General features: G+C 39.8%; 1 protein-coding gene across 2 annotated transcripts; it reads right to left on the reverse strand.

Moving 5' to 3' along the window:
- Positions 1 to 17324: 17324 nt before the first annotated feature.
- Positions 17325 to 119852, reverse strand: PRDM4 (PR/SET domain 4). Of its 2 annotated transcripts, none has more exons than XM_053718961.1 (12): positions 119712 to 119852; positions 118094 to 118136; positions 112831 to 112964; positions 112444 to 112629; positions 105386 to 106156; positions 104911 to 105060; positions 89747 to 89865; positions 73989 to 74074; positions 64379 to 64506; positions 62597 to 62920; positions 18950 to 19118; positions 17325 to 17860 (listed from the first exon to the last, which is right to left on the reverse strand). In XM_053718961.1, exons 2-12 carry the CDS (start codon positions 118102 to 118104, stop codon positions 17569 to 17571), a joined length of 2370 nt encoding a protein of 789 aa, XP_053574936.1. In that variant the 5' UTR covers positions 118105 to 118136; positions 119712 to 119852; the 3' UTR covers positions 17325 to 17568. The 2 variants fall into 2 exon arrangements, with proteins under 2 accessions (XP_053574936.1, XP_053574937.1); XM_053718962.1 differs by having other exon boundaries at positions 119708 to 119852.
- Positions 119853 to 144179: the final 24327 nt, after the last annotated feature.

The raw sequence follows: 144179 nt of genomic DNA on the forward strand, positions 1-144179 counted from the left end.
TTTATGCCAAAATTCTGGCCACCCGATTGAATAGAGTTATCCCAGACCTCATTCACACTAACCAAGTAGGTTTTACCACAAGCAGAGAAGCACGTGATAACACCATAAAAAACATAATTTATGTAAGAACTTACCTGATAAATTAATTTCTTTCATATTAGCAAGAGTCCATGAGCTAGTGACGTATGGGATATACATTCCTACCAGGAGGGGCAAAGTTTCCCAAACCTCAAAATGCCTATAAATACACCCCTCACCACACCCACAAATCAGTTTAACGAATAGCCAAGAAGTGGGGTGATAAAAAAAGTGCGAAAGCATATAAAATAAGGAATTGGAATAATTGTGCTTTATACAAAATCATAACCACCACAAAAAAACAGAATTTATGTTTACCTGATAAATTTCTTTCTCCAACGGTGTGTCCGGTCCACGGCGTCATCCTTACTTGTGGGATATTCTCTTCCCCAACAGGAAATGGCAAAGAGCCCAGCAAAGCTGGTCACATGATCCCTCCTAGGCTCCGCCTACCCCAGTCATTCGACCGACGTTAAGGAGGAATATTTGCATAGGAGAAACCATATGGTACCGTGGTGACTGTAGTTAAAGAAAATAAATTATCAGACCTGATTAAAAAACCAGGGCGGGCCGTGGACCGGACACACCGTTGGAGAAAGAAATTTATCAGGTAAACATAAATTCTGTTTTCTCCAACATAGGTGTGTCCGGTCCACGGCGTCATCCTTACTTGTGGGAACCAATACCAAAGCTTTAGGACACGGATGAAGGGAGGGAGCAAATCAGGTCACCTAAATGGAAGGCACCACGGCTTGCAAAACCTTTCTCCCAAAAACAGCCTCAGAAGAAGCAAAAGTATCAAACTTGTAAAATTTGGTAAAAGTGTGCAGTGAAGACCAAGTCGCTGCCCTACATATCTGATCAACAGAAGCCTCGTTCTTGAAGGCCCATGTGGAAGCCACAGCCCTAGTGGAATGAGCTGTGATTCTTTCGGGAGGCTGCCGTCCGGCAGTCTCGTAAGCCAATCTGATGATGCTTTTAATCCAAAAAGAGAGAGAGGTAGAAGTTGCTTTTTGACCTCTCCTTTTACCTGAATAAACAACAAACAAGGAAGATGTTTGTCTAAAATCCTTTGTAGCATCTAAATAGAATTTTAGAGCGCGAACAACATCCAAATTGTGCAACAAACGTTCCTTCTTTGAAACTGGTTTTGGACACAGAGAAGGTACGATAATCTCCTGGTTAATGTTTTTGTTAGAAACAACTTTTGGAAGAAAACCAGGTTTAGTACGTAAAACCACCTTATCTGCATGGAACACCAGATAAGGAGGAGAACACTGCAGAGCAGATAATTCTGAGACTCTTCTAGCAGAAGAAATCGCAACTAAAAACAAAACTTTCCAAGATAATAACTTAATATCAACGGAATGTAAGGGTTCAAACGGAACCCCCTGAAGAACTGAAAGAACTAAATTGAGACTCCAAGGAGGAGTCAAAGGTTTGTAAACAGGCTTGATTCTAACCAGAGCCTGAACAAAGGCTTGAACATCTGGCACAGCTGCCAGCTTTTTGTGAAGTAATACCGACAAGGCAGAAATCTGTCCCTTCAGGGAACTTGCAGATAATCCTTTTTCCAATCCTTCTTGAAGGAAGGATAGAATCCTAGGAATCTTAACCTTGTCCCAAGGGAATCCTTTAGATTCACACCAACAGATATATTTTTTCCAAATTTTGTGGTAAATCTTTCTAGTTACAGGCTTTCTGGCCTGAACAAGAGTATCGATAACAGAATCTGAGAATCCTCGCTTCGATAAAATCAAGCGTTCAATCTCCAAGCAGTCAGCTGGAGTGAAACCAGATTCGGATGTTCGAACGGACCCTGAACAAGAAGGTCTCGTCTCAAAGGTAGCTTCCAAGGTGGAGCCGATGACATATTCACCAGATCTGCATACCAAGTCCTGCGTGGCCACGCAGGAGCTATCAAGATCACCGACGCCCTCTCCTGATTGATCCTGGCTACCAGCCTGGGGATGAGAGGAAATGGCGGGAACACATAAGCTAGTTTGAAGGTCCAAGGTGCTACTAGTGCACCCACTAGAGCCGCCTTGGGATCCCTGGATCTGGCCCCGTAGCAAGGAACTTTGAAGTTCTGACGAGAGGCCATCAGATCCATGTCTGGAATGCCCCACAGGTGAGTGACTTGGGCAAAGATTTCCGGATGGAGTTCCCACTCCCCCGGATGCAATGTCTGACGACTCAGAAAATCCGCTTCCCAATTTTCCACTCCTGGGATGTGGATAGCAGACAGGTGGCAGGAGTGAGACTCCGCCCATAGAATGATTTTGGTCACTTCTTCCATCGCTAGGGAACTCCTTGTTCCCCCCTGATGGTTGATGTACGCAACAGATGTCATGTTGTCTGATTGAAACCGTATGAACTTGGTCCTCGCTAGCCGAGGCCAGGCCTTGAGAGCATTGAATATCGCTCTCAGTTCCAGAATATTTATCGGTAGAAGAGATTCTTCCCGAGACCAAAGACCCTGAGCTTTCAGGGATCCCCAGACCGCGCCCCAGCCCATCAGACTGGCGTCGGTCGTGACAATGATCCACTCTGGTCTGCGGAACGTCATCCCTTGAGACAGATTGTCCAGGGACAGCCACCAACGGAGTGAGTCTCTGGTCCTCTGATTTACTTGTATCTTCGGAGACAAGTCTGTATAGTCCCCATTCCACTGACTGAGCATGCACAGTTGTAATGGTCTTAGATGAATGCGCGCAAAAGGAACTATGTCCATCGCCGCTACCATCAACCCGATCACTTCCATGCACTGAGCTATGGAAGGAAGAGGAACGGAATGAAGTATCCGACAAGAGTCTAGAAGTTTTGTTTTTCTGGCCTCTGTTAGAAAGATCCTCATTTCTAAGGAGTCTATAATTGTTCCCAAGAAGGGAACCCTTGTTGACGGGGATAGAGAACTCTTTTCCACGTTCACTTTCCAGCCGTGAGATCTGAGAAAGGCCAGGACAATGTCCGTGTGAGCCTTTGCTTGAGGAAGGGACGACGCTTGAATCAGAATGTCGTCCAGGTAAGGTACTACTGCAATGCCCCTTGGTCTTAGCACCGCTAGAAGGGACCCTAGTACCTTTGTGAAAATCCTTGGAGCAGTGGCTAATCCGAAAGGAAGCGCCACGAACTGGTAATGTTTGTCCAGGAATGCAAACCTTAGGAACCGATGATGTTCCTTGTGGATAGGAATATGTAGATACGCATCCTTTAAATCCACCGTGGTCATGAATTGACCCTCCTGGATGGAAGGAAGAATAGTTCGAATGGTTTCCATCTTGAAAGATGGAACCTTGAGAAACTTGTTTAAGATCTTGAGATCTAAGATTGGTCTGAACGTTCCCTCTTTTTTGGGAACTATGAACAGATTGGAGTAGAACCCCATCCCTTGTTCTCTTAGTGGAACAGGATGAATCACTCCCATTTTTAACAGGTCTTCTACACAATGTAAGAACGCCTGTCTTTTTATGTGGTCTGAAGACCACTGAGACCTGTGGAACCTCACCCTTGGGGGAAGTCCCTTGAATTCCAGAAGATAACCCTGGGAGACTATTTCTAGCGCCCAAGGATCCAGAACATCTCTTGCCCAAGTCTGAGCGAAGAGAGAGAGTCTGCCCCCCACCAGATCCGGTCCCGGATCGGGGGCCAATATTTCATGCTGTCTTGGTAGCAGTGGCAGGCTTCTTGGCCTGCTTTCCCTTGTTCCAGCCTTGCATTGGTCTCCAAGCTGGCTTGGCTTGAGAAGTATTACCCTCTTGCTTAGAGGACGTAGCACTTTGGGCTGGTCCGTTTTTACGAAAGGGACGAAAATTAGGTCTATTTTTCGCCTTGAAAGGCCGATCCTGAGGAAGGGCGTGGCCCTTACCCCCAGTGATATCCGAGATAATCTCTTTCAAGTCAGGGCCAAACAGCGTTTTCCCCTTGAAAGGAATGTTTAGTAGCTTGTTCTTGGAAGACGCATCAGCCGACCAAGATTTCAACCAAAGCGCTCTGCGCGCCACAATAGCAAACCCAGAATTCTTAGCCGCTAACCTAGCCAATTGCAAAGTGGCGTCTAGGGTGAAAGAATTAGCCAATTTGAGAGCATTGATTCTGTCCATAATCTCCTCATAAGGAGGAGAATCGCTATCGAGCGCCTTTATCAGCTCATCAAACCAGAAACATGCGGCTGTAGTGACAGGGACAATGCATGAAATTGGTTGTAGAAGGTAACCCTGCTGAACAAACATCTTTTTAAGCAAACCTTCTAATTTTTTATCCATAGGATCTTTGAAAGCACAACTATCCTCTATGGGTATAGTGGTGCGTTTGTTTAAAGTAGAAACCGCTCCCTCGACCTTGGGGACTGTCTGCCATAAGTCCTTTCTGGGGTCGACCATAGGAAACAATTTTTTAAATATGGGGGGAGGGACGAAAGGAATACCGGGCCTTTCCCATTCTTTATTAACAATGTCCGCCACCCGCTTGGGTATAGGAAAAGCTTCTGGGAGCTCCGGCACCTCTAGGAACTTGTCCATTTTACATAGTTTCTCTGGGATGACCAACTTTTCACAATCATCCAGAGTGGATAATACCTCCTTAAGCAGAATGCGGAGATGTTCCAACTTAAATTTAAATGCAATTACATCAGGTTCAGCCTGTTGAGAAATGTTCCCTGAATCAGTAATTTCTCCCTCAGACAAAACCTCCCTGGCCCCCTCAGATTGGGTTAGGGGCCCTTCAGAGATATTAATATCAGCGTCGTCATGCTCTTCAGTAACTAAAACAGAGCAGCCACGCTTACGCTGACAAGGGTTCATTTTGGCTAAAATGTTTTTGACAGAATTATCCATTACAGCCGTTAATTGTTGCATAGTAAGGAGTATTGGCGCGCTAGATGTACTAGGGCCTCCTGAGTGGGCAAGACTCGTGTAGACGAAGGAGGGAATGATGCAGTACCATGCTTACTCCCCTCACTTGAGGAATCATCTTGGGCATCATTGTCATTATCACATAAATCACATTTATTTAAATGAACAGGAATTCTGGCTTCCCCACATTCAGAACACAGTCTATCTGGTAGTTCAGACATGTTAAACAGGCATAAACTTGATAATAAAGTACAAAAAACGTTTTAAATAAAACCGTTACTGTCACTTTAAATTTTAAACTGAACACACTTTATTACTGCAATTGCGAAAAAACATGAAGGAATTGTACAAAATTCACCAAATTTTCACCACAGTGTCTTAAAGCCTTAAAAGTATTGCACACCAAATTTGGAAGCTTTAACCCTTAAAATAACGGAACCGGAGCCGTTTTAACACTTTAACCCCTTTACAGTCCCTGGTATCTGCTTTGCTGAGACCCAACCAAGCCCAAAGGGGAATACGATACCAAATGACGCCTTCAGAAAGTCTTTTCTAAGTATCAGAGCTCCTCTCACATGCGACTGCATGCCATGCCTCTCAAAAACAAGTGCGCCACACCGGCGCGAAAATGAGGCTCTGCTTATGCTTTGGGAAAGCCCCAGAGAAATAAGGTGTCTAATACAGTGCCTGCCGATATTATAATATCAATATACCCAGATAAAATGATTCCTCAAGGCTAAATATGTTTATAAAACTGAATCGATTTAGCCCAGAAAAGTCTACAATCTTAATAAGCCCTTGTGAAGCCCTTATTTACCATCGTAATAAACATGGCTTACCGGATCCCATAGGGAAAAATGACAGCTTCCAGCATTACATCGTCTTGTTAGAATGTGTCATACCTCAAGCAGCAAGAGACTGCACACTGTTCCCCCAACTGAAGTTAATTGCTCTCAACAGTCCTGTGTGGAACAGCCATGGATTTTAGTTACGGTGCTAAAATCATTTTCCTCATACAAACAGAAATCTTCATCTCTTTTCTGTTTCTGAGTAAATAGTACATACCAGCACTATTTTAAAATAACAAACTCTTGATTGAATAATAAAAACTACAGTTAAACACTAAAAAACTCTAAGCCATCTCCGTGGAGATGTTGCCTGTACAACGGCAAAGAGAATGACTGGGGTAGGCGGAGCCTAGGAGGGATCATGTGACCAGCTTTGCTGGGCTCTTTGCCATTTCCTGTTGGGGAAGAGAATATCCCACAAGTAAGGATGACGCCGTGGACCGGACACACCTATGTTGGAGAAAAGGGCGGGCCTCATGGACTCTTGCTAATATGAAAGAAATGAATTTATCAGGTAAGTTCTTACATAAATTATGTTTTCTTTCATGTAATTAGCAAGAGTCCATGAGCTAGTGACGTATGGGATAATGACTACCCAAGATGTGGATCTTTCCACACAAGAGTCACTAGAGAGGGAGGGATAAAATAAAGACAGCCAATTCCTGCTGAAAATAATCCACACCCAAAATAAAGTTTAACGAAAAACATAAGCAGAAGATTCAAACTGAAACCGCTGCCTGAAGTACTTTTCTACCAAAAACTGCTTCAGAAGAAGAAAATACATCAAAATGGTAGAATTTAGTAAAAGTATGCAAAGAGGACCAAGTTGCTGCTTTGCAGATCTGGTCAACCGAAGCTTCATTCCTAAACGCCCAGGAAGTAGAAACTGACCTAGTAGAATGAGCTGTAATTCTCTGAGGCGGAGTTTTACCCGACTCAACATAGGCAAGATGAATTAAAGATTTCAACCAAGATGCCAAAGAAATGGCAGAAGCTTTCTGGCCTTTTCTAGAACCGGAAAAGATAACAAATAGACTAGAAGTCTTACGAAAAGATTTCGTAGCTTCAACATAATATTTCAAAGCTCTAACAACATCCAAAGAATGCAACGATTTCTCCTTAGAATTCTTAGGATTAGGACATAATGAAGGAACCACAATTTCTCTACTAATGTTGTTGGAATTCACAACTTTAGGTAAAAATTCAAAAGAAGTTCGCAACACCGCCTTATCCTGATGAAAAATCAAGAAAGAGCAGATAATTCAGAAACTCTTCTGGCAGAAGAGATGGCCAAAAGGAACAAAACTTTCCAAGAAAGTAATTTAATGTCCAATGAATGCATAGGTTCAAACGGAGGAGCTTGAAGAGCTCCCAGAACCAAATTCAAACTCCAAGGAGGAGAAATTGACTTAATGACAGGTTTTATACGAACCAAAGCTTGTACAAAACAATGAATATCAGGAAGAATAGCAATCTTTCTGTGAAAAAGAACAGAAAGAGCAGAGATTTGTCCTTTCAAAGAACTTGCGGACAAACCCTTATCTAAACCATCCTGAAGGAACTGTAAAATTCTCGGTATTCTAAAAGAATGCCAGGAAAAATGATGAGAAAGACACCAAGAAATATAAGTCTTCCAGACTCTATAATATATCTCTCGAGATACAGATTTACGAGCCTGTAACATAGTATTAATCACAGAGTCAGAGAAACCTCTTTGACCAAGAATCAAGCGTTCAATCTCCATACCTTTAAATTTAAGGATTTCAGATCCTGATGGAAAAAAGGACCTTGTGACAGAAGGTCTGGTCTTAACGGAAGAGTCCACGGTTGGCAAGAGGCCATCCGGACAAGATCCGCATACCAAAACCTGTGAGGCCATGCCGGAGCTACCAGCAGAACAAACGAGCATTCCTTCAGAATCTTGGAGATTACTCTTGGAAGAAGAACTAGAGGCGGAAAGATATAGGCAGGATGATACTTCCAAGGAAGTGATAATGCATCCACTGCCTCCGCCTGAGGATCCCGGGATCTGGACAGATACCTGGGAAGTTTCTTGTTTAGATGGGACGCCATCAGATCTATTTCTGGAAGTTCCCACATTTGAACAATCTGAAGAAATACCTCTGGGTGAAGAGACCATTCACCCGGATGCAACGTTTGGCGACTGAGATAATCCGCTTCCCAATTGTCTACACCTGGGATATGAACCGCAGAGATTAGACAGGAGCTGGATTCCGCCCAAACCAAAATTCGAGATACTTCTTTCATAGCCAGAGGACTGTGAGTCCCTCCTTGATGATTGATGTATGCCACAGTTGTGACATTGTCTGTCTGAAAACAAATGAACGATTCTCTCTTCAGAAGAGGCAAAAACTGAAGAGCTCTGAAAATTGCACGGAGTTCCAAAATATTGATCGGTAATCTCACCTCCTGAGATTCCCAAACTCCTTGTGCCGTCAGAGATCCCCACACAGCTCCCCAACCTGTGAGACTTGCATCTGTTGAAATTACAGTCCAGGTCGGAAGCACAAAAGAAGCCCCCTGAATTAAACGATGGTGATCTGTCCACCATGTTAGAGAGTGTCGAACAATCGGTTTTAAAGATATTAATTGAGATATCTTCGTGTAATCCTTGCACCATTGCTTCAGCATACAGAGCTGAAGAGGTCGCATGTGAAAACGAGCAAAGGGGATCGCGTCCGATGCAGCAGTCATAAGACCTAGAATTTCCATGCATAAGGCTACCGAAGGGAATGATTGTGACTGAAGGTTTCGACAAGCTGTAATCAACTTTAGACGTCTCTTGTCTGTTAAAGACAGAGTCATGGACACTGAATCCATCTGGAAACCCAGAAAGGTTACCCTTGTCTGAGGAATCAATGAACTTTTTGGTAAATTGATCCTCCAACCATGATCTTGAAGAAACAACACAAGTCGAGTCGTATGAGATTCTGCTAAATGTAAAGACTGAGCAAGTACCAAGATATCGTCCAAATAAAGAAATACCACAATACCCTGTTCTCTGATTACAGACAGCAGGGCACCGAGAACCTTTGTAAAAATTCTTGGAGCTGTAGCTAGGCCAAACGGCAGAGCCACAAACTGGTAATGCTTGTCCAGAAACGAGAATCTCAGGAACTGATAATGATCTGGATGAATCAGAATATGCAGATATGCATCCTGTAAATCTATTGTGGACATATAATTCCCTTGCTGAACAAAAGGTAAGATAGTCCTTACAGTTACCATCTTGAACGTTGGTATCCTTACATAACGATTCAATATTTTTAGATCCAGAACTGGTCTGAAAGAATTCTCCTTCTTTGGTACAATGAAGAGATTTGAATAAAACCCCATCCCCTGTTCCGGAACTGGAACTGGCATAATTACTCCAGTCAATTCTAGATCTGAAACACATTTCAGAAATGCTTGAGCTTTTACTGGATTTACTGGGACACGGGAAAGAAAAAATCTCTTTGCAGGAGGTCTCAACTTGAAACCAATTCTGTACCCTTCTGAAACAATGCTCTGAATCCAAAGATTGTGAACAGAATTGATCCAAATTTCCTTGAAAAAACGTAACCTGCCCCCTACCAGCTGAGCTGGAATGAGGGCCGCACCTTCATGTGGACTTAGAAGCAGGCTTTGCCTTTCTAGCTGGCTTGGATTTATTCCAGACTGGAGATGGTCTCCAAACTGAAACTGCTCCTGAGGATGAAGGATCAGGCTTTTGTTCTTTGTTGAAACGAAAGGAACGAAAACGATTATTAGCCCTGTTTTTACCTTTAGATTTTTTATCCTGTGGTAAAAAAGTTCCTTTCCCACCAGTAACAGTTGAAATAATGGAATCCAACTGAGAACCAAATAATTTGTTACCCTGGAAAGAAATGGAAAGTAAAGTTGATTTAGAAGCCATATCAGCATTCCAAGTTTTAAGCCATAAAGCTCTTCTAGCTAAAATAGCTAGAGACATAAACCTGACATCAACTCTGATAAAATCAAAAATGGCATCACAGATAAAATTATTAGCATGCTGAAGAAGAATAATAATATCATGAGAATCACGATGTGTTACTTGTTGCGCTAAAGTTTCCAACCAAAAAGTTGAAGCTGCAGCAACATCAGCCAAAGATATAGCAGGTCTAAGAAGATTACCTGAACACAGATAAGCTTTTCTTAGAAAGGACTCAATTTTCCTATCTAGAGGATCCTTAAACGAAGTACCATCTGACATAGGAATAGTAGTACGTTTAGCAAGGGTAGAAATAGCCCCATCAACTTTAGGGATCTTGTCCCAAAATTCTAATCTGTCAGACGGCACAGGATATAATTGCTTAAAACGTTTAGAAGGAGTAAATGAATTACCCAAATTATCCCATTCTTTGGAAATTACTGCAGAAATAGCATTAGGAACAGGAAAAACTTCTGGAATAACCACAGGAGCTTTAAATACCTTATCTAAACGTTTAGAATTAGTATCAAGAGGACCAGAATCCTCTATTTCTAAAGCAATTAGTACTTCTTTAAGTAAAGAACGAATAAATTCCATTTTAAATAAATATGAAGATTTATCAGCATCAACCTCTGAGACAGAATCCTCTGAACCAGAGGAATCATCAGAATCAGAATGATGATGTTCATTTAAAAATTCATCTGTAGGGAGAGAAGTTTTAAAAGATTTTTTACGTTTACTAGAAGGAGAAATAACAGACATAGCCTTCTTTATGGATTCAGAAACAAAATCTCTTATATTATCAGGAACATTCTGCACCTTAGATGTTGAAGGAACTGCAACAGGCAATGGTACTTTACTAAAGGAAATATTATCTGCTTTAACAAGTTTGTCATGACAATCAATACAAACAACAGCTGGAGGAATAGCTACCAAAAGTTTACAGCAGATACACTTAGCTTTGGTAGATTCAGCACTTGACAGCGATTTTCCTGTAGTATCTTCTGACTCAGATGCAACGTGAGACATCTTGCAATATGTAAGAGAAAAAACAACATATATATAAAGCAAAATTGATCAAATTCCTTAAATGACAGTTTCAGGAATGGGAAAAAATGCCAAAGAACAAGCTTCTAGCAACCAGAAGCAATAAAAAATGAGACTTAAATAATGTGGAGACAAAAGTGACGCCCATATTTTTTCGCGCCAAATAAGACGCCCACATTATTTGGCGCCTAAATGCTTTTTGGCGCCAAAAATGACGCCACATCCGGAACGCCGACATTCTTGGCGCAAAATGACGCAACTTCCGGCGACACGTATGACGCCGGAAACGGAAATAGAATTTTTGCGCCAAAAAAGTCCGCGCCAAGAATGACGCAATAAAATGAAGCATTTTCAGCCCCCGCGAGCCTAACAGCCCACAGGGAAAAAGTCAAATTTTTAAGGTAAGAAAAATGTTAAATTAAAATGCATTATCCCAAATATGAAACTGACTGTCTGAAAATAAGGAAAGTTGAACATTCTGAGTCAAGGCAAATAAATGTTTGAATACATATATTTAGAACTTTATAAAAAAGTGCCTAACCATAGCTTAGAGTGTCACAGAAAATAAGATTTACTTACCCCAGGACACTCATCTACATATAGCAGATAGCCAAACCAGTACTGAAACGAGAATCAGCAGAGGTAATGGTATATATAAGAGTATATCGTCGATCTGAAAAGGGAGGTAAGAGATGAATCTCTACGACCGATAACAGAGAACCTATGAAATAGACCCCTTAGAAGGAGATCACTGCATTCAAATAGGCAATACTCTCCTCACATCCCTCTGACATTCACTGCACGCTGAGAGGAAAACCGGGCTCCAACTTGCTGCGGAGCGCATATCAACGTAGAATCTAGCACAAACTTACTTCACCACCTCCATCGGAGGCAAAGTTTGTAAAACTGATTTGTGGGTGTGGTGAGGGGTGTATTTATAGGCATTTTGAGGTTTGGGAAACTTTGCCCCTCCTGGTAGGAATGTATATCCCATACGTCACTAGCTCATGGACTCTTGCTAATTACATGAAAGAAATAATAAATATTATAGAATATGCCACAACTCACCATATCCCATCTATAGTCCTTTCACTTGATGCCGAAAAGGCGTTTGATCGTCTTAGCTGGCCTTTTTTAACTCAGACCCTGAGAAAATTTGGTTTCAACAATCAATTTATCCATATGATTTTCGCACTATATAATAACCCTAAGGCGAAAATAAAGCTGAATGACTCGCTATCTAACCCTTTCCACATTAATAATGGCACCAGACAGGGGTGTCCACTCTCCCCAACTCTATTTATTATGGCAATGGAGGTCCTGGCAACCCAAATCAGGACAATACCTCAGATCTCCGGCATTACCATAGGACAAAAGGAATATAAGGTCTCCTTATACGCAGACGATGTCATACTTACTCTTACGAATCTTTCTACATCTATTCCTTCCATAATGCATCTGTTTCAGAGATATGGAATGTTATCCAACTTCCGCATTAATAACACAAAATCAGAATTCATTAACCTAGATTCACCCCCTGGAGACTTACATATATTACTATTGCATAATTTTAAACACCAGCCAAAGGCCTTAAAATATTTAGGGATCTTCATTACACCATACTTACAAGAGATAATTCCTTTAAACTTTAACCCTCTAAGAAACCACATCAAAACTACTCTATCCTCATGGTCCAATAAACCAATCTCTTGGTTAGGAAGGGTAAACGCCATTAAATTGGTAATACTCCCCAAAATTCTGTATATTTTACAGGCGATACCCACCCCTATTCCTGACTCCACTATCCACTCCTTACAAAAAATTATTAATTCATATATCTGGAGTCACAAGCGCCCTAGGATTGCCACGCAAACCCTGTACCGCTCTAAATCAGACGGGGGACTGGGAGTCCCCAACATACTTTTGTACCGCTACGCTACACTCATGACCAGAATAGTAGACTTGTGTAAACACGCCCGACATAAGGAGTGGGTGGGCTTGGAACATATGTCTGCAGGAGAGGTTCAACTGGGGGGCAGGTGCTGGCTTCCAACGAAACGTGACAAAGGTACAATAGATCTTCCCATTGTAGTGAAGGAAACGTTTAATGTATGGGGGAAAATCTTAAGAAAACATAAATCCATTTCCACGTCTTGCTCCCCCTTATCACCTACCATAGGCAACCCCACATTCCCGTCTCAACTTCTCACCCATTACTCCGACACTCCTAGTCTAACTCAAGTGATTCCACATTATTCCCTTTTACAGGATAGCAAGTTAAAACCTAGGGAGGAAGTGTCTGAGATATTGGGACTCTCCCTTAGAGACTGGCTCTCGTACCATCAACTTGTTCATTATTTCACAACACACGTAGAGAAACATAATCTGTCTAGACCACTAACACCATTTGAATCCTTATGCTACCTGCCCTTCCCGGAAACGGGTATTCTTTCCATATCATATAAATTATTAATCGCAGACAGATCAACTCATCCCCCATCCTACACAATAAGCTGGGAGAAAGAGCTTAATGAACAACAACCACCCAAAACGTGGAAAATAATATATACACACATGAGCGCCTCCTCCATGAACATAGCGGAAATGAACACAAAACTCCTCTGCAGATGGCACTACACCCCCGACAGATTAGGAAGGTTATTCCCACACACTAACTCCAACTGCTGGAGGGGTTGTACACAACGGGGCACCTTCACTCACCTATGGTGGACATGTCCGATTGCACAGGCATATTGGACAGATATCAGCAGGGAAATACAAATAGTTGAATAGGAAGGTCCAAGGTGTGAATGGTAGAGAGGTCCCTATCACTATCTCCCACAGATAACATGTGTACTGAGACTGAAACTAGCCACAATAATGATCAATACAGCCAAAAGGTATATCCCATATTATTGGAAGCAATCCACCCTACCATCTATAAAATTCTGGCGAGATAGGGTGTCCACTGCCCTGGCATTGGAACAATACCATTATATAAAACTACGCAAAATAGATTTTCTTTCCATCCGCCTTCTCTGGGAAGAGTACCTTCCTCCCCCAAAACCCTCCACCGCTACACGCACACACTGCCGGGTCTTGCACACATAGCCCACCGCAGAGCCCTCCGAGAATCTACACTTGCTAGAACTCACGTCTATCAGATTACACATTACCTTCTTTCATATCTAACACATAGGCCTTCGCACACTGTCTACCATAGCCTCATAACAATAATTATAATGATAGTTATATTCTGAATTTGTTTTGTTTGTACTGTTGAATGTTTTATTGAAGAGATGTCAAGTTACATAATAGAGGAGAAGGATTGTGCCTCATCAGGAACTCTTTCACCACTATCACAGAGGAACCTTTGTTTCATGAAATCAGCTATATGAGAATTCAGTCTATATTTGTTTCTTTGTATGAAGCTGAAAATGTTTAAATATTGTATGTTGCATCTTGACAAAATAAAGTTTCTTTTAAAACTCAAAAAAAAAAAAAAAAAGAGCAGAAATTTGTACTTTCAAGGAACTTGCAGACAAACCTTTATCCAAACCATCCTGAAGAAACTGTAAAATTCTAGGAATTCTAAAAGAATGCCAGGAGAATTTATGAGAAGAACACCAAGAAATGTAAGTCTTCCAGACTCGATAATAAATCTTCCTAGACACAGATTTACGAGCCTGTAACATAGTATTAATTACTGAGTCAGAGAAACCTCTATGACTAAGAATCAAGCGTTCAATCTCCATACCTTCAAATTTAATGATTTGAGATCCTGATGGAAAAAAGGACCTTACCCCAGGACACTCATCTACATATAGTAGATAGCCAAACCAGTACTGAAACGAGAATCAGTAGAGGTAATGGTATATAAGAGTATATCGTCGATCTGAAAAGGGAGGTAAGAGATGAATCTCTACGACCGATAACAGAGAACCTATGAAATAGATCCCGTAGAAGGAGACCATTGAATTCAAATAGGCAATGCTCTCTTCACATCCCTCTGACATTCACTGCACTCTGAGAGGAAAACCGGGCTCCAGCCTGCTGCGAAGCGCATATCAACGTAGAATCTAGCACAAACTTACTTCACCACCTCCACGGGAGGCAAAGTTTGTAAAACTGAATTGTGGGTGTGGTGAGGGGTGTATTTGTAGGCATTTTGAGGTTTGGGAAACTTTGCCCCTCCTGGTAGGAATGTATATCCCATACGTCACTAGCTCATGGACTCTTGCTAATTACATGAAAGAAAATATAGTCTTGTTTTGTGAAGAATATTGACAAGCTTTGTATGTAGTGCATAACACAACTATTGGGACTTTCTCTCCTACATTGTTATTCCCCATTTTCTTTGGTGTTTATAGCTTTCACAGGACCCACTGGAAAATCCCCCTGTATTATGAAGGCGTCTGTTGCACAGGGTTCTGGGATGCAAACTAGCAAACTCATTTCTATCTGATCAGTGACATCTTAAGACTCAAAACAGTTTTTAGCATTTCAGACTGTTCTATTGTGAGATGAAAAATCATGTGGTCTATATCCTTCCAGCAGGAGCTCTTGCTGTAGACACAAATACTGTGATGGCTAGGGGCTGCCTTTTTGTCCCCTTCTCAATACTTACAGTATATTGTGGTTACATACAGTATATTGTGGTTACATACAGTATATTGCTGCTACATTCAGTATATTGTGGTTACATACAGTATATTGCTGCTACATTCAGTATATTGTGGTTACTTACAGTATATTGCTGCTACATTCAGTATATTGTGGTTACATACAGTATATTGCTGCTACATTCAGTATATTGTGGTTACTTACAGTATATTGCTGCTACATTCAGTATATTGTGGTTACTTACAGTATATTGCTGCTACATTCGGTATATTGCGCTACATTCAGTATATTGTGGTTACTTACAGTATATTGCTGCTACATTCGGTATATTGCGCTACATTCAGTATATTGTGGTTACTTACAGTATATTGCTGCTACATTCGGTATATTGTGGTTACATACAGTATATTGCTGCTACATTCAGTATATTGTGGTTACATACAGTATATTGCTGCTACATTCAGTATATTGTGGTTACATACAGTATATTGCTGCTACATTCAGTATATTGTGGTTACTTACAGTATATTGCTGCTACATTCAGTATATTGTGGTTACATACAGTATATTGCTGCTACATTCAGTATATTGTGGTTACATACAGTATATTGCTGCTACATTCAGTATATTGTGGTTACTTACAGTATATTGCTGCTACATTCAGTATATTGTGGTTACTTACAGTATATTGTGGTTACTTACAGTATATTGTAACTTGGGGCAATTGGCTTGATCCTTTAGTATTTTCAACACTGCCTAAAGAAGCCCGCAGTAAAAGTCCTCAGCAATTATGGCAGCAGTGCGCAACACTACACTTACCTGAAAACTTTACACATGCTGCCTTTTAAAACTTAATAAAAATGACAAGACATATGTATGAAGCCACCAATCAGCAGCAAGCTCTCAGTAGTGCATTGCAGCTTATGAGACTATCTAGGAACACTAAAGTCAAAATGGAGAGGTAGAGAGTCCAAGTAAAAGAATTAAAAATAAAATTTCCAATTTACTTCTATTACCAAATTGCACAAAATCTATTTATATGCACACTTAGAGGCACCTGCTCCTACTGAGCATATGAAATGGTTAACTGTGTATACTTATATGAGTCTGTGATTGGCTGATGGCTGTCCCTTTAATGGAACATTGTACTGTAACATTTTCATTCTTTTAATGTTTTCTAAAATCCATTTTACCAGCTGAAGTGTACTAAATTGCTGACAAATAGCTCCTTTATTTTATCATATGAAATGGCTGCTTTTGCCGGTTATAACTGCCATTTTCAATAGCGCAAATAAAAGCTAAGAGAACAAGAGACAGCATCAGAAAACAACCTCCTTGTGGGAGTGAAGAGAGAGCCCAGCTCATTTCCTGCTGCAATTTTGAACATAATGTCCGAGTACATTATTCCTAAAAAAAACAGGCCAGACTTTCATTATATTTTTAACTAGCGCACAGGTGGAATAATCAGCTGATCAGTAACCATGGTTACTAACCTGTTCTCACCCATCAGCCGATTATTTCACCTGTGCTCTAGTTAAGATATAATGAAAATCTGGCCTGTTAGGGGCATTTGAGGACTGGAGTTTCAGCTGTGCTCAGCTATAGGATGTGTTGTTTTTTTACCAAAGTTTTTATATAAACACAAAAACTAATCCGAGGAGCTCAAGACAGAACCACTGTTAATTATATTGGTAACATCACATTGCTGACAAAAAAAATGACACATTCTGTCCCATTTGCCTGAATTGCTTTGGAGATAATAAAGCTGTATTTGCTGGTTATATACAAAAAAACACAACAATTTCCTTGCTAAAACCACAAGTAGTCGCTTCTGTGCGAGTTGTAAAGGGAAGGGAAGTATTACACACAAATCAGGCAAATAAATGCCCATAACTTCATATAAAGTAAGAAATACACAAAATATTCCCTTTGTTATTTCATTTCTTTATATATACTTCACTATATATACACATCTTTAACATTTAAGGCTTCCTTTTATAAAGGTTGAAGCCAGTCATAAAGAAGTTCCTGTGTGAGAAATCCTCCGCACGTATTATACTGTTTAGGAGTTCAACGAACGATAACTCAGTCTCACAGTTAATTTAAAAAGGTGCTCACCGGAGCAACATAAATAAATAAATAGTTTGTTCAAAGCAGTGCTTTTATGTCACGTGGGCACTGGGAGGGCCCCATCTGTTGTAAAAACATGGCAGTCTGAACCTAATAACTCTTCATCCTCTGAGTCCTCGTCGTCCTCATCTGGTTCAGGAGTTAGGGGGGTGTTGCTCGGACCCTTGCAGATCTTGAGGTGCCTGGTGAGGTGGTACTTTGTCAGGAAAGCTTTGGAGCATTTCTCACATACATAGTCCCTCTTCCCTTCGTGAGAGTTTAGGTGTTTCTTTAGATGATTTGTCCGACAAAAGTGCTTTTCACATTTGGGACACTTAATCTGGCGTTCTCTGCAAAAATAAACAAACATCTGAAATTGCTTTCTTCACCAATTTTTATTTATAGCATAATAAACTTTGCAACTTGCTTATCTTGTAATTCTACTCTAAAAATTGTAGTTTCCAGTCCCCCCCCCCCCCCCCCAAAAAAAAAGCTTAAACACATTCTATGTAAGGCAGACCTCTAACTCTCCTACATGTTGCACAGCGAATGGTTGATATACCTAGGAGCTTGTTTAAATCTGCCCCTTATTGGCCACAGCAAACAAAGGAAGATAAACAGATACTCCTTGACAGGCCTCTGGAATGCTATCTCCCAGGTAACCAAAACAATGCATATTATACTAAAAATGTTAGATGTTTTATTTTGCATGCGCTTGTTTTGTAATGCTGTGAATCATTTCTGATGCATAAATACAAAATTGACGTTACACATACGGAAGAGCTTAGACAGGTCAAAAGAGAGATGCTCTCCGAGAATGGGTTATTGAACCTACAACCTTACATTGTAAAGAAGCATACCAGATTTCCCACATTCTAAAAGTATATCTGCAACAAGAAGTTTTATCAGAAGCTGGCTAACTCAAAATGTCTTGGGGGGTTCTAGGGCTTCAGGGAGCTGAGACTGAGGGGTTTAAATACCATACTCATCTCATTAATTTGAGCATGCAATTTTATCACTATGGTCCCTGCAAATCTGTGTGACCCTAACAAAGGGGTTAAATGCATAGGTAAACCACTGTTCAGGATCTGCAGAGCTGTATTCCTATTGGGGTATGATCACATGAGCCTCCTGATTGCTCTATTGTCCTTAGCCAAAACAAATGTGCAAGAGCAGAGGCTGGACTTTATCTACCCTAATAGCTATGATTTAACCTATATTACATACAAGCAAACCCTTTATATTTGTTACAACAGGCTGGAACGCACTAACGGGGCTGGAAGTGAATATACTGCAAATGTCAATCCACAAAGAATTTGGAGAACAGCTTATTCCTCTGCAATGCATCAGATTTATTACGGTCAATATTGCCCCTTACTCAAACAGTCGGCCCCTACTGCTTTGTGGCAACAGTGAAGCGCAGTATTGTCCGTACACACCTGGTATGTGTTAGCACGTGCTGCTTCAGGTCCTGTCTTCTCATAAACATCTTCTCACAGAAGTCGCATTTCAGATTCTTCTCCCCGGTATGAATGACCATGTGTGAAGCTAGATGAGCTTTCTGGGTAAAGGATTTGTCACATAACCCACAGCGGTAATTTTTTTGGCCTGTAAGAGGAGCAATATGAACTGATCAGCAAAGCTTAAACATTTAATAGCACATGGGTCCAGCCCTACAGTAGCTCACTTCAACCTGTTAGAAGCTATAAAAACAGGACACAACACATTTTCAGTATTACCTTGGGCTAGAGCTGGTTACCGATACACTGTTTATTTCACCTGAGAAATACCACTGTTTATTTCACCTGTACTCTAGTTCAGGGTTTTTCAAACTTTTTTTCCCCAAGACCCAGTGCCCTGATACCACAAACCTTCACAACCTTATTTTTATACTTGGTCTGAAAATGTCTGAAGTAATAACAAGATAGCTGCAATTTTTGGCAAAGTGACCAAAATGTGTGCATACTTTATTCCTGATTGTGGTCAAACTTAAAAGAGTTGTAAAAGGTAATAACACACACACCACACACACTCTCTAACACAAACACTCTTCCTCACATACACAGACAGTCAAAATACACTCCATGCACATCACACACTCATAGTCTTACACACAGACAAAAACACAAACATTCTCACATAAATACAGTCACACACACGCACAGGTACAGTCACACACACGCACAGGTACAGTCACACACACGCACAGGTACAGTCACACACACGCACAGGTACAGTCACACACACACACACACGCACTGGTACAGTCACAACAGGTACAGTCACACACACACACAGAGATGCAGTCACACACGCACACGCACAGGTACAGTCACACACACGCACAGATACAGTCACACACAGAGATACAGTCACACACAGAGATACAGTCACGCACACAGATACAGTCACACGCACACAGATACAGTCACACGCACACAGATACAGTCACACGCACACAGATACAGTCACACGCACACAGATACAGTCACACGCACACAGATAGAGTCACACGCACACAGATAGAGTCACACGCACACAGATACAGTCACACGCACACAGATACAGTCACACGCACACAGATACAGTCACACGCACACAGATACAGTCACACGCACACAGATACAGTCACACACAGATACAGTCACACACACACAGATACAGTCACACACACACACAGATACAGTCACACACACACACAGATACAGTCACACACACACACAGATACAGTCACACACACAGATACAGTCACACACACAGATACAGTCACACACACAGATACAGTCACACACACACACAGATACAGTCACACACACACACAGATACAGTCACACACACACACAGATACAGTCACACACACACACAGATACAGTCACACACACACACTCAAATCCAACCATCGTTTCACCAAATAGTCGCTTGGCTTTTTCAAGGATGTCCTTGTGCTGTTAATTGGGTCTTCTAATACTAATTAACAGCACGAGGACATCCTTGAAAAAGCCAAGCGACTATTTGGTGAAACGATAGTTGTATTTGAGCGTGTGATGTCACATTGTGGGCGGAGACCAACCTTCTGAACTGCAAACCGTAATCATAGACATACAGTCTGTGTAATATATATACGGCTGTTCTAGCTGTGGTTGTTCTCTGTAAACCCCTGTGATTTTAACAGATGTTTTAATAAATTATTTTATCATTCATCTGAGTTCACTTCTATCTGCTCCTGCTGGAGTCTCCCATTGCTTTTATATCTAGAGGCTGATGTGAAGCTCTGCAGTGAGTATACAGCTTACATGTGAATTAACCCTGTAGTCTCACAGAACTTCACCATTGGCAGCATTGATCGGTTTTATTTCAGGTTAACCCTTGGAGTTTGACTGCAGCATTCATTTCCACTGAGAAGTAATCCCTGGGATCACTTATGCATATTTGGAGTTGGGATTTAGTCACCAATTGACTTTTTTGGACATATTGTTTTTTGTTTGATTTATTATTGTTTGTGCTTTAAAAAGTTAATAATTTTCTTTTTGTGTATTTAAAAAAAATTACAGAAAATTCATTTTGAAAAAAGTGAAATTGCAGAAAGTGAAAACAAGTTCTGCCTCTGGGCTGGGTGAGTGTGAAAATGTTTTTAATTCATTAAAGGGACCGTCAAGTCAAAAATAAACTTTCATGATTCAGATAGGGCACGCAATTTTAAATAAACATTACAATTTACTTTTATCATCAAATTTGCTTTGTTCTCTTGGGATTCTTTGTTGAAAGCTAAACCTAGTTAGGCTCATATGCTAATTTCTAAGCCCTTGAAGGTCGCCTCTTATCTCAGTGCATTTTGACAGTTTTTCACAGCTAGAGAGCGCTAGTTCAAAGATAACATTGTGCTCACTCCTGTTGACTTATTTATGAGTCAGCACTGATTGGCTAAAATGCAAGTTTGTCAAAAGAAATTAAATAAGGGGGCCGTCTGCAGAGGCTTAGCTACAAGGTAATTACAGAGGTAAAACGTGTATAACTATAACTGTGTTGGTTATGCAAAACTGGGGAATTGGTAATAAGGGATTATCTATCTTTTTAAATAGTAAAAATATGGAGTAGACTGTCCCTTTAACGCCTTGTTTGGAGAAATTGTTTTCCCAATAGTCAAACTCCACCAAGCACTAACAACAATCTGGACTTGAAAACAGACTTGGATTGATGCTTTTTTTTTTTTTTAATCTTTCTTTTTTTTAAATAAAAACAATAAAAAACGTTGCATTGCTTTGCAGTTCTCTGCTGCAGCCAATCAGCGACAGCTATGTGCCAGGTTTGACTGGTGACGTCTGCAGTGTATCTCATTACTAGAAAACCCACACTATCCAGGCTTAAATTACAGTAAAATATTTTTTTCAACCCATACTTTAACATCTTATATCCAAGTCTCAAAGTGTTTCATGTTCCTTTAATGGACAGCATAAGTATAATTTTAAGGATACTCTTTATTGTTAAAACATAGAGCTCTTGGGGTTTGGGACTCTTTGCCTCCACCTAGTGGTAGAGAAGGGTAATTCCCATGAGTGAATGGTTGTGGACTCTCACCACCTGTATGAACGTAAAAGAAAAAACAATTTATGCTTACCTGATAAATTTATTTCTCTTGTGGTGTATCCAGTCCACGGATCATCCATTACTTGTGGGATAGTCTCATTCCCAACAGGAAGTTGCAAGAGGACACCCACAGCAGAGCTGTCTATATAGCTCCTCCCCTAACTGCCATATCCAGTCATTCGACCGAAAACAAACAGAGAAAGGAGAAACCATAGGGTGCAGTGGTGACTGTAGTTTAAAATTAAAAAATACCTGCCTTAAAATGACAGGGCGGGCCGTGGACTGGATACACCACAAGAGAAATAAATTTATCAGGTAAGCATAAATTATGTTTTCTCTTGTAAGGTGTATCCAGTCCACGGATCATCCATTACTTGTGGGATACCTATACCAAAGCTAAAGTACACGGATGAAGGGAGGGACAAGGCAGGTACTTAAACGGAAGGTACCACTGCCTGTAAAACCTTTCTCCCAAAAATAGCCACCGAAGAAGCAAAAGTAACAAATTTGTAGAATTTTGAAAAAGTATGAAGCGAAGACCAAGTCGCCGCCTTGCAAATCTGTTCAACAGAAGCCTCATTTTTAAAGGCCCATGTGGAAGCCACAGCTCTAGTAGAATGAGCTGTAATCCTTTCTGGAGGCTGCTGGCCAGCAGTCTCATAGGCTAAGCGGATTATGCTTTTTATCCAAAAAGAAAGAGAGGTTGCTTGTAAGTAAAACTTTAAAGCACGAACCACGTCCAGATTGTGTAATAGACGTTCCTTCTTTGAAGAAGGATTAGGACACAAAGACGGAACAACAATCTCTTGATTGATATTCTTATTAGATACCACCTTAGGTAAAAACCCAGGTTTGGTATGCAGAACTACCTTATCTGCATGGAAGATCAGATAAGGAGAATCACATTGTAAGGCAGATAACTCGGAAACTCTACGAGCCGAGGAAATAGCTACCAAAAAAAGAACTTTCCAAGATAAAAGTTTGATATCTATAGAATGAAGAGGTTCAAACGGAACCCCCTGAAGAACTTTAAGAACCAAATTTAAACTCCATGGTGGAGCAACAGGTTTAAACACAGGCTTGATTCTAACTAAAGCCTGTGGGACATCTGCCAGACGCTTGTGCAAAAGAATAGATAGGGCAGAAATCTGTCCCTATAAGGAACTAGCTGACAATCCTTTCTCCAATCCTTCTTGGAGAAAAGATAATATCCTGGGAATCCTGACCTTACTCCATGAGTAGCCCTTGGATTCACACCAATTAAGATATATACGCCATGTCTTATGATAGATTTTCCTGGTGACAGACTTTCGTGCCTGAATTAAGGTATCAATGACCGACTCGGAGAAACCACGCTTTGATAAAATCAAGCGTTCAATCTCCAGGCAGTCAGCCTCAGAGAAATTAGATTTGGATGGTTGAAAGGACCTTGAAGTAGAAGTCCTGTCTCAGCGGCAGAGTCCATGGTGGAAAAAATGACATGTCCACCAGATCTGCATACCAAGTCCTGCGTGGCCACGCAGGCGCTATCAAGATCACCGATGCTCTCTCCTGCTTGATTTTGGCAATCAGACGAGGGAGCAGAGGAAACAGTGGAAACACATAAGCCAGGTTGAAGGACCAAGGCGCTGCTAGAGCATCTATCAGCGTTGCCTTGGGGTCCCTGGACCTGGATCCGTAACAAGGAAGCTTGGCGTTCTGGCGAGACGCCATGAGATCCAGTTCTGGTTTGCCCCAACGATGAATCAATTGTGCAAACACCTCCGGATGGAGTTCCCACTCCCCCGGATGAAAAGTCTGACGACTTGGAAAATCCGCCTCCCAGTTCTCTACACCTGGGATATGGATAGCTGATAGGTGGCAAGAGTGAATCTCTGCCCAGCGAATTATCTTTGATACTTCTAACATCGCTAGGGAACTCCTTGTTCCCCCTTGATGGTTGATGTAAGCCACAGTCGTGATGTTGTCAGACTGAAATCTGATGAACCTCATTGTCGCTAGATGAGGCCAAGCCTGAAGAGCATTGAATATCGCTCTTAGTTCCAGAATGTTTATTGGAAGGAGTGACTCCTCCTGAGTCCACGATCCCTGAGCCTTCAGGGAGTTCCAGACTGCACCCCAAGCAAAAAGGCTGGCATCTGTCGTTACAATTGTCCAATCTGGCCTGCGAAAGGTCATAACTTTGGACAGATGGACCCGAGATAGCCACCAGAGAAGAGAATCCCTCCCTGGTCTCTTGATCTTGATTTAGTAGAGGGGACAAATCTGTGTAATCCCCATTCCACTGACTGAGCATGCAGAGTTGCAGCGGTCTGAGATGTAGGCGTGCAAACGGCACTATGTCCATTGCTGCTACCATTAAGCCGATTACTTCCATGCACTGAGCCACCGAAGGGCGAGGAATGGAATAAAGAACACAACAGGAAAATTTTCATTTCTTCAGAATCTATCAGAATCTATCAGAGTCCCTAGGAAGGAAACTCTTGTAAGGGGGGATAGAGAACTCTTTTCCTCGTTCACCTTCCACCCATGCGACCTCAGAAATGCCAACACTATGTCCGTATGAGACTTGGCAATTTGGAAGTTTGACGCCTGAATTAGGAGGTCGTCTAAATAAGGGGCCACTGCTATGCCCCGCGGCCTTAGGACCGCCAGAAGCGACCCCAGAACCTTCGTAAAAATTCTTGGGGCTGTAGCTAACCCAAAGGGAAGAGCTACAAATTGGTAATGCCTGTCTAGGAAGGCAAACCTGAGAAACCGATGATGATCTTTGTGTATCGGAATGTGAAGATAAGCATCCTTTAAATCCACTGTAGTCATGTATTGACCCTCCTGGATCATAGGTAGGATGGTACGAATAGTCTCCATCTTGAATGATGGAACTCTGAGGAATTTGTTTAAGATCTTTAGATCCAAAATTGGTCTGAAGGTTCCCTCTTTTTTGGGAACTACAAACAGATTTGAGTAAAATCCCTGTCCCTGTTCCTCCTTTGGAACTGGATGGATCACTCCCATAACTAGGAGGTCTTGTACACAGTGTAAGAATGCCTCTCTCTTTATCTGGTTTGCAGATAATTGTGAAAGGTGAAATCTCCCTTTTGGGGGGGAAGCCTTGAAGTCCAGAAGATATCCCTGGGATATAATTTCCAACGCCCAGGGATCCTGAACATCTCTTGCCCACGCCTGGGCGAAGAGCGAAAGTCTGCCCCCTACTAGATCCGTTATCGGATAGGGGGCCATTCCTTCATGCTGTCTTAGAGGCAGCAGCAGGCTTTTTGGCCTGCTTACCCTTGTTCCAGGTCTGGTTAGGTCTCCAGACCGTCTTGGACTGAGCAAAAGTTCCCTCTTGTTTTGCATTAGAGGAAGTTGATGCCGCACTTGCCTTGAAGTTTTGAAAGGCACGAAAATTAGACTGTTTGGCCCTTGATTTGGACCTATCCTGAGGAAGGGCATGACCTTTTCCTCCAGTGATATCAGCAATAATCTCCTTCAAACCAGGCCCGAATAGGGTCTGCCCCTTGAAGGGAATGTTAAGCAGCTTAGACTTTGAAGTAACGTCAGCTGACCATGATTTAAGCCATAGCGCTCTGTGCGCCTGGATAGCAAAACCAGAATTCTTAGCCGTTAGTTTAGTCAAATGAACAATGGCATCATAAACAAAAGAATTGGCTAGCTTAAGTGCTCTAAGCTTGTCAAGTATGTCATCCAATGGAGTTGCTACCTGTAAAGCCTCTTCCAGAGACTCAAACCAGAACGCCGCAGCAGCAGTGACAGGAGCAATGCATGCAAGGGGCTGTAGGATAAAACCTTGTTGAATAAACATTTTCTTAAGGTAACCCTCTAACTTTTTATCCATTGGATCTAAGAAAGCACAACTGTCCTCGACAGGGATAGTAGTACGCTTTGCTAGAGTAGAAACTGCTCCCTCCACCTTAGGAACTGTCTGCCATAAGTCCCGTGTGGTGGCGTCTATTGGAAACATTTTTCTAAAAATAGGAGGGGGAGAGAACGGCACACCTGGTCTATCCCATTCCTTAGTAATAATTTCTGTAAACCTTTTAGGTATTGGAAAAACATCAGTGCACACCGCCAATGCATAGTATTTATCCAGTCTACACAATTTCTCTGGCACTGCAATTGTATCACAGTCATTCAGAGCAGCTAAAACCTCCCTGAGTAACACGCTGAGGTGTTCAAGCTTAAATTTAAATGTAGAAATATCAGAATCAGGTTGCATCATCTTCCCTGAGTCAGAAACATCACCCACAGAAAGAAGCTCTCCTTCTTCAGCTTCTGCATATTGTGAGGCAGTATCAGACATAGCTCTTAAAGCGTCAGTATGCTCTGTATTTCGTCTAACTCCAGAGCTATCTCGCTTTCCTCTAAATTCAGGTAGTCTGGCTAATACCGCTGACAGTGTATTATCCATGACTGCCGCCATGTCTTGTAAAGTAAACGCTATGGGCGCCCTAGATGTACTTGGCGCCATTTGAGCGTGAGTCCCTTGAGCGGGAGTCAAAGGATCTGACACGTGGGGAGAGTTAGTCGGCATAACTTCCCCCTCGTCAGATTCCTCTGGTGATAAATTTTTTAAAGACAGAATATGATCTTTATTGCTTAAAGTGAAATCAGTACATTTGGTACACATTCTAAGAGGGGGCTCCACAATGGCTTTTAAACATAATGAACAAGGAGTTTCCTCTATGTCAGACATGTTTATACAGACTAGCAATGAGACTATCAAGCTTGGAAAACACTTTAAATCAAGTTAACAAGCAAATATAATAAACGGTACTGTGCCTTTAAGAGAAACAAATTTTGTCAGAATTTGAAAAACAGTGAAAAAAGGCAGTAAATCAAACAAAATTTTTACAGTGTGTATAATAAGTTAACAGAGCATTGCACCCACTTGCAAATGGATGATTAACCCCTTAGTTCAAAAACCGGATTAAAAAAACGATAGTCATTTTTTAACAGTCACACCAAACTGCCACAGCCTTGCTGTGGGCCTACCTTCCGATTTTGGAAAGCCTAAGAGCCCTTTAGAGATGTCCTATAGCATTCAGGGGACCCTTGGAGGAAGCTGGATGTCAAATTAGGCCCTTCCCACTCATAGTAACACAGTGGAAAGCCTCAGGAAACTGTTTCTAGGCAAATTTAAGCCAGCCATGTGGAAAAAAACTAGGCCCCAATAAAGTTTTATCACCAAAGTATATATAAAAACGTTTAAACATGCCAGCAAACGTTTTATATTGTAAATATAAAAGAGTATTACCTCAGAAAGTAAGCATGATACCAGTCGCTATTAAATCACTGTATTCAGGCTTACCTTACATAAATTTGGCATCAGCAGCATTTTCTAGCATTCACATCTTCTAGAAAAATCTTAACTGCACATACCTCATAGCAGGATAACCTGCACGCCATTCCCCCGCTGAAGTTATCTCTCTCTTCAGTCATGTGTGAGAACAGCAATGGATCTTAGTTACAACCTGCTAAGATCATAGAAATCACAGGCAGATTCTTCTATTTTTCTGCCTGGAACAAAATAGTACAACTCCGGTACCATTTAAAAATAATAAACTTTTGATTGAAGCAAAATAACAGCTACATTTCACCACTTCTCTCTTACTACCTCCATGTTTGTTGAGAGTTGCAAGAGAATGACTGGGTATGGAAGTTAGGGGAAGAGCTATATAGACAGCTCTGCTGTGGGTGTCCTCTTGCAACTTCCTGTTGGGAATGAGAATATCCCACAAGTAATGGATGATCCGTGGACTGGATACACCTTACAAGAGAAAAAACTATTTAAGAGCAGAATAGCCTTGATTATCTGCATCCCTGGTTCAGGGTAGAGTAAATATATACAGGTGGATCTCTGTTTACGACGGTTCAACTTGCGCCGTTTTAGAATAATGCCCTTTTTTTTAGTCATGTGACTGCTATTGAAAAGCATTGAGAAGCAGTGCATTCATTAAAATAGCCAGTAGGTGGAACTGTCCGCTTGTGTTGCAGCAAAGATATGCAAAGCCAAGCAAGCCAGACATGATCAATGGATCAGCTTTCAAAAGGAACAAGATCTAGCAGCCACTTCCCTTAGCTGCAGACTCAATGCAGAAAACGTTTTGCAGAAAAAGGCATATAAAAAAAACGTTTTTGTTCATTAAACTTAGTTTGATGATGATACAGTCTGTTGTGTAATTAGTTTATTAGTTGCGGTTTAGCAAATGTTTTTGTTCATTAAACTTAGATTGATGATGATACAGTCTGTGTTTGTATGATAATTTTATTAGGTGCTGTTAAGCAAATGTTTTTGTTCATTAAACTTAGTTTGATGATGACACAATCTATTTTATTAGGTTTATAATGCTGTTTAGCATTTAAAGTCTTCATTTCAAAGCTTTAAAAATAATGTATTAGGTGTTACTTATGACAATTTTTGAGAGGGGCCTGGAACCTAACTCCCTCACTTCCCATTAACTTACATTATAAACTGGGTTTCAATTTACAACAGTTTCGATTTACAACTATTTCTTCTGGAACCTAACCCCGGCGTAAACTGAGGGCTACGTGTGTGTGTCTGTGTGTGTATATATATATATGTGTATATATATATATATATATATATGTGTATATATATATATATATATATATATATATATATATATATATATATATATATATATATAAACATATAAAAAGATAAATCACTTCAGAACTTTTTCCACCTTTAATGTGACCTATAAACTGTGCAACTCAATTGAAAAACAAACTGAAATCTTTTAGGTGGAGGGAAGAAAACAAAAAAAACTAAAATAATGTGGTTGCATAAGTGTGGACACCCTCTTATAACTGGGGATGTAGCTGTGTTCAGAATTAAGCAATCACATTCAAAATCATGTTAAATAAGAGTCAGCATACATCTGCTATCATTTAAAGTACCTATGATTAACCCCAAATAAAGTTCAGCTGCTCTAGTTGGTCTTTCCTGAAATTTTCTTAGTCGCATCCCATAGCAAAAGCCATGGTCCACAGAGAGCTTCCAAAGCATCAGAGGGATCTCATTGTTAAAATGTATCAGTCAGGAGAAGGGTACAAAAGAATTTCCAAGGCATTAGATATACCATGGAACAGAGTGAAGACAGTCATCATCAAGTGGAGAAAATATGGCACAACAGTGACATTACCAAGAACTGGACGTTCCTCCAAAATTAATGAAAAGATGAGAAGAAAACTGGTCTGGGAGGCTACCAAGAGGCCTACAGCAACATTAAAGGAGCTGTAGGAATATCTGGCAAGTACTGGCTGTGTGGTACATGTGACAACAATCTCACGTATTCTTCATATGTCTGGGCTATGGGGTAGAGTGGCAAGACGAAAGACTTTTCTTACGAAGAAAAACATCCAAGCCAGGCTACATTTTGCAAAAACACATCTGAAGTCTCCCAAAAGCATGTGGGAAAAGGTATTATAGTCTGATGAAACCAAGGTTGAACTTTTTGGCCTTAATTCCAAAAGATATGTTTGGCGCAAAAACAACACTGCACATCACCAAAAGAACACCATACCCACAGTGAAGCATGGTGGTGGCAGCATCAGTTACCTGATCCTGAAACTCCGGAACAGCCCAGGAGAAAGCCGGATGATATGCTTTCTGGTGGATCACCGCAATACAATGGTACACTACAGAGTGAGTCTCCATTTATCACAAAGGAGGCAGGAGACTTATGTTTGGAGGCTGACCCTAGCGAGGGGCGAATTTGTGTCCAGCAGTCTAAGGGTCGGAAGCAAGCTTCGCTGAGCCCCAGGCTGGTGCCAGAAAGGAAAGTATATTCTGAAAGTGCTAATTTCTACTTTTATTACCTCAATACTCGGTCCAAAGATCTAGGAATGAAGACAGCAACGGTGCAAATCTCCTTCCAAAGAAAACTGCTTTAATTGATCCTTGCAACCTGGCACAAGGCTTCTCCGGCACCTATTGAAATGATCTACCCCAAGCTTACTGTAACGTTCTGGAGGATAGGCATAGGATAAAATAGGGACGATTGTGTTGCTCAAAACCCTCTGCAAGTCCCTGGATTTGGACCTTTAATTTTCAGTAGTTAATCAAGAGTGAGACTATCCACTACAGAAAAATACTGGGTTACACTTTTTATATTTGCACTAGATGTACATAATTGATGTTAATTGCATTTCCAAGTCACATTTGGGTTTTGTTGTTTGCATATCTGGTCTTTATATTATAGCTAAGCTAACGGTCGCATCAAGTAATGGAGATATTAGAGAGATATTGTAAGACGAATGCTGTTTAATGTATTTTCAAGTCATATGTTATCTGAGCCATTTATATCCACACATCGAACAGTAGAGTAAGGATTCAAAACAAAGTATCTTGATAGTAGTTGTAATTACCATTTGTTACCACTGGAGGGGAGTCAAAGCTTAGTTTCAGCTGGATTTACACAGTAAACTCATACGATCTTGCTACCCTTATTTCCTTTTGGACACCTTGCCCTGTAATTTTAGATTTGCTACCCATAAACACATTTTGCAGGCATATATTTGGGTTATAGCTGGACACCTCAGAAACACTCCCCAGGTATCTGTAACCAGCTATAGCTGTGTTACTTCTATAATCTTATTTACATATTAACCTGGTTAAACGGTTTACATAGATATCAAGCTGATTGCGAGCCTGTATTCTCCCTTATTAGCAATTTTGTTGGAAATGTAGAGATGTTAGTTGTTTGCTTTTGCCTTTGTTAAGTGTGCGATATCCATTTTGTAAGCCGATGTATGCAAAATAATCTTGTTGCGTGTAGGTACGACATTATACTGATATAGCATTCAAATGCTCAAATTCTTCTTAGCCCCCAGACAGAGGTCACACTTGGAGTCTCTTCATATGCACTATTTACCATGGTGTCTGCTCATTTTCTCTTGCCCTCATCTTTTTACAGTTTAAACAGCCTCCTGTTGCTGGGTATAGGGCCCGTGCCCAGTCGGCAGGGTTAGATTAAGAGAGAAGCAAATATTTTTCTTGTGTGTAGCTAAAACACTACTGGTCGTCCTGTTATCTGCTTAACAGTATAAGTGCACTATTAGTATATTTATTTACAATTTAATTAAGCTTCACTGTTGCTCTGGCATTTAGACAGATAGTTGCATCCTAGAGCTCTAGATTTAGATACTATGCAGTGTTGAGATCCTGGCGCTAGTATAAACGAATTTCACGCACTGTAAATCTGTCTGGCCACTTGATCAGCGCACAAAACTGATAAATGTTTCCCATGCTTTGGCTATGTTGAACATTGTAAGCCGGTTTAGGTACCTTACATGGCACTCGCCTTATCCCTACACGCTCAACTTGCTATTCTAGGATAGGCTCCCTTAAATAGCCCCTTATATATGACTAGATCACTAGCTTTGACACCCTCTTGGGGAGATTACTTACTTACACTACATTCCCCTGAGATATCTTAGGCTTTATTTTAAGTGGAGTCCTCTAGGACTTAAAGGGACATTAAACCAAACATTTTTCTTTCATAATTCAGACAGATAATACAATTTTAAACAACATTCCAATTTACTTCTATTATCTAATTTGCTTAATTCTTTAGATATCCTTTGTTAAAGAAATAGCAATGCACACGGGCGAGCCAATCACAGGAGGCATCTATGTGCAGCCACCAATCAGAAGCTACTGTGCCTATCTAGATATGCTTTTCAGGAAAGAATATCAAGAGAATGAAGCAAATTAGATAATAGAAGTAAATTAGAAAGTTGTTTAAAATTGTATTCTCTATCTGAATCATGAAAGAAAAAAAATTGGGTTTAATGTCCCTTTAACAATATTATCTCTTATTACAGTATAAATATAAATGCCGCTCTTGAAATCTAGTTTTAGTTATGTTGTTATGAGCCGAATAATCTTTTTAATGTTATTAGCCCCTCCAGGTGAATCCTTATGTCATATGATCAATCTCCCCCCCCCCCCTTCCCCCTTCTTAGGACTCTGGTTCTATGTGATAAAGTTCAGGGTCCTTTTGTGCGGTTTCCCTTGATGCATACCGCATCCCGGAAAATCCCCCCCCCTTACTAGACACCCAAAATCTAGAAGGCTCAGTTGCGCTCTTTGCGAATACTTTTAAGTTCCATTCTCTTACGAGCCATAGTTTGTCATCTGTTTTTATTGATACTCTGGGTTCATATAAAGCATATAATTTACAATATAATCCCCCCCCCCCCCCCCCCGCCCCTTACTGGATACCTAAAATCTAAAAGGCTCAGTTGTGCTCTTTGTTAATATTTTTTCGTTCCATTTTCTTACGAGCCATAGTTTGTCATCTGTTTTTATTATAATATTTTGGGTTCATATGCAGCGTATCATTTACAATATAGATTATACATTTGTACACTATTATATGTCACTGCTATTATAATTTATGTTTTACTAAGGTTACAAAAAAGAAAAAAATGTGAGGTTTGTTCTTCATTTGTTCTGTGATGAAACAAGATTGAATTAATGATTTGATTCTCATGACCAACATGTCCTTTTTACATACCTATGTGATTATACCTATAACAGCATTTATTTGTGAGTATACCTTTTCAACCTCAATAAAAATTATTTAAACAAAAAAGTATTAGTTTAAGGGTGTGCACACTTATGCAACCATATTATTTTATTTTTATATTTTTTCTTCCCTCTACCTAAAACATTTCAGTTTGTTTTTCAATTGAGTTGTACAGTCTATAGGTCACATTAAAGGTGGAAAAAGTTCTGAAATGATTTATCTTTGTCTCATTTTTTTTACATCACAGAAACCTGACATTTTAACAGGGGTGTGTAGACTTTTTTATATCCACTGTATACACACACACACATATATATATATATATATATATATATATATATACACACACACATACATAAAAATACATACATACACACACACACACACATATATATATACACATACATACATATATACACACACACACACAAACACAGCCGTAAAAGCCCTTTTTGCAGTGTTTGGCGGGGTAATGTTGGTAAGATTTGATTGCCTTCTACGGATCATTCAACCTAAGGATGAACAGAATGTTGTTTGTGTGACCGTGTGGACAGGTGAAGCCCTCCCGGTTTTACATTTACAGAGCTATTTGCCGGAACAAGACTAGGAAAGGTACCATGGCAGTCCAGAGACAAACTGGTATCCAATTGAATCTTCCGCTATTGTACACAAAAACAAGTTTAGGGTGAGGTCCCCCATAAACCAGACCCCGGGATGGTGCTGCCAGCCTCCTGGGGCACAGAGCGGACCTAAGCAACTATCAGTAGATCAAGCCGGCATATCATAGGGGAGCAAAGTAGCACTAGATGTCTCCCTAGTGCCGATGAGCGGCTAGCCAAGGGGAGCTATATTTACTTGTGCTCTGTTATATTAAGGGACTGATTTCAGCTAGGATTGTGTGCCTGGTGGAATGTCCTCTTTGAACAATTTGGGAATTGCTTATATTTCAGAACTTTTGCCAACATTGATGTCCGGACTGGCATTGGATAACATAGGGCGCAATATTTAGTCCTTGAATAGGGGCTTTATTTCCGGGTCATTCCTGATTTACCTATATATAAATGATGACATGTTGTTTAAACAAAAAACCCAACCAATAAACCCTTAAAAGAACCTAACACTAACCCCCGAAGATCCACTTACAGTTTTGAAGACTGGACATCCATCCTAAACGAAGCCGGGAGAAGTTCTCAGCGAAGCGGCAAGAAGTCCTCAACGAAGCCGGGAGTAGTCTTCATCCAAGCCGGCAGAAGTGGTCCTCCAGACGGGCAGAAGTCTTCATCCAGACGGCATCTTCTATCTTCATCCATCCGGAGGGAAGAGCGGGTCCATCTTCAAGACATCCGGCGCGGAGCATCCTCTTCTGTTGACGGCTAACGACGAATGAAGGTTCCTTTTAAATTACGTCATCCAAGATGGCGTCCCTTGAATTCTGATTGGCTGATAGAATTCTATCAGCCAATCGGCATTAAAGGTGAAAAAAATCAGGATTGAGCTTGTATTCTATTGGCTGATTGAAACAGGCAATAGGATTGAAGCTCAATCCTATTGGCTGATTGCATCAGCCAATAGGATTTTTTCACCTTTAATGCCGATTGGCTGATAGAATTCTATCAATCAATCGGAATTCAAAGGACTCCATCATGGATGACGTAATTTAAAAGGAACCTTCATTCGTCGTTAGCCGTCAACAGAAGAGGATGCTACGCGCCAGATGTCTTGAAGATTGACCCGCTCTGCTCCCGATGGATAAAGATAGAAGATGCCGTCTGGATGAAGACTTCTGCCCGTCTGGAGAACCACTTCTGCTGGCTTGGATGAAGACTTCTCCCGGGTTTGTTGAGGACTTCTTGCCACTTCGCTGAGGACTTCTCCCGGCTTTATTTAGGATGGATGTCCGGTCTTCAAAACTGTAAGTGGATCTTCAGGGGTTAGTGTTAGGATTTTTTTTAAGGGTTTATTGGGTGGGTTTTAGATTACGATTTGGGCAGCAATAAAGCTAAATGCCCTTTTAAAGGCAATGCCCATCCAAATGCCCTTTTCAGGGCAATGGGGAGCTTAGGTTTTTTTAGTTAGGATTTTATTTGGGGGGTTGGTTGTGTGGGTGGTGGGTTTTACTGTTGGGGGGGTTGTTTGTATTTTTTTTACACGTAAAAGAGCTGATTTCTTTGGGGTAATGCCCCGCAAAAGGCCCTTTTAAGGGCTATTGGTATTTTAGTTTAGGCTAGGGGGTTTCTTTTATTTGGGGGGGGGGGGGGTTATTTTCATAGGGCTATTAGATTAGGTGTAATTAGTTTAAATATCTGATAATTTGTTTTTCATTTTGTGTAATTTAATGTTTGTTTTTTGTAATTTAGTTAATTGTATTTAATTAATGTAATTTATTTAATTGTAGTGTAAGGTTAGGTGTTAGTGTAAGACAGGTTAGGTTTTATTTTACAGGTAAATTTGTATTTAATTTAGCTAGGTAGTTAGTAAATAGTTACTAACTATTTAGTAACTATTCTACCTAGTTAAAATAAATACAAATTTGCCTGTAAAATAAAAATAAACCCTAAGCTAGCTACAATGTAACTATTAGTTATATTGCAGCTAGCTTAGGGTTTATTTTATAGGTAAGTATTTAGTTTTAAATAGGAATAATTTAAGTAATTATAGGAATTTTTATTTAGATTTCTTTTAATTATATTTAAGTTAGGGGGTGTTAGGGTTAGACTTCGGTTTAGGGGTTAATAAATGTAGTATAGTGGCGGCGACAGATTAGGGGTTAATAATATTTAGTGTTTGCAATGCTGGAGTGCGACGGTTTAGTGGTTAATATGTTTATTATAGTGGTGGCGATGTCGGGAGCAGTAGTTTAGGGGTTAATAATTTGATTTTAGTGTTTGCGATGCGGGAGGGCTTCGGTTTAGGGGTTAATAGGTAGTTTATGGGTGTTAGTGTACTTTTTAGCACTTTAGTTATGAGTTTTATGCTACAGCTTTGTAGCTTAAAACTCATAACTACTGACTTTAGAATGCGTTACGAATCTTGCGGGATAGGCTGTACCGCTCACTTTTTGGCCTCCCAGAAAAAGCTTGTAATACCGGCGCTATGGAAGTCCCATTGAAAAAAGACTTTACGCACATTGCGTAAGTTAATTTGCGGTACGGCCAAAAAAGTGTGTGGGACAGCTGTTCCTACAAGACTCGTAATAGCATCGGTAGTGAAAAAACATAATTTATGCTTACCTGATAAATTTATTTCTCTTGTGGTGTATCCAGTCCACGGATCATCCATTACTTGTGGGATATTCTCCTTCCCAACAGGAAGTTGCAAGAGAATCACCCACAGCAGAGCTGCTATATAGCTCCTCCCCTAACTGCCATATCCAGTCATTCGACCGAAACAAGCCGAGAAAGGAGAAACCATAGGGTGCAGTGGTGACTGTAGTTTAAATTAAAATTTAGACCTGCCTTAAAAGGACAGGGCGGGCTGTGGACTGGATACACCACAAGAGAAATAAATTTATCAGGTAAGCATAAATTATGTTTTCTCTTGTAAGGTGTATCCAGTCCACGGATCATCCATTACTTGTGGGATACCAATACCAAAGCTAAAGTACACGGATGAAGGGAGGGACAAGGCAGGCTTAAATGGAAGGAACCACTGCCTGTAGAACCTTTCTCCCAAAAATAGCCTCCGAAGAAGCAAAAGCATCAAATTTGTAAAATTTTGAAAAGGTATGAAGCGAAGACCAAGTCGCCGCCTTACAAATCTCTTCAACAGAAGCCTCATTTTTAAAGGCCCAGGTGGAAGCCACAGCTCTAGTAGAATGAGCTGTAATCCTTTTAGGGGGCTGCTGTCCAGCAGTCTCATAGGCTAAGGGTATTACGCTCCGAAACCAAAAAGAAAGAGGTTGCCGAAGCTTTTTGACCTCTCCTCTGTCCAGAGTAAACAACAAACAGTGTAGATGTTTGGCGAAAATCTTTAGAAGCTTGTAAGTAAAACTTCAAAGCACGGACCACGTCCAGATTATGTAAAAGACGTTTCTTCTTTGAAGAAGGATTAGGACACAATGATGGAACAACAATCTCTTGATTGATATTCTTGTTAGAAACTACCTTAGGTAAAAACCCAGGTTTTGTACGCAGAACTACTTTATCTGAATGAAAAATCAGATAAGGAGAATCACATTGTAAGGCAGATAACTCAGAGACTCTCCGAGCCGAGGAAATAGCCATCAAAAACAGAACTTTCCAAGACAAAAGTTTAATATCAATGGAATGAAGGGGTTGAAACAGAACCCCTTGAAGAATTTTAAGAACCAAGTTTAAGCTCCATGGGGGAGCAACAGGTTTAAACACAGGCTTGATTCTAACCAAAGCCTGACAAAAAGCTTGAACGTCTGGAACTTCAGCCAGACGCTTGTGCAAAAGAATAGACAGAGCAGAAATCTGTCCCTTTAAAGAACTAGCTGATAATCCTTTTTCCAAACCCTCTTGGAGAAAGGACAATATCCTAGGAATCCTAACCTTACTCCATGAGTAATTCTTGGATTCACACCAATAAAGGTATTTACGCCATATCTTATGGTAGATTTTCCTGGTGACAGGCTTTCGTGCCTGTATTAGGGTATCAATGACTGACTCGGAGAAGCCACGCTTTGATAAAATCAAGCGTTCAATCTCCATGCAGTTAGTCTCAGAGAAATTAGATTCGGATGATTGAAAGGACCTTGTAGTAGAAGGTCTTGTCTCAGAGGCAGGGTCCATGGTGGAAAGGATGACATGTCCACTAGGTCTGCACACCAAGTCCTGCGTGGCCACGCAGGCGCTATCAAGATCACTGATGCTCTCTCCTGTTTGATTTTGGCAATCAGTCGAGGGAGCAGAGGAAAGGGTGGAAAAACATAAGCCAGGTTGAAGAACCAAGGCGCTGCTACAGCATCTATCAGTGCCGCTTCTGGGTCCCTGGACCTGGATCCGTAACAAGGAAGTTTGGCGTTCTGGCAAGACGCCATGAGATCCAGTTCTGGTTTGCCCCAACGATGAACCAATTGAGCAAACACCTCCGGATGGAGTTCCCACTCCCCCGGATGAAAAGTCTGACGACTTAGAAAATCCGCCTCCCAGTTCTCTACACCTGGGATATGGATTGCTGATAGGTGGCAAGAGTGAGTCTCTGCCCAGCGAATTATCTTGGAGACTTCCAGCATCGCTAGGGAACTCCTGGTTCCCCCTTGATGGTTGATGTAAGCCACAGTCGTGATGTTGTCCGACTGAAATCTGATGAACCTCAGGGTTGCTAACTGAGGCCAAGCTAGAAGAGCATTGAATATTGCTCTTAACTCCAGAATATTTATTGGGAGGAGTTTCTCCTCCTGAGTCCACGATCCCTGAGCCTTCAGGGAATTCCAGACTGCACCCCAACCTAGGAGGCTGGCATCTGTTGTTACAATTGTCCAATCTGGCCTGCGAAAGGTCATACCTTTGGACAGATGGACCCGAGATAGCCACCAGAGAAGAGAATCTCTGGTCTCTTGATCCAGATTTAGCAGAGGGGACAAATCTGTGTAATCCCCATTCCACTGACTGAGCATGCATAGTTGCAGCGGTCTGAGATGTAGGCGCGCAAATGGCACTATGTCCATCGCCGCTACCATTAAGCCGATTACTTCCATACACTGAGCCACCGAAGGGCGCGGAATAGAATGAAGAACACGGCAAGATTTTAGAAGCTTTGATAACCTGGACTCTGTCAGGTAAATTTTCATTTCTACAGAATCTATCAGAGTCCCTAGGAAGGAGACTCTTGTGAGTGGGGATAGAGAACTCTTTTCCTCGTTCACCTTCCACCCATGTGACCTGAGAAATGCCAGAACTATGTCCGTATGTGACTTGGCAATCTGAAAGCTTGACGCCTGTATCAGGATGTCATCCAAATAAGGGACCACTGATATACCTTGCGGTCTTAGAACCGCCAGAAGCGATCCCAGAACCTTTGTAAAGATTCTTGGAGCTGTAGCTAACCCGAAGGGAAGAGCCACAAATTGGTAATGCCTGTCCAGAAAGGCAAACCTTAGCAACCGATGATGATCTTTGTGAATCGGTATGTGAAGGTAAGCATCCTTCAAATCCACTGTGGTCATGTATTGACCCTCCTGGATCATAGGTAGGATGGTCCGAATAGTTTCCATTTTGAATGATGGAACTCTGAGGAATTTGTTTAAGATCTTTAGATCCAAAATGGGTCTGAAGGTTCCCTCTTTTTTGGGAACCACAAACAGATTTGAATAAAAACCCTGTCCCTGTTCCGTCTGTGGAACTGGACAGATCACTCCCATAATTAGGAGGTCTTGCACACAGCATAAGAATGCCTCTTTCTTTATCTGGTTTACAGATAATCTCAAAAGGTGAAATCTCCCTTGAGGGGGGGAAGCTTTGAAGTCCAGAAGATATGCCTGAGATATTATCTCCAACGCCCAGGGATCCTGAACATCTCTTGCCCACGCCTGGACGAAGAGAGAAAGTCTGCCCCCTACTAGATCCGTTACCGGATAGGGGGGCGTTCCTTCATGCTGTCTTAGAGGCAGCAGCAGGCTTTCTGGCCTGCTTGCCCTTGTTCCAGGACTGGTTAGGTTTCCAGCCCGGCTTGGATTGAGCAAAAGTTCCCTCTTGTCTTGTAGCAGAGGAAGTTGATGCTGCACCTGCCTTGAAGTTTCGAAAGGCACGAAAATTAGACTGTTTGGCCTTTGATTTGGCCCTGTCCTGAGTAAGGGCATGACCCTTACCTCCAGTAATGTCAGCAATAATTTCCTTCAAACCAGGCCCGAATAGGGTCTGCCCCTTGAAGGGAATGTTAAGTAATTTAGACTTTGAAGTCACGTCAGCTGACCAAGATTTAAGCCATAGCGCCCTACGCGCCTGGATGGCGAATCCAGAATTCATAGCCGTTAGTTTAGTCAAATGAACAATGGCATCAGAAACAAAAGAATTAGCTAGCTTAAGTGTTCTAAGCTTGTCAAGTATTTCAGTCAATGGAGTAGCTGTCTGAAAGGCCTCTTCCAGAGACTCAAACCAGAACGCTGCAGCAGCAGTGACAGGCGCAATGCATGCAAGGGGCTGCAGGATAAAACCTTGTTGAATAAACATTTTCTTAAGGTAACCTTCTAATTTTTTATCCATTGGATCTGAAAAAGCACAACTGTCCTCGACAGGGATAGTGGTACGCTTTGCTAAAGTAGAAACTGCTCCCTCCACCTTAGGGACCGTCTGCCATAAGTCCCGTGTGGTGGCGTCTATTGGAAACATTTTTCTAAAAATAGGAGGGGGGGAAAACGGCACACCGGGTCTATCCCACTCCTTATTAATAATTTCTGTAAACCTTTTAGGTATTGGAAAAACATCAGTACACACCGGCACTGCATAGTAGTTATCCAGTCTACACAATTTCTCTGGCACTGCAATTGTGTCACAGTCATTCAGAGCAGCTAAATTTAAAAGTAGAAATATCTGAATCAGGTTTCCCCGAATCAGAAATGTCACCCACAGACTGAAGCTCTCCTTCCTCAGCTTCTGCATATTGTGACGCAGTATCAGACATGGGCCTTAAAGCATCTGCGCGCTCTGTACTACGTCTAACCCCAGAGCTATCGCGCTTTCCTCTGAAGTCAGGCAGTCTGGCTAAAACCGCTGACAGGGTATTATCCATGATTGCCGCCATGTCCTGCAAAGTAATCGCTATGGGCGTCTTTGATGTACTTGGCGCCATTTTAGCGTGAGTCCCTTGAGCGGGAGTCAAAGGGTCCGACACGCGGGGAGAGTTAGTCGGCATAACTTCCCCCTCGTCAGAAACCTCTGGTGATAAATTTTTTAAAGATAAAAGCTGATCTTTATTGTTTAAAGTGAAATCAATACATTTAGTACACATTTTCATATGGGGTTCCACCATGGCTTTTAAACATAATGAACAAGGAGTTTCCTCTATGTCAGACATGTTTATACAGACTAGCAATGAGACTAGCAAGCTTGGAAAACACTTTAAATCAAGTTAAACAAGCAATATAAAAAAACGTTACTGTGCCTTTAAGAGAAACAAATTTTGCTAAAATTTGAAATAACAGTGAAAAAAGGCAGTTAAACTAACGAAATTTTTACAGTGTATGTAACAAGTTAGCAGAGCATTGCACCCACTTGCAAATGGATGATTAACCCCTTAATACAAAAAACAGATTAACAAAATGAAAAAAACTTTTTTAAACAGTCACAACTGCCACAGCTCCACTGTGGCTTTACCTTCCTCAATACACGACTTTTGAAGCCTTTTGAGCCCTTCAGAGATGTCCTATAGCATGCAGGGGACTGCTGAGGGAAGCTGAATGTCTGTGTCTGTAATTTTAACTGCGCAAAAAAAGCGCTAAAATAGGCCCCTCCCACTCATATTACAACAGTGGAAAGCCTCAGGAAACTGTTTCTAGGCAAGAATCAAGCCAGCCATGTGGAAAAAACTAGGCCCCAATAAGTTTTATCACCAAAGCATATATAAAAACGATTAAACATGCCAGGAAAACGTTTTATATTGCACATTAATCAGAGTATATACCTCTGATAGCAAGCCTGATACTAGTCGCTATTAAATCACTGTATTTAGGCTTAACTTACATTAATCCGGTATCAGCAGCATTTTCTAGCAAATTCCATCCCTAGAAAAACATAATTTATGCTTACCTGATAAATTCCTTTCTCCTGTAGTGTAGTCAGTCCACGGGTCATCCATTACTTATGGGATATTAACTCCTCCCCAACAGGAAGTGCAAGAGGATCACCCAAGCAGAGCTGCTATATAGCTCCTCCCCTCTACGTCACACCCAGTCATTCGACCGAAAACCAAACAAGAAAGGAGAAACTATAGGGTGCAGTGGTGACTGGAGTATAATTTAAAATTTAGACCTGCCATAAAAAACAGGGCGGGCCGTGGACTGACTACACTACAGGAGAAAGGAATTTATCAGGTAAGCATAAATTATGTTTTCTCCTGTTAAGTGTAGTCAGTCCACGGGTCATCCATTACTTATGGGATACCAATACCAAAGCTAAAGTACACGGATGACGGGAGGGACAGGCAGGATCTTTATACGGAAGGAACCACTGCCTGAAGAACCTCTCTCCCAAAAACAGCCTCCGAAGAAGCAAAAGTGTCAAATTTGTAAAATTTGGAAAAACATAATTTATGTAAGAACTTACCTGATAAATTCATTTCTTTCATATTAGCAAGAGTCCATGAGCTAGTGACGTATGGGATATACATTCCTACCAGGAGGGGCAAAGTTTCCCAAACCTCAAAATGCCTATAAATACACCCCTCACCACACCCACAATTCAGTTTAACGAATAGCCAAGAAGTGGGGTGATAAAAAAGTGCGAAAGCATATAAAATAAGGAATTGGAATAATTGTGCTTTATACAAAATCATAACCACCACAAAAAAAGGGCGGGCCTCATGGACTCTTGCTAATATGAAAGAAATGAATTTATCAGGTAAGTTCTTACATAAATTATGTTTTCTTTCATGTAATTAGCAAGAGTCCATGAGCTAGTGACGTATGGGATAATGACTACCCAAGATGTGGATCTTTCCACACAAGAGTCACTAGAGAGGGAGGGATAAAATAAAGACAGCCAATTCCTGCTGAAAATAATCCACACCCAAAATAAAGTTTAACGAAAAACATAAGCAGAAGATTCAAACTGAAACCGCTGCCTGAAGTACTTTTCTACCAAAAACTGCTTCAGAAGAAGAAAATACATCAAAATGGTAGAATTTAGTAAAAGTATGCAAAGAGGACCAAGTTGCTGCTTTGCAGATCTGGTCAACCGAAGCTTCATTCCTAAACGCCCAGGAAGTAGATACTGACCTAGTAGAATGAGCTGTAATTCTCTGAGGCGGAATTTTACCCGACTCAACATAGGCAAGATGAATTAAAGATTTCAACCAAGATGCCAAAGAAATGGCAGAAGCTTTCTGGCCTTTCCTAGAACCGGAAAAGATAACAAATAGACTAGAAGTCTTACGGAAAGATTTCGTAGCTTCAACATAATATTTCAAAGCTATAACAACATCCAAAGAATGCAACGATTTCTCCTTAGAATTCTTAGGATTAGGACATAATGAAGGAACCACAATTTCTCTACTAATGTTGTTGGAATTCACAACTTTAGGTAAAAATTCAAAAGAAGTTCGCAACACCGCCTTATCCTGATGAAAAATCAGAAAAGGAGACTCACAAGAAAGAGCAGATAATTCAGAAACTCTTCTAGCAGAAGAGATGGCCAAAAGGAACAAAACTTTCCAAGAAAGTAATTTAATGTCCAATGAATGCATAGGTTCAAACGGAGGAGCTTGAAGAGCTCCCTGCATTATCCCAAATATGAAACTGACTGTCTGAAAATAAGGAAAGTTGAACATTCTGAGTCAAGGCAAATAAATGTTTGAATACATATATTTAGAACTTTATAAACAAAGTGCCCAACCATAGCTTGGAGTGTCACAGAAAATAAGACTTACTTACCCCAGGACACTCATCTACATATAGCAGATAGCCAAACCAGTACTGAAACGAGAAGCAGCAGAGGTAATGGTATATATAAGAGTATATCGTCGATCTGAAAAGGGAGGTAAGAGATGAATCTCTACGACCGATAACAGAGAACCTATGAAATAGACCCCTTAGAAGGAGATCACTGCATTCAAATAGGCAATACTCTCCTCACATCCCTCTGACATTCACTGCACGCTGAGAGGAAAACCGGGCTCCAACTTGCTGCGGAGCGCATATCAACGTAGAATCTAGCACAAACTTACTTCACCACCTCCATCGGAGGCAAAGTTTGTAAAACTGAATTGTGGGTGTGGTGAGGGGTGTATTTATAGGCATTTTGAGGTTTGGGAAACTTTGCCCCTCCTGGTAGGAATGTATATCCCATACGTCACTAGCTCATGGACTCTTGCTAATTACATGAAAGAAAAGTATGAAGAGAAGACCAAGTTGCAGCCTTGCAAATCTGTTCAACAGAGGCCTCATTCTAAAAGGCCCAAGTGGAAGCCACAGCTCTAGTAGAATGAGCTGTAATCCTTTCAGGAGGTTGCTGTCCAGCAGTCTCATAGGCTAAACGTATTATGCTACGAAGCCAAAAAGAGAGAGAGGTAGCAGATGCTTTTTGACCTCTCCTCTGTCCAGAATAAACGACAAACAGGGAAGAAGTTTGGCGAAAATCTTTAGTTGCCTGTAAATAAAATTTCAGGGCACGGACTACGTCTAGATTGTGCAGAAGTCGTTCCTTCTTTGAAGAAGGGTTAGGGCACAATGATGGAACAACAATCTCTTGATTGATATTCTTGTTAGTGACTACCTTAGGTAAGAACCCAGGTTTAGTACGCAGAACTACCTTATCTGAATGAAAAATCAGATAAGGAGAATCACAATGTAAGGCTGATAACTCAGAGACTCTACGAGCCGAGGAAATAGCCATTAAAAACAGAACTTTCCAAGATAACAGCTTGATATCAATGGAATGAAGGGGTTCAAACGGAACACCCTGTAAAACGTTAAGAACTAAGTTTAAGCTCCACGGTGGAGCTACAGTCTTAAACACAGGCTTAATCCTAGCCAAAGCCTGACAAAAAGCCTGAACGTCTGGAACTTCTGACAGACGTTTGTGTAAAAGGATGGACAGAGCTGAGATCTGTCCCTTTAAAGAACTTGCAGATAAACCCTTTTCTAAACCTTCTTGTAGAAAAGACAATATCCTAGGAATCCTAACCTTACTCCATGAGTAACTCTTGGATTCGCACCAGTGTAAGTATTTACGCCATATCTTATGGTAAATTTTCCTGGTAACAGGTTTCCTAGCCTGTATTAAGGTATCAATTACTGACTCCGAAAATCCACGCTTTGATAAAATCAAGCGTTCAATTTCCATGCAGTCAGCTTCAGAGAAATTAGATTTTGATGTTTGAAAGGACCCTGAATTAGAAGGTCCTGTCTCAGAGGCAGAGACCAAGGTGGACAGGATGACATGTCCACTAGATCTGCATACCAGGTCCTGCGTGGCCACGCAGGCGCTATTAGAATCACCGATTCTTTCTCCTGTTTGATCCTGGCAATCAAACGAGGAAGCATCGGGAAGGGTGGAAACACATAAGCCATCCTGAAGGTCCAAGGTGCTGTCAAAGCATCTATCAGGACCGCTCCCGGGTCCCTGGACCTGGACCCGTAACAAGGAAGCTTGGCGTTCTGGCGAGACGCCATGAGATCCATATCTGGTTTGCCCCAACGTCGAAGTATTTGGGCAAAGACCTCCGGATGAAGTTCCCACTCCCCCGGATGAAAAGTCTGGCGACTTAGGAAATCCGCCTCCCAGTTCTCCACGCCTGGGATGTGGATCGCTGACAGGTGGCAAGAGTGAGACTCTGCCCAGCGAATTATCTTTGATACTTCCATCATCGCTAGGGAACTCCTTGTCCCTCCCCGATGGTTGATGTAAGCCACAGTCGTGATGTTGTCCGACTGAAACCTGATGAACCTCAGAGTTGCTAACTGAGGCCAAGCCAGAAGGGCATTGAGAACTGCTCTCAATTCCAGAATGTTTATTGGAAGGAGACTCTCCTCTTGAGTCCATGATCCCTGAGCCTTCAGGGAATTCCAGACAGCGCCCCAACCTAGTAGGCTGGCGTCTGTTGTTACAATTGTCCAGTCTGGCCTGCTGAAGGGCATCCCCCTGGACAGATGTGGCCGAGAAAGCCACCATAGAAGAGAATCTCTGGTCTCTTGATCCAGATTCAGCATAGGGGACAAATCTGAGTAATCCCCATTCCACTGACTTAGCATGCACAATTGCAGCGGTCTGAGATGCAGGCGTGCAAAAGGAACTATGTCCATTGCCGCTACCATTAAGCCGATTACCTCCATGCATTGAGCCACTGACGGGTGTTGAATGGAATGAAGGACACGGCAAGCATTTAGAAGTTTTGTTAACCTGTCCTCTGTCAGGTAAATTTTCATTTCTACAGAATCTATAAGAGTCCCCAAGAAAGGAACTCTTGTGAGTGGTAAGAGAGAACTCTTCTCCTCGTTCACTTTCCACCCATGCGACCTTAGAAATGCCAGTACTAACTCTGTATGAGACTTGGCAGTTTGGAAGCTTGACGCTTGTATCAGAATGTCATCTAGGTACGGAGCTACCGTAATTCCTCGCGGTCTTAGTACCGCCAGAAGAGAGCCCAGAACCTTTGTAAAGATTCTTGGAGCCGTAGCCAACCCGAAGGGAAGAGCTACAAACTGGTAATGCCTGTCTAGGAAGGCAAACCTTAGATACCGGTAATGTTCTTTGTGAATCGGTATGTGAAGGTAGGCATCCTTTAAATCCACTGTGGTCATGTACTGACCTCTTTGGATCATGGGTAAGATTGTCCGAATAGTTTCCATTTTGAACGATGGAACTTTTAGGAATTTGTTTAGGATCTTTAAATCCAATATTGGTCTGAAGGTTCCCTCTTTTTTGGGAACCACAAACAGATTTGAGTAAAACCCTTGTCCGTGTTCCGACTGCGGAACTGGGCGGATCACTCCCATTAGTAAAAGGTCTTGTACACAGCGTAGGAACGCCTCTTTCTTTATCTGGTTTGTTGACAACCTTGAAAGGTGAAATCTCCCTTGTGGAGGAGAAGCTTTGAAGTCCAGAAGATATCCCTGAGATATGATCTCCAACGCCCAGGGATCCTGGACATCTATTGCCGAAGCCTGGGCGAAGAGAGAGAGTCTGCCCCCCACTAGATCCGTTTCCGGATCGGGGGCCCTCACTTCATGCTGTCTTAGGGGCAGCAGCAGGTTTTCTGGCCTGCTTGCCCTTGTTCCAGGTCTGGTTAGGTTTCCAGCCTTGTCTGTAGCGAGCAACAGCTCCTTCCTGATTTGGAGCAGAGGAAGTTGATGCTGCTCCTGCCTTGAAGTTACGAAAGGCACGAAAATTAGACTGTCTAGCCCTTGGTTTGGCTCTGTCTTGAGGCAGGGCATGGCCTTTACCTCCCGTAATATCAGCGATAATTTCTTTCAAACCGGGCCCGAATAATGTCTGCCCCTTGAAAGGTATGTTAAGTAATTTAGATTTAGAAGTTACATCAGCTGACCAGGATTTTAGCCACAGCGCTCTGCGCGCCTGAATGGTGAATCCGGAATTCTTAGCCGTAAGTTTAGTTAAATGTACTACGGCATCAGAAATAAATGAATTAGCTAGCTTAAGGGTTTTAAGCTTGTGTGTAATCTCATCTAATGGAGCTGAGTCAAGGGTCTCTTCCAGAGACTCAAACCAAAATGCTGCCGCAGCCGTGACAGGCGCAATGCATGCAAGGGGTTGCAATATAAAACCTTGTTGAACAAACATTTTCTTAAGGTAACCCTCTAACTTTTTATCCATTGGATCTGAAAAGGCACAGCTATCCTCCACCGGGATAGTGGTACGCTTAGCTAAAGTAGAAACTGCTGCCTCCACCTTAGGGACCGTTTGCCATAAGTCCCGTGTGGTGGCGTCTATTGGAAACATTTTTCTGAATATAGGAGGGGGTGAGAAAGGCACACCGGGTCTATCCCACTCCTTAGTAACAATTTCAATAAGTCTCTTAGGTATAGGAAAAACGTCAGTACTCGTCGGTACCGCAAAATATTTATCCAACCTACACATTTTTTCTGGGATTGCAACTGTGTTACAATCATTTAGAGCCGCTAACACCTCCCCTAGTAATACACAGAGGTTTTCCAGCTTAAACTTAAAATTTGAAATGTCTGAATCCAGTTTATTTGGATCAGATCCGTCACCCGCAGAATGAAGCTCTCCGTCCTCATGTTCTGCAAATTGTGACGCAGTATCAGACATGGCCCTAGCATTATCAGCGCACTCTGTTCTCACTCCAGAGTGATCTCGTTTACCCCTAAGTTCTGGCAATTTAGACAAAACTTCAGTCATAACATTAGCCATGTCTTGTAAAGTGATTTGTAATGGCCGCCCTGATGTACTTGGCGTTACAATATCACGCACCTCCTGAGCGGGAGATGCAGGTACTGACACGTGAGGCAAGTTAGTCGGCATAACTTCCCTCTCGTTGTCTGGTGAATGTTGCTTAACATGTTCAGATTGGCTTTTATTTAAAGTAGCATCAATGCAATTAGTACATAAATTTCTATTGGGCTCCACCTTGGCTTTTGAACATATTGCACAAAGAGATTCTTCTGTGTCAGACATGTTTAAACAAACTAGCAATTAGACTAGCAAGCTTGGAAATACTTTTCAACTGAATTTACAAGCAATATGTAAAACGTTACTGTGCCTTTAAGAAGCACACAAAAACTGTCACAGTTGAATAACAATGAACCGGATTAGTTATAGAAACCAAATTTTCACAGTAAATGCATAAATTTAGCAAAGGATTGCACTCATTAGCAATGGATGATTAACCCTTAATATCAGAAAAAACGGATAACAATTGAAAATATAAGCGTTTTTATCACAGTCAAAGCACAGTCTCACAGGTCTGCTGTGAGTGATTACCTCCCTCAAAACTAGTTTTGAAGACCCCTGAGCTCTGTAGAGACGTCCTGGATCATGCAGGGAGAAGAAGGCAGACTGTGACTGAATTTCTAATGCGTAGTAAAAGCGCCAAAATAGGCCCCTCCCACTCACAATACAACAGTGAGGGAAGCTCAGTAAACTGTTTTAATTCAAAACAAACGACAGCCATGTGGAAAATAACGCCCAAAACAATTTTTCACCAAGTACCTCAGATAATTAAACGATTTAACATGCCAGCAAACGTTTAAAATCTAATTTATGAAATGTCATTAAAAGCCTGCTGCTAGTCGCTCACACCGCAAGTTAGGCTAAAAGTTATATGCATACAGTATTTTCCCAGTGAAGTGCCATTCCCCAGAAATACTTAAGTGTAAACATACATACATATCAGCCTGATACCAGTTGCTACTACTGCATTTAAGGCTGTACTTACATTATATCGGTATTAGCAGTATTTTCTCAGTCAATTCCATTCCTTAGAAAATAATATACTGCAACATACCTCTTTGCAGGTGAACCTGCCCGCTGTCCCCTGTTCTGAAGTTACCTCACTCCTCAGAATGGCCGAGAACAGCAAATGGATCTTAGTTACGTCCGCTAAGATCATACACAAAACTCAGGTAGATTCTTCTTCAAATGCTGCCTGAGAAGAAAACAACACACTCCGGTGCCGTTTAAAATAACAAACTTTTGATTGAAGATATAAAAACTAAGTTTAATCACCACAGTCCTCTCACACATCCTATCTATTAGTTGGGTGCAAGAGAATGACTGGGTGTGACGTAGAGGGGAGGAGCTATATAGCAGCTCTGCTTGGGTGATCCTCTTGCACTTCCTGTTGGGGAGGAGTTAATATCCCATAAGTAATGGATGACCCGTGGACTGACTACACTTAACAGGAGATAACTTAAACTGCACATACCTTATTGCAGGATACCCTGCACACCATTCTCCCTCTGAAGTTACCTCACTCCTCAGACATATGTGAGAACAGCAGTGGATCTTAGTTACTTCTGCTAAGATCATAGAAAAACGCAGGCAGATTCTTCTTCTAAATGCTGCCTGAGATAAAATAGTACAACTCCGGTACTATTGAAAACAATAAACTTTTGATTGAAGAAAAAACTAACTATATTACACCACTTTCCTCTTACTACCTCCAGCTATGTTGAGAGTTGCAAGAGAATGACTGGATATGGCAGTTAGGGGAGGAGCTATATAGCAGCTCTGCTGTGGGTGATCCTCTTGCAACTTCCTGTTGGGAAGGAGATAATCCACAAGTAATGGATGATCCGTGGACTGGATACACCTTACAAGAGAAAGCAGCGTTATAACCCATAACGCTGCTTTTTTACTCATAACGCAAAACTCGTAATCTAGCCGACAGTTAATTATGAACCACAAAGAAAGTGGTGCACTTAAAGCGGCAGTCAAGTCCAAAAAAAACGTTTATGATTCAAATAGGGCATGTAATTTTAAACAACTTTCGAATTTACTTTTATCACCTATTTTGTTTTGTTCTCTTGGTATTCTTAGTTAAACGCTAACTCGTAATCTAGCCGACAGTTAATTATGAACCACAAAGAAAGTGGTGCACTTAAAGCGGCAGTCAAGTCCAAAAAAAACGTTTATGATTCAAATAGGGCATGTAATTTTAAACAACTTTCGAATTTACTTTTATCACCTATTTTGTTTTGTTCTCTTGGTATTCTTAGTTAAAAGCTAAACCTAAGAAGGCTCATATGCTAATTTCTTAGACCTTAAAGACCGCCTCTTATGTGAATGCATTGACAGGTTTTTTCACCACTAGAGGGCATTAGTTTATGTGTGTCATATAGATAACATTAAGCTCACACACGTGAAGTTACCTAGGAGTAAGCACTGATTGACTAAAATGCAAGTCTGTCAAAAGAACTGAAATAAGGGGGAAATCTGCAGAGGCTTGGATACAAGGCAATCACAGAGGTAAAACGTGTATTATTATAACAGTGTTGGTTATGAAAAACTGGGGAATGGGTAATAAAGGGATTATCTATCTTTTTAAACAACAAAACTTCTGGTGTTGGCTGTCCCTTTAAAAAATAAGAGATAAGGGAATACTCTATTGCAATGTCAAATAGGCATACATTTGGAAAATATAATTTTTAATAAAATACATACATACCACTCAGTCATCCAGAAAAAAAAATCATTAGAACATGTTAAAATACCAAACACAACATTGCAATGTGGCCACAACTATTTAAAATATAAATATAACTATCTATTAAAGCACTTATAATAAAATAACATATACTAGAAACCTAGTTAATACCAGTGACGTGAGGTGAGGTCAGAGGCTGGTGAGGCACTCTCTATGATATGCCTGAGAAACACATATATGAAGCTGACACAGGCAGTTTAAATGTACGATTATATTGGCAGCTTGCAGGTCGAATTAACTGCTAATACTACATTTACTTTATTCTGTTGATATCCTTTGTTGAAGGATATGCAGCTATGCACTACATATACGCGCACATATATAATACTACTCTAAAAAGAATCTCTGAAATGATGTGTTAGTAAAGGCCTTTGCCTATATGACAGATGTCATAGATCAATAGTATTCCTAAAAAAAAATACAAAAACCTCTCTTAAAATAATTTTGTAGATAAACAATGTCACAGGTCGGTTTCTTGTTAAAAACTGATCTTGTTATACAAATTGGAAATTCCTTTGAAAAATATTCCCAAACTTTGATATCTATGTTACAAGTCTTACCGGACCTACGATAGGATTTTTATACTATGGTTAGTAATTCCCTTTAGTCAATAGTGTGGGGATCTTCCGCTTCCTCTAATCGTTACTTACCTGAGGTGATCACGTGGGGATAAAAAAAAAATGTTATGCTTACCTGATAAAATTTCTTTCCAGGCATGGAGAGTCCACGACTTCATTGCAATTACCTGTGGGATATTCAACTCCTGGCCAGCATGAGGAGGTAAAGAGCAGCCCAGTGAAGCTGTTAAGTGTAACTTCCCTTACCTATAATCCCCAGTCATTCAGTCGAAGGAAAATGGAAAAAGGAAACGCACAAGGGTATAGAGGTGCCTGAGGTTTACTCAAAAAAACTGCCAAATCATAATAAAAAAGTAGGGCGGTGTCGTTGACTCCCCATGCCCAGAAAGAAATTTTTCATCAGATAAGCATACATTTAGTTTTCTTTCCTATGGCATGGAGAGTTCATGACTTCATTCCAATTACTAGTGGGAACCAATACCCAAGCTAGAGGACACAGAATGAAAAGGGAGGGAGAACAAGGCAGCAGGACCTAAACCGAAGGCACCACCGCTTGAAGAACCTTTCTCACAAAAGAGGCCTCAGCCGAGGCAAAAGTATCAAATTTGTAGAATTTGGAAAAAGTATGCAAAGAGGACCATGTTGCCACCTTGCAAATCTGTTCCACAGAAGCTTCCTTTCTTTCCTTTGCCTTTCGTCACGTTAGGAGGTGGCAGAGAAGTGGCAGAAGATTCGGAGAGTCCTGAAAAAGTGCATCTGCCCTTCGAGATAGGACTGGAGTTTTAAGTAGTCATTTCAACCTCTCAGTGAGGGTATTGATGAAAGTAAAGACTCTGGAGATGCAGGGAAAGTTTTTCTGCGAAACCATCCAGACTACTGCTAACAGCTCCTAAGCAATCAGTGTCAACGAGTTTCACTGCCTGCTTTCTCTCACTCAAGTACATGTCAGGAGCGCTGCTATAAGACTGTCACGCTTGAGAGGCTGTGTTCTGTTCCACAGCATGGATCCTGGAGGGAAGATCGTTTAAATTTTTACACATAAAACGCTATAACAGGGTCACTGTGTGGCTCCTTTATACCTTGATAGGATCCAGGGTTAATATCCTCTGAAGGGGGTTTATTGAACAGTTGGGGTTAATTAATCAGTGTATTAATTATTTACATGCTGTTTTGTGTGATTTTTTCCTGGGCTGATAAGACTGTTTTTGACTGGAACAAACAGGTTTCACTTTTAAGTTTCACTTTCGTTTTTGAAAGTGCTGCACAGTTCCTATTACTTGCTGTACTTTTAATAAAAGGGAAGTACTGTCTTACACTCCATGTGACTTGGTGTGTTCTATGTCAATTTCCTCCATTCCGGCTGAGACTTGAACCTGAGGAGAGCGTTTCCTCTGTTAACTGTCTGGGTCTAGGAGGTGGTGAGTGCCCCAGCCATTGGGAGTATAAAGGTGCAGTTTTCTATAATAAGAGACGTTTTTATTTGTGTCCTTCTGTGGATATAACATGAGCTATGGAGGACTCTGACATGTTAGAAGGTACTCCTTCTGTACTAAATCATACCTGTTTATATTGTGAGGAGGCTGTGGTTTCCCGCCCACTCAATTATATTCCACATGCCTTAACTCCATTATAAAGTCTAAGAAGGGAGACAAGCCTGCTAAGGCTCTTAGTCCCTCTGAGCCGTCTACCTCTCAGGACTCGGCGTCCCATGAGATTACTACCCTTGCTACATTATCCACTTTACATGCAGTTCTCCGTAGCACATCTAATCCTCCATCTGGAGGGGGCCTTCTTCCTGCAGACTTTGCCACACAGTTACAACGGCGGTGTCTGCGGCCCTCAGTGCATTACCTCGCTCTAACAAATGCAAGAGAAAGGTTAAACATAGCTCTCCTAACCCGGAGTCATCTAAATATTTATCACATTTAGCTATTATGTCCCAGTTATCCGATGAGTTAACCTCTCTAGCTTCAGAGGGTGAACTTTCTGGGTCGGAATCCTTAGCGTCGAAGCCTCCTGGCTGCAGAGGAACCGTCCTTTAGATTTAAAATTGATGAACCTATGATACCTAAATTAGACAGAGTTTTCGAAGACAGGAAAGTTTCTTTGACTTTTCCTGTGCTGGTTAAGATGGCGAACATTAATAAGAACGAATAGGAAAGAATTGGTTCCTCCTTTTCCCCCTCGTCAACTTTTAAAAAGTTGTTTCCGGTCCCTCAACTGGATTTGTGGGGCTCCATTCCTAAGGTGGATGGTGCTATCTCTACACTTGCTAAATGTACTACTATACCTCTTGAGGATAGTTCTTCATTCAGAGAGCCGATGGATAAGAAAATGGAAACCTCTCTGAGAAAGATGTTTTAACATACAGGATTTTTGTTCCAACCGGCGTCTGCAGTTGCTGCGGTTGCCGGAGCGGCTATCTACTGGTGCGACTCTTTGTTGGAACTTATTGGAGGTGGAGTCTCCCCTCAAGGATATTCAAGACAGAATTAAAGCTCTGAGAATTGCCAATTCTTTTATCTGTGATGTGAACATGCAAATTATTCGCCTAAATGCAAAGGCCTCTGGCTTTGCGGTCCTAGCCCGCCGGGTGCTCTGGTTGAAGTCTTGGTCTGCGAATATGACTTCTAAGTTCAGACTCCTTTCTCATCCCTTCAAGGGAAAGATTTTATTTGGTCCAGGGTTGGTTACCGCAAAATAAGTAGAACAAGTCTAAGGGACGAAAACCTTCTAATTTTCATTTCTTTCATTCTGACAAATCCCAACGACAACAATCCTTCTCCAAGCATGAGCAACCCAAGAGTACTTGGAAGCCGGCTCAGTCCTGGAATAAATCAAAGCAGAATAAGAAGCCTGACTGGGATCGGATCATGTAGGGGCAGACTGTCTCTTTTTTCAGACGCCTGGTTCAAGGATGTACAGGATCAGTGGGTCTGAAGGACGCTTACCTTCATGTTCCAATCCACAGGGAACACCTTCAGTTCCTGAGGTTTGCATTCCTGGACCAAAAATCTACTGCTCCAAAAATCTTTACAAAGGTTCTGGGGCTCTTCTAGCCGTTGCCAGAACTCAGGGTATTGCAGTAGCCCCATACTTGGACGATATTTTGGTGCAAACACCATCCTTTCATCTTGCGGAAGAATTCTCGGAGTCCCTTCTCAGTCTTCTTCGATCACATGGATGGAAGATAAGCTTGGAAAAGAGTTCACTTATCCCAAGTACCAGGGTGGAATTCCTGGGTACTATAATACTCCATATCCATGAGGATATTTCTAACAGACCAGAGACGTTGCAATCTAACTACGGCATGTCTTGCCCTCCCGACCTCCTTGAGTCCCTCTGTGGCTCAGTGTATGGAGGTGATTGGTCTCATGGTGTCCTGCATGGACATCATTCCATTTGCCAGGTTCCGTCTCAGACATTTACAACTGTGCATGCTGAGGCAGTGAAACGGCGATCATTCAGATCTGTCTCAACAGATTGTATTAGACAGCCGGTCGAGAGAATCGCTCTCTTGGTGGCTCTGTCCAGATCATCTATCTGGAGGGACATGCTTCTTAAGACCATCCTGGGAGATTGTGACTACGGATGCAAGCCTATCCGGATGGGGAGCTGTTTGGGGTGCCAGGAAGGCACAGGGGTTGTGGATTCAGGAGCAGTCTTCCCTCCCGATCAATATTTTGGAACTACGGGCAAGCTTCAAGGCCTTGAAGGCTTGACCACTTCTGGGTTCGTCCCAGTTTATCAGATTCCAATCAGACAATATAACCTTGGTGGCTTACATCAACCATAAAGGGGGGAACGAGAAGTTCCTTGGCAATGAAGGCAGTATCTCAGATTCTGGAGTGGGCAGAGGCCCACAGCTGTTCCCTATCAGCGATCCACATTCCGGATGTGGACAACTGGAAGGCGGATTTTCTCAGCAGGCAATCCTTCCATCCAGGGGGAATGGTTTCTCCTTCCCGAGGTGTTTGCAGAAATATGCAACAAGTGGTGGATGCCGGAGATAGATTTCATGGCGTCCCGTCTCAATAGCAAGCTACCCAGGTACGGGTTGAGGTCGAGGGATCCCCAAGCGGATCTAATAGATGCACTAGCAGTGCCCTGGAGGTTCAAACTCATATCTTTTTCCTCCATTACCGCTTATTCCTCGAGTGGTGGCCGCATCGAGCAGGAGCGGGTATCAGTAATCCTGATAGCTCCATCGTGGCCGCGAAGGACGTGGTTCGCGGATCTAGTGGGGATGCTGATACAAGGTCCATTTGTTCATCAAAATCTAGATTCTCTGAGGCTGACTGCGTGGAGATTGAATAGTCTTAGCCAAGAGAGGTTTCTCTGAGAGTGTCATTGATACTCTTATTCAAGCTCATAAACCAGTTACTCGGCTTATCTACTGCAAGGTGTGGAGGACCTACTTATTCTGGTCTGAAGAGCGTGTTTTTTCCTGGCACAGAGTTAAGGTTGCTTGGATCTTATCTTTTATCCAGGATAGGCTATAGAAGGGCCTTTCTGCTAGTTCCCTGAGGGGACAGATTTCGTCCCTGTCGGTTTTATTGCACACGAGACTAGCTGAGCTTCCAGACGTGCAGTCCTTTGTTAAGGTTTTGATTAGGATCAGACTTGTGTTTAGAGCCTTGGAGCCTAGATCTTCTTCTTCGGGTTTTGTAACAGGTTCCGTTTGAGCCTCTGCATTCCGTTGACATTAAATTGTTATCTTGGAATGTTCTCTTTTTTATTGGCTATTGCCTCTGCGCACAGGGTTTCTTAAATCTCTGCTTTGCAATGTGAGCCCCCTTATCTGATTTTTCATGCAGATAAGGCAGTTTTACGTACTAAATTAGGTTTTTCTTCCTAAGGTTGTGTCAGATCGCAACACCAATCAGGAGATTGTGGTTCCTTCCTTGTGTCCTAATCCTTCTTCATCGAAGGAACGCTTACTTCACAATTTGGATGTGGTTCGCCCCTTGAAGTTCTATCTTCAGGCTACAAAGGAGTTTAGACAATCTTCCTCTTTGTTTGTTGTCTATTCGGGGAAGCATAAGGAGCAGAAGGCTACTTCGACTTCCCTATACTTTTGGTTAAGGAGGGTCATCCGCTTAGCTTACGAGACAGCAAGGAGAGGATAACGACTCATTCCACGAGAGCAGTGGCTTCCTCTTGGGCCTTTAAGAACGAAGCCTCTATGGATCAGATTTGTAAGGCGGCTACCTAGTCCTCCTTACATACTTTTTTAAAAACATTTACAAGTTTGATGTTTTTGCTTTGAAGTTTTGCAGGCTGTGGTGCCCTCAGAATAGGGTCCGCCTCTTCCTTTTTGCTTCCTCCCGTTATTCATTCAGTGTCCTCTGGAGCTTGGGTATAGTTTTCCCAACAGTAAGGAATGAAGCCGTGAACTCTGCCCATCTTAGGAAGGAAAACAATATATGCATACCAGATCAATTCCTTTTCTTCCGGTTAGGGAGAGTCCACGACCCCCACCCGTTTTTTCTTGTCTATGGGCGGTCCCCTATTTATTTTATTCTTCTGGCACCATTTATACCCTAATGTTTCTCCTACTTTTTCTTGTTCCCTCAGCAGAATGACTGGGGTAATGAGGAAGTGGGAGGGATATTTAAGCATTTGGCTGGGCTGTCTTTGCCTTCTCCTGGTGGCCAGGTGTTGTATTTCCCAACAGTAAGGAATTAAGCCGTGGACTCTCCCTATCCGGAAGGAAAGGAATTTATCCGGTAAGCATAAATTATGTTTTTTGAAAGCCCAAGATGAGGAGACAGCCCTAGTGGAATGAGCCGTAATTCTCTCAGGAGGCTGCTGTCCAGCTGTCTCATAAGCAAAACGAATCATACTTCTTAACCAGAGGGAAAGGGTAGTAGAAGTGGCCTTCTGACCCTAACACTTTCCAGAGAAAACAACAAACAGGACAGAAGATTGCTTGTAGGTAAAATTTTAGAGCACGCACAACATCCAAGTTATGCAAAAGACGTTCCTTATGAGAAGGTTTAGGACAAAAAGAAGGAACAACAATTACCTGATTAATGTCTCGGTCCGACACCACCTTAGGGAGAAACCCAAATTTAGTACAAAGGACCGCCTTATCTGCATGAAAAATAAGGTAGGGGGAATCACACTGCAGAGCTGAAAGCTCAGAAACTCTGCGAGCGGAAGAAATAGTAAGGAGAAACAAAACCTCTAAGATAATTTTATATCAACATGCATCGGCTCAAACAGAGCCTGCTGCAAAACTTTAAGAAATAGGTTAAGGCTTCAAGGAGGAGCAACAGGTTTAAACACAGGCCTGATTCTGACCAGGGCCTGAACAAAAGCTTGAACATCTGGTAAATCTGCCAGACGTTTGTGCAAAAGAATAGACAGTGCAGAAATCTGACCCTTCAGAGTACTGACTGACAAACCTTTCTCCAGGCCATCCTGAAGGATAAAATTCGGGGAATCCTCACCCGGCTCCAGTTGAAACCCTTACATTTGCACCAAAAAAAGGTATTTACGCCATACCTAATGGTAAATTCTGCGAGTAACAGGTTTACAAGCCTGAAGCATAGTATAAATTAACACTTCAGAAAAACCACGTCTAGACAGGACTAGGTGTTCAATCTCCAAGCAGTCAACTTCAGAGAATCTAGGATTTGGATGCAGGAATGGACCCTGAATTAGAAGGTCCTTCCTCAGAGGTAACCTCCAAGGTGGAAGAGATGACATCTTCACCAGATCTGCGAACCAGTTCCTGCGAGGCCAGACAGAAGCTAGTTGAATCACAGATGCTCTCTCCTGTTTGATACAAGCAATGACTTGTGGAAGGAGAGCAAAGGGAGGAAACCGGTATGCTATACCAAAATTCCAAGGAACCGCCAGAGCATCTAGCTACCTCAGACGCCATCAGATCCAACTCCGGAACCGCCCACCTGAGGGTTATCCTTGAGAACACTTCCAGATTGAGAGCCCACTCCCCGGGATGAAAAGTCTGTCTGCTCAGAAAATCCGCCTCCCAATTGTCCACTCCTGGAATGTGGATGGCAGATAGACAATAGTGAGCTTCCGCCCACTGCAGAATGTGAGTCACCTCCTTCATGGCCAAGGAATTCCCTCCCTGGTGGTTGATGTAAGCCACTGAGGTGATGTTGTGGACTGGAATATGATAAACCAGACTAAAGATAATTGAGGCCAAGCTGTCAAGGCATTGAAGATTGAGCTCAACTCCAAGATGTTTATGAGAAGAGAAGACTCTTCCTGAGGCCACAAGCCCTGAGCTTTTAGAGAACCCCAAACAGCTCCCCAGCCCAAAAGGCTGGCGTCCGTAGTCACAAACAACCAGGAAGGTCTCGGGAAGCAAGTGCCCCGAGACAGATGTTCCTGGGAAATCCACCACGAGAGAGTGTTAGTCTCTTGTTAGGGGATCCAGATTTATCCTCTGCGATAAATCTGAATGTCTCAGTTTCATTGCCTGAGCATGCAAACCTGCAGCGGTCGCAGATTGAACCGAGCAAAAGGAATGATGTCCATGGAAGCCACAATCAGACCAATTACCTCCATGCACTGAGCCACTGATGGAGGAATAGCAGACTGGAGAGAAAGGCAAGAAACAAGAAGTTTTGATTTTCTGACGTCCGTCAGGAAAATCTTCATGGACAGGGATATGATTGTCCATAGGAAACACACTCTTGTAGCTGGAACTAGAGAACTCTTATTCCAGATTCACTTTCCACCCGTCTCATCTGTATGAGATTTTGCTAGTTGAAAAGATGACGCCTGAACCAAGATGTAGTCTACATAAGGCTCCACAGCAACTCCCTGGGATCTGATCACTGCCAATAGAGCCCCCAGAACCTTTGTGAATATTCTGGGAGCCGTGAAAGACCAAACAGAAGTGCAACAAACTGGAAATGCTTGTCCAGAAAGGCAAACCTTAAAAACTGGTGATGATCACTGTGAATGGGAACGTGTAAATATGCGTCCTTCAGGTCTATGGTCATCATGAACTGACCATCCTGAACCAATGGAACGAATAGTTTCTATCTTGAAGGACGGAACCCTAAAGAATTTGTTGAGGCACTTTAAGACTATGATGGGACGGAAAGTTCCCTCCTTTTTGGGAACCACAAATAGATTCAAATAGAATCCTTGACCTTGTTCCTCTAGTGGGACTGGAACAATAACTTCCAGGGAGGATAGGTCCTCTACGCAATTTAAGAAGGCCTCCCTCTTTACCTGGTTTGTGGATAGTCTTGACAGAAGAAATCTGCCCCTTGGAGGGCAAGACTTGAATCCTATTCTGTAACCCTGAGATACTATGCCCGCAGCCTATGTATCTGGGACATCACTTATCCAAGCCTGCCGAAAAAGGGAAAGCCTTCCCCCAACTTGATCCAAAATTGGATCTGGGCGGACCCTTCATGCTAATTTAGAGTCAGTGGAAGGCTTCTTGTTTTGCTTCCCCTTATTTCAAGGCTGACTGGACCTCCAAGAGGTCTTGGCTTGCTATGGTATGGAAGAAGAGGAGGAAGACTTTGGTCCTTTAAAGTTATGAAAGGCAACCCTTAGGTCTGTTCTTGTCCTGAGGAAGGAAAGATCCCTTTCCACCTGTAATTTCAGAAATAATTTCCGCCAGACCAGGTCCAAATAAAGTCTTACATCAGCCGACCAGAATTTTAACCACAGAGCTCTGTGAGTTAGAACAGTAAAGCTAGACAGCTTAGCTCTAAGTCTAATTACCTGATGTTAGCATAGCAGATAAAGGTATTGGCCAGTTTAAGAGCTTTGATCCTATCTTGGATCTCCTCTATCGTAGTCTCCTCTGATATCAAATCAGACAAGGAGTCACACCAATAAGATGCTGCACCCACAACCGTAGTGATTCTTGCCGCAGGTTGCCACTGTAATCCTTGATGGATGTACATCTTTTTTAGGTAAGCCTCTAGCTTCTTATCCATAGGATCCTTAAAGGAACAACTAACCTCTATAGGAATGGTAGTTCTTTTAGCCAGAGTAGAGATAGCTCCCTCTACCTTAGGCACAGTGCGCCATGAGTCACGAATGGAGTCAGCAACAGGAAACATCTTTTTAAAAACAGGGGAAGGGGAAAAAGGAACCCCTGGCTTATCCCATTCCTGAGCTATAAATTTCATACATCTATTAAAGGGACAGTCTAGTCAAAATTAAACTTTCATTATTCAGATGTATGTATGTATTGGGTACTTGTAAAGCGCGGCTAATCACCCGTAAGGGTCTCAAGGTGCTGCTCATTTTATCGAGCTTGGAAGAATGAAAGGCTGAGTGGACCTTGCCAGGGATCCAAACTGCAACCCTTGGGTTGTTACAGAGCTTAGCCACAGTGACTTAGCATGCTGAGCTAGGAGATGTCATTTTAATCAAATTTTCAAATTTACTTTTATTATCAAATTTGCTTTGTTTTCTTGTTATTCTTAGTTGAAACTAAACCTAGGTAGGCTCATATGCTAATTTCTAAGCCCTTGAGGGCTGCCTCTTATCACATGCTTTTTAAATTGCTTTTAACAACAAGAGACTGTGGGCCATATAGATAACACTGTGTTCAGGCACAGGGAGCTATTTAAGAGTTTGCACAACACAATGCTAAATGCAACTCAATAGATTTTATATAGTCACAGTCATGTGATCAGGGGGCTGTCAGAAGGTTCTTAGATACAAGGTAATCACAGAGGTAAAAAGTGTATTAATACAACAGTGTTGGATATGCAAAACTGTGATGGGTAATAAAGGGATTATCTGTCCTTTAAAAAAATAACAATTCTACTGTAGACTGTCCCTTTAAGTTTAGAAGACTTTTTAGGGTTGACAGCAACCAAAGGTTCAGAATCGTCCAAAGTAGCTAGAACCTCCTTCAGTAGCAACTGGAGATGTTAAAGCTTAAATCTTAAATTAACTTCTTCAGATTATGAAGATTTTCCCCCCATTGTGTCAGAGTCTGAGATTTCACCTTCAAAAGCTACTGAAGTATCCTCCTCAGACATTTGGGAAAGGTTGACCAATGCAGATTTAGAGGGGTCAGAAACCTTACTAGCAGAAATATGTCTAGATTTCCTCTTACGCTTACCAGAAGTAGGGAAAGCAGATAAAGCTGCAGACACTGCAGCAAAATCTCCTGGCAAATAAACACCCCGAGGAGGCTGAGAGGAACCGCAGAGCACTGCATGTGAAACCATTAAGGCTTGGGACGTTTGAGGAGAAAGCTGTGGCATATCCCGAACAGCATTATCCTGAGAAACAATTCAGAGAAAGAGAAAGAGAGAGAAAGAGAGAGATAAATAGAGAGAGAGAGAGAGAGAGAGAGAGAGAGAGAGAGAGAGAGAGAGAAGAGAGAAGATATTCCACCGATAAAAGTGGTACCCATGGCGCAGTTGTATAAAGATGAAATTCCTGTTAGCTCCAAAATAAACTGCTTTTAACATCCAAATATTTTGAAATTATTAAAGAAACATGAAACCCCAATTTTTTTTTCATGGTTCAGAGTATATTAAACAACTTTCCAATGTACTTCTATTATCAAATTTGCATCATTCTCTTGTTATCCTTTGTTGAAGGAGAAGCAATGCACTACTGATGGCTAGCTGAACACACAAGGTGAGCCAATGACAAGATGCATACATGCACAGCCATCAATCAGCAGCTAGCTTCCAGTAAAGCATTGCTGCTCCTAAGCCTTCCTAGGCATGCTTTGCAACAAAGAATACCAAGAGAATGAAGAAAATTGAATTATAGAAGTAATCTGGAAAGTTGTATAAAATTGCATGTTCTATCGGAATCATGAAAGTTTAATTTTGTTTTTACTGTCCCTTTAGAGTTCTTTCATATATGGATTGTACACTAGATTTGTATTTGCATACATGTTTTGTAGATGATCCATTTATATAGCCCATCTGGAAGTGTTTTTGTATCCATGTTTAGTTTTGCTTATTTTTAAATAGCATTCTGCTGATTTTCAGTCTCCTTAACAAGCCCCAAGGTTTTAGATGTATACTGATGTCTACAGACTCCTGGTTGTGTAATGGGTCTTTTCGTTTGCAGGGGAGGGGGGGGGGGGGTCTGCCTTTCATGCTTTCTCTGCCCCTTTCAGTGGATGTCCCAGCCTAACCTCATCAACAGTGCTTAACTGGGAGCTTCTAAGTTTTTAAATGGTTTTATACTCTCTCTATTTTTATATCAGTATCTGTGCATATTCTTCTTTATAGTAGTGTCTATTATATGAAGTCATATGAAAATTGGTGTATACTGTCCCTTTAAATAATTTGTTTTTAGAATTTACTGACCATTTAGGTATTGTATATATAAATAGGTATTTTTTGTTTTGTTTTTTTAACAGTACCGATGTCATTTGTGTTTTTATTGTAACCCAGACCTTCTATTAAAGACAATTTTAAAATCTGGTGACACAAACACACACAACCAGGCACATGCACGCACACACACAACCAGGCACACACACACACACAACCAGGCGCACGCACACACAACCAGGCGCACGCACACACACAACCAGCCCATTGACAGTTCTTACCAGTATGTATGAGGAGGTGTGCGCGCAGATTGCTGGGGTCGCTAAATGCCTTACTGCAGAACTCACACTTGTGAGGTTTCATGCCCATGTGACCCATGTAGTGCACATTCAGCTTGGAGGAAGATGAAAAAGCTCGAGGACACATAGAACACTTCCACTTGCGATCCTTGCTGGGGGTCAGGCTGTGGTTAGCAGTTCCGCTGCTAAGTGTCTCACTAGGCAGATGGTTATTTACGTGACTGTTTAGGTGAGACTTAAAGTCTGAGTAAAAGGAGAATTCCTTCCCACAGTGACACAACAGCAGCTCTGGCTGTTCTGGGATACCTACAATCATAAAAGCACATTATTATTATTATCAGTTATTTGTAGAGCGCACTGCTATAAACATTGGTGTGGTATACAAGGTAACAGTTATGGGGTCAAGTGGGTAGAGGACCCTGCCGTAGTCAGCTCTTATAAAGGTGATCTACAAACAGCTGGGCTCATAAGCTTACATGCTAAAGGGGTTCAAGGGGATAGCAAAGGAGGAGAGGAACTAGGGTTAGAAAAGGTTAGTGTAGGTTGTATGCATCCCTGAACAGAGTGTCTTTAGGGAGCGCTTGAAACTTGCAAAACTATGGGAGAGTCTTGCGGAGCGAAGCAGAGAGTTCCACAAGATAGGGGGCAGTCTGGAGAAGTCCTGTAGACGGGAATGAACAGTAGAGTCTTTAGGGAGCACTTGAAACTTGCAAAACTATGGGAGAGTCTTGCGGAGCGAAGCAGAGAGTTCCACAAGATAGGGGGCAGTCTGGAGAAGTCCTGTAGACGGGAATGAACAGTAGAGTCTTTAGGGAGCACTTGAAACTTGCAAAACTATGGGAGAGTCTTGCGGAGCGAAGAAGAGAGTTCCACAAGATAGGGGGCAGTCTGGAGAAGTCCTGTAGACGGGAATGAACAGTAGAGTCTTTAGGGAGCGCTTGAAACTTGCAAAACTATGGGATAGTCTTGCGGTGTGAAGCAGAGAGTTCCACAAGATGGGGCCAGTCTGGAAAAGTCCTGTAGCCGGGAATGTGAGGAGTTAACAAGAGAGGAGGAGAGAAGGAGGTCATGAGCAGAGCGAAGGGGACGGGAGGGAGAGTATCTGGAGACATACTAATGGTCTGGTGCGATCAAACAGTGCAGGAGAATGGTTGGCATATTCCAGATACACAACATAGCAACCTAATGCAGCGTAGGGCTTGTTATGTACAACCAGTTATTTATGTTCCTGGTTTATGCTCTGGTATGGAGCAGACACTAACTGTCTGTAGGCAAAGCCAACACTGGTCTGTACCAGTATAGATTGCCTGTCTAGCATAACACATTTATGATAAAGATTATCATTGACATTCATAATGGGCACTAAAGTTTTAAATATGTATTACATTTTAAATTTGTTATGACTAAAAACATTTGTCATGTTCATGTCTGTCCATTAACAGAATGAATGGAACAGCTTATATCCACACAGATTCATTTCCTGTAAGTTTCAGTATATATTAAAATAGACAGGGGTTAAAAAAGTAGAAAACTTGAGGCACTAATGTAAAAATTAAATTTTTAATAAATGTGAGAATGCAATGTGTGCATTAGAGTGTCCCTTTAATTAATTAGTTTAGTGTATATCCTATTTAGAATAACTGTGTTTATTGAAAGGCTGAGTCACTTTCTGTGAGTTACATTATATAGTAGAACAACTTGGACAAGCCAATGAGATTCCAACCCTGTCAATCACAAACTAAAGTAGGTTATCTGAATACACACCCATCTGTCGCGCATAGTGACGGCTGTAATAGAACTGGAGCTCCTCTTGAGGTTGGATGTCCTGAGAAGTGCAGAAGTAAATCTTCCCATCGAGTGGGAACGCGACAAGGTTCTGCTCCTCTGGGTTTCTAAAATACAAAATAAATAAAAAATCAGATGGTTCTCGTTATAAGCAACATAATTTTTCTGTATTTTAACTCTGAACATTATTTATACATTTTATACGATACATTAAACAAGAACTTAGATAATACATAAGCTAGTGATTAAAATGACAAAAACATAATTTATGTAAGAACTTACCTGATAAATTCATTTCTTTCATATTAGCAAGAGTCCATGAGCTAGTGACGTATGGGATATACATTCCTACCAGGAGGGGCAAAGTTTCCCAAACCTCAAAATGCCTATAAATACACCCCTCACCACACCCACAATTCAGTTTAACGAATAGCCAAGAAGTGGGGTGATAAAAAAGTGCGAAAGCATATAAAATAAGGAATTGGAATAATTGTGCTTTATACAAAATCATAACCACCACAAAAAAAGGGCGGGCCTCATGGACTAATATGCTAATATGAAAGAAATGAATTTATCAGGTAAGTTCTTACATAAATTATGTTTTCTTTCATGTAATTAGCAAGAGTCCATGAGCTAGTGACGTATGGGATAATGATTACCCAAGATGTGGATCTTTCCACACAAGAGTCACTAGAGAGGGAGGGATAAAATAAAGACAGCCAATTCCTGCTGAAAATAATCCACACCCAAAATAAAGTTTAACGAAAAACATAAGCAGAAGATTCAAACTGAAACCGCTGCCTGAAGTACTTTTCTACCAAAAACTGCTTCAGAAGAAGAAAATACATCAAAATGGTAGAATTTAGTAAAAGTATGCAAAGAGGACCAAGTTGCTGCTTTGCAAATCTGATCAACCGAAGCTTCATTCCTAAACGCCCAGGAAGTAGAAACTGACCTAGTAGAATGAGCTGTAATTCTCTGAGGCGGAGTTTTACCCGACTCAACATAGGCAAGATGAATTAAAGATTTCAACCAAGATGCCAAAGAAATGGCAGAAGCTTTCTGACCTTTTCTAGAACCGGAAAAGATAACAAATAGACTAGAAGTCTTTCGGAAAGATTTAGTAGCTTCAACATAATATTTCAAAGCTCTAACAACATCCAAAGAATGCAACGATTTCTCCTTAGAATTCTTAGGATTAGGACATAATGAAGGAACCACAATTTCTCTACTAATGTTGTTGGAATTCACAACTTTAGGTAAAAATTCAAAAGAAGTTCGCAACACCGCCTTATCCTGATGAAAAATCAGAAAAGGAGACTCACAAGAAAGAGCAGATAATTCAGAAACTCTTCTGGCAGAAGAGATGGCCAAAAGGAACAAAACTTTCCAAGAAAGTAATTTAATGTCCAATGAATGCATAGGTTCAAACGGAGGAGCTTGAAGAGCCCCCAGAACCAAATTCAAACTCCAAGGAGGAGAAATTGACTTAATGACAGGTTTTATACGAACCAAGGCTTGTACAAAACAATGAATATCAGGAAGAATAGCAATCTTTCTGTGAAAAAGAACAGAAAGAGCAGAGATTTGTCCTTTCAAGGAACTTGCGGACAAACCTTTATCTAAACCATCCTGAAGAAACTGTAAAATTCTCGGTATTCTAAAAGAATGCCAAGAAAAATGATGAGAAATACACCAAGAAATATAAGTCTTCCAGACTCTATAATATATCTCTCTAGATACAGATTTACGAGCCTGTAACATAGTATTAATCACAGAGTCAGAGAAACCTCTTTGACGAAGAATCAAGCGTTCAATCTCCATACCTTTAAATTTAAGGATTTCAGATCCTGATGGAAAAAAAGGACCTTGTGACAGAAGGTCTGGTCTTAACGGAAGAGTCCACGGTTGGCAAGAGGCCATCCGGACAAGATCCGCATACCAAAACCTGTGAGGCCATGCCGGAGCTACCAGCAGAACAAACGAGCATTCCTTCAGAATCTTGGAGATTACTCTTGGAAGAAGAACTAGAGGCGGAAAGATATAGGCAGGATGATACTTCCAAGGAAGTGATAATGCATCCACTGCTTCCGCCTGAGGATCCCGGGATCTGGACAGATACCTGGGAAGTTTCTTGTTTAGATGGGACGCCATCAAATCTATTTCTGGAAGTTCCCACATTTGAACAATCTGGAGAAATACCTCTGGGTGAAGAGACCATTCGCCCGGATGCAACGTTTGGCGACTGAGATAATCCGCTTCCCAATTGTCTACACCTGGGATATGAACCGCAGAGATTAGACAGGAGCTGGATTCCGCCCAAACCAAAATTCGAGATACTTCTTTCATAGCCAGAGGACTGTGAGTTCCTCCTTGATGATTGATGTATGCCACAGTTGTGACATTGTCTGTCTGAAAACAAATGAACGATTCTCTCTTCAGAAGAGGCCAAAACTGAAGAGCTCTGAAAATTGCACGGAGTTCCAAAATATTGATCGGTAATCTCACCTCCTGAGATTCCCAAACTCCTTGTGCCGTCAGAGATCCCCACACAGCTCCCCAACCTGTGAGACTCGCATCTGTTGAAATTACAGTCCAGGTCGGAAGCACAAAAGAAGCCCCCTGAATTAAACGATGGTGATCTGTCCACCACATTAGAGAGTGTCGAACAATCGGTTTTAAAGATATTAATTGAGATATCTTTGTGTAATCCTTGCACCATTGATTCAGCATACAAAGCTGAAGAGGTCGCATGTGAAAACGAGCAAAGGGGATCGCGTCCGATGCAGCAGTCATAAGACCTAGAATTTCCATGCATAAGGCTACCGAAGGGAATGATTGTGACTGAAGGTTTCGACAAGCTGCAATCAGTTTTAGACGTCTCTTGTCTGTTAAAGACAGAGTCATGGACACTGAATCTATCTGGAAACCCAGAAAGGTTACCCTTGTCTGAGGAATCAATGAACTTTTTGGTAAATTGATCCTCCAACCATGATCTTGAAGAAACAACACAAGTCGATTCGTATGAAATTCTGCTAAATGTAAAGACTGAGCAAGTACCAAGATATCGTCCAAATAAGGAAATACCACAATACCCTGTTCTCTGATTACAGACAGAAGGGCACCGAGAACCTTTGTAAAAATTCTTGGAGCTGTAGCTAGGCCAAACGGCAGAGCCACAAACTGGTAATGCTTGTCCAGAAAAGAGAATCTCAGGAACTGATAATGATCTGGATGAATCGGAATATGCAGATATGCATCCTGTAAATCTATTGTGGACATATAATTCCCTTGCTGAACAAAAGGCAAGATAGTCCTTACAGTTACCATCTTGAATGTTGGTATCCTTACATAACGATTCAATATTTTTAGATCCAGAACTGGTCTGAAGGAATTCTCCTTCTTTGGTACAATGAAGAGATTTGAATAAAACCCCATCCCCTGTTCCTGAACTGGAACTGGCATAATTACTCCAGTCAACTCTAGATCTGAAACACAATTCAGAAATGCTTGAGCTTTTACTGGATTTACTGGGACACGGGAAAGAAAAAATCTCTTTGCAGGAGGTCTCATCTTGAAACCAATTCTGTACCCTTCTGAAACAATGTTCTGAATCCAAAGATTGTGAACAGAATTGATCCAAATTTCTTTGAAAAAACGTAACCTGCCCCCTACCAGCTGAGCTGGAATGAGGGCCGCACCTACATGTGGACTTAGAAGCAGGCTTTGCCTTTCTGGCTGGCTTGGATTTATTCCAAATTGGAGATGGTTTCCAAACAGAAACTGCTCCTGAGGATGAAGGATCAGACTTTTGTTCTTTGTTGAAACGAAAGGAACGAAAACGATTATTAGCCCTGTTTTTACCTTTAGATTTTTTATCCTGTAGTAAAAAAGTTCCTTTCCCACCAGTAACAGTTGAAATAATAGAATCCAACTGAGAACCAAATAATTTGTTACCCTGGAAAGAAATGGAAAGTAGAGTTGATTTAGAAGCCATATCAGCATTCCAAGTCTTAAGCCATAAAGCTCTTCTAGCTAAAATAGCTAGAGACATAAACCTGACATCAACTCTAATAATATCAAAGATGGCATCACAGATAAAATTATTAGCATGCTGAAGAAGAATAATAATATCATGAGAATCATGATGTGTTACTTGTTGCGCTAAAGTTTCCAACCAAAAAGTTGAAGCTGCAGCAACATCAGCCAAAGATATAGCAGGTCTAAGAAGATTACCTGAACACAGATAAGCTTTTCTTAGAAAGGATTCAATTTTCCTATCTAAAGGATCCTTAAACGAAGTACCATCTGACGTAGGAATAGTAGTACGTTTAGCAAGGGTAGAAATAGCCCCATCAACTTTAGGGATTTTGTCCCAAAATTCTAATCTGTCAGACGGCACAGGATATAATTGCTTAAAACGTTTAGAAGGAGTAAATGAATTACCCAATTTATCCCATTCTTTGGAAATTACTGCAGAAATAGCATTAGGAACAGGAAAAACTTCTGGAATAACCACAGGAGATTTAAATACCTTATCCAAACGTTTAGAATTAGTATCAAGAGGACCAGAATCCTCTATTTCTAAAGCAATTAGAACTTCTTTAAGTAAAGAACGAATAAATTCCATTTTAAATAAATATGAAGATTTATCAGCATCAACCCCTGAGACAGAATCCTCTGAACCAGAAGAGTCATCAGAATCAGAATGATGATGTTCATTTAAAAATTCATCTGTAGGGAGAGAAGTTTTAAAAGATTTTTTACGTTTACTAGAAGGAGAAATAACAGACATAGCCTTCTTTATGGATTCAGAAACAAAATCTCTTATGTTATCAGGAACATTCTGCACCTTAGATGTTGAAGGAACTGCAACAGGCAATGGTACTTTACTAAAGGAAATATTATCTGCATTAACAAGTTTGTCATGACAATCAATACAAACAACAGCTGGAGGAATAGCTACCAAAAGTTTACAGCAGATACACTTAGCTTAGGTAGATCCAGCACTAGACAGCGATTTTCCTGTAGTATCTTCTGACTCAGATGCAACGTGAGACATCTTGCAATATGTAAGAGAAAAAACAACAACATATAAAGCAAAATTGATCAAATTCCTTAAATGACAGTTTCAGGAATGGGAAAAAATGCCAATAAACAAGCTTCTAGTAACCAGAAGCAAAGAAAAAATGAGACTGAAATAATGTGGAGACAAAAGCGACGCCCATATTTTTTTGGCGCCAAATAATACGCCCACATTGTTTGGCGCCTAAATGCTTTTTGGCGGCAAAAATGACGCCACATCCGGAACGCCAACATTTTTGGCGCAAAATAACGTCAAAAAATGACGCAACTTCCGGCGACACGTATGACGCCGGAAACGGAAAAGAATTTTTGCGCCAAAAAAGTCTGCGCCAAGAATGACGCAATAAAATGAAGCATTTTCAGCCCCCGCGAGCCTAACAGCCCACAGGGAAAAAGAGTCAAATTTTTGAAGGTAAGAAAAAAATGATTAAATCAAATGCATTATCCCAAATATGAAACTGACTGTCTGAAAAATAAGGAAAGTTGAACATTCTGAGTCAAGGCAAATAAATGTTTGAATACATATATTTAGAACTTTATAAACAAAGTGCCCAACCATAGCTTAGAGTGTCACAGAAAATAAGATTTACTTACCCCAGGACACTCATCTACATGTTTGTAGAAAGCCAAACCAGTACTGAAACGAGAATCAGTAGAGGTAATGGTATATATAAGAGTATATCGTCGATCTGATAAGGGAGGTAAGAGATGAATCTCTACGACTGATAAGGGAGGTAAGAGATGAATCTCTACGACCGATAACAGAGAACCTATGAAATAGACCCCGTAGAAGGAGATCACTGCATTCAAATAGGCAATACTCTCCTCACATCCCTCTGACATTCACTGCACGCTGAGAGGAAAACCGGGCTCCAACTTGCTGCGGAGCGCATATCAACGTATAATCTAGCACAAACTTACTTCACCACCTCCATCGGAGGCAAAGTTTGTAAAACTGAATTGTGGGTGTGGTGAGGGGTGTATTTATAGGCATTTTGAGGTTTGGGAAACTTTGCCCCTCCTGGTAGGAATGTATATCCCATACGTCACTAGCTCATGGACTCTTGCTAATTACATGAAAGAAATATGTATATAAAATATGCTCTTAACACACATGTATGTAGCACTTCAAACATATTCTACTGGACAAAGCTTGGGGTAGTAGGATCAATTACAGGTACAAATCCCAAAATTCAAAATCTCAAAATATATGAAAAAATTATTAGTATTATTTAAAAAATAATTTATATGCCTGCATATTTAGTTTGGTTTGTGTGTTCTAAAATGCAAAACAGTCTATGCTTATTTAAAACAACATCTATTGGAGGGGCGGAGCAAGCTCTGCATCTGAGCGGTCGCAAATCACAACAGCTCTGGACCTGTGCCAACAATTTATCCATCTCTGACTGCTCAGTGCAGCTCAATTTGCTGCTAAGATATGGTTAACAAACACTCTTAACATAGGAAGCAGCTTGACTAAAGGAGACCGCCATCAACTCTCCCTGCAAAGTTAACCGCAGCAGCCATTAGGGAGCGGCCATCTTATTACCCACCCTAGCTGAACTTTGAAGTCTGCTTGATATGAGATCTGGAGAAGCAGTTACTTAACAAGGTAAAGAAACCCTGAGATCCCCTGCGGAAAGTTACTCCCCTCGCACGCAGTGTAAAACAGAGACACTGCACCATCCTATCACAGCCTAACTAGAACGCAGTTTTCAGATAGTGGCCAGCCCACGATAGAACAGTGTAAGACGCGGCCGAGTTGCAGACCCTACATCATGCTACCAGAGTGTCCTTATGCCTGGGGATTTACCTCCAAAAAGATCTCGATAGGATTCTTAAAGGACTCAGCACTTATACCCAAGATCTCACAGAAAATGAGAGATTATGGAGTCTCTAGACCTATGGGAAAATGATATTTTACATCTCCTCTCTGACAATTTTCTGAGCTTCCAGAGGACATTTACCAGCATTTGAGACTAGAGTAACTTGCTCTGCAACCCAGGAAGGTAAAAACGATGCCGGAATAGAATACTCCCAAGCACATAGGGAGAAAGAGATCCTAATCAATCTCACCTCAGAGCGGTATAAAACCACACCAGAGAAGGAAATAGTGGATGCCATGAAACGAGTGGTAGAGAAAGTTCCAACTATGGAACAGAGTCTTCTGGCAGAAGCTACAGACGCAATACGAATTCCAAGTGAACATATTCATATGATAGTCGCAATTTTATGGGACTCCCTTTTGCTCTAACTGCTGCTCTCGAGGAGCTCTTAATTCTACTGCCTCACTGGTCTATTCTCCTGAAAATAGCTTTAGATTTCATTGGAAAATGGAAAAGCCATCCAATTAACGTTGGTAACATATACTGCTGGAACTCGAGACATAGAGGATATATTCTCCAAACCAAGAGAGCAGGAGTGGGTTAGAGAAGTTATTGTTCCCCCCCTCTCCCCAAGCAATAGAACTTTGAGTTTGGGACACTCTGGCCCCTTCAAATACCATATTTATATGGCTGAATAACTGTCATATACTTAATTCAACTTATCTTTTTGAAAGTTTAGGTTTTAAGCTTTCGCTTGCATTTAATATTTTATATACGTATTGCACCTGTTTGTGCTTCTAGTTTTGTTCCTATAATTAGCAAAAATATGAAGCATACTCAGATATTTCCCTGTTTCCTACTGATCTGGAGCTTACTCCCACCATATATATACTTAATATATAAGAATGATGCTACTGCTGAACTGATCGATAATAGTTGAGACTAATCTCGGCATACTTGAGCTTCTCATCGGCTATGTTGATTAGTCTATTATTACAGGGTTAATGGTTAAGTCCTCTTGCTACAATATAGACTTTCATTGTTTGTCTAGAATACTGTTAAGGTCCTTATGCCGACAAGTTTAGAGGGAGTAGGCTGAATTTATCTTACCCTTCTTACAGGTAGCCTTAGCGAAGTATATAATATCTAGCCCTAAATTCCATAAACGACATAAGATACTGTTCTTTACACTTGGTCCCATCCCCTGTTCAAGCTGTTCCATTTTACAGATGCAAATATACAAATATTCCGAAATACAAACTAATCTAAAATACAAAACTTTTTACGGTCCCAAGCAGTTTGGATGATGGGTTTTGTACCTGTGCTAGACATTTGTAAAAATTCCACTTTCACAAATAATTACCAAAAACAAAATGTTGTTCAGTTACCAGTTCTAATATATAGAAAAACGTATTGACAAATACGTGAACGTATGAACAAATGCTGTATTCCTTCATTTGTTTGTTTTGTTTATTACCAAAATTAGACATAATATTGAAACTTTTTTTTTACATGCCTATTAATTACTATGCCAGGAATGGCCAATAAAACCCACAAAGAACCAATAATACAACATATTACATCATTCAGAATAAATCAATGGAGAATTGCTTTAAAGAAGTAAGTTTTACACTGATAACTACCAAGCAATGTAGCTTGTTAATAATGTTAAAGGGACAGTCAACACCAGAATTTTTGTTGTTTAAAAAGATAGATAATCCCTTTATTACCCATTCCCCAGTTTTTTGCAAAACCAACACTGTTATATTAATACACTTTTTACTTCTGTGACTAACTTGTATCTAAGCATCTTCTGACCGCCCCTAATCACATGACTTTTAGTTATTTTGCATATAGTTGCATTTTAGCCAATTAGTGCAGTGTCTGCCACTAGCCACGGGCGTGAATACAATGCTATCTATATGGCCTACATGAGCTTGCTCTCCCCTGCTGTGAAAAGTAAATAAAATGGAGGAAGCCTTCAAGGGCTTAGAAATTATCATATGTGCCTCCCTAGGTTTGCTTTCAACTAGAATACCAAGAGAACAAAGCAAAATTGTTGATAAAAGTAAATTGGAAAGTTGTTTAAAATTACATGCCCTATTTGAAAAATGAAAGTTTTTTTTGGACTTGACATGAGACAATGTACATTAGTGCCACTTTAATTCTAAATTAGTTTTATTTTATTTTTTTCCCTGCACATTTTCAAGCCTTGCATTTTAGATAGGCAACATATTACTAGCTGGCGTGCGCAGACCTACAGTGCTTTGTTATAGCCTGCTGTGTGTCTTCCTGTGCACTGCATAAAAGTGGCTCATCTACCAAGTCATTTTGGAATCTGAATAATAACTGTGCAAAAGAAAGATTGAACTACAAGAAAGTAAAGAAATAATATGAAAGAAAAAATAAACTAAAAGAACACTATTCCTGCTACTTGTGCATTGATCAAATGGACTTCCCCCAAGAGGAGTTAGTGCAGCTACACGTTCAGTACTCTGACTCTGCTACATGAAAATATGTTAATCAGGATGCAGCAAGGGAGATGAATTACTGCTGCACATATTACACTGGTGACCAATGGGTTAAATAACTGCTATTTGAGTATTACAGGTAGCAAATGGATGAAATCACAGTGGTGCATGACTGGCAAATTGCTTAAACTTATTAACACTGAATACCTTGCTTTGCGCACAAACATCATCCAGTTACATTCATTTTCATCTGCTGTTATAATGCAGAACTCCATCACGCCATTGTGGTAAATCTAGGGTTTTGGAGAGAAGAAAAAGATTACAGTTTAATACACTAAGCTCCCGGCTTACCTCCGTATTCACCGGAATGTTATACAGTCAAGTAAGGAAAAAAAACAAAGCGATAGTAAACTCAAAATCGAAAAGTACATAGGTGCATTCATTTGAAATGGAAGCATTTTTGCAATATACTTCCAGTAGCAAAAATGCTACTAATAAAAGCGATTACTACTTTTATGTGGCATACGCACATATCCTGTGAGGCCCTGTGCACCAGACCTTCTCAGAGAATCAGCAGAGGCAACACACACCACCATAGTGTTTAAATACTGGTGCACGGCCATCATAGGAGATGCGCGCATGCAGCAGAAAAACACTATGAACTTTTATTAGAATCATTTTTGCTAATGGAAGTATATTGCACAACTGCTTATATTTCAAATTCAAATGCACCCAGGCACTGTGGAGGGAACACAGTAATCTGCAGTTCTGTTAACCAATATGAGACACTGTTTATATGCGACGGATGAGAAAGACCGCAAACACACTACAACCAGGATGGGACAGAGGCTGGCAGACTGGAGGGAAGCTAGAAAAACAGAATTTATGCTTACATGATAAATTACTTTCTCTTGCGGTGTATCCAGTCCACGGATTCATCCTTTACTTGTGGGATATTCTCCTTCCCTTCAGGAAGTGGCAAAGAGAGCACACAGCAGAGCTGTGCATATAGCTCCCCCTCTAGCTCCACCCCCCAGTCATTCGACCAAAGGTTAGGAAGAAAAAGGAGAAACCATAGGGTGCAGTGGTGACTGTAGTTTAAACAAAAAATTTTTACCTGACTTAATTGCCAGGGCGGGCCGTGGACTGGATACACCGCGAGAGAAAGTAATTTATCAGGTAAGCATAAATTCTGTTTTCTCTTGCAAGGTGTATCCAGTCCACGGATTCATCCTTTACTTGTGGGATACCAATACCAAAGCTTTAGGACACGGATGAAGGGAGGGAACAAGACCGGTACCTTAAACGGAAGGCACCACTGCTTGCAAAACCTTTCTCCCAAAAATAGCCTCCGAAGAAGCAAAAGTATCGAATCTGTAAAATTTGGAAAAAGTATGCAGCGAAGACCAAGTCGCTGCCTTACAAATTTGTTCAACAGAAGCCTCATTTTTGAAAGCCCATGTGGAAGCCACCGCTCTAGTAGAATGAGCAGTAATTGTTTCAGGAGGCTGCTGGCCAGCGGTCTCATAGGCCAAACGGATTATGCTTTTCAGCCAAAAGGAAAGAGAGGTAGCAGTCGCTTTCTGACCTCTCCTCTTACCAGAATAGATAAACAAGGAGGATGTTTGTCTGAAATCCTTAGTTGCTTGTAAATAGAACTTTAAAGCACGAACTACATCAAGATTGTGTAACAGACGTTCCTTCTTGGAAGAAGGATTAGGACACAGAGAAGGAACAACTATTTCCTGGTTAATATTCTTGTTAGAAACAACTTTAGGAAGAAAACCAGGCTTAGTACGCAAAACTACCTTATCTGCGTGGAACACCAGGTAAGGTGAATCACACTGTAAGGCAGATAATTCTGAAACTCTTCGAGCAGAAGAGATAGCTACCAAAAACAAAACTTTCCAAGATAACAACTTAATATCTATGGAATGTAAAGGTTCAAACGGATCCCCTTGAAGAACTGAAAGAACTAGATTTAGACTCCATGGCGGAGCCACAGGTTTATAGACAGGCTTGATTCTGACTAAAGCCTGAGCAAACGCTTGAACGTCTGGTACCTCTGCCAGATGCTTGTGTAAAAGGATAGATAGAGCAGATATCTGTCCCTTTAAGGAACTAGCTGACAATCCTTTCTCCAATCCTTCTTGGAGGAAAGAAAATATCCTGGGAATCCTAATCTTACTCCATGAGTAACCCTTGGATTCACACCAACAAAGATATTTCCGCCATATCTTATGGTAGATTTTCCTGGTGACAGGCTTTCTAGCCTGAATCAGAGTATTTATAACTGACTCAGAGAAACCACGCTTTGATAGAATTAAGCGTTCAATCTCCAAGCAGTCAGACGTAGAGAAACTAGATTTGGATGCTTGAACGGACCCTGTATTAGAAGATCCTGCCTCATTGTCAGTGTCCATGGTGGGACAGATGACATGTCCACTAGGTCTGCATACCAAGTCACGCAGGCGCTATCAGAATCACCGAAGCCTTCTCCTGTTTGATTCTGGCGACCAGACGAGGGAGAAGGGGAAACGGTGGAAAAACATAAGCCAGATTGAAGGACCAAGGCGCTGCTAGAGCATCTATCAATACCGCCTTGGGGTCCCGGGACCTGGACCCGTAGAGAGGAAGTTTGGTGTTCTGACGGGACGCCATCAGATCCAACTCTGGAGTGCCCCATAGCTGAGTCAGCTGGGCAAACACCTCCGGGTGGAGTTCCCACTCCCCCGGGTGAAAAGTCTGACGACTTAGGAAATCCGCCTCCCAGTTGTCTACTCCTGGGATGTGAATTGCTGAGAGCTGGCAGGAGTGATCCTCCGCCCACCTTATTATTTTGGTTACTTCCGTCATCGCTAGGGAACTCTTTGTTCCCCCCTGATGATTGACGTAAGCTACAGTCGTGATGTTGTCCGACTGAAATCTGATGAATTTGGCCGCAGCTAGCTGAGGCCATGCCTGAAGAGCGTTGAATATCGCCCTCAGTTCCAGAATGTTTATCGGGAGAAGCTTTTCTTCCCGAGACCATAAGCCCTGAGCTTTCAGGGAGTCCCAGACCGCACCCCAGCCTAACAGACTGGCGTCGGTCGTTACAATGATCCACTCTGGTCTGCGAAAACATATTCCCTGAGACAGGTGATCCTGAGACAACCACCAGAGAAGAGAATCTCTGGTCTCCTGGTACAACTGAATTTGAGGAGACAAATCTGCATAATCCCCATTCCACTGTTTGAGCATGCATAGTTGCAGTGGTCTGAGGTGTATCCGAGCAAAAGGGACTATGTCCATTGCCGCTACCATTAATCCGATTGTCTCCATGCACTGAGCCACAGATGGCTGGGGAATGGAATGAAGAACTCGGCAAGTAATTATTTCTACCGAGTCTATTAGAGTCCCTAGGAAGGGAACCCTTGTGAGAGGTGAAAGAGAACTCTTTTTGATGTTCACATTCCACCCGTGAGACCTCAGAAAGGCCAATACGATCTCCGTGTGAGACTTGGCTCTTTGGAAGGACGGCGCCTGAATTAAGATGTCGTCTAGGTAAGGTGCCACTGCTATACCCCGCGGTCTTAGAACCGCCAGGAGAGACTCTAGCACCTTTGTGAAAATTCTGGGAGCAGTGGCTAAGCCAAAAGGAAGAGCCACAAACTGGAAATGCTTGTCCAGAAAAGCGAACCTGAGAAACTGGTGATGATCTTTGTGGATAGGAATGTGTAGGTATGCATCCTTTAGATCCACGGTAGTCATATATTGACCTTCCTGGATCATTGGTAAGATTGTCCGAATGGTCTCCATTTTGAATGATGGGACTCTGAGGAATCTGTTTAGAATTTTTAGATCCAGGATGGGTCTGAAAGTCCCCTCTTTTTTGGGAACCACAAACAGGTTTGAGTAAAAGCCCAACCCTTGTTCCGCAATTGGAACTGGGTGGATCACTCCCATTGTATGTAGATCTTCTAGAACAGCGTAAAAACGCCTCTTTCTTTGTCTGATCCGTAGACAGACGAGAAATGTGGAACCTTCCCCTTGGAGGAGAGTCCTTGAATTTTAGAAGATATCCCTGGGATACAATCTCTAATGCCCAAGGATCGTGTACATCTCTTGCCCAGGCCTGAGTGAAGAGAGAGAGTCTGCCCCCTACTAGATCCGGTCCCGGATCGGGGGCTACCCCTTCATGCTGTCTTGGTGGCAGCTGCAGGCTTTTTGGCCTGTTTACCCTTATTCCAGCCCTGGTAAGGTTTCCAGGTTGCCTTGGGTTGTGAAGCGTTACCCTCTTGCTTTGCAGCCGGAGAGGATGAAGCGGGGCCGTTCCTGAAATTACGAAAGGAACGAAAATTAGCTTTGTTCTTTGTCTTAAAGGACTTGTCCTGAGGGAGCGCATGGCCTTTTCCCCCGGTGATTTCTGAAATAATCTCTTTCAATTCAGGCCCGAAGAGGGTCTTTCCTTTGAAAGGGATGTTCAAAAGCTTGGATTTAGACGACATATCGGCCGACCAGGACTTTAGCCATAGCGCCCTGCTAAAAATGGCGAAACCTGAATTTTTTGCCGCTAACTTAGCTATCTGGAGAGCGGCGTCAGTGATAAAAGAATTAGCTAGCTTTAGAGCCTTAATTCTATCCATAATTTCCTCATATGAGGTCTCCGTCTGGAGCGAGTCTTCCAGCGCCTCAAACCAGAAAGCGGCTGCAGTAGTTACAGGAATAATGCAGGCAATAGGCTGGAGAAGAAAACCTTGTTGAACTAAAATTTTCTTAAGTAGACCCTCTAACTTCTTATCCATAGGGTCTTTAAAAGCACAACTGTCTTCAATTGGTATGGTTGTGCGTTCAGCAAGTGAAGTAACAGCCCCCTCCACCTTAGGGACCGTCTGCCACGAGTCCCGCACAGGGTCAGATATGGGGAACATTTTCTTAAAAACAGGAGGGAAAACAAAGGGAACACCTGGTCTATCCCACTCCCTAGTAACGATATCGCCAATCCTCTTAGGGACCGGAAACGCATCCGTGTAAACAGGGACCTCTAGGTACTTGTCCATTTTACACAATTTCTCTGGAATCACCAAAGGGTCGCAGTCATCCAGAGTAGCTAATACCTCCCTAAGCAAAACGCGGAGGTATTCTAGTTTAAATTTAAAAGCCAATGTATCTGAATCTGTCTGAGGAGGAACCCTTTTTCCTGAATCAGAGACTTCTCCCTCAGACATCAAATCCCTTGCTCCCACTTCAGAGCGTTGTGAGGGTATATCGGATATGGCTACCAAAGCTTCAGAATGCTTATAATCTGTTCTTAAAACGGAGCTATCACGCTTTGCAGGTAAGACGGGCAGTTTAGATAAGAAGACTGTAAGAGAATTATCCATGACTGCCGCTAAGTCTTGTAATGTAAAAGGGTTAGACGCACTAGGAGGTACTAGGCGTCGCTTGCGCGGGCGTAACTGGTTGACACTTGGGGAGAGGCCAACGGGCTACCCTCGTTACCTTCAGTCTGAGAATCATCATCTTGGGCCACATTTTTAAGTGCAACAATATGATCTTTAAAGTGTATAGACATATCAGTACAAGTGGGACACATTCTGAGAGGGGGTTCCACCATGGCTTCTAAACACATTGAACAAGGATTTTCCTTAGTGTCAGACATGTTTAACAGACTAGTATTATACACAAGCAGGCTTGGAAATCACTTTAATCAAATAAAAAACACAATTTAAAAAAAACGTTACTGTGCCTTTAAGAGATAAAAAGAGCACACAATTTTACAAAACAGTGAAAAATGCAGCAATCCTTTTGAAATGTTCACAGTATGTACCTAAAGCCTTAATAAGATTGCACCACAAGTTGCAAAACAATTAACCCCTTAATGCCCAAACCGGAGCAGCCTAAAGCCAACACCCGGTTAAAATTACTACAGCACCTTGCCACAGCCTTGTTGTGGCCCTACCTGCCCTTAGGGATCAGATTTGGGGGAATAAAGCTTCTTTAAGGCCCTCAAACAGCAGCAGGACCCTCCATGTGAAGCAGCATGAACTTCTCTGCAATTCTAACTGCGCATCTGAGGCGCAAAATAAGGCTCCTCCCACTCTATTCCGGAGCTGTGAGGCCTAAGAAATCACTCCTAATTGAGTAAAAAATAGCCATGTGGATAATAACCCCAGAAAGAACCCAAAAGGGCTTTCAAAGTGTCTTGCAAACGATATTTTCCTTAGCTAAACAATCGATTGCCCTGAATTAGTGTCAACCAGCATAATTAGCCCTGCTATGTAAGCATTCAATTCCTTACTAAGTCTGTGAATATAGCTTTCCCTCCCCTCATGGGGACATTGTCAGTCTCTTCTAGCATTATCTCAGTCTTGTCTAGAAATAAATGACTGAACATACCTTATTGCAGATCACCCTGCAAACTGTTCCCCCCAACTGAAGTTTTCTGGTACTCCTCAGTCCTGTGTGGGAACAGCAGTGGATTTTAGTTACAACATGCTAAAATCATTTTCCTCTCAGCAGAAATCTTCATCACTTTTCTGCTAGAGAGTAAATAGTACAAACCGGTACCATTTAAAATAACAAACTTTTGATTGAAGATAATAAAAACTACAATTCTAACACCACATTCACTTTACCCTCCCGTAGAGAGACCCTAGTGCTTAGAGCCGGCAAAGAGAATGACTGGGGGGTGGAGCTAGAGCTATATGGACAGCTCTGCTGTGTGCTCTCTTTGCCACTTCCTGAAGGGAAGGAGAATATCCCACAAGTAAAGGATGAATCCGTGGACTGGATACACCTTGCAAGAGAAATGGGAGATATAAGGGGGAACTATGAAAATCAGAAAGGAAAGAATAAAACAGAAGATGATGTAAAAGAAAATAATACAATAAATGGACATAGCATGAAAGGAAAAAAAGGAGGGGGGGGGAGTTATATGTTAAAGGGACATTAAACAATAAATAAATGCTAGGTAGAATGATACATTCAAACAAAAGATAAGTCTGAGAATAACATGTAGATGTAATTTTTAAAGTTTCATTAGTTGTTTAAATATTGACAAAATGTGTAAAGTTTTAGTGTCTATAAAACAATGGGATCTGCCATGTTGTAACTTAGGTTACCTTCTCTGCTGTGGCCAATTAGGGACAGTAAATAGGTCACTAGAGCAGTGGTCGCCAACCAGTGGTCCATGGACCACAAGAAGATGTTGGTGGTCCTTGACACCATCAAGCAGGAATTAATCTCCTCTGATGGTGTCACCCCTGTCGTGCCACAACTCCCTACAGTGCCTGGCTGGACTTCAGTGAAAACCGATGGAGGAGGAGTTAAATTACAATCTCCCTATGCACGTTGCATAGTACTGTGCAACTTGCGTAGCTAGATTGTATTTTTAACTCCTCCCGCCCGGTGCACTGCTCAGAGGAAGATGCTTCCATTCTAAAGCTAGCAGAGGTTGGTATAGTCTTGGCTTGAAATAGTGGAATTAAAGTATATAAAAAAAGATTTTTTTTTTCTTATAGTTCATTTATTTTCTTCCCTTTACCTGTCTCTTTGAAGTAGTTTTCCTAATTCCTTCAGATGGAATTATATCAATATTTGTCTTCCTCCACTCCATCTTTTTTTTTTTTTTTTTTTTTTAAATTAAACATTAATTATTTTTCATTCTAATAATTTTGCTGCACACAAAGCCATTCCACCTGAATTCCAGTAATTGCCATCCAGCAGATCAACCATATCCCACCAGTATTATAGTAATTGCCAGTAACATCAGTTGTGGTTAGCTCACATCCATATTGAGAGCTTTCTGATATAAACTTAAAGGTACATGAAACCCAAAAAAATGTATCTCACGATTCAGATAGAGAATACTATTTTAAACAAATTTCTAATTTACTTCTATTATCTAATCTGTTTCTTTCTCTTGGAATCATTTGTTGAAGGAGCAGCAATGCACTACTGGTTTTTTAACTGAACACATGGGTGAGCCAATCACAATCAATATATATATGCAGGCACCAATCAACAGCTAGAAAACATAATTTAAGTAAGAACTTACCTGATAAATTCATTTCTTTCATATTAGCAAGAGTCCATGAGCTAGTGACGTATGGGATATACATTCCTACCAGGAGGGGCAAAGTTTCCCAAACCTTAAAATGCCTATAAATACACCCCTCACCACACCCACAATTCAGTTTAACGAATAGCCAAGAAGTGGGGTGATAAGAAAAAAGTGCGAAAGCATATAAAATAAGGAATTGGAATAATTGTGCTTTATACAAAAAAATCATAACCACCACAAAAAAGGGCGGGCCTCATGGACTCTTGCTAATATGAAAGAAATGAATTTATCAGGTAAGTTCTTACATAAATTATGTTTTCTTTCATGTAATTAGCAAGAGTCCATGAGCTAGTGACGTATGGGATAATGACTACCCAAGATGTGGATCTTTCCACGCAAGAGTCACTAGAGAGGGAGGGATAAAATAAAGACAGCCAATTCCTGCTGAAAATAATCCACACCCAAAATAAAGTTTAATGAAAAACATAAACAGAAGATTCAAACTGAAACCGCTGCCTGAAGTACTTTTCTACCAAAAACTGCTTCAGAAGAAGAAAATACATCAAAATGGTAGAATTTAGTAAAAGTATGCAAAGAGGACCAAGTTGCTGCTTTGCAAATCTGATCAACCGAAGCTTCATTCCTAAACGCCCAGGAAGTAGAAACTGACCTAGTAGAATGAGCTGTAATCCTTTGAGGCGGAGTTTTACACGACTCGACATAGGCATGATGAATTAAAGATTTCAACCAAGATGCCAAAGAAATGGCAGAAGCTTTCTGGCCTTTTCTAGAACCGGAAAAGATAACAAATAGACTAGAAGTCTTTCGGAAAGACTTAGTAGCTTCAACATAATATTTCAAAGCTCTAACAACATCAAAAGAATGCAACGATTTCTCCTTAGAATTCTTAGGATTAGGACATAATGAAGGAACCACAATTTCTCTACTAATGTTGTTGGAATTCACAACTTTAGGTAAAAATTCAAAAGAAGTTCGCAACACCGCCTTATCCTGATGAAAAATCAGAAAAGGAGACTCACAAGAAAGAGCAGATAATTCAGAGACTCTTCTGGCAGAAGAGATCGCCAAAAGGAACAAAACTTTCCAAGAAAGTAATTTAATGTCCAATGAATGCATAGGTTCAAACGGAGGAGCTTGAAGAGCCCCCAGAACCAAATTCAAACTCCAAGGAGGAGAAATTGACTTAATGACAGGTTTTATACGAACCAAAGCTTGTACAAAACAATGAATATCAGGAAGATTAGAAATCTTTCTGTGAAAAAGAACAGAAAGAGCAGAGATTTGTCCTTTCAAAGAACTTGTGGATAAACCTTTATCTAAACCATCCTGAAGAAACTGTAAAATTCTCGGAATTCTAAAAGAATGCCAAGAAAAATGATGAGAAAGACACCAAGAAATATAAGTCTTCCAGACTCTATAATATATCTCTCTGGATACAGATTTACGAGCCTGTAACATAGTATTAATCACAGAGTCAGAGAAACCTCTTTGACCAAGAATCAAGCGTTCAATCTCCATACCTTTAAATTTAAGGATTTGAGATCCTGATGGAAAAAAGGACCTTGCGACAGAAGGTCTGGTCTTAGCGGAAGAGTCCACGGATGGCAAGAGGCCATCCGGACAAGATCCGCATACCAAAACCTGTGAGGCCATGCCGGAGCTATCAGCAGAACAAACGAGCATTCCTTCCCATATTTTTTAGCGCCAAATAAGACGCCCACATTATTTGGCGCCTAAATGCTTTTTGGCGCCAAAAATGACGCCACATCCGGAACGCCGACATCTTTGGCGCAAAAGAACGTCAAAATATGACGCAACTTCCGGCGACACGTATGACGCAATAAAATGAAGCATTTTCAGCCCCCGCGAGCCTAACAGCCCACAGGGAAAAAAAGTTAAATTTTTAAGGTAAGAAAAATAATTGATTCAAGTGCATTATCCCAAATATGAAACTGACTGTCTGAAAATAAGGAATGTTGAACATCCTGAGTCAAGGCAAATAAATGTTTGAATACATATATTTAGAACTTTATAAACAAAGTGCCCAACCATAGCTTAGAGTGTCACAGAAAATAAGACTTACTTACCCCAGGACACTCATCTACATGTTTGTAGAAAGCCAAACCAGAACTGAAACGAAAATCAGCAGAGGTAATGGTATATAAATAAGAGTATATCGTCGATCTGAAAAGGGAGGTTAGAGATGAATCTCTACGACCGATAACAGAGAACCTATGAAATAGACCCCGTAGAAGGAGATCACTGCATTCAAAATAGGTAATACTCTCCTCACATCCCTCTGACATTCACTGCACGCTGAGAGGAAAACCGGGCTCCAACCTGCTGCGGAGCGCATATCAACGTAGAATCTAGCACAAACTTACTCCACCACCTCCATAGGAGGCAAAGTTTGTAAAACTGAATTGTGGGTGTGGTGAGGGGTGTAATTATAGGCATTTTAAGGTTTGGGAAACTTTGCCCCTCCTGGTAGGAATGTATATCCCATACGTCACTAGCTCATGGACTCTTGCTAATTACATGAAAGAAATTAGGTTCTCTGCTGCTCCTGAGCTTGCCTAGGTAAACCTTTCATCAAATGATAACAAGAGAAGGAAGCAAATTAAATAATAGAAGTAAATTGGAAAGTTGTTTAAAATTGTATTCTCTATCCGAATCAGGAAAGAAATTTTTTTGGGTTTCATGTCCCTTTAATTTATGACTCCAATGTCGGACCATGATCATAAGTAGTTTTGAATAATTCCTAAATGAGGAGGTAACTTGGAAGTCTTGTGGTCCTTTTAAACATTATTCTTTTTTGCCACTTTCTGCCTCTCTGTTTCCAGCTCAAAAGTTGGCACTCAACCTTTATCCGTCATTTGGAAGTATTCTCTCAGTTCTGTCATTCAGTTAGTTAAATCCAAAGAATGATTCTTAAAAATGTGTAAATATATACATAATGTAAACTTAGCTTTGGTTACACTAGTTATGTACAGTATATATATATATATATATAAATATATACACACACACACATTATAGAGGTTTGAACTTTTTTTTTTTTTTTTTTTTTTTTAAATCATGTTAGTGTTCCACAGGATTTAAAATTGTGAGTTTAGTGGTCCCTGAGGCCTGAAAGGTTGGCAACCCCTGCACTAGAGAGTACAGCCAATAGCTGTGTGAAATAAAACAGTGTTCTGCACTTCCATTTCTAACAGGAACTGAAAAGTTCACAATTTCAGAATGGAATTACAGGATAGGGGAACAAAATAAATAATGAAAGTATTTTGCAGTATTTATTTATTTTTATATACGATTTATAATTTTATATTACTATCTCAAAATGTTTAATGTCTCTTTAATTGTATTTGCAATCACATTTGACAAAGATGGAGAAAATTGATTTAAAGTGATGTTTTGCCAACAAGAGTGTAATACAACATCTATTACAGTATTTTTTTACATACATATTCCTATATGAGAAAACTACTTTACTACCAGGACTACAGAGGTGTGTCTGTCCCCACCTATAGAGCTGTGCGTTTTGTCCTCATCAGACAGACACCATTACCAGGAAGCACATACATTTTTTATTGTTGCATTGTGTTGAATTTAATTGTAAACAACTTTTCCTTAACTCTTTTAGCCATAGTGATGCAGGCTTGCTCATGCGAGTTAAAGGGACACTGAACCCAAATTTTTTCATTTGTGATTCAGATAGAGCATGCAATTTTAAAGGGACATTCAACAATCGACATAACATTGTTCTATATGAAAAAATTAAAAGTCAAGATCCACCTGCAACGTACCCCCTTGCTCTTACTTCCTTCACCTATTAATCGTGTACGATAAATTCTATATTTGGATGTTAATATGGCTTCCTAACTCCCCCCACCGTTACGTTTGCAGCTTCTTTTTGAAACGAGCAGCCAATCCTGTTCTATTCCTCGGACTGAAATTGATAGCGCGTTCACGGAACTTTGGGCATGCGTATTAAGCTAGGAACCTAAAAGCTGAACGATTGCGCTCGGTTTGTAACAAATGCGCATGCGCGATGACGTAGTAAGAGCGTCATCGGAAAATAACATGAACGTGTATGAAGGGATGAGTGATGGGGAAGAAGCATGAAGGGGAGGAGTTAGGCGGCCATATTTAGTTATAACGGAACGGTATAACGATCAGCATTACTGGGACGTGAGTTATGGAAACAAGGCTGGGATGCGGTGCAGGCGGCTTTTGGTTTAGGTTTAAAAAAAATGACATAATGTTATAGCGGGTGTTGAATGTTGCTTTAAGCAACTTTCTAATTAACTCCTATTATCAATTTTTCTTTGTTCTCTTGGTATGTTTATTTGAAAAGCAAGAATGTAAGTTTAGATGCCGGTCCATTTTGGTAAACAAACTGGGTTGTCTTTGCTGATTGGACAGCACCAATAAAACAGTGCTGTCCATGGTTCTGAATCAAAAATTTGCTGCAATAAAGATAGCAAGAGAACGAAGAAAAATTGATAATAGAAGTAAATTAAAAAGTTGCTTATAATTACATGCTCTATCTGAATCATGAAAGAAAAATTTTGGGTTCAGTGTCCCTTTAAGAAGCAGAGGTCTTAAGACTGCAACTTCCTAACTCTCATTTGTTCAGTGTGATTGGCAGGTGGCACTGCACTTATAAGTGGACAAAGAAGAATCAGTGCCTGCTGCACTCTCCCCATGAACGGAGGTGGAGGCCAACTAAGGGCCAGATTAGAAGTGGATCACCAATTTATCGCAAACTTGCAGAAGCAGTTAGGGCTTATAAAATTAACCAGAGATCATTGCCGCCTAAGGGAACTGTGTGTTCCCAGTAAATATATATGTATATGCTTATATATTTCTGTGTTATTGTGTACATACACATATTAACACATAAATATATGTATATAATAATATACATATATATTTATAATTTCCTGCCATTGCTGCACTACTTAACCCCTTGGAGGCTACAAAAGCGTGAGCACAATGTTTCCTAGCAATTAGCGTGCGCCTGTATTACTCACTGGAGCTCTAATTTTGCTTGCGCGCAGGGCCGCCACTAGAAATTTTAGGGCCCCTGACTTAACCATTGATCAGGCCCCCCACCCCCTTTGACATGTGCAATTTTTGACCAAGTGACTAAAATATATATGCACTTTATTCTTAAGTGTAGTCAAACTTGGAAAGGTAGTAACACACAAACACATAGACACACGCATACACTGAAACACACACACACACTCACACATAAGGATTCACATATAGACACTCTAGCAGACACGCAAAGAAACACACTCACACACAGACACTCAGCACTTGTTTACATTGACCTGACAAGTAATGAGGTAGACTACAGTTTTGTCAAAAAAGGAGATTTACAAAACAAAATATGGAGTTCTGATGATCTTTTTGTCAAGGAAGATGCCAACTAAATGATGACAACAGCATGCAGTGGCTGAAAGGAAGGGCCCTGAAAATTGCAGAAATTAAGAGATCACTTTTTAAAAATTCCTATTTGTGAATGTGCAAACAAAAATAATTCTGTGAATTCAAAATTGTACATTAATGATCTGATGGCTAAATGAAAAAAGTACTTTTAAAAGGTTGACATATGTTTGTTTTTGTCCCCCCATTTTCCCCAACCAAGAGCACCTCTTCAAATATAGTGTACAAATGTTCCCATCTGTCAGCTGTACTTATGGATTTTGAAAATGCTGTACTCTATATGGTCTTGGTGGAACCATAAGCTGTGGTACTCATACCATTAGATCTGGTTAAATGCAGGATTTAGGCTTGTTTGTATGTATTTCAAAATTAAGTCAACTGTAGTATAAACTGAACAGTTTTAAGTTCACCTGTCTTATTTCAAACACTGAGCAATCTTAGTCTGAGAGTATAACATTTTATGCAGATGTAAAAATCTTAGATAAAATGCTTCCTTGCATCTGGAAAGTCCTTGCATAAAGGGGCAGTAAACTGGAATGTAATATATATATATATAAATATATATATATATATATATAAATATATATATATATATATATATATATATATATATATATATATATATAAATATATATATATATATATATATATATATAATATATATATATATATATATATATATATATATACTCATATCTGCCAAAAGGACACCTACCATTTGTGTATTAAGGAGGAAACATTTCTACATGGCTTTAAATATAGAATTTCTACAGCATTGTCAAATAATCATAAATACACTTCTGCTAAAAAAATGTGTTTTTATGGACCCCTGGCCCCACCATACAACTACTACCACACTGAAGTTACAATCCGAAATTGCACAAAGAAATAAAAAACATTGACTAAGTCCTACCTCCTCTGCAAATGAAAGTGATCTGCCGTCTGACTCAGGCACACACTGTGCAAACAAAGTGCCAAGTCTGTCTCACACTGTGCATAGTGGTTTAGTGCACACTCAGAAATCCTCTCAAATGCTAATACTTTACTCCTTGTAATAACATTTCCCATTAGCACTCTGCTGTAGTACCCACTGGTGGCTGCCCTCATGGGGCCCCCCTGGCCCATTGGGCCCGATATGAGTCACCCCTGTCACCCCCTGATGGCGGCCCTGCAAAGTTGAGCGCAAGCGATATTTAGCGTTCCCCTTGTAATCCAGCCCTAAATTGGGCCTAAAATATGTTTTCAAGCTAAACATATTTTAAATCTTTAAATGCTGATTTTTCATAGAAACATAGAAACATAGATATTGACGGCAGATAAGAGCCATAGGCCCAGCAAGTCTGCCCAACCTTACCTAACAGTATAAACTTATCTAGTTCGTAGGATAGTCACATTTATATCGCACCTACGAATATAGTCAAATAAAGAGTCAAAGCACAAAGTTAAAATGGTAGCTACAATCAGCGTGTGCAGTTTAGCAATTTTTCTTTCTCCTCTTTATGGTGTTTTAAACAAGTCTGTTCTCCCACAGGAACAGGTGCACTGAACTGTAAACCCAACGTGCTCATGCAGCTTTTAAGGGACAGTCCACTCAAATTTTTATTGTTTAAAAAGAAAGATAATCCCTTTATTACCCATTCCCCAGTTTTACATAACCAACACAGTTATATTAATATACTTTTTATCTTTGTGATTACCTTTTATCTAAGCTTCTGCAGACTGCCTCCTTATTTCAGTTCTTTTGACAGATTTGCATTTTAGCCAATCAGTGCTGACTCCTAGGTAACTACACGGATGTGAGCACAATGTTATCTATATGGCACACATGAACTAACACCCTTTAGTTGTGAAAAAAATATCAAAATGCATTCAAATAAGAGGCAGCCTTCAAATAAGCATATAAGACTAACTAGGTTTAGCTTTCAACAAAGAACATCAAGAGAATAAAGCAAAATTGATGATAAAAGTAAATTGGAAAGTGGTTTAAAATTACATGCCCTATCTGAATCATGAAAGTTTATTTTGGATTAGACTGTCCCTTTAAGGAATAGTCAAAATTAAAAAAAAACATCAAGTTAAAATGACAAACTAAAAATGAAACTACATAAAATGTGTTTACAAAGTAAAAAATGACAATGTAATTTGTCACCTGCTTTTCCTGTAATTTATCTCTGTAGTGGACCTGCATGATCCAGACCCATATGCTAAAAAGTGAACAATGCATGAGATTATGTATTCTGTTCCTAACTGACCACTGTAAAGAAGATAAACACTCATGAGGCTTTTTAAGAGCTATCTACATATTGCTAACACATTTTTAAACTCATATTTTTTTATATGCAGATGCTCTGCAATGCAGTGCTTAATTATTGATTCATATTATTATACAAAAAAAATACATTTACTATCCCTTTAAGTACAGACAGAAACCAATGTAGCTGACCTTCCAGAGGTTGTTAGCAGATTTGTCTGTCCAACCAGCAACTTCCAGGGACTGGCTCTCCTGACCTATTAGAGGCCCGAAGCAGGTTCTGACTGGTATAGCCTCCTGTGCCCATACACCTGAAATAATAGAATAGAATAAGACTGCAAAATAGTCATTGCAGAACAGCCAGCTTAGAATACAGCTTGACCCATTGGAGATAAAACCTCACTGTGGGCAATACACCAAGAGCATAGTGCGCAGAGCAAGAGAAGCCGGCACAGTATGCTCAGTACAGAATAAAGTATTACACGAAAACATAGCTGTATTATTAATTATGCACATTGGCAATTGGTCTATATAATGTACAAGGAGTACAAAAACTTTATCCTGCTGAGCAAAATAACATCATTTATGTAAGAACTTACCTGATAAATTCATTTCTTTCATATTGGCAAGAGTCCATGAGCTAGTGACGTATGGGATATACAATCCTACCAGGAGGGGCAAAGTTTCCCAAACCTCAAAATGCCTATAAATACACCCCCCACCACACTCACAATTCAGTTTAACGAATAGCCAAGTAGTGGGGTGATAAAGAAAGAAGTAAAAATCATCAACAAAGGAACTGGAAATATAATTGTGCTTTATACAAAAAAACATAACCACCATAAAAGGGTGGGTCTCATGGACTCTTGCCAATATAAAAAGAAATTAATTTATCAGGTAAGTTCTTACATAAATTATGTTTTCTTTCATGTAATTAGCAAGAGTCCATGAGCTAGTGACATATGGGATAGTAATACCCAAGATGTGAAACTCCACAGAAGAGTCACTAGAGAGGGAGGGATACAAATAATAACAGCCATTTTCCACTAAAAAAATTAAATCCACATCCAAAAAAAATAAGTTTTTCTCATATTTGAAAAGAAAAAAACTTAAAACCTAAGCAGAGGAATCAAACTGAAACAGCTGCCTGAAGAACTTTTCTACCAAAAACTGCTTTCAAAGAGGCAAATACATCAAAATGGTAGAATTTAGTAAATGTATGCAAAGAAGACCAAGTCACTGCTTTGCAAATCTGATCATCTGAAGCTTCATTCTTAAAAGCCCACGAAGTGGAGACTAATCTAGTAGAATGAGCTGTGATTCTCTGAGGTGGGGCCTGACCCGACTCCAAATAAGCCTGATGAATCAAAAAGCTTTAACCAAGATGCCAAGGAAATGGCAGAAGCTTTCTGACCTTTCCAAGAACCAGAAAAGACAACAAATAGACTAGAAGTCTTCCTGAAATCTTTAGTAGCTTCAACATAAAATGTCAAAGCTCTTACAACATCCAGAGAATGTAAGGATCTCTCCAAATAATTATTAGGATTTAATGTTGTTAGAATTCACAACTTTAGGTAAAAATTTAAATGAAGTCCGCAAAACTGCCTTATCTTGATGGAAAAATCAGAAAAGGTGACTCATAAGAAAGAGCAGATAATTCGGAAACTCTTCTAGCAGAAGAGATAGCCAAAAGGAACAACACTTTCCAAGAAAGAAGTTTGATATCCAAAGAATGCATAGGCTCAAAAGGAGAAGCCTATAAAGCCTTCAAAACCAAATTAAGACTCCAAGGAGGAGAGACTGATTTAATGACAGGCTTGATACGGACCAAAGCCTCTACAAAACAGTGAATATCAGGAAGCTTAGCAATCTTTCTGTGAAATAAAACAGAAAGAGCAGAGATTTGTCCTTTCAAGGAACTTGCAGACAAACCTTTATCCAAACCATCCTGAAGAAACTGTAAAATTCTAGGTATTCTAAAAGAATGCCAGGAGAATTTATGAGAAGAACACCATGAAATATAAGTCTTCCAAACTCGATAATAAATCTTCCTAGAAACAGATTTATGAGCCTGTAACATAGTATCAATCACTGAGTCAGAGAAACCTCTATGACTAAGCGTTCAATTTCCATACCTTCAAATTTAATGATTTGAGATCCTGATGGAAAAACGGACCATGAGACAGAAGGTTTGGTCTTAAAGGAAGTGGCCAAGGTGGACAACTGGACATCCGGACAAGATCCGCATACCAGAACCTGTGAGGCCATGCTGGTGCTACTAGAAACACAAACAAATGTTCCATGATGATCTTGGAGAACACTCTTAGAAGAAGAACTAGAGGCGGGAAGATATAAGCAGGTTGGTAAAACCAAGGAACTGCTAACGCATCCACCGACTCTGCATTAGGATCCCTGAACCTAGATAGGTACCTGGGAAGTTTCTTGTTTAGATGGGAAGCAATCAGATCTATTTCTGGAAGACCCCACATCTGAACAATCTGAAACACACATCTGGATGGAGCGACCACTCCCCCGGATGAAAAGTCTGACGGCTGAGATAATCCGCTTCCCAATTGTCTACACCTGGGATATGTACGGCAGAAATTAGACAAGAGCTGGATTCCACCCAAGAAAGTATCCAAAATACTTCTTTCATAGCTAGGGGACTGTGAGTCTCACCCTGATGATTGACATATACCACAGCTTTGATATTGTCTGTCTTAAAACAAATGAATGGTTCTCTCTTCAACAGAGGCCAAGCCTGAAGAGCAAAATATTGATTGGTAACCTCGCCTCTTGAGATTTCCAAACCCCTTGTGCTGTCAGAGATCCCCAGGCAGCTCCCCAACCTGAAGGACTTGCATCTGTTGTGATTACAGTCCAGATTGGACGAACAAAAGAGGCCCCTTGAATTATGCGATGGTGATCTAACCACCAAGACAGAGAAAGTTGAACATTGGGATTTAAGGATATTAATTGTGATATCTTTGTATAATCCCTGCACCATTGATTCAGCATACAAAGCTGGAAAGGTCTCATATGAAAACGAGCAAAGGGGATTGCGTCCGATGCTGCAATCATGAGACCTAAAACTCCCATGCATGTAGCCACTGAAGGGAAATCGAGACTTAAGGTTCCAACAAACTGAAACCAATTTTACTCGTCTCTTGTCTGTTAGAGACAGAGTCATGGGCACTGAATCTATCTGGAAACCTAAAAAGGTGACCCTTGTCTAAGGAATCAAGGAACTTTTTGGTAAATTGATCCTCCAACCATGTCTTTGAAGAAACAACACTAGTTGATTCGTGTGAGATTCGGCAGAATGTAAAGACTGAGCTAGTACCAAGATATCATCCAAATAAGGAAACACTGCAATACCCTGTTCTCTGATTACAGAGAGTAGGGCACCGAGAACCTTTGAAAAAATTCCTGGAGCTGTTGCTAGGCCAAATGGAAGAGTGACAAATTGGTAATGCTTGTCTAGAAAAGAGAATCTCAGAAACCGATAGTGGTCTGGATGAATCGGAATATGAAGACATGCATCCTGTAAGTCTATCGTGGACATATAAATGACCTTGCTGAACAAAAGGCAGAATAGTCCTTATAGTCACCATTTTGAAAGTTGGCACTTTTACAAAACGGTTAAAAAATTTCAGATCCAGAACTGGCCTGAATGATTTTTCTTTCTTTTGGACAATGAATAGATTTGATTAAAACCCCAGACCCTGTTCCTGAAACAGAACTGGTATAATTACCCCTGAAAGCTCTAGATCTAAAACACACTTCAGAAAAGCCTGAGAGAAAAAAAATCTTCTCATAGGAGGTCTTACTCTGAATCCTATTCGATACCCTTGAGAGACAATGCTCTGAATCCAGTGATTTTGGACAGAATCTGCCCCCCACTAGCTAAGCTGGAATGAGGGCCACACCTTCATGCAGACTTGGGGGCTGGCTTTGGTTTCTTAAAAAAGTCTTGGATTTATTCCAACTTGAAGGTTTCCAATTGGAACCAGATTATTTGGGGGATTTGCTTTCTGTTCCTTATTCTGTCGAAAATAACGAAAACAATTAGAAGCTTTAGATTTACCCTTAGATCTTTTATCCTGAGGTAAAAAACTCCCTTACCCCCAATAACAGTTGAAATAATTGAATCCAACTGAGAACCAAATAAATTGTTACCATGGAAAGAACGAGATAGTAATCTTGACTTATATACCATGTCAGCATTCCAATATTTGAGCCACAAAGCCCTTCTAGCTAAAATAGCTAAAGACATAGATTTAACATCAATTTTGATGATATCAAAAATAGCATCACAGATAAAAATGATTAGCATGTTGAAGCAAGCGAACAATGCTAGACAAATCAGGATCTGTTTCCTGTTGCACTAAGCTTTCCAACCATAAAGTTGATGCAGCTGCAACATCAGCCATAGAAATGGCAGGCCTGAGAAGATAGCCAGAATATAAATAAGCTTTCCTTAGATAATATTCAAGTTTCCTATCTAAAGGGTCCTTAAAGGAAGTACTATCTTCCATAGGGATAGTAGTACGTTTAGCAAGAGTAAAAATAGCCCCATCAACTTTGGGGATTTTTTCCCAAAAATCCAATCTAATTGCTGGCAAAGGATACAACTTTGTAAACCTAGAAGAAGGATTAAATTAGTACCAGGCCTATTCCATTCCTTTGAAATCATATCAGAAATAGCATCAGGAACTGGAAAAACCTCTGGAGTAACCACAGGAGGTTTATAAACAGAATTTAAACGTTTAAAGGGCCACTGTAAGTAAATATTTTCTATGCCTGTTACCAACTACCCCAAATACGCTTTTTATCAATAGCATTTCATTAACATATCTCTACCGTATATCAGAAATCTTGTCTGCAAATGTAATTGTTTTCCAAACCCACTCTGTGGGTATCCTTTGCTCTGTACCAATCCGTTTACAATACCTAGGTTTCAAAATGACGCTTTAAACACAAAGTTATTGGTTTAAGTATTTTGAACACGCAGTGCTGAAAATAGTGGGCAGGATAACGTGACATCATCGGCGAATAAAAGATATAACTTTTAGAACGTTATGAAACTTCGTTTTGGAGAAAATATAGGTCAGTAGGTTTTAATTAATGTTTATTAACTTTAATATGTTAGTTGTTTAGCTTAAAAATTATAACAGAAAGTAATCCTTTAATAGTTTTAGTATCAAGAGGACTAGTTTCCTCAATATCCAAAGTAATCAACACCTCTTAACAAGGAACAAATATACTCCATCTTAAAGAGATACGTAGATTTGTTAGTGTCAATATCTGAGGTAGGATCTTCTGAATCAGCTAGATCCTCATCAGAGGAGGATAATTCAGTATGTTGTCGGTCATTTGAAATTTCATCAACTTTATGAGAAGTTTTAAAAGACCTTTTACGTTTATTAAAAGGCGGAATAGCAGACAAAGCCTTCTAAATCGCATCAGCAATAAAATCTTTTATATTCACAGGGATATCATGTACATTAGCTGTTGAAGGAACAACAGGCATTGTGCTGGTACTGATGCATACATTCTCTGCATGTAAAAACATCATGACAACTATTACATACTACAGCTGGAGATATAATCTCCACCTAATTTACAACAGATACACTTAGCTTTGGTAGAACTGTTATCAGGCAGCAGGGATCCAACAGTGGTTTCTGAGACAGGATCAGATTGAGGGAGCTTGCAAATGTTAGAGAAAAAAACAACATATAAAGCAAAATTATCAATTTCTTTATATGGCAGTTTCAGGAATAGGAAAAAAATGCAAACAGCATAGCCCTCTGAGCATAGAAAAAGGCAAGAGGCATATAGGAAGTGGGGTTTAAATAAATAAATTTGGCGCCAAGTATGACGCACAATGCAAAACGAATTTTTTTTGGCGCTAACAACATTTGGAAATGACGCAACTCGCGTCATGGCAGATGCAACCTTGCAAAGAAATCCTGCGTCAACTAAGATGCCGGAAATTACGAATTTGCATCACCGAACGTACCTTCTCGCCAAAAAAATGACGCAATAAACATCAGCATTTTGTGACCTCGCAAGCCTAATTTTGCCAGTGAAAATTAATGAAGAAGCAGTCAATTTGAAGACAGTCTATACCCCAGGTAAGAAAAAATAACTTCCTAAATATGTTTCCCAATTTTGAAACCGATGGTCTGCAAAAGGAAATATACATAAACCTGACTCATGGCATATATAGGTACAATACATATATTTAAAACTTTATATTAATACATAAAGTACCAAACCATAGCTGAGAGTGTCTTAAGTAAAGAAAAACATACTTACCGAAAGACACCCATCCACATATAGCAGATAGCCAAACCAGTACTGAAAAAGTAACAGTAGAGGTAATGGAATATGAGAGTATTATTGTCGATCTGAAAAGGGAGGTAGGAGATGAATCTCTACGACCGATAACAGAGAACCTTTGAAAAGATTTCCCGTGAGGAAAACCATAGAATCAATAGGTGATACTCCCTTCACATCCCTCTGACATTCACTGTACTCTGAGAAGAATCAGGCTTCTAAATGCTGAGAAGCGCATATCACAGAAGAAAATAAAGCACAAACTTACTTCACCACCTCCATAGGAGGCAAAGTTTGTAAAACTGAATTTGTGGGTGTGGTGAGGGGTGTATTTATAGGCATTTGAGGTTTGGAAAATGTGCCCCTCCTGGTAGGATTGTATATCCCATACGTCACTAGCTCATGGACTCTTGCCAATTACATGAAAGAAATCACCAATATTTTTACTACAAATAAAGTGAGGAAATCACAAACATACCACAGAGTTGTTAATTTTGATACAAGCATGTTCTTTTTTTCTCCCTCTAATGCAGGGGTCAACATGTTTGTTCAAAATCTAAGAGCCAGCCCAATTGGTAACTGCCATTGGTTGTGTGCAAAGCGTCGTTCCATCTCCAAAACAAAAATGTGGGTTTATTGTTAAAAAATACTTCTACCTGCATGAGAAACACATCGCTATTGATCTCAAACATAGGTTATATTTGTTATAATTCAAAAGGTTAGAAGTCAAAAGTAATATTTTATGTGCTGTGACTTCCTGGCTCCTATGATTTGTCAAGCTTAAAGGGACAGTAAAGTCAAAAAAAATCTTTCACAATTTAATTAGGGTATGTAATTTTAAACAACTTTCCAATTTACTTTTATTACCAATTTTGCTTTGTTCTCTTGGTATTCTTAGTTGAAAGCTAAATCTAGGAGGTTCATGTGCTAATTTCTTAGACCTTGAAGACTGCCTCTAATCGGAAAGCATTTTGACAGTTTTTCACCACTAGAGGGCGTTAGTTCATGTGTTTCATATAGATAACATTGAGCTCCGGAACGTGAAGCTCCTAAGAGCAAGCACTGATTGGCTAAAAATACATGTCTGTCAACAGAACTGAAATAAGGGGGCAGTTTGCAGAGGCATAGATACAAGGTAATCACAGAGGTAAAAAGTATATTATTATAACTGTGTTGGTTATGCAAAATTGGGGAATGGGTAATAAAGGGATTATCTACCTTTTTAAACAACAAAAATTCTGGTGTTTACTGTCCCTTTAAATTTAAGCTTCACGTTTGATGAAAACCTAAATGGTAACAATTTATTACATTTCTAACACTGATAATGTATTTACAGTATTTAAAAAGGGACAGTCTGAATGAATTGACGCCTTTGTTGGGGTTTCGTGCCTCAGGGTATGGTGCTTTGCAATAGATCTTGGTTTTTTTTTTGGTTTTTTTATCAACTGTTTAACTTTGACTAGTAACAAAGTCACAGTATGTTCTTTTCCTTTCCCTCTTTCCGTCTTCTCCTTCATTTCCTCTCTTTAGACATCTATGAAGAAGTCATCTAATTTACAGTTGTTAAGAGACATAGAGGTATCATACATTTTGCATAAGTAATGTTTTCTTATTTGTCTCTGTTTCTATCATGATTGTAATTTTTACTGAAGATGAAAATAAAGCCTTCAAAAAAAGGGACAGTCTACTTGAAATTTGTTATTTATTTTAAAAAAAGATAATCCCTTTATTACCCATTCCCCAGTTTTCCATAACAAACAAGGTTATATTAATATACTTTTTACCGCTGTAATTACCTTGTATCTAAGACTTTGCAGACTTCCCCTTGTGTCAGTGCTTTTTACAAACTTGCATTTTAGCCAATTAATGCTGGTTCCTGCATTAACTCCACGGGGTAAGCACAATGTTGTCTATATGGTACACATGAACTAGCAGAGTCTGGCTGTTAAAAGCGAATAATATCACTGAGATAAGAAGCGGCCTGCAGGGGCTAAGAAACAGACAGAGGTTTAGAAATTATAAAGTATATTAATATAACAATGTTGGTTGAGTAAAGATGGGGAAAGGGTAATAAAGGAGTGTACTTTAGATTTTTCTTTGCATAAATGTTTTGTAGATGACCCATTTATATAGCCCATCTGGGAGTGATTTTGTAACAATGTATAGTTTTGCTTATTTTTTAATAACATTGTGCTGATTTTCAGACTCCTAACCAAGCCCCAAAGTATAAGACGTAGACTGAAGTCTACAGACTCCTGATTCTCTTGTTTGTGTAATCTTCATATGCAGGGGAATGGGAAAGTGCCCATTTTTGGTTCAGAACCCTGGATAGTGCTTGCTGATTGGTGGCTGCATTTAGCCACCAATCAGCAAACGCTACACAGGTTCTGAACCAAAGATGGGCCGGCTCATAAGCTTGCATTCCTGCTTTTTCAAATAAAGATAGCAAGAGAACGAAGAAAAATTTATAATAGGAGAAAAATGACAAAGTTGCTTAAAATTGCCTGCTCTATCTGAATCATGAAATAAAAAATTTGGGTTCAGAATCCCTTTAACAGTATTGCAAAGTGCAGCATTAATACACAATAGCGACAATGTGTTTAAATACAACCTCTCACTTCATAACAAAAACAGAATTTATGCTTACCTGATAAATTACTTTCTCCAACGGTGTGTCCGGTCCACGGCGTCATCCTTACTTGTGGGATATTCTCTTCCCCAACAGGAAATGGCAAAGAGTCCCAGCAAAGCTGGTCACATGATCCCTCCTAGGCTCCGCCCACCCCAGTCATTCGACCGACGGACAGGAGGAAATATATATAGGAGAAACCATATGATACCGTGGTGACTGTAGTTAGAGAAAATAATTCATCAGACCTGATTAAAAAACCAGGGCGGGCCGTGGACCGGACACACCGTTGGAGAAAGTAATTTATCAGGTAAGCATAAATTCTGTTTTCTCCAACATTGGTGTGTCCGGTCCACGGCGTCATCCTTACTTGTGGGAACCAATACCAAAGCTTTAGGACACGGATGAAGGGAGGGAGCAAATCAGGTCACCTAAATGGAAGGCACCACGGCTTGCAAAACCTTTCTCCCAAAAATAGCCTCCGAAGAAGCAAAAGTATCAAATTTGTAAAATTTGGCAAAAGTGTGCAGTGAAGACCAAGTCGCTGCCTTACATATCTGGTCAACAGAAGCCTCGTTCTTGAAGGCCCATGTGGAAGCCACAGCCCTAGTGGAGTGAGCTGTGATTCTTTCAGGAGGCTGCCGTCCGGCAGTCTCATAAGCCAATCGGATAATGCTTTTAAGCCAAAAGGAAAGAGAGGTAGAAGTCGCTTTTTGACCTCTCCTTTTACCAGAATAAACAACAAACAAGGAAGATGTTTGTCTGAAATCTTTAGTAGCCTCTAAATAGAATTTTAGAGCACGGACTACGTCCAAATTGTGTAACAAACGTTCCTTCTTTGAAACTGGATTCGGACACAAAGAAGGTACAACTATCTCCTGGTTAATATTTTTGTTGGAAACAACTTTCGGAAGAAAACCAGGCTTAGTACGCAAAACCACCTTATCTGCATGGAACACCAGATAGGGCGGAGAACACTGCAGAGCAGATAACTCTGAAACTCTTCTAGCAGAAGAAATTGCAACCAAAAACAAAACTTTCCAAGATAATAACTTAATATCTACGGAATGTAAGGGTTCAAACGGAATCCCTTGAAGAACTGAAAGAACTAGATTTAGACTCCAGGGAGGAGTCAAAGGTCTGTAAACAGGCTTGATCCTAACCAGAGCCTGAACAAATGCTTGAACATCTGGCACAGCTGCAAGTCTTTTGTGAAGTAAAACAGATAAAGCAGAGATCTGTCCCTTCAGAGAACTTGCAGATAATCCTTTCTCCAAACCTTCTTGTAGAAAGGATAGAATCTTAGGATTTTTTATCTTGTTCCATGGGAATCCTTTAGATTCACACCAACAGATATATTTTTTCCATATTTTATGGTAAATTTTTCTAGTTACAGGCTTTCTAGCCTGAATCAGAGTATCTATTACAGAATCTGAAAACCCACGCTTTGATAAAATCAAGCGTTCAATCTCCAAGCCGTCAGTTGGAGGGAAACCAGATTCGGATGTTCGAATGGACCCTGAACAAGAAGGTCCTGTCTCAAAGGTAGCTTCCATGGTGGAGCCGATGACATATTCACCAGGTCTGCATACCAAGTCCTGCGTGGCCACGCAGGAGCTATCAAGATCACCGAGGCCCTCTCCTGATTGATCCTGGCTACCAGCCTGGGGATGAGAGGAAACGGTGGGAATACATAAGCTAGGTTGAAGGTCCAAGGTGCTACTAGTGCATCTACTAGGGTCGCCTTGGGATCCCTGGATCTGAACCCGTAGCAAGGAACCTTGAAGTTCTGACGAGACGCCATCAGATCCATGTCTGGAATGCCCCATAATTGAGTTATTTGGGCAAAGATTTCCGGATGGAGTTCCCACTCCCCCGGATGGAATGTCTGACGACTCAGAAAATCCGCTTCCCAATTTTCCACTCCTGGGATGTGGATCGCAGACAAGTGGCAGGAGTGATCCTCCGCCCATTGAATTATCTTGGTCACTTCTTTCATCGCCAGGGAAGTCCTTGTTCCCCCCTGATGATTGATATATGCAACGGTCGTCATGTTGTCTGACTGAAACCTTATGAATTTGGCCTTTGCTAGTTGAGGCCAAGCTCTGAGAGCATTGAATATCGCTCTCAGTTCCAGAATGTTTATCGGGAGAAGAGACTCTTCCCGAGACCATAGACCCTGAGCTTTCAGGGATTCCCAGACCGCGCCCCAGCCCACTAGGCTGGCGTCGGTCGTGACAATGACCCACTCTGGTCTGCGGAAGCTCATTCCCTGTGACAGATTGTCCAGGGTCAGCCACCAACGGAGTGAATCTCTGGTCTTTTGATCTACTTGAATCGTCGGAGACAAGTCTGTATAATCCCCATTCCACTGTCTGAGCATGCACAGTTGTAATGGTCTTAGATGAATTCGTGCAAAAGGAACTATGTCCATTGTTGCAACCATCAATCCTATTACTTCCATGCACTGCGCTATGGAAGGACGAGGAACAGAATGAAGTACTTGACAAGAGCTTAGAAGTTTTGATTTTCTGACCTCTGTCAGAAAAATCCTCATTTCTAAGGAATCTATTATTGTTCCCAAGAAGGGAACTCTTGTTGACGGGGACAGAGAACTTTTTTCTTTGTTCACCTTCCATCCGTGAGATCTGAGAAAGGCTAGGACGATGTCCGTATGAGCCTTTGCTTTTGACAGGGACGACGCTTGAATCAGGATGTCGTCCAAGTAAGGTACTACTGCAATGCCCCTTGGTCTTAGAACCGCTAGAAGGGACCCTAGTACCTTTGTGAAAATCCTTGGAGCAGTGGCTAATCCAAATGGAAGTGCCATAAACTGGTAATGCTTGTCCAGAAAAGCGAACCTTAGGAACTGATGATGTTCCTTGTGGATAGGAATATGTAGGTACGCATCCTTTAAATCCACGGTAGTCATAAATTGATTTTCCTGGATAGTAGGTAGGATCGTTCGAATAGTTTCCATTTTGAACGATGGTACCCTGAGAAATTTGTTTAGGATCTTTAGATCCAAAATTGGTCTGAATGTTCCCTCTTTTTTGGGAACTATGAACAGATTGGAATAAAATCCCATTCCTTGTTCTCTTATTGGAACTGGATGTATCACTCCCATCTTTAACAGGTCTTCTACACAATGTAAGAATGCCTGTCTCTTTATTTGGTTTGAAGATAATTGAGACCTGTGGAACCTTCCCCTTGGGGGTAGTTCCTTGAATTCCAGGAGATAACCTTGAGAAACTATTTCTAGCGCCCAAGGATCCTGAACATCTCTTGCCCAAGCCTGAGCAAAGAGAGAAAGTCTGCCCCCCACTAGATCCGGTCCCGGATCGGGGGCTATCCCTTCATGCTGTTTTGGTAGCAGTGGTAGGCTTCTTGGCCTGCTTACCCTTGTTCCAGCCTTGCATTGGTTTCCAGGCTGGTTTGGGTTGTGAAGTATTACCCTCTTGCTTAGAGGATACAGAATTAGAGACTGGTCCGTTTCTGCGAAAGGGACGAAAATTAGGCTTATTATTAGCCTTAAAAGACCTATCCTGTGGGAGGGCGTGGCCCTTTCCCCCAGTGATGTCTGAAATAATCTCTTTCAAATCAGGTCCAAATAATGTTTTACCTTTGAAAAGAATGTTAAGCAATTTTGTCTTGGAAGACACATCCGCTGACCAAGACTTTAGCCAAAGCACTCTGCGCGCCACGACAGCAAACCCTGAATTTTTTGCCGCTAATCTAGCTAATTGCAAAGCGGCATCTAAAACAAAAGAGTTAGCCAATTTAAGTGCTTGAACTCTGTCCATAACCTCCTCATACGAAGATTCTTTACTGAGCGATTTTTCTAGTTCCTCGAACCAGAAACACGCTGCCGTAGTGACAGGAACAATGCATGAAATTGGTTGTAGAAGGTAACCTTGCTGTACAAAAATCTTTTTAAGCAAACCCTCTAATTTCTTATCCATAGGATCTTTGAAAGCACAACTATCTTCGATAGGAATAGTAGTGCGTTTGTTTAGAGTAGAAACCGCCCCCTCGACCTTGGGGACTGTCTGCCATAAGTCCTTTCTGGGGTCGACTATAGGAAATAATTTCTTAAATATAGGGGGGGGGAACAAATGGTATGCCGGGCCTTTCCCACTCTTTATTTACTATGTCCGCCACCCGCTTGGGTATAGGAAAAGCGTCGGGGGGCACCGGAACCTCTAGGAACTTGTCCATCTTACATAATTTCTCTGGAATGACCAAATTGTCACAATCATCCAGAGTAGATAACACCTCCTTAAGCAGTGCGCGGAGATGTTCTAATTTAAATTTAAATGTCACAACATCAGGTTCAGCTTGATGAGAAATTTTTCCTGAATCTGAAATTTCTCCATCAGACAAAACCTCCCTCATGGCCCCTTGAGATTGGTGTGAGGGTATGTCAGAACAGTTATCATCAGCGTCCTCTTGCTCTTCAGTGTTTAAAACAGAGCAATTGCGCTTTCTCTGATAAGTAGGCATTTTGGATAAAAGATTTGTTATGGAGTTATCCATTACAGCCGTTAATTGTTGCATGGTAATAAGTATTGGCGCACTAGATTTACTAGGGGCCTCCTGTGTGGGCATAACTGGTGTAGACACAGTAGGGGATGATGTAGTATCATGTTTACTCCCCTCATTTGAGGAATCATCTTGGGCAATATCATTATCTGTTGCATTACTGTCCTTACTTTGTTTGGACACTATGGCACAATTATCACATAAATTTAAATGGGGAGACACATTGGCTTTCATACATATAGAACATAGCTTATCTGATGGTACAGACATGTTAAACAGGCTTAAACTTGTCAACAAAGCACAAAAAACGTTTTAAAATAAAACCGTTACTGTCACTTTAAAATTCAAACTGAAAACACTTTATTACTGAATATGTGAAAAAGTATGAAGGAATTGTTCAAAATTCACCAAAATTGCACCACAGTGTCTTAAAGCATTAAAAGTATTGCACACCAAATTTAACCCTTAAATTAACGGAACCGGAGCCGTTTTTACATTTAACCCCTATACAGTCCCAGAATGAGGCTCTGTCTATAACTAGAAAGGCCCCCATCTGAAAAAGGTGTCCAACACAGTGCCTGCCGTTTTTCTAAACGTTCCCCAAGATTATAATACCAATAATTAGTTAGAATCTGCATAATATGCCTAGTAAAGCAATTGTTTTAGCCCAGAAAAATGTCTACCAGTTTTTAAGCCCTTTTTGAAGCCCTTTATTCTTTTATGTTTAACTAAGAAAATGGCTTACCGGTCCCCATGAGGGGAAATGACAGCCTTCCAGCATTACATGGTCTTGTTAGAAATATGGCTAGTCATACCTTAAGCAGAAAAGACTGCTAACTGTTTCCCCCAACTGAAGTTACTTCATCTCAACAGTCCTATGTGGAAACAGCAATCGATTTTAGTTACTGTCTGCTAAAATCATCTTCCTCTTACAAACAGAAATCTTCATCCTTTTCTGTTTCAGAGTAAATAGTACATACCAGCACTATTTTAAAATAACAAACACTTGATAGAAGAATAAAAAACTACATTTAAACATTTAAACACCAAAAAAACTCTTAACCATCTCCGTGGAGATGTTGCCTGTGCAACGGCAAAGAGAATGACTGGGGTGGGCGGAGCCTAGGAGGGATCATGTGACCAGCTTTGCTGGGACTCTTTGCCATTTCCTGTTGGGGAAGAGAATATCCCACAAGTAAGGATGGCGCCGTGGACCGGACACACCAATGTTGGAGAAATTCAAATATTCTGTGCTATGTTTGTAGATTAAATAGAACGCAGAACAAACTTAAGCAGGTCTTTTGATCTTACATCTTACTATGCCTATGAAGCTTTGAAAGAAAAAAAAAACATTGTCTACTTTTTATGAAGTAAAAGCAAAGTGGATCCTGCACAGGAATCAATCAAAATTTGTGAGGGCCACACAATAATAAAATGCTGTAATTCCATAGACCATTTTATTATTAGACAAATGTCCCCGGAAAGGGTTGATCAGGACATGGCCAGTGATTGGTCACTACATGCTTATGCTGCTCCTGATTAGCTCGCAGGCCATGTAATTCTCCAAAGCAATTCATTTTTTTTTTTTTTACTATAATGGCCCTTTAAACACAGTAGAATTGCATAATTAACAAATGCATGATAAAAAGACAATGTATTAACACTTACTCTATATTTCAAATGAGCAGTAGTTTTTTTTTTCCTACAAAATTTCTTTCAACCCCTGTCCCTTGTGTCATGTGACAGCTATTAACAACATACTCACAGAAAGTTATAAAAAAGTTTGATTCTGGAAAAATAAAAAAAATAAATGCACATGAATACTGTTGGTTTTACTCACCCACATCAGCACCTGTCACAGACTGTCGCAGGGTCAGTTGCTTGGGAAGAGACAGTCTCGCCCTACTCTCAATGGGACTGTCGGGTATAAACGTGACAGGACCGTGCTCGGGACAGTCAGAGGGATACCCTCTATCACACAGTGTGCACCCTGTGGAAAAGAAAACAAGATTTCACACACTTACTACTACACATGGTGACTTACAAGCATATTGGCATGATTTAGAATCACATTTAGAAACAAATTTATACAATACAAAAGGATGTAAAAATGTATCAAAGACAGTTAAGTTCTATGCAGCTCTAAAAAAACACAAAAAAATATATATACAGTATATATTAAGGAACTCAATCTGTCTAATTTTCAAAGATAATTTTTCTTTAATTTGATCACGTCTATCTCTTCATATAAAATTATCCAGATTTGACTAAATCAGAAATTAAACATGATTGCAATATACATAACCAAGACTCACAAATAGTAAACATAGTTGCCATATTTTCCTTGTTGGCATCTATCTGAAGGGAAGACGGGACAAAGGTGAGACTCCCAGTGTCCACATGTCCACCTCCCATGGGGACCTCCTGGGTAATGGAAGACACAGTCACTGGCTCAAGGCTAATTCCAGTCCCGTGCAAAGACACAGATGTTAATGAAGACAGTTGATGAGAGGTAGATAATGCCACACTAACTGGGTTACTGCTCATGCCCACCGTGTGGATAGCGTCACTGAGGCTACTTTCTGATATGCTGGAGCGAGCAGCCATGTGATGATCTGTGTCCAAAACCACTGGAAGGTCCAGTGAGCCACTATGTATTGGCAGGACACTGGCATGCCCCACAGCATCTGGAGGTAGGTTGCCATCTACAGTGAGCGACTCATGTGTGCGCTGTACACTAGAGATTTGTGCATGCTCCCTTGTGACCCCTTCCATCGTCAGCTCTTCTGTCATACGGTCAGATGGTATAGGACTATTCACTCTGGACACATTATCCATACCGATTCCAGTATCAAGCTGCACATCATGAGCATCGCTGGGGTGAAGGCTCTGGCCAGTGTGCCCGCCAACAGAACGAGAATCTAGGGATACTATGCTTGTTTCCAGGTCAACAGTACCTCCAGGCTGGTAGGGGTCCAGAGAAGGAGGGTTGTTTGAAACAGATAAGCCACCATTACCATCCACGTTCAGCGAGCTGGGGTGTATATATTGGGGAGGTGGTCTGTCTGCTAAATAGGAGAGGATTCCTGCAGAGTAAAAAATAGGAAAGAAACATCTTTAAAATGGTGGGAGAATATGTGAAAAGGCTGAAAATGGATATAAATATGAAACTGATGCATTATAACTGTAAAAAGCTGACAGGAAAATATCACCTGAGCATCTCTATGTAAAAAAGGAAGATATTTTACCTCACAATCTCCTCAGCTCAGCAGAGTAAGTTCTGTCTAAAAAGTTTATACTCAGCTGCTGCCCAGCTGCAGGTAAAAAAAAAATGAAGAAATGAACTGCAGCCAATCAGCATCAACAGTGCTGAGGTCATGAACTCTTTTACTGTGTTCTCATGAGATTTGACTCAACTCTCATGAGATTTCATAGTAAACTCCCTTAAACTGAATAGGGAAATAACATGAGAGTGCACGAGGCTCAACCCCTTAGCTGTCCCGGGACAGACATACTGATTTGCTGCTTAGAAGTCCTTTACAATGGGATGTGGCTACTGAGGAACTTTTGAGGTAAAATATCTTTCTTTTTTACATAGAGATGTTCAGGAGATATTTTCTAGTCAGCTTTTTACAGCTATGCTGCATCACTTTCAAGTGTTTCAACATTTGGGTATTATGGCCCTTTAATTGTCTTTTTTCAGTTACTAAGAATTATTATGAGAATATGAAACAGATTAAAGGAACATAAATGCAAAACATGCTCTAATATGTCTATTATTGCACTGTTGCTTACACATAACTTTCATTTATCTCTTGCAAAATGCAATGCTGCTGCGTATGATTTTCAACAAAGGATACCAAGAAAACAAAATTTACATATTAAAATGGAAGAGAATCTATATTACATGCTCTATATGAATCACAAAAAACACAATGTGTTTTTGTTTGAACATCATAACCTATAATAATATATTTCTGCTACAATAAAGATTCCATCACTAAAAAGCAATGTCTTAGGAAGCGAGCTAAAAAAAAAAAAAAAGGGGTGAATAGTTTGCAATAAAATACAAGACAATCAATTAAAGGGATATTAACACAATTTTTTTCTTTCATGATTCAGAGATAGAGCATGCAGTTTAAGCAACTTTCTAATTTACTCCTATTATCAATTTTTCTTTGCTCTCTTGGTATCTTTATTTGAAAAAGCAGGAATGAAGTTTAGGAGTCTGCCCATTTTTGGTTCAGCACCCTGGATAGCGCTTGCGGATTGGTGGTTACATCGATAATAATCGTTTATGAAAATAGTTGTCAACTAATCTGATTATTGATTAGTTGGTCTGTGATTAGTTGGTTTGCACACGGCACCCGCTGCTTCACTCAGATGAGCTCCTGCACATGGTATTGTGTTTTATGGTTATGTCCTTAGCCTAAAGGACGTCTACAGACGTTTACTTTTCAATTTTCAGGACTTTTGCAGCATATGTGCAATCCAGAAATAATAGGAGTCCTCATTTGGATTGTTTATATTAAAATAAGGCGATTTGGGACTATGCTTTGCATGATATAGTGTCGAGCTTGTTATTTACACCTAGTCCTAGATTGACGGGAGTTATTATTTGAATTGATGTGCACTATTATCTGTTTGCACAATTATTAGCTGATTGCATGCTATTGCAGATTATATGCACTGTATAGATAAATAGGCTTTGTCCTGTTATTGATATATAGTCTTTAGTGTTTAACATTTTTATTTATTTTTTATAAATTGTGATATGTACCAGATTCAACATCTGTAAGTATATACAGTATTTGTTATTTTAAGAGCGGATTAGATATTTTTCGCCAATTTTATAGCTGGTTATTTATCATTGCAGTCCAGGCTTACTTTATTGAGAGGTACATTGCAAAGGTGGAAATCACTTTGCATTGGTGGAGAGCTAACAATGATAAATATCCCACCTTGGATGAAATTGGCAAAACCCTACTTGTGCATCTCAGGCACCTCAACACCATCTGAGCACAAATGGCACAAGACATATGCAAAGTCAGCAATAAGCAGTTTCTGTGCCAACCTCAACAAAGGATACAAAGAGAACTAAACAAATTGGATAATAGAAATAAATTGGAAAGTTATTTAAAATTGCACGTTCTATCTGAATTATGAAATAAAAAAAAATGTGGAATGGACATTCCAGACAAAATTGGAATACATACAGGTGCATTACAGATTTGAAAAAGAAGCATTTTTGCAATAGACATGTATTAGCAAAAATGCTTTTAGTAAAAGCTATAGCTGTTTCAAGAGTATATTTAAGTATGCTCTATGCAGCAGCATTTTAAACGCAGCACTTGCAAAGAGAGCCTAACTTGCTTGTATGATCTGGTAAAGACTCAATTTGCATTATTGCTGAAATGATACAAACCTCACTGGTGCTCTGAGCAGCTGCTGTATTTAAAATTCTGGTGCACTGAGAATATCTAGCTATGCAGAAGTGAATAATAAAAAAAGAAGGCGCCACCATAGTGCACAATCAGATGTATAGAACACGCCAATAAAACAAGACCGTACTTACAAGATGTATGACACTTGAGAAGTGTCACAACCGCCTTCTGGACTGTTATAGAGTCGTCCAGCTAACTCCCACTGGTTAGTCTCTGAAATCCTCTTGGATGTGAGAGCGGCAATGACAAAGGAAACCTGTATCCAGCAACCGTTTCACAGAGCCGGCTCGTCCTCTTTATAGATGAGAATCCTCTGATTTATAGTAAAAACCCAAAATGTAAAAGCAATCAGTGCCTGTGCAGAAGCCTTTTCTCCCAATGTGTGTATTGTCTTCCTCCTGTATTGTCTTGCAACCTGCTCCTTGCTTGCCTGGGCTGTGTGTGAGCCTGTGTCAGTTGTGACACTTCTCAAGTGTCATACATCTTGTAAGTACGGTCTTACTTGTTTTATTGGCGTGTTCTATACATCTGATTGTGCACTATGGTGGCGCCTTCTTTTTTTATTATTCACTTCTGCAGAGTTTAACATCTTGGGACACCAACAAGAAATTCGAAGAAGCAGCCTGCCATCCGTTCCAGATTCAGGATTTGGATTTTGGACTAGTTGAACTGTCCATTCTTTCATTCCCATCACTTTCCTACAGTGGTGTGGTTTGGTTGGGTTTTTGACTATACCATATATGCATTATTTATCTATTTACCTATAGGTGTTTTACTATTTTTATGCACTATATGTTTATATATATATTTTTTTTTAGGTTTTTGGCGCACTGATTTTTATGTATTAATATCTAGCTATGCTTCACATGCAGCAAAAAATGTTAAAGGGACAGTCAACACTAAAATTGTTATTGTTTAAAAAGTTAGATAACGACTTTACTACCCATTCCCCAGCTTTGCATAACCAACATTGTTCTATTAATATTCTTTATAACATTTAAACCTGTTTTTTTATTCAGTGCAATGGTTGCTGCTCCTGCAATGTGTGGCGAGATGAGAATGGAGTAGATTTTCTGAATTCTGCATGCGTCAGTGCTTACGCTGTATATTGGATACCAAATTGCGCGGCTGTTCTATGTTAATCTATGGGAGAAAAAAATACGGCCGACGGGTGAAATATCTGCGCAGAACTTGTAAGCTACGCCGTATATGTAATACCAAAATCACGTAAAAACCGGTGGTGCAGGCTTTTGCGGACGGCACCACATATGTAATGGAGCCCATAGTATTTTTGTTCCATTGTATTATTATTATTATTTTTACTTTACTATCCCTTTAAATGGACAGTTAACACCAACATTGTTATTATTTATAAAGATAGATAACGCCCTTACTACCCATTCCCCAGCTTTGCACAACCAACATTGTTCTATTAATATAATATTAAAATATAATTTATAACATTTAATCCATTAAATTTGGGCTGTCAAAAGAGGCTTAGATACAAGGTAATCATAGAGGTTAAAAGTATAGTACTCTCTGGAAGGCGGGATGCAAGGATGGAGACCTCTTTCTATACACTATCAATGCTTACTAGACTGCCCAAATTTACAAAGGACACATAACCTGCTTGCATGGGAAAAGGACCTGGGACAAGACCTAGATATCAAACATTGGTCCATAGCCATTAATATCGCTAAAAAGGTATTGCATTGTATTACCCTATGCAACCTATACTTTAAATTGTTAACATGCTGGCATTGGATACCAGTCAGACTACATAGGGTCTCTAAGGCTCATCCTCCAACTTTTTGGAGAGAATGCGTAGCAATTTGTACAGACCTCCATATATGGTGGGAATGCCCGGCTGTAAAGGCATTGTGGAGCCAACTGGCAACCCTATGCACTCACCTAGGTATAATCCCTAGACATCACCCAGAGCAGTGTCTCCTACACCTCCTGCAAATGCCTAAACCCAAAAAATGTATCTATATCATGATGGCAGTTAAACTATCCCTTGCTAGACACTGGAAACCGCAGTCAGCCCCAACACTCCAAAAAGTATGTGAACTTATCGAATACATTAAAACCATGGAAGAGTATGTATTTCTAAGTAGGGGAGCCCATGAATTTTATTGTGCTATCTGGGAACCATGGACAGATACAGTCAGTACTACGATACAGCCTCCTTTCCCCCCCTCCACTTTCCCCAGGAGGCCTACCCGTAACCCAACTAATTCCACCCATGTTCAGATGAACAACCGAATAAACTATTTTAAGGTGTCTTACTACGGATTTAGCCGGAAAGATTAAAATGCAAGATATTTATATATAAAAATATTCTAGAACCATAGCTCTACCCAGCCCCTCGAGATCCAACTTGTTAGGGTCATGGGTATTGTCCTCTGCAACATAAGAAATACTCCTTTATTCAATATACCTTCCACACTTGAAATTGTATTTGAATTGCAGTTGTTTTGTGTTATGTACTGAAACAGATATTTGGAAAATTGAGGTTTTATCTATACATATGTCTGATATTTCTTTACCGTTCATTTTCTTGACTGCTGTGTATTCACTTACGCCAATATTGGACTTAGACATATGATGACTTCATTGTGAACCATCTGAGGTGAATGACCATCTGTAGTCCACGCTTTGGAATCTAACTCTGTAATTTGCATATTTTATCTCAATAAAAATTCAAAACTTAGAAAAAAAAAGTGTATTAATATAAATGTGTTGGTTATGCAAAACTGGGGAATGGGTAATAAAAGGGATTATCTATCTTTTTAAACAATAACATTTTTGGAGCTTTAACGATATATAAAAATGCAAAATATCATTTTTTTTCCTTTGGTACCTAAATATGTTCTTACAAATCTTTTTTTAAATTATTAAGATTTGTGCATGCACAGTTTATAAAGTATGACTGTCCCTTTAACACTAAAACAGTGATAGCTTTTACTAAAAGCATTTTCGCCAGTATATGAATATTGGAACGATATTTAATTTATGTGCATTTCAAATTTGACTGGAATGTCCCTTTAAAAAGAACTGATAAAAGAGTTTATTAGAGCACTTAATTTATTTATTTTTCCCACCAGTGCCCTTCTGTATTCACTTCTGCTACAGTTAAAATAATAAAATAAAAACAATCATCAATATGAGAAGAAACTTAAATGAGCACTAAAACATCCACAACTGAATTAATAAAATAATCTTTTATTCTGATTATTTAAAAAATAAAACTAATATTGTTTAGCATTTCTTTACACACGTTATGGTGGTAGCTCCGATTTAAATACTTGACTTTATTTTATACAGATTGAGTAGCAACTGCAATATATATTGTTTGTTTGCTAAGAACTACAAATAATATTGTACTTACAATTGGGTAAAGCCCTCATGACATAAGGACAGTTGCCAAATTTTTACTGCAATGCTTTAAAACGTTTTAGCACAGACTATACAAGGTTTTCCTTGAAGTTTGCCAAAACATTTTCACAGTGCGCCCCAATGCAAGGCATTTTTTAAAGATTTTAAAAGGTGAGCATCCCTCCCACCCCATAGGCTAAACAAAGTGAACACGTGCTGCTCTGTATACAGCCTAGATCAGTGTGCAAGAGATACCTGCTCTGTATAGCCTATGGCATTAAAAAAAAAACTGTCTTGTGGTGTGGCACCACAGGCCAGAGAAGTGCAACAATATAGGGTTGTGCAAATTAGCTATTGAAAACATATGGAAAGAATTCAAGGTCAACGTCCTATAACACAATTGCAGAGTAGTAATTGTTGCTTTAATTAGCAAGCATAAAAATATGAAGGTACAGGGGCAAGACCAAGGTAAGGATACAGTTTTCCGTGGACACTATACATTGGCAAAACATTTCACAAGATAAATGTCTAACTAATAACATGCAACGTACCAGGTAGTATGTGTCTGAAGTAGCTGCTTTCCAGATGTGGGTAAGGTGGAGGTGGCAGGGGGTAGTTCCTCTCAGGTAGCCCGCACATCACTCCTCGGTCTCCTATACCCATCGGAAGCATGACTGACAGGGCCGAAGGAAGGGAGCTCAAAGAAGGGCCCAAATTGGGAATAGCCACCGGCAAACCTACAAAAATATACATCATTATTGCTTGGGCCTGAACATCCACAGTGTGGTATTTAGGTTATCTGTACTATGTTACCAATTCCATAATTAAATTGTTTCCCCAATAATAATTGTACCGGATACCGTAAGTGTTCTGCAGTGGTATTTGCATTCTGGGTTTCTTGTTGACCAACAGGTATAAATCATTAGTAAAAGTTGTACCTGGTGCCGCGAGGGTGTTGTGTGGTGGAGAGCCTGCAAGGCCAAGATGACTCCCTGAGACAGATAAAGAGTTGGCGACCGAGGATGAGGTCAGTTGGTCCATTCCAACAGTGCTAAGGTTCAGCTCATTCATTCTGTTAAAACCATAAAAGGATTTTTGTACATTTAACATTAATACGTTTCATGTATTTTAGCTCTGAAAATTGTGCTTTTCTTATTCTCGGAAATAAAAATGTACACCGCAGACGTATCAAGGCTAACCCCACTACATATATTTCCCAATGCACTGTATACTAACAGTAGTCTGACCATGGTTAGCCTTGTCAGCTGCAAGGCAAGTAGCGAGTTGAGTTAGGCTACTGAAAAATAGCTGAAGCAAACAAGATGGTTTTAACATGTTTAGACTTTACTGATATGTTATTATTTAGCAAGACGGCAGAAGTGTCATGTAATAAAAGTGGTTTACTGCCCCTTTAAAGGAATAGTAAAGTCAAAATTAAACTTTCATGGATTCAGATAGTGCTTGCAATTTTAAAGGAAATGTAAATTTTTGTGAATGAGTGCCCCGTTTTAAAAATACTATTAAAAACAGGGGCACTTTGATTCATGAAAGTTTACATTGCAGCGTATTTTAGAAATACTTAACTTTTTCTTCACCAAAGCCGGATCAGCAATCCCGCCAGTTTCTTCCTGCTGTATTTACACAGCAATGACGAAATTGGCTTCCTCCAATCACGGCGTGGCCTCACAAGATGGACGCTCTGGGGGGGGGAAGCCATGAATGGAGAAAGTTGGTTTCGTCATTGGTGACGTAAGGACAGAGGAACTACGGGCAGGGGATCGGCGATCCACCTTTACTGAAGAAAAGGGTAAGTATTTCTAAAATACGCTGCAATGTAAACTCTCATGAATGAAAGTGCCCCTGTTTTTAATAGCATTTTTAAAAACCGGGCACTGATTCATGAAAGTTTACATTAACTTTAAACAACTTTACAATTTTCTACCATTATCTAATTTGCTTCATTCTCTTGGTATCCTTTGTCGAAAAGCATGCTTAGGTAGGTTCAGGAGCAGCACCGCACTAATGGGAGCTAGCTGCTGATTGGTGGCTGCATGTATATACTATATGCTCCTTTAACAATGAATACCAAGAGAATGAAGTTAATTTGATGATATAAGTAAAATTAAAAGTTGTTTAACCCCTTAATGACCGACGACGTGCAGGGTACGTCCTCAAAAAAAATACCCTTAACGGCTGAGGACATACCCTGTACGTCGTCGGTCTGGGAAAGCGATCCTGATCGCTTCTTGACGCTTTCCGGTTATTGCAGTGATGCCTCGATATCGAGGCATCCTGCAATACCTCTCTGTGGCCCTCTCTGCACCAGACATCGATGGCTGGTATCGTGGGTGGGTGGAAGCAGACGTGGGAGGCGGCCATTGATGGCTGCCAGTACCCAACATGGCCCCCAATAAGGCAGAGGGGGAAGGTTAGAGAGCTATTTGGGGGGGGGATCCTACACAGCAGCATATGTAAATATGGCAAAAAAAAAATCAAAGTTACCTTTAATTTTAGTACTGGCAGACTTTCTGCCAGTACTTAAGATGGCGGGGACAATTGTGGGGTGGGGGAGGGAAGGGAGCTGTTTGGGAGGGATAAGGGGGTGCGATGTGTCAGGTGGGAGGCTGATCTCTACACTAAAGCTAAAATTAACCCTGCAAGCTCCCTACAAGCTACCTAATTAACCACTTCACTGCTAGACATTATACATGTGTGATGCGCAGCGGCATTTAGCGGCCTTCTAATTACCAAAAATCAACGCCAAAGCCATATATGTCTGCTATTTCTGAACAAAGGGGATCCCAGAGAAGCATTTACAACTATTTGTGCCATAATTGCACAAGCTGTTTGTAAATAATTTCAGTGAGCAACCTAAAGTTTGTGAAAAAGTTTGTGAAAAAGGGATCAATTTTTTTTATTTGATCGCATTTGGCGGTGAAATGGTGGCATGAAATATACCAAAATGGGCCAAGATCAATACTTGGTGTTGTCTACTACACTGCACTAAAGCTAAAATTAACCCTAGAAGCTCCCTGCATGCTCCCTAATTAACCCCTTCACTGCTGGGCATAATACACGTGTGGTGCGCAGTGGCATTTAGCGGCCTTCTAATTACCAAAAAGCAACGCCAAAGTCATATGTCTGCTATTTCTGAAAAAAGGGAATCCCAGAGAAGCATTTACAACCATTTATGCCATAATTGTACAAGTTGTTTGTAAATAATTTCAGTGAGAAACCTAAAGTTTGTGAAAAATTTTGTGAAAAAGTGAACGATTTTTTTATATTTGATTGCATTTGGCGGTGAAATGGTGGCATGAAATATACCAAAATGGGCCTAGATCAATACTTTGGGATGTCTTCTAAAAAAAATATATACATGTCAATGGATATTCAAGGATTCCTGAAAGATATTAGTGTTCCAATGTAACTAGCACTAATTCTGAAAAAAGTGGTTTGGAAATAGCAAAGTGATACTTGTATTTATTGCCCTATAACTTGCAAAAAAAGCAAAGAACATGTAAATATTAGGTATTTCTAAACTCAGGACAAAATTTAGAAACTATTTAGCATAGGTGTTTTTGGTGGTTGTAGATGTGTAACAGATTTTGGGGGTCAAAGTTAGAAAAAGTTAGAAAAAGTGTGTGTTTTTTCCATTTTTTCCTCATATTTTATAAAACTATTTATAGTAAATTCTAAGATATAATGAAAATAACGGAATCTTTAGAAAGTCCATTTAATGGCGAGAAAAACGGTATATAATATGTGTGGGTACAGTAAATGAGTAAGAGGAAAATTACAGCTAAACACAAACACCGCAAAAATGTAAAAATAGCCTTGGTCCCAAACGAACAGAAAATGGAAAAGTGCTGTGGTCATTAAGGGGTTAAAATGATATGCTCTATCTGAATCGTGAAAGAAAAATGTAAACTACATCAGCTGCATGAATTTACAGATATGAAAAATAAATTAAATTAAATCTGTACGCCTTGCTTACACCTGAAATCTGAATACAATAAATAAAGACAAAACAGGGAGCGTAGAATATTGTAGTAATCCCTTTTTAAAAGGGACGCTAGTGCAGACAAAACATGCGCTAATTTGAAGGATCAGTAGTTAAATTACATGCTCTGTGTGTTTAAACTGAGATAAAGAGAGTTAAAATGATTAAGTACTGCAGACACAGTAGGTGAGTTCATAAACAGTGGCAGTTGAACAGCCCAGCCATGCAAATTACGCTGCCGTTTCTCTGCTGCTCCTGAGCAGTAAATCAACTGTGTGTTCAACCCCTTTTCAGGTATTAAAATGTCATAAAACAGGTTGAGATCTGTGCATAAAAGGGCTAATTAAAGGGACATAATACTCATATGCTAAATCACTTGAAACTGATGCAGTATAACTGTAAAAAGCTGACAGGAAAATATCACCTGAGCATCTCTATGTAAAAAAGGAAGATATTTTACCTCACAATCTCCTCAGCTCAGTAGAGTTAGTTCTGTGTAAAAAGTTATACTCAGCTGCCCCAGCTGCAGGTAAAAAAAATGTAAAAAATGAAGAAATGAACAGCAGCCAATCAGCATCAGCAGTGCTGAGGTCATGAACTCTTACTGTGATCTCATGAGATTTGACTTAACTCTCATGAGATTTCATAGTAAGCTTCCTTTACCTGATTGGTGAAATAATATGAGAGTTCACGATGCTCATCCCTTCAGTTGTCCCGGGACAGACGCACTAATATGCTGCTTAGAAATCCTTTACAATGGGAGGTGGCTACTGAGGATTTTTTGAGGTAAAATATCTTTCTTTTTTACATAGAGATGTTCAGGTGATATTTTCTAGTCAGCTTTTTACAGCTATGCTGCATCACTTTCAAGTGTTTAAACATTTGGGTATTATGGCCCTTTAAGTAAAAATAGTTTGCAAAAAAAAAAAAAGTTTAAAAATTGCTGGCAAGTATTTTAAAATAATTTTCAAAATTAGTTACATAGCCATGCTGTCTGGATTAGTCTGACAGCATGAGGAGTTTGGCGACCATATCTGCCGCTGTTAACTAAATGTTCATTGAAGATTAGCCACCTAACGTTAGTGTTATTGAAGATGGGATGCGGTGCAGACTCATTTTTTTTTTGTTGATCTAAGGTATGGGATAAAGTTTTCATGGGTGTTGACTGTCCCTTTAAGCCTTGTATTCTACCAAAGCAAAGGTGGCGATAGATACAGCCATGTAAGGAATTGTGTGGGGGGAGTTAGAGCTTTACAATTCAGAAACTTAAAAAAAAAGGGTTAATGGCGAGACACTCAAGTATAAATTTGCAGGTAAAATAATTAAAGTACATATTATTATATTTTGTCTCTATCCCAACTTGTTTTATGTCCCTTTAACCACAGACTTACACGGTTCACTGAGTATTAAAAATCAGAGCCTATAACAGCTTAGAGCATGTCATTTTGTACTACAACGCATATTTAAAACAATAACATTTAAGTTTATGGACAAAAATAAAATGTTCTTTACTAAAACTTTAAGATAAAAATGCTTTAAAGCGAATTACCAAACAATAATATTAATAACAAGAAACACAGTATCTTTGGCACATAATCATTAAAATATCCAAAAATGTTTTCTGAGCCTCAGGTTGTATTCTATAAAAGGAGTTGCATTTTATGTTTCAATACATCATATGCCAAAAAATGGGTAAATATTTATTTTCCCCCAATACCTGTGAAGACATCCAGTTTGTTTTGCCTTTCATGGTTCAGATAGAGCATGTAAGCTTAGGAGCCGGCCCATTTTTAGTTCAGCACCTGGGTAGAGCTTGCTAATTGGTGGCTAAAAAAATGAGCCTGCAATCCTGCTTTTTCAAATAAAGATACCAAGAGAACGAAGAGAAAATGTTAATAGGAGTAAATTAGAAATTTGCTTAAAATTACATGCTTTATCTGAATCATGAAAAACAATTTGCGTTTCATATCCCTTTAAAAATATCCTTTCTGAATGATCAATTCCAAAAATTCAGTGTTTTAAGCATTATGATTTTGTTGTGTACAAACAGACATGTGAATAAAGCTCTCTGTAGCAACATTTAATAACCTCTGTGTTTAAACAATTCTTATTCATATTAGATACAAAATATGAGATACAAATAGTTAAAAATAGTAAAAATGCTACATCCATTAAATTGCATTAAAAATAGTAATATGTACCTGTAATGCATTGGATTCCTTCAGAGCAGCTTTTGGCAGTGTACTAGAAAAAAAAAAAAACTTGTTAAAACTTGATTCAGACAGAACGTACAATTTTAAACAAATCTCCAATTTATTTATATTATCTGGGTAGGCTCAGAGCTAACTGCTGAATGCAGGGTGCACATATATACCTGTTGTAAATGTTCATGAAAATCTTGTGAGTGCATTTCTATGGACAAATTTGTGAATAGTTGAAGTGATACTGAACCCATATATTTATTTTTTTTAATGATTCAGATAGAGAATGTTATTTGAATAAACTTTCTAATTTACTCCTATTATCAGATTTTCTTGGAATCTTTATTTGAAAAAGCAGGAATAGAAGCTTACAAGCCGGCCCATTTTTGGTTCAGCACCTTGGATAGCGCTTGCTTAACGTTGGCTACATTTACCCAGAACCAGGGTATGTACTAAGATTACAAGTGAGTGCAAGGACTATATATAATCTCCATTGTGGGATCCAGCACTCATTTTAACAGTCCATAAATCTGCCGGGGTGCCATTCAACAAAAGATATTCACAATAAGTCCCAAAGAATTGCACTCTCCGTTTACAAGCTATTTAATAACCATTAAAGAGCTTGTAAACGGAGCGTGCAATTCTTTGGGAGTTATTGTGTGTATATATATATATATATATAAATAAATAAATAAGTGTGTGTACACATACATGAAACTTTTTTTAAAATAAAAAAGTACAGTTTCAGCTTGAGCTGCAGACAACATTGGATGGGTAAGTAACAGCTACTTGAATACCAGCATAACAGTGCACCTTACCTAGGCATGCTTTTCAACAAGGAATACCAAGAGAACAAAGCAAATGTAATAATAAAAGGCATTTGGAAATTGTTTAAAATGTCATGCGCTTTCTAAATCACAAGACTTTAATTTTGGTATAATGTCTCTACCATTTTGCAGACTACCTAATAAGTTAGCTGCAGCATCTCAATGCACTATGATCAAGGCTGCTTGTGACAGCTTAAGTCTACTAGAGACCTTTGCTCTGAGAACACTGATCTTCAGACTATTTTAGCCTCTATACACTTTAACATGGTGCCTAAAGCACACTGCATGTATAAATGGCCTGTAATGGTTTTTGATATTATAATAATATTTTAGGGAAACTGATTTGTTGAATGTCACGTCCTTCTACTAATACAAAAACGAATACAGTGTTTTAGGAGAAAATACACTGTTTTATCACTTCAACAACGTATAATTTTGACAAACAGCTCTTTAACCCTTTATCTGCTTGTATCAGTGTATCCATTATTTATTGGTATCCAGTGACAATGTTGCTCATACTGGGAAGTTCCAGATGCAAACTTTTTTTCTGCAGAGCTTTACTATAAAGCCAGTTACATTATATGAATCTCAGTTTTCAGCTGCCAATAGAGTAAAATGCAGTTATAGTGAGCATAGGGCAGCACCATCCCACGGTTATGCTCCTTATACAAACAGTCTCTCCCAGCACACAGAGAGGTCAGTGACACTTTTGTCTGCTATAGTAGCTTTCAATACTGGTGCTGGGAAGAACTGCGCTATAGCTGAAATTACCCCGCATTACACTTACCCACCTACACAGGCCCGTACTTCCTGCATCTAGAGCTCACGTATTTATCATGGTCTGTCAACGCTCTTTCTCACTCCACTCATCCAACAACATTATCAGTCCTATGGGTTACATTAGCATCCATAACTCTCCACAAAGCCACTCCCAAGATGGCGACAGCGGAAGTGACGCCATGACGTGTCGGCCAACCAGTTACGTCCCCAGGAGGTGATGCCATCCACTAGTGGGTGTGTCTTTCAGCACTGGTGTAGTGTAGAAGTAGTAGCTGTGTGGTTACCATAGATACTAGGATGCTGCGGGCACTAATTATTAGCAGTGGTCCCTCAATGATTATAAGAGAGCCTGCTACAGATTTAGCGTTTCAAGTATAAGGCGAACGTTTTTAGTCTTCCAGTCATTTTGCAATAGTTAGTGTTTAAATATTTTTAGTAAAATGTCTAGTTATATGAAATGCAATATAATCCACATGCCATCCAAACATTTCAAGAGGCACAACTTAATCCCTTTAAGGGACACAACCCACATTTTTTTTCATGATTCAGATAGAACATGCAATTTTAAGCAACTTTCTAAATTACTCTTATTATCAATTTGTCTTCGTTCTCTTGCCAACTTTAGTTAAAAAGCAGGAATGTAAAACTTAAATGTAAAGCTTAAGAGCCTGCACATTTTTGGTTCAGAACCTGGGTTATGCTTGCTTATTGGTTTGCTAAATGTAGCCACTAATAAGCAAGCGCTAGCCAGGGTGCTGAACCTAAAATGGACTGGCCTCCTAAGCTTTAAATTCCTGCTTTTTAAATAAAGATAGCAAAAGAACAAAGGAAAATTGATAATAGGAGTAAATTAGAAAGTTCCTTAAAATTGAATGCTCTATCCGAATCACGAAAGAAAGAAAAAAATCTGGGTTTAGTGTCCCTTTAAGGACCGGGAATTTCAGAGAAAAACTTGCACAAAAGACCAGAGCATTGTTAGCATTTTTGCTATCACTCCATTTAAACAGAAATAGAGCCTTGTTTTTTTAATTTACCTATAAAACTATATATTTTTAGTGGTGAAGGTGATAACCAATACCACAGTGATCACCTTCGGGTTACAGAGGCATGTGGCCCCTTGTTTAAGAGGGAATACACATGCTTCAAATTAGTGGTCTCTTGTCCCTCTAATTAAAGCAGAGGGATAGTATTATTCATGGTAATCACCTGCATCCTAGACTGACAAAAAAACTGATAACTTGTCCTTTAGGTAGTATAGTAGAGAGAGGGGGTTTCCCCTGGTCCTGCAGATGACAGCTATAGTTATAGCTATCAAATACATTTTATCTGCAAGAGCATATTCCTTTTTTCAAACAACTGGTTACAGGTTCCTATAATGAGTCTGGGGGCCAAAATTAAGGCTCTGTTATATTCCTATCCCCCACCCAATAAACAAGGAGGCAGTCCCTCTTCCTTCATATATGACATAATCACACATTATGTAATACCACCGTATACTGCTGGTCACTGGCTATATATATATAATTATGCGGCTAGTAGAGAACACATGGGTTATTGGAGAATGACACAGTGTTATCCTCTGCATAGGAACAAAAGTGAAGGACATAGGACAACACTGTGTCATCCTCCATACGCAAGGTTAAATATTAGTTTTTTTAGGGACACTAAAATGCAAACGTTACATGCTCAGAAGCACATTAGAACATGTATTGTTTGCTTTACTGACCGTAGCTTACTATGTGCTAAACCTTTGGGTTTAAATCAGGGGCGTATTATGGCCTAGGCCAACAAGGATGGTGCCTAGGGCAGCAGATTTGGGAGGGGCAGCACATCTGCCCTATCCTCTCTCTAAAAGCCAGCACACAATACAGTGAGCGATAAAGTGCAGGTTTTTACAGAGAAGACAAGGCACGTACGTGCGCTGATTAGGGTCGCTCTTCACAGGCAGTGCTCCTTTAAACCGTTGCTTCATTCAGAGTCATATGCTTTTTTGCAGTGGAAGCGTTCTTGGTGAGAACTTTACCCAGGGATATGCTTACAAGGTGAGGCTGGAGAAGACCTTGTGCCGATATGCTGCCTCCCCTTGTCAGCTATGGTGGGTCTGCGAGCGCAGTGCTTATTGCAGGTCTTAGTAACTAACAGACTGGATGCGTCTGTGCACTGCTTAGATCAGCTTGTGATGTCTAATAATAAACTCTCAGTGCTAATGTATGTCAGCTACTAATAGCTTTCTCTGCATTCATGAACCCACAGAGTAAATAGTAAACTGACACCTAAAAAGTGTCATTACTTAAATTATGGTAATTACTGTATGTTGTTACATGTAAAGGGCAGTGATTGTTTCAAAGTGTATTCTTCTTTCCCTCCCTTCCTCTCTCCCTTCTTTCCCTTTCTCCCTCCCTTCCTCAACTCCCTCCCTTATTTCTTTCCATCCCTCCCTTCTTTCTCTCAACTCCCTCCCTTGCTCCCTTCTTCCACTCCTTTATTTACCTCCCTTTTTTCCCTCTCCCCTGGTATGAGATGCATGCAATTCAGCCCACCTGTATGCAAGTGTTTTGCTAGCCCATTTTCTTTTGAAATGTTATGAAAAAAAACATTTTACACACTGACCCAAAAAAATATTAAGGGGAAAACAGGCCTGAAATCTATTTTTTCATTTTTTTTGGGGGGGGGGGGGCAGCAAAATTTAGAGTTCCTAGGGCAGCACAAAACATAAATATGCCACTGGTTTAAATACATAATGTCGGGAGCTGCAAGTATTGCACTGCAAATTCCATAATTATTAATTTGATAACATAAATGTTACTAAGTTGAGAACCTTGACAGTACAAGTCAGTACTGTATCTAGTATGAAACCGGCCTTTAAAGGTCCAGTAAACACCTTGAGATTTTAATATAAAAAGTTTAGTTATACAAAGGGTTGCCACCTTCAATACAGAAAAATAAGGGACCCCTGCCGCAGCGGGGTCCACACCCCTTGGGGCCACGATGATGACCACAGGCCCGATGACGTGCCGGTGGTAAATCACAACTTGAAACAGAAAAATATTAAGCTTGATACATGGACATTATAAAATATATCTGCTATTGAAATCAGTGTGAACAGATGCACTCAGTCTCTCTCTATCACAACTCAAGTGGTCATATAGTCATAGCTGAATACCCTAATGCTGTTGCACATCTGACAGGCCACCGTGAGGTGCGCCACAGAGAACACTCGCCGACAAATTGTGCAATTGGCTTGATACTCATTTCCGCTGACACTTTCCAGCCAAGTATTTGATTCCTCCCACTCTCGTCAGTACTTTTGCATCCGCTTTCATTTCAGCTCTGAATCTTTCAGAGCTGGACGCAGGGGGGGGTATCTGGAGCTTCCTCCGCCATTCTTTCAAATCGACTCTACGCCAAGAGACCGCCCTCCTCTGACTCTAATTGGCCATGAACCTGAAACAAACCAATAAAACCAACAATGGCAGCGAGTATTACCCAATCAGGGGCAGAATAGGACAAGTCTTCACAGAATGCAGTTGGGATGATTTGCATGGGATGCTGCATTGAAGACAACTTGGCAAATACGGGACAATCCCCGTTCCGCATTGATTCAAAACGGGACACGCTATTTTATTCTCAAATACAGGACGATTCCAATCAGCCAGTAGAATGCAAGCTCAATCCTATTGGCTGATTGAATCAGCCAATAGGATTGAAGTTCAATCCTATTGGCTGATTGCATCAGCCAATAGGATTTTTTCAACCTTAATTCCGATTGGCTGATAGAATTCTATCAGCCAATCGGAATCTAAGGGACGCCATCTTGGATGACGTCACTTAAAGGTACCTCCATTCGTCGGGTAGTCGTCGTTGGAAGAGGATGCTCCGCGCCGGATGTCTTGAAGATGGACCCGCTCCGCGCCGGATGGATGAAGATAGAAGAGGCCGTCTGGATGAAGTCTTCTGCCCATCTGGAGGACCACTTCTCCCGGTTTGGATGAAGACTTCTCCCGGCTTCGTTAAGGACTTCTTGCCGCTTCGATGAGGACTTCTCCCGGCTTCGTTCAGGATGGATGTCGGATCTTCAAAACTGTAAGTGGATCTTCAGGGGGTTAGTGTTAGTTTTTTTTTAAGGGTTTATTGGGTGGGTTTTATTTTTAGGTTAGGGCTTTGGGCCGCAATAGAGCTTAATGCCCTTTTAAGGGCAATGCCCATCCAAATGCCCTTTTCAGAACAATGGGGAGCTTAGGTTTTTTTAGTTAGGGTTTTATTTGGGGGGTTGGTTGTGTGGGTGGTGGGTTTTACTGTTGGGGGGGTTGTTTCTATTATTTTTTTCAGGTAAAAGAGCTGATTTCTTTTGGGCAATGCCCCGCAAAAGGCCCTTTTAAGGGCTATTGGTAGTTTGGTTTAGGCTAGGTTTTTTTTTATTTTGGGTGGGCTTTTTTTTATTTTGATAGGGCTATTAGATTAGGTGTAATTAGTTTAAATATCATGTAATTTGTTTTTTATTTTCTGTAATTTAGAGGGTTTTTTTTTTGTAATTTAGCTAATTGTATTTAATTTAGTTAATTGTATTTAATTTAGGTAATTTATTTAATTGTAGTGTAAGGTTAGGTGTCAGTGTAACTTAGGTTAGGTTTTATTTTACAGGTAAATTTGTATTTATTTTAGCTAGGTAGTTAGTAAATAGTTAATAACGATTTAGTAACTATTCTACCTAGTTAAAATAAATACAAACTTGCCTGTAAAATAAAAATAAACCCTAAGCTAGCTACAATGTAACTATTAGTTATTTTGTAGCTACCTTAGGGTTTATTTTATAGGTAAGTATTTAGTTTTAAATAGGAATAATTTAGGTAATGATAGTAGGTTTTATTTAGATTTATTTTAATTATATTTAAGTTAGGGGGTGTTAGGGTTAGGGTTAGACTTAGGTTTAGGGGTTAATAAATTTAGTATAGTGGCAGCGATGTTAGGGGCGGCAGATTAGGGGTTAATAATATTTAACTAGTGTTTGCGATGCGGGAGTACGCGGTTTAGGGGTTAATATGTTTATTATAGTGGCGGCGACGTTGGGGGCAGCAGATTAGGGGTTAATAACATTATGTAGGTGTCGGCGATGTTGTGGGCAGCAGATTAGGGGTTAATAAATATAATGTAGGTGTCAGCGATGTTGGGGGCAGCAGATTAGGGGTTAATAAATATAATGTAGGTGTCGGCGATGTCGGGGGCGGCAGATTAGGGGTTAATAAGTGTAAGATTAGGGGTGTTTAGACTCGGGGTTCATGTTAGGGTGTTAGGTGTAAACATAAATGTAGTTTCCCCATAGGAATCAATGGGGCTGCGTTACGGAGCTTTATTGCAGGTGTTAGACTTTTTCTCAGCCGGCTCTCCCCATTGATGTCTATGGGGAAATCGTGCACGAGCACGTACAACCAGCTCACCGCTGACTTAAGCTGCGCTGGTATTCAAGTCCAATATGGAACACAATGTAGCTCTACGCTCACTTCTTGCCTTTTAACGCCGGGTTTGTAAAAACCTGTAATACCAGCGCTGTAGGTAAGTGAGCGGTGACAATAACGTGCAAGTTAGTACTGCACCCCTCATAACGCAAAACTCGTAATCTGGCCGTATCTGATTAAAAGTATTTATATAAATATAAAAAAATTTTTTTTATAAGGGCTCAAAGGTAAGGTATATGGTATATGACAATGTGTTTAAATGCAAAGGGCTATCGTTTATAAATACACACATATACATGTCTAAATATGTGTATGTATGTGTGTATATATATATATATATATATATATATATATATATATACAGTATATATGTATAGATGTGTGTACATATGTATTTAAGTGTTTATGTGTTTTACGGTATATACTGTACACATTCTTCATTACAAGTTCAATAGATATATAGGTATATATATCTATATTACATTATAAATATATATATATATACAGTATATATACATATATATATATATAAATAACACAGTCAAATGCACTCTCAGGTCTTTTCAATGGATTCTTTAATGGAACGTTTTCGGGGTTCACAACCCCTTCATCAGCTGATGAAGGGGTTGTGAACCCCGAAAACGTTCCATTAAAGAATCCATTGAAAAGACCTGAGAGTGCATTTGACTGTGTTATTTATATTGCTTATATTTGCACCCAGGCGGTTGCCTCTTGGTGGGCTGAGCTGGAAATTGCTTGAATATATATATATATATTTAATAATAACAATTACCTATTTGCTATGCGAAAAACATAGGACTGTAAGATATGCGTTTTGTGTTTTGCGCATTAGGTCTAACATAGTGTCTGGTTGGCGCACATAAAGAATTGCTAATCTCAAAGCATGCTTTAGAAATATTAAATATTAAAATATTAATACAAATTATTATACATACTGTAGAATATTCTAAATAACCCATAGAATATATCTAAATGTTTTACAGTTCAATGCAATCCAATTTAAGAATTTGAATCATATTGTTCCAATATTTTTTAAATCAAATGGATTTGATCTTTTGCAAATATTGTGCCACAGCATCCCTGCAGATGTCTCTAGTTATAGTCCTTTTCTCTTTGTGTTCAGACAGATTTTTGAGGCTGCTCTATTTTAGACACCAGTGAAATATATTTCCAAAAAAGCTTCATATGCTGCGTTTTTATTTATGCTTAAAGGAACTGTAAAGTCAAAATTAATACAATGGAATAAAAATACTTTATATTATAAAAAATGTCAGCTCAATGCAATACATGTTTAAATAAATGTGCATACATTTCTTTGTATTCTAGCTACACAGCAATATAAAAGCACTCTAAATGCCCCACAGATATTAATTTGCTAAGGCAAAAAAAAAAAAAAGTGGGGGAAAGAAGTAAGTAAATCTGCAACAAAAAAAAACTCTAATTCCAAAAGTATTATATATAAATATTTATATTCTTTGAGGTTTTACGCCCAGGGTATGAGCAAGATTGAAACAACTATTTAAAGGGACAGTCAAGTGCAAAAAAAAACCTTTCATGATCCAAATAGGGCATGTAATTTTAAACAACTTTCCAATTTACTTTTATCACCAATTTTGCTTTTTTCTCTTGGTATTCTTAGTTGAAAGCTAAACCTAGGAGGTTCAGATGCTAATTTCTTAGACCTTAAAGGCCGCCTCTAATCTAAATGCATTTTGATAGTTTTTCACCACTAGAGGGCATTAGTTCATGCGTTTCATATAGATAACATTGAGCTCATGCACGTGAATTTACTATGGAGTCACTCTGATTGGCTAAAATGCAAGTCTGCCAAAAGAACTGAAATAAGGGGGCAGTCTGCTGAGGCTTAGATACAAGGTAATTACAGAGGTAAAACGTGTATAATTATAACTGTGTTGGTTATGCAAAACTGGGGAATTGGTAATTAAGGGATTATCTATCTTTTAAAACAACAAAAATTCTGGTGTTGATTGTCCCTTTAATAATTGTAAATAGATATACAACTGAAAAAAGATTGGCTAACCCTGTGTCGAAACACAATTTCTGAGGAAGCGTTATTGTGAAACGTGCGTCAGGGGTCTTTAGGAGAAGCTTGGTCTCTCCTTTTTTTCCACCGCTTACCTTAAAGGGACACTAAACCCCAAATATTTCTTTCATGATTCAGGTAGAGAATACAATTTTAAACAACATTCCAATTTACTTCTGTTATGTAATTTGCTTCATTCTTTAGATATCCTTTGTTTAAGGATTAGCAATGCATATGGGTGAGCCAATCACACAAGACATCTATGTGCAGTCACCAATCAGCAGCTACTGAGCCTATCTAGATATGCTTTTCAGCAAAGGATATGAAGAGAATGAAGCACATTAGACAATAGGAGTAAATTAGAAAGTTGTTTAAAATTACATGCTCTTTCTAAATCATGAAATAAAAAAAATTGGGTTTCATGTCCCTTTAATTTCAATGACTTAAACTTGATTCTATGCTAATATATCTTGAAATCTGCAGCTATATTATCACTGTAATATTAAAAGTAGTATGGCTCCCGGATTGTAGGAGCCTAGCCAATACTTATTTACTAGTCTGCTGCAGTACTTCTAGCACTCACATTTAAACTTATTCTTCATCTTATATAAAGTTAAGGTTTAAAGGGACAGTCAAGTCCAAAAAAAACTTTCATGATTTAAATAGGGAATGTAATTTTAAACAACTTTCCAATTTACTTTTATCACCAATTTTGCTTTATTCTCTTGGTATTCCTAGTTGAAAGATAATTCTAGGAGATTCATATGCTAATTTCTTAGACCTTAAAGACTGCCTCTAATCTGAATGCATTTTGACCACTAGAGGGCATTAGTTCATGTGTTTCATATAGATAACATTGAGCTCATGCACGTGAAGTTACCCTGGAGCCAGCACTGATTTACTAAAATGCAAGTCATTCAAAAGAACTAAAATAAGGGGGCAGTTTGCAGAGGCTTAGATACAAGGTAATCACAGACGTAAAAAGTATATTTCTATAACAGTGTTGGTTATGCAAAACTGGGGAATGGGTAATAAAGGTATTATCTTTCTTTTTAAAAAACAAAAATTCTGGTGTTGACTGTCCCTTTAAGTAATTTTAAATGCGCAGCTGGTATGATTGTTTCATTAATAAAGGAATTGTATGAATGTGGACACGTTAGTCTTTATGATTTACTATTGATGTAATTCTCTTAAAGCAGTAATTGCTATTTTAACACATGGTTAGGCAATCTTTTTTCAGTTGTATGTTTATTTACAATTATTAAATAATTAATTTGCTAGACCTGAACTGAATGTGTCTATAAGAAATTCTGAATAACTTGAAATGTTAAAGCTGGTCTAATGCTGTGATTGATTTGCACACTTTTATTTATTTCTAAATTTCCACTGTTTCATTTAAAGGGACATAAAAGGGATAATAAACACCAAAAATGTAATTGTTTAAAAAGATAGATAATCCTTTTATTTACCATTCCCCAGTTTTGCATAACCAACACTGTTATAGAAATTTACTTTTTACCTCTGCGATTGCCTTGTATCTAAGCTTCTTCAGACTGCCTCCATATCTCAGATCTTTTGGCAGACTTGCATTTCAGACAATTAGTGCTGACTCTTAAATAAGTCCACGTGCATAAGCACATTGTTATTTATATGAAACACATGAACTAACGCCCTCTAGCTGTGAAAAAACAGCTTTCAATTAAGAATAACAAGAGAACAAAGCAAATTTGATGATAAAAGTAAATTAGAAAGTTGTTTAAAATTGCAGGCCCTATCTGAATCATGAAAGTTTATTTTGGACAAATGCTAGATAGAATGATGCATTAAAAGAAAAAAAATAGTCTGAGAATAACATGTAGATGTATTTGTTAAAGTTTCATTAGTTGTTTAAATATTGACAAAACAAGTGTAAAGTTTTAATGTCTATAAAACAATGGAAGCTGCCATATTGTAACTTAGGTTACTTTCTCTGCTGTGGCCAATTAGGGACAGTTCTAAAAAGGTCACCAGAGTGTGCAGCCAATGGCTGTGTGGAACATAACAGTGTTCTGCACTTCCATTTCTAACAGGAACTGAAAAGCTCACAATTTCAGATTTAAGTTACAGGTAAAGGGGACAAAATAAATAATGAAAGTATATTGCAGAATTTTTTTTTATATACAATTTATTACTTTATATTACTATCTCAAGGTGTTTCCCTTTAAGTTTGCCAATGATAACATTTGTCATTTACAAATCAGAATAAAGATGTTTGTTATCTAGCAGATGCCATTAATCCTTTAATGTACTAAAACATATTTCAGACTCCCAGTTTTGTAACTTGATCTAACACACTTTTAAGAATGCAATTTCAACACATAAAAGGAATGGTTTATAAACATAGACTTGCTGTCAGGGAGAAGACCATATGAGGTGGAGAAGGATGTGTTATTGCAGCCATCTTTTGATGTATGGCAGTCTGTCCTAATCACAATACCCACATACAGCAATGAGTAAATTCAGATCCACTGCCATTATTTACTTACACAGGGAGGACTGCCCTAAGCTACACAGTCAGCAATGATGACCATTCATTTCATGTTTACAATCAGCAGTGAGTGATTCTGATCCTTATTCTCTGTTTACAGTGGGACATGGCAAAATGTAACCTCAGAAATCCCCTCTACCATAATCTAATCCCTTGAGGTGAGCACCAAATCTTTTAATTTCTTCTGTTTTTGTGTCTAGTCTTCAAGTCTTTAACTTTTTCTTGATGCTCTGGTTGGTTGGGTTAGTCCTTGCATTTCTTAGATTAAATAATAATAATGATAATAATGAGTTTTTTTGTAACTTTCTACAAATATTCGACAAAAACAAGTTTACCAGTACAATGATATATATAAGTGAACAAAACAAAACTGCATCCAGGAATTAAAGGTTACTAAGTTCTAATACATGGCTACCTTTTTTTTTTTTGACAATCAATTTTTTATTTTTGTTTACGTTTGTCAGTGCAATCTACTTGCTCATAGAGAAGCTGAGGTTTACATGTATTGTACAGCAAAGGTTGTAATATTATTGTGAAGAATTAGGACATAATCAGTAAAATACCTTAAAGGGGTATGACACAAAAAAAAAATATTTTGTGATTTAGACAGAGAATACCATTTAAAAAAAAGTTTCCAATTTACTTCTATTATCAAATTTGCTTCGTTCACATGATATTCTGAGTTGAAAATATACCTAGGTAGGCATCTGGAGTACTATCTTTCATGAAATAGCTCTGCCATCTAGGGCTCTTGAAAATGGATAACATTCTTGCAAAACTGCTGCTATATAGTGCTCCAGAAATGGGCAGGCTCCTAAGCATACATTCCTGCTTTTCGACAAAAGATACAAAAAGAACAAAGAAAAATTGATAATAGAAGTCAATTAGAAAGTTCTTAAAAATTGCATGTTCTATCCTCATAAATGAGGCTACTGTGTGCAGGAAATAGTTGTGGAAAACACATTTATGTCTTTTAGAATCTTGAGATCAACTGCTTAGCAAATAGAGATCTACTTGTAAGTCCTCATCAACTTTTATTGCACACTGTGTATCTCTAAGCAGTTTTTTTCCCCCCACTTTGATTTTAAACGTTATTTCAGACTTCTAACATACTGCTGTCTGTCTATCTATCTGTCTGTAGAACATTGGTAGCAATTCGCAAGCTCAGATTTTCTTATGATCATCATATATTCAAGTATTTCACAAAAAATTAGATTATCTATCTATTTATCTATATCTATCTATTATCTATTTATCTATCTAACTATCATCTATATTTTATCTATTATCTGTCTATTAGCTATCTATCTATCTATCTATCTATTTATCTATCATCTATATCTAGTATCTATCTATTATCTATCTATCTATCTATCTATCATCTATCTATCTATCTATCTATCATCATCTATCTATTTATCTATCCTAATCTAGTAATCCAAATGCGGTATTGCATTATGCTCTGAAACTGAGACTAGATTCCAGAGAAGATTTTGAGTGAAGTGTCTCATTCTCAGGTGTAAAGTTGTAGCATTTATATATTCTACTTCCAAGCTTTAAACTGTGAGCATTTAAACAAATAGTAAAACAGACTGACATGTTTCTTATCTGTCTTTAAATTGTGTTCCTCTTATTCAAAGGTATCTGGTAAATATCAATTTAGCACTGAATAGGTTAAAAAGTAGGCATTCCTTAGCCTTTGAAAATAACGTTGATATTGCACTTATTTTGCAAATTGCATATCTTTCAGAAGGACTTACATCAAACATAGAGACAGATTACAAGGGGAAATCTGAATCTGTTTATGTTTTCTTTTATTTTTTTCAGTGTTACAGAGCTACATGAACACTTTAAAGAAGGGCACGGTATATCCTCCTCACCCTTTCAAAGAAGATCACAGAGCAAAGTCTTTTAAGTGGGGATTAACAAAGTTGCCAAGTAGTCATGAATGCAGGAGACTATATCTGAGGAATTAGAAAACAGACTGGATGGAATCCAATAAAAGCAACATATAGCTCTTGGCTTGATTAAACCATTTTGTTGGTTCTTTACTATACTTTGCATGTGGATGGCATCTCAAATCATATATTTGTGGAGTCAAGAACTCCCATGCAGTAGATATTGCAGTGTTCTTAAAACTGGACTTGATTGTTTTTTTTTATTATTCTAAAAATCAATATGGATACTGGGAATCAGGAGTTATTCTTTAATAGGGCATCAGTTCATTCAATGGCAATCCCTTGGAGTTTTCATACAGAGCACAGCGAAACACCACTAATAGATTCATATGGGGTCTCATTCCACTTGGACACATCTTCATATTGGGACACCAAATATTCTGGACGTTTTTCGTATCTTCCCTTCCAAAGCCACTTTGGGATTTGTGACTATTCATTGGAACCTGCCTTTATACGAAAGAGGAACGAAAGGGAAAGGCAGCGTGTAAGATGCGTGAATGAAGGATATGCACGACTCAGGCAACACCTGCCCCAGGAACTGGCAGAGAAAAGGCTCAGCAAGGTGGAGACTCTACGAGCCGCCATTGGATACATCAAGCGTCTTCAGGGATTACTTAATATGGATTCATTAGAGTCTTCAGTGAAAGAGACTGTCTCCTTTACAGAGAACTCCTCACAATCCACCCAACATTCAAGAAAACCAAGTGGAGTCCAAGCAAATTGTAACAATGACCCAACTCAGTCATCTTGTATTGAAGAAAATATCCAGGCCTTGTGACCAAATGTTCTAGTTTATCATAAGAAAGTAATCTTACAGGAAGTATTTATTTCAAAAATGACAAAAGCATTTTCCATTTATATTTTGTTTCAAGAGAATTTATTACTAGTGCTCATTACTGTAATTACTATGTAGTCTATACGGTAACAAATACTCTTAGCTAATCCGGTTATTAATTGCACATTGTCAATAATAACCACATTTCTGACAATATGTTCAACCATGCTTTTTATGAATTACCTGCAAAACACTTCCGGGTGATTTACATTGTAGCACCCTGTGCTTTGTTTGCCTAAGAATTTAAGTTACAGATGTTTAAATGTGGACTTATACTGCAGTAGCGTTTTTGTACTTCCTATGAATTCTTATTGGCTGTTAAGGACAACATCCTTTGCTTTACTGTTGGAGAGAAACACGTCTCTGCAAGTATGACAGGAAGACATTGACTTATTCAGGAAAGGACACATGTTTAAAAATATGAATTTAAACTTCACAAGTTAGATCAGGATCTACCACAAGATTTCTTAATTCAAAGATTGTTCTGTAACTTCCCATCTTCCCATCAGCAAGTGGTGTTAGTTTGGGCTCTAAAACATAAGTATATACTGCACAGCTGCAGTTGCTTCAAGAGAAAATAAGTATTTTGTAGGAGTTTAACTTCAGATTACAAATATTAGCATACTGGTAGCAATATATGCAGGGTCAGACTTTCTTATGTTTAGACAATACCCAAGTACTTCCACAAAAAATTGATTCTATCTATCTATTATCTATCTATCTAAAACTATCTATCTAGCTATCTAAAGCTTTCTATCTATCTATCTATCTATCATCTATATATCTATCTATCTATCTATCTATCCATCTATCTATCTATCTATCTATATATATATATATATATATATATATATAATTTATATATCTATCTATTTATCGGTCACCCATCTATCTATCTATCTATCCATCAATCATCTCTGTCTGTATGGCAATCATATGTCTGTCTATCTATAGATAGATAAATAAAGAAAATGACCACACACTCTTTACACTTTTATAACTAAATATACCAATAGGGATTTTGTTATATTTCAGCATCCCTTAATTTTTCAACTGTTTTCACTAATGTTACATTTTGAATCATGGTTTCTTTTGTTAAAACATGATGATGATACATACATTTTCATTGAATTGTTAACATGCAAATTGCATTGTACAGTAACATGTTTTTATTTAGATTAAATGTGACCAGTAAACAAGAGGGGACAAATAAAACCACATTTCTGATAATTATTCTTCCTTAATCTGCTACAAATGTTGTTTAATAAATTAACATACAAACTTTTTTTCTTAACCTGGTTTTTACTAGTTTGGTTTACAAGGTGTACACCATGCTGCAAGAAATTATCATTGTTTTAACATTTCACATAATAAAAACAAATATTTTACAGAGAGTCATCAAGGAAAGACAGAGGGTGACACTATGGTGCACTATCTTTGATGCCTGGTTTTGAAGAGAAGAGGGTAAAGTTGGCACGTAAATTGAAAGTGTTTAATCAGACTTTTAGGTATTCATCGGGCACACAGATTTCTCCCAACTGATCTTTTTAAAGGGAAGTGTATACACCAACCAATTAAGTTGTAGGAGAAAGTAATTTATTTAAAAATATATTATCTGATGATGCAAATGTTTCTTAGAGTTACAAAATCTGTCACTGGCTTTGTCATCAGACACAAGCATTTCAGCTTATATTACCAGCTTCAGATTGGTGAAAGGATGGAAACATATCAATATAGTTTACTAGTCAGGAGAAAAAGTTTCTTGTCCACTCAGTGTTAAAATTAGCAAATATAGTAAAAACGTTTACTTGTTCACTGCAATTTCTTACTCGTCCGGGGCTAGTGTACACTCTATCTATCTATCTATCTATCTATCTATCTATCTATCACCTGTCTGTCTATCTTGCCAGTACTGTGTACTGAGACACTGCCTATAGTTCTAATTGGGTAAAACCTACATTCTCTATCGGACATTATTGTTTGAGGCTAGACATGTGCATAACTGGTTTGTTCCTTTCTCTGGGTTAAACACATGAAAAAGAAAAACTATAATTAACAGGCTTTTTACAATTTTACTTGGGGGGGGGGGGTCCAACAGATATTTGACAGACTTTCAGGGAAGCAAAAAGTAAAACATGACTGCTACAGCTAGCATTGTTGTGGGTGATAATGATTACCTGATGTGTGTGAATGCAGTTTTTTTTTCTCACTTAAAGTGAATGTAAACTTTTATGCTAAAGTGCCCGGTTTTTAAAACTTCGATTAAAAACAAGGGCACTTTAATTCATCAAAATTTTCATTTCACTCCTGTTGTGAAAAAAAACTTACCTTTTAATCTTCACAGCAGCTCCATCTTCCTCCACCCGTTTCAAAGCCTCTTCCTGGGTCTAAAATGAGGCATCCGGATTCCTCCAATCACAGCAGTGAATCAGACACTGAATCCCCCAGGGGGGGAGCTGTGATAGGAGGATGACCTATCAATCATTTCTGACACCAGAAATGGCTTGTGAGACTGAAGGAAGCTGGAGCTGCTGTGAAGATTAAAAGGTAAGTTTTTTTACACAACAGGAGTGAAATGTAAATTTTTATGAATTAAAGTGCCCCTGTTTTTAATCAAAGTTTTAAAAACTGGGCACTTTAGCATCAAAATTTACATTCACTTTAAAAGGACATAAAACCCATTTTTTTAATTTCATGATTCAGACAGAACCATATAATTTAAAAAAAAAACAACTTTCCAATTTACTTCTTTTTATTTTATTTTAGTTCTCTTGGTATTCTCTGTTAAAACGCATACCTAGGTAGGCTCAGGAGCTGGGAGATAGCTGCTGATCAGTGGATCCACATATATGCTTCTTGTAATTGATTTAGCAATATGTTTAGCTAGCTCCCAGTAGTGCATTGTTGCTTCTTCAAGAGAGGGTACAAAGAGAATGAAGCTAAATTGAGAATAAAAGTAAATTGGAAAGTTGATTACAAATGCATACTCAGTCTGAATCATGAAAGAAAAAATTTGGGGTGTCATGTCCCTTTAATATTATCAATTAATGATTTGTGTATATAAAAAGATATTTAGCCCCCCTTGCTTATGTGAAAAAATGTGCTTGTCACACGCTCCCTAGAGATACCAAAAAGCAAATCCTGTAGGCTGCAAATCAGTAGCTGGTTTAAAGGGACACTGAACCAATTTTTTCTTTTGTGATTCAGATAGAGCATGACATTTTAAGCAACTTTCTAATTTACTCCTATTATCAAATGTTCTTTATTCTCTTGGTATCTTTATTTGAAATGCAAGAATGTAAGTTTAGATGCCGGCCCATTTTTGGTGAACAACCTGGGTTGTCCTTGCTGATTGGTGGATACATTTATCCACCAATAAAAAAGTGCTGTCCAGAGTCCTAAACCAAGAACAAAGCTTAGATGCCTTCTTTTTCAAATAAAGATAGCAAGAGAACAAAGAAAAATTGATAATAGAAGTAAATTAGAAAGTTGCTTAAAATTAGATGCTCTATCTGAATCAAGAAAGAAAAAAATTGGGTTCAGTGTCCCTTTAAGCAATGTTTTACACAAAAGCAAGACGTGTTTAATGCCCCGAAGATAATTATATATCATTTTGATTTATTTTATAATTATCATGGCAAAACACTTCACTGCAATAATAAGTGCTGATTTACAGGTTCCAGAATATAATAGTGTATTCAGAGCAATATTTTTACATTTGTATAACAAAATATATATCGTGTCTGTTGACATACTTTATAAACTGTGCATGCACAAATCTTAATAATTTAAAAAAAAGATGTGTGAGAACATATTTAGGTACCAAAGAAATGTATTCTCTACAACATTTGATATTATGCATTTTTATTTATGCTTAAAGGGACAGTCAGCTCCAAATAAAAATATTGTTTAAAAAAGATAAATAATCCCTTTATTACCCATTCCCCAGTTTTGCACAGCGAACATGGTTTTGTTAATATACTTTTAACCTCTGTGATTACCTTGTATCTAAGCCTCTTTTAACAGCCCCCGATCACATGACTTTTTATTTATTATCTATTGACTTGCATTTTAGCCAATTAGTGCTGGGTTGTGCACAACCCACGGGCCTGAGCACAATGTTATCTATATAGCCCACATGAACTAGCATTCTCCTGTTGTGAAAAGCTAATAAAAAAGCATGTGATACGAGGCTGTCTGTAGTGGTTTAGAAACAGGCAGAAATTTAGAGGTTTAAATGTTATAAAGTATATTAATAGAACAATGTTGGTTGTGCAAAGCTGGGGAATGGGTAGTAAGGGCGTTATCTATCTTTATAAATAATAACAATGTTGGTGTTAACTGTCCATTTAAAGGGATAGTAAAGTAAAAATAATAATAATAATAATACAATGGAACAAAAATACTATGGGCTCCATTACATATGCGGCAGCGCTGCCCGCAAAAGCCTGCACCGCCGATTTTTACGCGATTTTGGTATTACATATACGGTGTAGCTTACAAGTTATGCGCGTATATTTCACCCGTCTGCCGTATTTTTCTCCCCCATAGATTGACATATAACAGCCGCGCAATTTGGTATCCAATATACAGCGTAAGGACTTACGCACGCAGAATTCAGAAAATCTACTCCATTCTCATCTCGCCACACATTGCAGGCGCAGCAACCCTTGCACTGACTAAAAAAACAACGTAACTCCCTGGAGGTCTTAACAAACACATTTAAGCAGCATCTCAAATAGTTAAAGGGACAGTATACTATGAGATTTGGTTTTTTTAAGCTTTATTTGTGTATTTGAAATAGCCGATTTTGTATTTTGAAGTCACAACCTAATTAAATACATGGAGCTTGTAGGTATAATCATATCTCATTACTTTATCACATTGTGTACATATACTTGCTTATTTACTTTATATTTCTTCTTAAAACAATCACCACCAATACTTGGAGAGAACAATGGGAAATGACAATTGTATTACCTTTATCTCTTTAGAACCCATTGGGAGTGTAATTTATTCTACAGGTAACACAGCTTGGCATTGATGGGATAGTCAAGTCCAAAGAAAACCTTCTTGTTTCAAATAGGGCATGTCATTTCAAACAACTTTCCTATTTAATTCTAACATCAATTTTGCTTTGTTCTCTTGGTATTCTTAGTTGAAAGATAAACCTAGGATGGCTCATATGATAATTTCTAAGACCTTGAAGGCCACCTCTTTGCAATTGTGTCAAACAAATCACAAACAACACAACCTCTCACCTGCAGCCTTAAAACACCTGATAATGCACACCTATCAGTCACATCAGTATTATATATACAGTACCCATGTGTTAATTTATATTGGATGTGAGATACATTGATTTACATCCTAGAAGTGAATATTACTATATGTACCCTTCATAAACAACTATTGTAGATGTGAGTTAAAGTACAAGAATATGTCATAAACATGATAATATGACCTGTTGTTATTGCCATTTCCACCCAGGTCATATTATATGTTTTAACAATATTAGTGTAATAAAACACACCTTACATGAATGTGTATGACAATGACATGGTAAATAACAGAGGACAAGGTTTATGGTGAACTATAATAATATTATTATTTTTTTGGCTTCTTGGATGAGGGAGCTGAGGTGCCTATAGTTGATTTCCTTGTTTTCCTGGTTTTAGAAGATTCTGGTGTTTCTGCTGGTGTGCTGGCCACAGATGATAGGCTGGAGGCAGTGTCCTGCTGGTGTGTAAAGTGCTCAACCAACACACCCAAGAGTTGATTTTGTTCTCTCCATCTATTGTTCATCTGCATCTGCATATCAGACATACTTCACATCATATGTGACTGGTTCTGAACACTTGCACTTAATGATGCTGCCATGTCCCTCTGCAGCTCTATGCTACGTTGTTGTATCCTCTATTGCCTCCCGAAGAACCTCAATTGAAATCTTTGTATGCCCTCAATGCTTGTTATGAGCCTCCTCTGGAGTGCAATGTATTCCTTACCCAGGGGAGAATGCAATGCATCCGAAGGCTCTTGAGCAACAGGGCTTCTAGTTGCTTGTTGGGCATGTTCACCTGCAGCTACTAGTGCTTGTTGGGCATGTTCACCTGCAGCTACTGGTGCTTGTTGGGCATGTTCACCTGCAGTTACTGGTGCTTGTTGGGCATGTTCACCTGCAGCTAGTGGTGCTTGTGGGGCATGTTCAGTTGCATCTGATGGTGCTTGAAGTGCAGCTGTAGTTTCGGATATATTTCCATCTGCAGATGGTGTAGCTCGTCCAATGGATGAGCATGGGGGAGGTCATCCCATGGATGAGGATGGGGGAGGTCGTCCCATGGATGAGGATGGGGGAGGTTGTCCCATGGATGAGGATGGGGGAGCTCTCATGGTTGATTGATAGTCCCACTGATGACCAGTGTGTGACCACTCAGCCACTCCAATTGACACTTCTTGTGACATAGTTTGTGGGTAAAATCCATGACTGAAATGAGATTGTGATGTGGGGGGGGTAAATACATGGACCCTTTGTGGCTGTCTTGGCTCCCCCTCAAAGCCAAAGGAAGGATATTCCTCCGGCCAGGAACCTTGCCAGGGGTCATTTGTCAATGGTGGTGGCATCACTCCCTGGTCCTCAACTGAAGCCATCCAACCATGCTCATGCCTGGGAGCATACTGTTCTTGCGGTTGCCTGAAGACTGGTGGTGGTGGTGGTGGCATGGATGTTTGCATCCTCGTGACAGGAGGTTCTGTGGAGGAATCAATGGATGAGAGGGATTAGTACAGTCAGATATATGTCCATGTGGGCATACAATTACATGTGGCTTGTCGTCTGTGTTACTCTGAGACATGTTAGTATTGCACTATTCCACCTCATATCATGAACTGCATTGTGTTAAGTAGCAGTAATGTCAAGTATAATTGTAGATGTTTTTGTTAGCACGCCAAATACCATGCTCCTCATCGTATACATGAATGTGTGATATTAAAGGATGTTATATCTCAAATACATATAATACTGTTGTGTGGGATGTTACTCACCAGCATGATGTGCTGTGATTGCAGCCCCTGAGTCTCGAGCCCCTGGAAGTCCACGGACTGCTGTGATACTCAGGGACCTGCGTATCATCTCCTGCCAGGTATTATACTCTATATCCAGGGATGGACCACCGCCTGTTCCCTTCTGGTGCATAGTTTCCTGCCCCATCTTTTCTTTGACCCGCCTCTTGCCGTCATTCCAGCGCTTTTTCAGACCCTCAACAGTCCTCTTCTGCGGGGCCACACTGTTGACGGCATCCTCTACCACCAACCATGCCGTTTTTCTCATTTTGGCAATGCCTTTGCCCTTCTCCTGCCTGAAGAGGGCACTGTAATTGTCCATGATGGCCTGGACAAGAGCAACATTTTCCACAAATGAGAAGTTGGGACATCTCAGCCTCTCATCCTCCATGGCCACTTGGCTTCCTCCCTGTGATGTCCCTGATGTGGTTTCCTCCCTATCCTCTCCCTCCTACCTCCTTCTGTCCCCATGTGCACCCTCTGTCCCTCTCCTGGATGTGCCTGCTCTCTGGGGCTCTCTGACATCTTCCCTCCCATCATCCCTTCTGGCTCTCCTTCTCCCCACCCCACTTACTCCCTGATGGGGACCCCACTGCTCCTCCTGTCCTCTCCAATACTCCTCTCCCTGCCACTCCTCTACCCTCCTCCCTACCTCTCCCTGCCATCCTCACACTAAATCACACACTCACACTCCCAGTTCAATTACACACAATCACAGCCAAACACTCAGCCTATCACACTGTAAAACTCAAATAAAATGTGTGAGGTGTTAGAAAAAAAAGTGTGGTGTATTTGTATATGTATGTATACAATGTGTGCAATATGTAAGAATCTGTGTTAGTTTACAAGATTACTCAACAACAATGCGACCTAACTAACTCCTCTGTTTGCGCCTCTCTCTCTACTCTCACTAATCCTCCACTCCAGTGTAGTGTGTTGTAGCTCAATGAACAATCCAAACACACTGAAGAAAATGGCGCCTGCGCATGGGTTTATATATGATTTTGACTATCGTAATTACGTGTCTCATAATTTATCTGAATTCCGGGTTCGTTTTTACGCGTGTTAACCTAATTTGCATAAAACTATTCTTTATTAACACTTTCCGTGGACACAAGACTGGCATAAGTTACTTGCGACGACTAAAATGTGTATTTGTGCACATTTCAGAAGATCGCAAGTTTGTCCTACTTATGCCAGTCTAGCATCTAACGGCGCATTATATGTAATTCCCCGATATGCGAGGTGAAATTGCGGGCAGCGTGGGTTTCAATGCTTGCGCCAAAGCCTGCGCCATATATATGAAATAGCGCCCTTTATATTCTAAACAATATCAGCTCAATTCAATACAGGTAACATGAAACATATTTGTTAATAGAAGTAATTTAACAACGAGGTAGTGGATAATAGACTATCCACTGAAAGAATGCACCTAGCACTCTATGCCATAGTGCTAGGTGCATTCTTTCAGTGGATAGTCTATTATCCCCTACCTCGTTGTTAATATCCAATTTAATGCACAGCACCAACCCACATTAACAGATTAAGATGAATTGACCTATAGCATAATTATTAGATGCTATAAAAGGGATCAGTATAAACATAAATTATCTTGTGGGGATTGCCAACTAGTAGTGCCATTGTAAACTTTTTTGTGTTGTTAATAGAAGTAAACTGGAATCTGAATCATGAAAGAAGAACTTTTGAATAGGTACCTGTGTTAGTTGTAGGTCTTAATCATGTAAAAAATATTCATGCAGGGATATGATACTATTCTGAAGGAGAATGTTTCAAAATGTATTACAGTCCTTTGTTATTTGAAACAAAGATGCTGCTGTAATGAATAAACAAGCTTTTTTCCGTGTGAGCCGTCCCTACATAGAGAGCCACGAAACTCATATATACATAATCATGCACTTCCTGACAGTTTCATATTAAATTTAAAGGGACAGTCTACTCCAGAATTTTTATTGTTTTAAAAGATAGATAATCCCTTTATTGCGCATTCTTCAGTTTTGGATAGCCAACACAGTTATATTAATATACTTTTTACCTCTGTGATTACCTTGTATCTAAGCCTCTGCAAGCTGCTCCCTTATTTCAATTCTTTTGACAGACTTGCATTTTAGCCAATCAGTGGTAACTCCACGGGAATGAGCACAATATTATCTATAGAGCTCACATGTACTAGCGCTGTCTAGCTGTAAAAAATTGTCAAAATGCCCTGAGGTAAGAGCGGCCTTCAAGGGCTTAGAAATCAGCATATGAGAATGACTTCCGGAAGAGGCGGAGCAAGCAGGACGCTTGCAGCTTGGCGCTTCTCCCCCGAGCCTGTACACCAGCTCCTCAGGTGCAGTGATCCTTGGCCGCTACACATAGGCGACCCGGATAGTAGATAGACTGCAGGAACAGTCAGCGCCTGGAAGTCAGACACAAGCGAGGCTTCTATAACTGAAGCAACTTCATTGCTCACTCTCACATAAGAAACGGAGTACCTAATCTAACCAAGTAAGCGGACGGAAGAGCCTTACCCACAGTGTGCAGGCTGTAGAGACAGCAACCGGCCGGGAGCGAGGAAACAGTATTCTGCAAGTCTCGGCAGGGACCGGATCCTGAAGCTGCACGGTGGGCCCGGTAAAAATCATATCAAACTCCCACCCTCCCCCCTCTAGAGGATATCGTGGTGTTGCTGAGAGGTGTGCCTGGCCTCACAAGGTGAGGGGATAGTTAACGGAGTTCCTCTGGGCAGCGGATACATGCGGATATTCTGCGGACACTAAGGTACTATGTAAAATTACTAAAGCTGAGTAAAAGCAAAGTGGCAGAGTGGAGGGGGGGGAGAGAAGAGTCGCTATACAGCACCCTTGAGCAAAGCTCTCACAAGGGAAGCGAGCAAGACAGGGACAAAGAGGAATAAAGGTTGAGGAAAGTGCAGCCTGAGGAAATTGTTCTTTATCTGTGCAGCTGGAAAAGGTGCTTATCTGTTTTTTGACTGTGGAGCTAGAAAGCGACATCGTTATAAACACCAAGCTAGTGGTATTAAATATGCCATGACATACTCCCATAACCCTTACGGGTAGGAGTACAAGCAGAGCTCCCATAACCTGCGGGTAGGAGCTAAGAAAGCAGAGAGTCATAAGTGTCATAAAATTTTTCATACCCTCCATGCCGATATCAAGAGGAAGATTATAAGTTGATGGCCTCTATGGAATGCCGGTGCTATCTTTGACTGTTACAATAGGAAGAAGCAGGACTAGGAGGAATCATAGGCCTTGATAGAGCCTAGAGGGCTGGAAAGACATTTTTTTCTCTTCTTTTTTTTCAGAGGGGATTAACTCTCTCTTTTTCAGAAGGGTCTAACTTTCTTTCCTTTTTTTTTTTTTTTTTTTTTTTTTTTTTCTTCAGGAGGATCTAACTTTCTTTTTTTCAAAGGGGACTAATTTGAGCAGGGAAGAAGAAGAGAGGGACTTGTTTTTATTTTTGATTTTGGACGTTCTGTTCCTTTGCTCTGTATTTTTTTTTTTTTTTTTTTTTTTTTTTTTTTTTTTTTTTTTTTTATGGGATTTTTTTTTTTTTTTTTTTTTTACAGTGGTTTTTCTCTTCACATCCGGTTGCCATCAGGTCATCATTGCAGTTGTGATTTATATACATAATTTTTACTGTTTATAAGATTGTGGATACCGACTAAGAAGCAGAGATCCATTGTTGAATACAATAAATTTGAGGCTTAGAAGTAGTTTAAATATACAAGGGCTTATATATAGTTGACAGTAGTTAATAACATATATGAGAGTTAGATATTTATGTATTTCCCTACCTATTATTCTTGGTATCTGTCTCTGAGCCATGCTAGATGTAAACTAAATCCTGAACACGGTGCTCTATCCTTTTCTTCCTTTTGTTCTTTGGTCATAGATTACCTAGGTTAAAAACTTAAAGAGCCCTAGTAGGGAAACACTCAATTTTGTTAAAATTTAAAGTATAGAGAGATTTTTTTTTTTTTTTTGGTAGAGTATCTATAATATTTCAGATTGTGCAAATATATACATATATACACACAGGCTTGGTAGCTTAAGTGACACAGTCTAGAAACATTTTGTAAACTCGGTATCCTAAACCACAGTTAGAGTATATACAATATCTGGGTTAAAACAAGAATATAGCACTCCTTATTCTGTGCTAAGTCTCGGAGGTAGGCCGTAATCACTGGAATTTCATTTAAATAACACCTAATTCATTAAAAGTCCACTAAAGGTACACATACAGGAGATAAATAAGTTTTAGAGATTTTTTTTTCCTTTTTTTTCCTTTCACTCACTTTTTTCAAGTGTAAGCTCTACCAAACCAGAGCCATATTTTTATTTATTTTTTTTTTTTTTTTTTTTTGCACTTTTGCACTTCACCCCCTTTTTTTTTTTTTTTTTTTCTTTCACAATACTTGTTTACACGTGCTCCCTTAAGAATTGATAAATACTCTGATGGATAAATATATAGCGGCTTCTAAAGGGAGCTCCCCAGCTATGCCGCCGAGGCAGAGAGATAAAAAGAATAACCCCAAAAATTCAGAGTTAGGTGCCGAGAT

This window comes from Bombina bombina, chromosome 6, assembly GCF_027579735.1.
Source record: "Bombina bombina isolate aBomBom1 chromosome 6, aBomBom1.pri, whole genome shotgun sequence".
In the NCBI taxonomy this organism is placed as follows: Eukaryota; Metazoa; Chordata; class Amphibia; order Anura; family Bombinatoridae; genus Bombina; species Bombina bombina.

Bases quoted from the DNA above. Each gene is read 5' to 3' on its own strand.
- PRDM4 (XM_053718961.1), bottom strand. The intron at 106,157-112,443 runs GTACGTTGCATG...TTTACTCTGCAG, and splicing joins CTTCAGACACATACTACCTG to GAATCCTCTCCTATTTAGCA. The intron at 19,119-62,596 runs GTAAGAACTGTC...CTCCTCTTACAG, and splicing joins ACACCTCCTCATACATACTG to GCCAAAAAAATTACCGCTGT.